Source organism: Pseudophryne corroboree, chromosome 4, assembly GCF_028390025.1.
Source record: "Pseudophryne corroboree isolate aPseCor3 chromosome 4, aPseCor3.hap2, whole genome shotgun sequence".
Taxonomy (NCBI): Eukaryota; Metazoa; Chordata; class Amphibia; order Anura; family Myobatrachidae; genus Pseudophryne; species Pseudophryne corroboree.
The window spans coordinates 243,613,233-243,757,411 of NC_086447.1; the positions used below are offsets into that span (position 1 = coordinate 243,613,233).

Consider the following 144,179-nt stretch of genomic DNA (forward strand, 5'->3'; position numbering starts at 1 on the left):
GGGGAAGGGTTTTATTCAAGCCTATTTGTAGTGCCGAAGCCGGATGGCTTGGTACGACCAATCCTCAACCTAAAATCTCTAAATTTTTTCCTGAAGAAATTCAAATTCAAGATGGAGTCTCTCCGAGCGGTGATCTCCAGCCTGGAGGAGGGTGAATTCATGGTGTCTTTGGATATAAAGGATGCCTACCTTCATGTTCCCATTTATCCCCCTCATCAGAGTTATCTCCGGTTTGCAATCCAGGATACTCATTACCAATTTCAGACGTTGCCGTTTGGCCTGGCCACGGCTCCGAGGATTTTCACAAAAGTCATGGTAGAATTGATGGTTCTCCTCAGAAAAAGAGGAGTTACAATTATCCCGTACTTGGACGATCTCCTGATAAAGGCGAGGTCCAAGGAAAAACTGGTACAGGACATTGCACTGTCTCTGTCGCTTCTACAACAGCACGGCTGGCTCTTGAACCTGCCGAAATCACACTTAATTCCAACAACCCGGTTGGCATTTTTGGGTATGATTCTGGACACGGTCCAGCTGAGAGTGTTCCTCCCTCCGGAGAAAGCACTGGAAATTCACAGTTTGGTAAAACTCATTCTGAAACCACCAACTGTCTCCATTCATCAATGCATTCGATTGCTGGGGAAGATGGTGGCTGCATACGAGGCCCTCCAATTCGGGAGGTTCCATGCCAGAGTGTTTCAGTGGGACCTGTTGGACAAATGGTCCGGATCCCACCTTCATATGCACCGGAGGATAGTTCTATCCCCCAACACCAGAATCTCACTCCTGTGGTGGCTACACAGCTCTCACCTCTTAGAAGGACGCAGATTCGGGATCCAAGACTGGATCCTAGTGACCACGGATGCAAGTCTCCGGGGTTGGGGAGCAGTCACACAAGGGGTGACCTTCCAAGGAAGATGGTCAAGTCAGGAAACTCTTCTTCACATAAACGTTCTGGAGTTGAGGGCCATTTACAACGGCCTTCTACAAGCGGAGCATCTTCTTCGATACCGGCCTGTCCTGATCCAATCGGACAAGGTGACAGCAGTAGCGTACATAAACCGCCAAGGCGGCACAAAGAGCAGAACAGCAATGGCAGAAGCCACAAAGATTCTTCGCTGGGCAGAGACTCGGATAAGCGCTCTGTCTGCAATTTTCCTTCCGGGAGTGGACAACTGGGAAGCAGACTTCCTCAGCAGACACGATCTACATCCAGGAGAGTGGTGCCTCCATCAGGAGGTCTTCTCCCTACTAACGAATCTATGGGGGGTTCCCCACATAGACATGATGGCGTCCCGCCACAACAAAAAACTACTAAAGCATTGTTCCCGGTCCAGGGACCCTCAGGCGGCAGTGGATGCACTGATGTCACCTTGGGTGTATCCGTCAGTGTACGTTTTCCCTCCGCTTCCTCTCATTCCAAAGGTTCTGAGAATCCTAAGAAAATCACAGATTCCAGCGCTCCTTGTAGTTCCAGACTGGCCAAGGAGAATTTGGTACCCGGATCTTCAGGAGTTGTTAGTTGAAGATCCATGGCCTCTTCCTCTTCGCGAGGACCTGCTGCGGCAGGGGCCGTTCGTCTATCAAGACTTACAGCGGCTACGTTTGACGGCATGGCGGTTGAACGCCAGATTTTATCCCGTAAGGGTATTCCCGATGAAGTCATCCCCACTCTTATCCTTGCTAGGAAGGGTGTGACGTCGAAACACTATCACCGTATTTGGAGGAAATATATTTCCTGGTGCGAGTCCAAGAAAGCTCCAGTGGAGAAGTTTGACCTTGGACGTTTTCTCCATTTTCTACAAAATGGAGTGGATGCGGGCCTTAAATTAGGCTCCATAAAAGTGCAGATTTCTGCTTTGTCAATTTTCTTTCAGATACAATTGGCCTCACTTCCTGAGGTGCAGACCTTTGTAAAAGGGGTCCTGCACATCCAACCTCCTTTTGTGCCACCTGTGGCACCTTGGGACCTTAATGTGGTTTTGACATTCCTAAAATCACATTGGTTTTGAACCTTTAAGTAAAGTAAAGTTGAAATTCCTCACTTGGAAGGTTGTCATTTTGTTAGCATTGGCATCCGCAAGGCGGGTGTCTGAATTGGCGGCCTTGTCTCACAAGAGCCCTTATTTGATCTTCCATGAAGATAGGGCAGAATTGAGAACTCAGCAACAATTTCTGCCAAAGGTGGTTTCCTCTTTTCATATTAACCAACCTATTGTGGTGCCAGTGGCTACTGGCACTTTGGCTGAGGAAAAGTCTCTGGATGTCGTCAGAGCTTTGAAAATTTACGTTGCCAGAACGGCTCCAGTTAGAAAAACAGAGTCTCTGTTTGTGCTATATGCTCCCAATATACTTGGGTATCCTGCTTCCAAGCAGACCATTGCCCGCTGGATATGTCACACGATTCAGCAGGCTCATTCCACGGCAAGTTTGCCGTTACCTAAATCAGTAAAAGCCCATTCCACTAGGAAGGTGGGCTCGTCCTGGGCGGCTGCCCGGGGTGTCTCGGCATTACAACTTTGCCGAGCTGCTACTTGGTCGGGGTCAAACACGTTTGCTAAGTTTTACAAGTTTGATACCTTGGCCGATGAAGACCTAAAGTTTGGTCAATCGGTGCTGCAGAGTCATCCGCACTCTCTCCCGCCGGTATAGAGCTTTGGTATAATCCCATGGTTCTTTTGGTGTCCCCAACATCCTCAAGGACGTAATAGAAAACAGGATTTTAATACCTACCGGTAAATCCTTTTCTATAAGTCCGTAGAGGATGTTGGGCGCCCGTCCCAGTGCGTACTGTATCTGCAGTTTAGTTCTGGTTACACACAGGTTGTGTTATGGTTTTTTCAGCTTGTTGCTGAATTTTGTTCATGTCCGTTGGCATGTGTTCAGTTGAATTCCATGTTATTCAGCATGTTTATGGTGTGAGCTGGTATGATGCTCACCTTGTTGTTAATTCCTTTCCTCAAAATGTCCATCTCTCCGGGCACAGTTCCAAACTGAGTCTGGGGAGTGATATAGAGGGAGGAGCCAGGTCACGCCCTCTTTGAAAGTCTTAAAGTGCCCATGTCTCCTGCGGATCCGTCTATATCCCATGGTTTTTTTGGTGTCCCCAACATCCTCCACGGACTTATAGAAAAGGATTTACCGGTAGGTATTAAAATCCTGTTTTCTTGTTCAGAATAACCCCTCCCTTTCATGCACCTGGATGACATTACTAATTGGATAAGAGCAGTTACCAAACTTCTTGTTGCTGTTCTGAGAGGCACGGATGGGATCAGCATTAGGAGGGCATGCTGGTTCCTGCAGTGCCACAGGAGAATATAGGTAATCTCCAGGTAATATTGCTCCCAATGAGTTGCATTTGTGTATGTCCCATTATTATCATGTACCAAGCAAATATATGCTGTATTAGTTTTGATGATGAGTTTGGGGCGCAGTGCTCCCTGGACAGGTGGGGGTGGGCTGCTTTGGGTTAGCACATTGTAACATTTAATTTAGCACTTTATATATCACTTTCATACACTTTCCTACTAATATCACTTTTTTAATTACACGTTTCATGTGTATCTTCTTTTATATATAGCTTCTGCTTCCTAATATTCACTTACACTTTAACTTCACACTGGTGTGCTGCCCTGGGGTGTCTGGCCCTTGCCGATTTGTGGGGTGTCGCGCCTCGGACTTAGACTTAATGCATAGTTGCCTACCCTCCCTCATTCTGCAGGAGACTCCCTGAAATAGCAGCAATCTCCCTCACTCCCTGAATAGACCAACAATCTCCCTCATTGCACCTTACCCCCATTATGTAGCTATTACATTATTGGGGGGAAAAATAAATCAGAGATATATACATTCAGATGGGATCATCAGTGCCATTCCCCTGCTTTGGTTATAAGGCACAATGATCCCTTTGGCTACATGCATTTTAAATAATGTTTCTCATGACCACTTACAGTATATGGAAATTATTGTAAAACACAATACATGAACAAATCCTGTACAATATCAGAGTCTTTTCTTTAACAGGAAGATCTTACTGACTTTGGGGATTATTTACATTCTAGTTGTAAGTCATTTTCATGACACGCCTCTCAGATGTAGCAGTACACGTCCACACTGATAGGTGTCACTTTCACAATCTCCCTGAAATGCTTTTTCAAAAGTAGGCAAGTATGACTTAATGTTAGGTACCCCCAGTACTCGGAGATGCCTTGAAGCGGCCTGGGGGCTTCCCATACCTTTGCAACTGAGATCTATGAAATTTCTACCACAATGTAGTTATCAAATCCTGATGCTGATGTCATCCAGTGTGAGGGATACCAATGTTTCTTGTTCAGAAACCCCCTTCCTTTCATGCACCTGAATGACATTACTAACTGGATAAGAGCAGTTACCAAACTTTTTGCAAATGCAGGGCACACATGTGATCTGGGTCTGATACCCAGACCACCTTTTTAAATATATGTCTCAGGCCCTTCTTGTCCTGCCTAGTTGGGGCCAGTAAAAGTGACCCAGGCTTAGTGCCCAGATCACTTAATTTACATGTGGGCATAGGCACACTGACCACCTAACAGGAACAGGTTTAGGGTGACCTGGCCAGGTCACCTTTATAATGCAGCTCAGGCTTTCAAGCTTGCCTACAGTGGGCTATTTCTTGGTGATCTGGGCCTAATGCCCAGAGTCACCTTATTCACCAGAGGGGGACACTTTTTATATTGGGCCTAATGCCCCCTAAGTAACCACAGGCCAAAGGCCTGACAATTAGCCATGGACCTAGTAACTAACTTCTGCGCTCCCCGGGCCGGGGGCCCGCCGAAAGTACCACAGGCCTAATACTTGGATGTCCCCACGAGCCTAATGCCAACTGCCTTGATGGTGTAGGGAGGAATGGGGTGACAAGAAGGCCTCACAGAGTGCCTACCTGTGCCGTTGGAAGATGCACCAGGGGGAGCTTCGTTAGCTCTTTCCCTTTCCACCCCTGGTGGCCTCTCCAGTCTGCAGCTTCACTCTTCTGCCACTGACCCATCTTGGCCAGCAGCACTGCTTCTTCTCCTCCTGGTCCCGGTGGCATCTGATGTCACTCGCCAGGGGGCGGGGCTTATGATGTAGTGATCGCTAATTGGCTCGCTGTGGCCGCTTGCGATTGGGCACCACTCCGCGAGCTGTGATTGGCCCCTTACACACTTAAGACCACACACTAGAGCAACTTATTCACATTACACTACACAGTAGTACCCCTTATATACATTATGCCACACAGTACTACTCCTTACACATTATGCCTACACAGTAGTAACACTCCTTACACATGATGCCAACAGTAGTAGCACCCCTTACACATTATGCCCACCCAGTAGTAGCGCTCCTTACACATGATGCCCACAGTAGTAGCACCCTTTACACATTATGCTCACACAGTAGTAGTGCTCCTTACATATGATGCCCACTGTAGTAGTGCCTCTTAAATGTGATGCCAACAGCAGTAGTGCCCCTTACATGTGATGCCCACACAGTAGTAGTGTTCCTTACATGTTATGCCCACACAGCAGTAGTGTCCCATACACATTCTGCCCACAGCAGTAGTGCCCCTTACACATTATGCCCACACAGTAGTAGTGCTCCTTACATATGATGCCCACAGTAGTAGTGCCTCTTATATGTGATGCCAACAGCAGTAGTGCCCCTTACATGTGATGCCCACACAGTAGTAGTGTCCCTTACATGTTATGCCCACAGCAGTAGTGTCCCATACACATTCTGCCCGCAGCAGTAGTGCCCCTTACATGTGATGCCAACAGCAGTAGTGCCCCTTACACATGATGCCCACAGTAGTAGAGCCCATTACATGTTATGCCTGCAGTAGTATCACCCCTTACACATTACGTCCACAGTAGTAGCACCCCTAACATTTGATGCCCACAGCAGTAGCATCCTTTTTAATATGATGGCCACACAGTAGTAGAGCCCTTTACATATTATGCCCACAGTAGTAACACCCCTTACACATTACGCCAACAGTAGTATCACCCCTTACATATGATGCCCACAGTAGTAGCATCCTTTACACATGATGCCAACAGCAGTGGTGCCTCTTACACATTATGCTCACACCCCAGGCACTGAGCAGACACTCCCAACACCACAGGTAAATGGCAACCTCCCTCCCTCCTTGTCCTTCTACACTGCGGTGCTGGCAGAATTCTGCATGACTACTCAGGATGCTAAAGGTCCGGGATGTAGATGCTTCAAGCAGAGAAAAAGAGAAGGGACACATCATTTAAGAGAAGAAAGAACTCAGACAAATGGTCAACTTCACTGTAGTTTTCTCTTCTCTGAATTGGGAGAAAAAATGTCTTTCTGCTGTGGGGTACACTGGGCTCCACAAGGATTGGGCAATGGGGTATAGAGTAGGATCTTGATCCGAGGCACCAACAGGCTCAAAGCTTTGACTGTTCCCAGAATGCACAGCGCCGCTTCCTATATCACCCCGCCTCCCAGCACAGGAGCTCAGTTTTGTAAGTTGGTGCTGCAGTAAGTAGGCACTTAACAGAGGGGCTGCTCCAAGCAGCCCTAAGAAAAGCTTTTTATGAGGTAAAAAGTGAAGAATTCAAGGGCAGCAGCGGTGGTAAATGTCTTGTGACATTCACTGTGTTATGATTCCCGAACTCCAGACCAGAGGAGATCTTATGGCAGAGGTCTGAGTACAGGGAAGATCTGCTGGTAGTGGGAGCAGGAGAGCCTAGTAACCCCTGGCGCCCTAACTCCGTTGTCTCGCCCGTGTTATCAGAAATCCCCTGCGAGACTATGGTTGCTTGAGCCCATGGCAGCCGCGTTCGAAGGGCGGATTATGTCTGCCCAACCCCGATGCCCCCTCAGGTCTTAATGGGAGACAAAGGGAAATCAGAGACAGGGTGATAACAAGGGGCCCTCTGACTAAGCAACCAGGCCAGGGGTTACAAGCAAACTAACTTAAACCAAAGGTATGTGCGGACTAGCCGCCAGGGAAAAGGACAACCAAGGATCCACCGATCCGTTACTCCTATCCAGCACCGCTGGATACCAGAGTGGATCTGTGGGAGCGGAATCCTCCGCAAAAGCTCCAGAACACAAATATACTAAATAATAAACAGTAAGCGGACAAGCCGCAACACACGGCTGCGCCGCGACTCACGAACACCACAGGATGTTAAAGGTGCTCGGTCAGACTCCAGGAATGATGACAACTTTCCGAGTACAGGACCACTGAGGACAGGAACAACCGGATTGAGCAAGACTGGAACTCTCTGCAACTGACACAGGCAAACAGGAAGCTATCACCGGCGTCTGTGGGAAGTCCAAAGGGTGCTTATAACAGAGAGCTTCCCCAATCAGGAGCCAGACTGGGTAATCACAATGAATGCCGTGCAGCTTGCAAGCTGCACGGCCAGCACACCATAAAATAATTAGAACAGACCCAGCAACGGGGAACGCGGCCCGAACGTGGCGTCCCCGTTGCTAGGGTCAGAGCGGCTCCGTGCGCCCGGCGTCTAGCGTTGCCAGGGAGCCGGCGGCTGTACGCGCACGGCGTCCCTGGTTGCTAGGCGCCGGGCCGCACCGACGAGCGGACCCCGGCGCCTAACAGTACCCCCCCCCTTGAGGAGGGGTCAAGGAACCCCTAAAGCCAGGTTTCTGAGGAAATTCTCGAAAAAATGCCCTTTTGAGCCTCGGGGCATGAAGATCCTCATCCAGGACCCAAGACCTTTCCTCTGGCCCATAACCTCTCCAATGTACCAAAAAATAAAGCCGACCCCGGGAAAACTTGGAATCGAGAACCTTCTCAACCAGGAACTCCTGCTGACCCTGTACATTTATTGGTGATCTCCCCTGAGATATTTTACGAGGAAATCTACTGGACGAAACATATGGTTTCAGCAATGAGCAATGGAAGGTATTTCCGATCCGTAAAGTTTTTGGTAAACGTAACCGGAAAGCAACTGGATTGACTTTTTTGATAATGTGAAATGGTCCAATAAATTTAGGACCCAATCTGGCTGAGGTTTGTCGAAGTTTAATGTTGCGAGTCGACAACCACACCCTATCTCCTACTTTAAAAGTGCACGGCCGCCGGAGCCTGTCAGAAAATCTTTTTTCCCGGAATGCCGCTTTTCTGAGAGCCAGGTGTACTTTTCTCCAAATGAGTCTAAGATGAGAGGTCAGGGCCAGTGAGGAGACAGAGGAATGTTGAAAAAATGAATTAGCCCTGGGGTGAAAACCAAAAACTGCAAAAAATGGAGACACATTGGTGGAAGAATGACAGGCATTATTATAAGCAAACTCCGCCAATGGAAGAAACTCAGACCAGTCATTTTGGAGTTTGGCCGAGTACAAACGCAAATATTGTTTTAGAGATTGATTAACTCGCTCAGTCTGCCCATTGGATTGGGGATGATAGCCAGACGTTAAAGATAATTTCATCTTTAATGAAGCACAAAAAGACTTCCAAAATTGTGCAATGAATTGTGGACCCCGATCAGAAACAATATCAGTGGGTAAGCCATGGAGTCTGAAAACATGGCGGAGGAACAAGACTGCCAATCCCTGGGCAGATGGCAATCGGGGAAGAGCAATGAAATGGGCCATTTTGCTAAAACGGTCCACTACCACCCATATGACTCGGCATCCGGCTGACAGAGGGAGGTCCACCACAAAATCCATGGAGATATGCGACCATGGCCTAAGAGGAACATTCAAGGGCATAAGTTGACCGATAGGCAAAGAACGAGGAACTTTATGCTGTGCACAGACCTGACACGAAAAAACAAACTCTTTAATGTCTTTGGAAAGACCAGGCCACCATACAGAGCGGGAGACTAATTCCAAAGTCTTAGCGATTCCCGGATGCCCGGCAACTTTGCTATCATGAAACTCCGTCAAAACAGTTGCTCTCAAAAACTCAGGGACAAAAAGACGACCAGCAGGAGTATTTCCAGGAGCTTGATGTTAAAGCAGCTTTAACTGGGTAAATACATCCTGTGTGAGGCCTGCCCGAATGACTGAAGACGGAAGTATGGGAGTAACAGGACTGTTGTCTTGAACTGGAAGAAAACTGCGTGACAGGGCATCTGCCTTAGTATTCTTGGAACCTGGCCTGAAGGTGATAATAAATTTGAAACGAGTAAAAAATAAAGCCCAACGAGCCTGCCGGGCATTCAGTCGTTTAGCTGATTCAATGTATTGAAGATTTTTGTGATCAGTCAAAACTGAAATGGTATGAGTCGCTCCTTCAAGCCAATGCCTCCACTCCTCGAAAGCCCATTTAATAGCCAGCAATTCCCGGTTACCAACATCGTAGTTGGATTCTGCAGATGAGAATTTCCTGGACATAAAGGCACAAGGATGTAATTCGAGGGAATCCGGATCCTTCTGAGATAGGATAGCCCCTACTCCAACCTCCGAGGCATCAACCTCAACAATGAAAGGCAATTCTGGGTTGGGATGTCTGAGGACAGGGGCTGAGACAAAGGCTTGTTTCAAGGCCTGAAAAGATAACTCAGCTTCATGTGACCAATTGGTAGGATCTGCTCCCTTCTTAGTCAGTGCCACAATGGGAGCAACTAGGTCAGAGAAGGAGTGAATAAATCTTCTATAGTAGTTCGCAAACCCTAAAAAGCGCTGAATTGCTTTTAAGTTGGTGGGTTGCGCCCAACTAAGGATGGCTTGGAGCTTCTTTGGTTCCATACAGAATCCCCGAGGGGAAATAATGTACCCTAAAAAGGATACCTCCGTGACATGAAATTCACACTTCTCAAGCTTGGCATATAGGTGATTTTCACGTAATTTTTTTAGAACCTGACGCACCTGGGTAACATGTTGTTCTACAGAGTCAGAATAAATCAAAATATCGTCTAAGTAGACTACAACGAACCTTCCAAGAAACTCACGGAGCACATCGTTAATGAGATCCTGGAAAACTGCCGGAGCGTTAGACAGGCCAAATGGCATAACCAGATACTCATAGTGGCCTGACTGAGTACTGAATGCCGTTTTCCACTCATCCCCTGACTTGATTCTGATGAGGTTATATGCTCCTCTCAGGTCAATCTTAGAAAAAATCACAGCCGAACGTAGTTGATCAAAGAGGACAGAGATCAGCGGCAGAGGGTAAGTATTCTTTACTGAGATTTTATTCAAAGCTCTAAAGTCAATGCAGGGTCTAAGTGAACCATCCTTCTTCTCTACGAAGAAGAAACCTGCACTTAAAGGGGATTTAGATGGCCTGATAAATCCTTTCCCAAGGCTTTCTTTCACATACTCATTCATGGCCACAGTTTCAGGACCAGACAATGCATATAACCTTCCTTTAGGCAACGTGGCACCAGGAATTAGCTCAATGGCACAATCATAAGGCCTATGGGGAGGCAGAATATCCGCATTGCCCTTGGAAAATACATCAACAAAATCCTGGTATTCCACAGGAATGGGTGCGGGAACGGCGGCAGCTACTCGGATAGGAAGCGTAATACATTCTTTATTACAGATGGTACCCCATTGTAAGATCTCCCCCGACTGCCAATCAATGATGGGATTATGAAAGGCCAGCCAAGGGTGACCCAGAACCACAGGAACTGCTGGACAATGGGTAAGGAAAAACTCAATCTTTTCAGAATGCAGAGCTCCTACCGAAAGTAAAACAGGAGGTGTACAGAGAGAAATAACCCCATTGGACAAGGGACTCCCATCTAAACCATGCATGGTGACACACCTACCCAAGGTTAACTGAGGAATACCTAAGGCCTTGGCCCATGTTAAATCCATAAAATTCCCTGCAGCTCCACTGTCCACAAAAGCAGAGACCGAGGAACAGAGGCTGCCAAAGGAAACTTTAGCAGGAACTAACAGTGAATTATTTGAGGAGATAAGCTGCAGACCAAAGTGAACCCCCTCACAACTCACTTGGTCGGGAAGTTTCCCGACTTGTTCGGACAACTACGGGCAAAATGTCCCTTACCTCCACAGTATAAACAAAGACCAGAATTTTGCCTCCTGGTTCTTTCTTCAGGAGACAATTTGGAGAGACCTATCTGCATAGGCTCCTCCATGTCCACAGGAATGGAAAAAACACAAGGAGTAGATCCGACAGATGCTCCTTTTTCAGCCCTCCGCTCTCTGAGCCGACGATCTATCTTAATAGAGAGCTCCATGAGTTTATCGAGAGTCTCAGGAGCGGGATACTGAAGGAGACTGTCTTTTATAGATTCAGATAAGCCGAGGCGAAACTGACTGCGTAAGGCTGGGTCATTCCATCCACAGTCGTTCGACCAACGGCGAAACTCCGTACAATAAATCTCTGCGGGATTCCTACCCTGTCTGAGAGCACGCAACTGACTCTCAGCGGACGCCTCTCTATCAGGGTCGTCATACAATAGCCCTAAAGATTTTAAAAAGGCGTCTACAGACAATAAGGCCGGATCGTCTGTCTTTAAACCAAAAGCCCAGGTCTGAGGATCCCCCTGAAGCAGAGAAATAATAATTCCAACCCGCTGAGCCTCCGTACCTGAGGAGACTGGTCTTAAACGAAAATAAAGTTTACAAGACTCTTTAAAATTAAAAAACTGTTTTCTATCCCCAGAAAAACGGTCAGGCAGATGCATTTTTGGTTCAGGGATGACCCTCGGGGAAGTCCGTAACAGATCTTCCTGTGACCTCACCCGGAGGGACAGATCCTGAACCATCTGAGTAAGTTCTTGAATCTGACTAACTAGAAGTTGGCCAGGATTTGGCCCAACACCGGTGGGATTCATGAGGCCGACAAAATCTCCCAACTGAATAAGTGAAAAAAAATTAACTCCTTTTAATTTTTTTTTTTTTTGTCTGGCCGGTGATAATGTTATGATTCCCGAACTCCAGACCAGAGGAGATCTTATGGCAGAGGTCTGAGTACAGGGAAGATCTGCTGGTAGTGGGAGCAGGAGAGCCTAGTAACCCCTGGCGCCCTAACTCCGTTGTCTCGCCCGTGTTATCAGAAATCCCCTGCGAGACTATGGTTGCTTGAGCCCATGGCAGCCGCGTTCGAAGGGCGGATTATGTCTGCCCAACCCCGATGCCCCCTCAGGTCTTAATGGGAGACAAAGGGAAATCCGAGACAGGGTGATAACAAGGGGCCCTCTGACTAAGCAACCAGGCCAGGGGTTACAAGCTAACTAACTTAAACCAAAGGTATGTGCGGACTAGCCGCCAGGGAAAAGGACAACCAAGGATCCACCGATCCGTTACTCCTATCCAGCACCGCTGGATACCAGAGTGGATCTGTGGGAGCGGAATCCTCCGCAAAAGCTCCAGAACACAAATATACTAAATAATAAACAGTAAGCGGACAAGCCGCAACACACGGCTGCGCCGCGACTCACGAACACCACAGGATGTTAAAGGTGCTCGGTCAGACTCCAGGAATGATGACAACTTTCCGAGTACAGGACCACTGAGGACAGGAACAACCGGATTGAGCAAGACTGGAACTCTCTGCAACTGACACAGGCAAACAGGAAGCTATCACCGGCGTCTGTGGGAAGTCCAAAGGGTGCTTATAACAGAGAGCTTCCCCAATCAGGAGCCAGACTGGGTAATCACAATGAATGCCGTGCAGCTTGCAAGCTGCACGGCCAGCACACCATAAAATAATTAGAACAGACCCAGCAACGGGGAACGCGGCCCGAACGTGGCGTCCCCGTTGCTAGGGTCAGAGCGGCTCCGTGCGCCCGGCGTCTAGCGTTGCCAGGGAGCCGGCGGCTGTACGCGCACGGCGTCCCTGGTTGCTAGGCGCCGGGCCGCACCGACGAGCGGACCCCGGCGCCTAACACACTGCTGCAGCTCCAGCTCTCCCCAGCGGCACTGTACACTCCCGAGCCCTGGTTGCCGGGTACCTACAGCGGAGGCTTCGGTTTTCTTCACGTTAGACACACACGGCTGGGGCTCTCCAGGATCGCGTGGCCGCACTTCGGGAGGTGGTAAGTGGATCCTGCTTGCGGGACCCGGTCTTTATCGCGATCCGGCGCGGTCAGTGGGAGGCGGGCCGCGCGCGCTGGCGGTGGACACTGTGGCAGTACAGGCGATCCCACTAGATCACCAGGGCATGGGCGCAGGTCAGGTTTTCTCCCTAAACCAATTCTTATATCGCCCACAGTACCCGGTGGTTTTGCCAGCAGAGGGGATAAGGCTTAGACCTGAAGCCCCTCCCCTAGCCCCAGGGCGCCATTTCTAGCAAGTGTTCCCGCCCTGGAGCTGCATATCTGTCTTTTCCTCACTCCCTGTCAGTGTCTGCGGCGCCATTATCCCTCAGCTCACTGTTCCTGGGACTGCTTGGGCAAATCCTCCTATGTAAAGCCGCCTGGTTGTCAGCGCTGTGCATTTACATGACACTTTAGTATTCTACCTGCCTTTTTAGACAGTGATAGTTAAGAAAGAGTGCACTTAGGCCCTCATTCCGAGTTGTTCGCTCGTTATTTTCCTTCGCATCGGTGCGATTTTCCGATAACTGCGCATGCGCAATGTTCGCACTGCGGCTGCGTCAAGTAAATTTGCTAAGAAGTTTGATATTTACTCACGGCATTACGAGGATTTTTCTTCGTTCTGGTTATCGGAGTGTGATTGACAGGAAGTGGGTGTTTCTGAGCGGAAACTGACCGTTTTATGGGTGTGTGTGAAAAAACGCTGCCGTTTCTGGGAAAGACGCGGGAGTGGCTGGAGAAACGGGGGAGTGCCTGGGCGAACGCTGGGTGTGTTTGTGACGTCAAACCAGGAACGAAACTGACTGAACTGATCACAGTGGCAGAGTAAGTCTCGAGCTACTCAGAAACAGCTAAGAAATTTCTATTCGCAATTTTGCGAATCTTTCGTTCGCAATTCTGCTAAGCTAAGATTCACTCCCAGAGGGCGGCGGCTTAGCGTGTGCACTGCTGCGAAAAGCGGCTAGCGAGCGAACAACTCGGAATGAGGGCCTTAGTCAGGGTTTTATAGTACAATTACCCTGTGATATACATCCAGTTCTTACTGTGTACTGTTATATCTATTGTTATATAGCTGTGTAAGCTAGTCCAGTGCAGTATTATTGTCAGTAATAACCTCGGCATTGTACAAACTGTGACTTTCTGTGTGTGCATTTGATAGCTGAGTGGTGTCCATTTCGTGTCTTTCACTCAACCTGCTATCTCTATATTCCATAACCTGAGGGGGCTTGGTGCGTCAGGTGTTATCTAATACAGGTTGAGTATCCCATATCCAAATATTCCGAAATACGGAATATTCCGAAATACGGACTTTTTTGAGTGAGAGTGAGATAGTGAAACCTTTGTTTTCTGATGGCTCAATGTATGCAAACTTTGTTTTTGATACACAAAGTTATTAAAAATATTGTATTAAATGACCTTCAGGCTGTGTGTATAAGGTGTATATGAAGCATAAATGAATTGTATGAATGTACACACACTTTGTTTAATGCACAAAATTATTAAAAATATTGGCTAAAATGACCTTCAGGCTGTGTCTATGAGGTGTATATGAAACATAAATGCATTCTGTGCTTAGATTTGGGTCCTATCACCATGATATCTCATTATGGTATGCAGGGGCGGATCCAGAAGAAAATGATAGGGGGGGCACCATGGAAGGGGCAAGTACATTTGCGTGCAGCTTCGGTGCATGTGAGGTGGCGCTTCTTATACAATGCCCACAGTTGTAGCGCTCATTATGCAATGTCCACTGTACTGGTAGTGCCCCTTATATAGACCCCATAGTAGTGGTGTCCCTTATGCAATGCCCGTATTGCCCCCAGTAGTAATGTTGCCTGTAGTAATGCCCCCAGTCATTTAGCGCCCTAGTAGTTATGCCCCCAGTGGTAATGCCCCTGCAGTTATGACCCCAGTAGTTTAGCCACCAGCAGTAATGCCCCCCTATAGTTTGCCCCATTGTAGTTTAGTCCCTGTAGTTATGCCCCCCTTATAGTTTAGCCACCAGTAGTAATGCCCCCCTGTAGTTTGCCCCATTGCAGTTTAGCCCCCCTTATAGTTTAGCCTCCAGTAGTAATGCCCCCAATAGTTTGGCCCCTGTAGTTATGCCCCCAGTAGTTTGGCTCCCCCTGTAGTTTAGCCCCCAAGTAGTAATGCCCCTGTAGTTTAGCCCCCAAGTAGTAATGCCCCCAATGGTTTGGCCCCTGTAGTTATGCCCCCAGTAGTTTGGCTCCCCCTGTAGTTTAGCCCCCAAGTAGTAATGCCCCTGTAGTTTAGCCCCCCAGTAGTAATGCCCCCTGTAGGTGCCCCCCAGTAATAATGCCCCCAGTAGCTGCCCCCCCCCAGTAATAATGCCCCCAGTAGCTGCCCCCCCAGTAGTGATGCCCCCAGTTATAATGCCCCCAGTAGTAATGCCCCCCCTCAGTAGTAATGCCCCTTGTTGATGCCCCCCCAGTAGTAATGCCCCTTGTTGGTGCCCCCCCCCCCAGTAGTAATGTCCCCCCCGTAGTTTCCCCCAGGAGATGCCCCCGCTGCATTAAGGAAGAAAAAAACATAATACTTACCGAGCCCCGTTCCCGCGCCGCTGCAGTCCTCCTTCTGGCTGGCGTCCTCACCTCAGTACTATGAGAGAGACGTCATGACTGACGTCTCTCCCATAGCGCATGGCGCAGTGACAGCGCCGGAAGCCGGAGCTCAGTACTGAGCTCCTGCCTCCGGCTACCGCTGTGCAGGGAGACGGGTGCCCGCTGGTAACACTATCTCAGCGGGCGCCCGTCATCTCCCTGTGCGGCGGCGCCGACGCCGCGCGGGGGGGGGGGGGGGATGGGACGGGGGGGGAAGCCACAAATGACAGGGGGGGCACGGGCCCGAGTTCCCCCCCCCCCTGGATCCGCCACTGATGGTATGCAATTATTCCAAAATACGGAAAAATCCGATATCCAAAATACTTCTGGTCCCAAGCATTTTGGATAAGGGATACTCAACTTGTATAGGATTTTCACAAAGATATACTGTATTACGTATTTTTCTCTGTGATTTAGTCACCATATCTCTCCTTTATCTCTGCTAGTGCTGACTACACTGCGCAGGGGTTTGGGTTCAGAGGTATAGTGCTGCTGATAATTGTACTGTGTTAACCTCATACTGCAAGTTATATCATGTCTGCTTCTGAGGGTAACGGTTCTGGGGCTGAACACACTGCCGGTGTTGCTGACGCCACGGGGCCATATGAGGAGAATATAGCAGCTGTGGGCTCTGGTTCTGGGGGCTCCTTGCCCCCCAGTGGGAATGTGGCAACGGAGGCACATACTGACCCACCGTGGGCCGCTTTTTCTACGCTTCTGCATACGCTAGTTCATAAACTAACTCCCCCTATAGGACCCCCAATGCCGGTACAACCGTATGTGGTCCCTGCAGCTAACCCGCTGTGGGCGGACGATTTATCTGCTCAATTAAAGAAGTTGAACCAGTCCTTGACTACTAAAAAGTCTGACCAACGCTCGCCTAAGTCCAAGAGGTCCTCTAAGCGAGCGCTTATCTCCTCACAATCCACTGCTGTCACTGACACCTCGTCTGATAAAGACGGCACATATACTGACCTCTCAGGTTCTGACTCAGATACGGCTGATGGGGAGGGTAGTTCACATGTGGATGTTCCTGATCTTTTGGAGGCTATTAAGTTAATTCTGCAGATTACGGATGATCCCGAGCCATCCGTCCCTCCTAAGAAACCAGATAGGTTCAAGCGTCAGAAGGAGGTTAAGCAAGTTTTACCTCACTCTGACCACCTAGTGGATATACGTCAGGAACCCTGGGAAAACCCGGGTACGAAGTTTGTGCCTCAAAAGAAAATGCTGGTTCGCTATCCCCTCGCGCCAGAGCTGTCTAAAAATTGGGAAACGCCTCCTCCAGTAGACTCACATGTGGCTAGGATGGTGGTTTCCTCAGCTCTACCTGTCCCTACCGTCACGTCTCTAAAAGAGCCTACGGATAAACGTGTGGAGGGTTGTCTGAAAGCGATTTACACCCTCACGGGTGCTGCACAAAGGCCCACTATTGCAGCTACATGGGCTGCAGAGGCTATTGAAGCATGGGCTTTGGAGTTAGAAGCTGAAATCTCTTCTGACCATGCTAGACAATGCTTGTCATATATTGTCACAGCTTCTCGATATATTAAAGAGGCGGCTTCTGATGCCGGTATCCTAGCAGCCAAGGCCTCTACTACGTCCGTCCTGGCTCGCCGGATATTGTGGCTGAGATCCTGGTCTGTGGATCTGGACTCTAGAAAAACCCTGGAGGTACTCCCTTTCAAGGGAGATATTCTGTTTGGGGAGGACTTAAATTAGATTGTGGCTGACTTGGCTACTGCCAAAACTGCCTGTCTGCCTAATATCACTCCTTCTGTGTTGAAGGCTAAAGGTACGTCCTTTCGCCCCTCTCATCCTTCAGGTAAAGCAAAAGGTCAGGCGTACCATAAACAGGCCCGCACTTCCAAACCTGGTAAGCCGAAGCCCAAAAGAGCCTGGCCTGCCCGTCAGCCAGCTGCCAAGACCGATAAGCCTGCCGCATGACGGGGCAGGCCTCCCCCTGGGGGATCCCAGGGTGGGGGGCCGGCTTCTAGGGTATACCCAGAAATGGTTGTACACCACTTCAGATGCCTGGGTACGAGAAGTCGTCACTCGAGGTTACGCCATAGCCTTCAAATACCGACTCCCTCATCGATTTTGCCAGACATACGTCCCTTTGGACCAGACAAAGGCAAAAACTCTACACTCAGTGGTACAGACCCTCCTGGATACAGGAGTCGTAGTACAGGGGCCGGGGGGTACTATTCTCCTCTGTTTCTAGTCCAGAAACCGAATGGGTCCTCCCGGCCCATTCTCAACCTCAAGGCATTGAACAGGTTTGTGAAGGTTTAGAAGTTCCGTATGGAAACCCTTCGCTCTATAGTTCTGGCCTTGGAACCTGGGGACTACATGGTGTCCCTGGACATACAGGATGCTTACCTGCATATTCCTATAGCAGTGTCACATCAACAATACCTGAGGTTCGCTATTGGCAACCTACATTACCAGTTTCGGGCGTTACCTTTTGGTTTAACAACGGCTCCGTGAGTCTTCAACAAAGTTATGGCGGTGATGACTGTGGTACTCCGCCGTCAAGGGGTCAGGATACTGCTGTATCTGGACGACTTGTTAATCCTGGAAAATTCCCCAGATCTTCTCCTGTGTCATCTGGATATGATGGTCCGGTTTCTACAAGTCCACGGGTGGCTCGTCAACTGGAAGAAATCCTCCCTGGTCCCTGCTCAGAGCATGGTGCACCTGGGAGCGTTGTTGGACACTCACAACCAGAGGTTGTTCTTGTCTCAGGAGAAAGTCCTGAAGATTCAGGACAGGATTCGTTGCTGCCTTTCTCGTCCGCGAGTGTCGATACATTCGGCAATGCAGGTGCTGGGCCTAATGGTATCGGCATTCAACATGGTGGAGTATGGTCAATTCCATTCTCGCCCCCTCCAGAGGATGATTCTAGCCAAGTGGGATGGCCTGCCTCACCGGATCAGATCTCAAATGATCTTCTTGACTCCGGAGGTCCGTCTGTCGCTACACTGGTGGCTCCGGGACCAACAATTGTGCATGGGTCGTCCCTTCTGGATATCCAACTGGGTCCTGTTGACGACAGATGCCAGTCTAAGAGGTTGGGGTGCGGTGCTGGAGCAACACTCCCTTCAGGGTCGGTGGACCAAGTAGGAATCTCTCCTCTTGATCAACATTCTGGAATTGCGGGCGGTCTTCAATGCGTTGAACCTGGCGCAGCATTTAATTCAGAACCGTCCTGTTCAAGTACAGTCAGACAACGCCACCACAGTGGCTTACATACATCATCAAGGCGGCAATCAAAGCCGTTTGGCAATGAAGGAAGTCTCACGGATTCTACGTTGGGCGGAACGCCATCTACCGGCCATATCGGCAATATTCATTCCGGGAGTCCTGAATTGGGAAGCGGACTTTCTCAGTCGTCAGGACGTGCATGCCGGCAAGTGGGGCCTCCATCCAGAAGTGTTTCAACTCCTCATGGAAAAGTGCGGTCTTCCAGACGTGGATCTGATGGCGTCTCGACACAATCACAAGGTTCCGGTCTTCAGAGCAAGGACAAGGGATCCTCAAGCAGTATTCGTGGATGCACTGGCGGTGCCGTGGAGGTTTCGGCTGCCGTATGTGTTCCCTCTGCTGTCACTCCTGCCCAGGGTAATTCGGAAGTTCAAGCAAGAAAATGGAAATCTGCTTCTCATAGCTCCAGCGTGGCCCAGACGGCACTGGTTCTCAGACCTGCAGGGCCTATCGTCAGAGCGTCCAATCCTACTTCCACAACGCCCAGACCTCCTCGTTCAGGGCCCCTGTGTCTACCAGGACCTAGCCCGGCTATCTTTGACGGCGTGGCTCTTGAAGCTTCCGTCTTGAGGGCTAAAGGGTTTTCTGAAGGGGTCATTAAAACTATGTTGCGGGCCCGGAAACCAGCTTCTGCTCGGATTTATCATAGGGTCTGGCATTCCTACTTTGTTTGGTGCGCATCTAACAATTATGACGCTTCCAAGTTTAGTATAGCCAAACTTTTGGCTTTTCTGCAGCAAGGCCTAGATTTAGGCCTGCGTCTGGCCTCCCCCAAGGTTCATATTTCTGCCTTGTCGGTGTGGTTTCAGAGAAAAATTGCGACTTTACCTGATGTTCATGCTTTCACTCAGGGTGTGTTGCGTATCCAACCTCCCTATGTCCCGCCTGTGGCTCCTTGGGACTTGTCGATGGTTTTGGAGGCGTTGCAGGAGCCTCCATTTGAACCTCTTGGTTCAGCTGACCTTAAGTGGCTTTCCCTTAAGGTGGTGTTCTTGCTGGCTATTGCCTCTGCTAGAAGAGTGTCGGATCTGGGTGCCTCGTCTTGTAGTTCCCCATATCTGATTTTTCACCGTGACAGGGCAGTTCTTAGGACTCGTCCCGGATATTTACCTAAGGTGGTTTCTTCGTTCCACCTTAATCAGGAGATAGTGTTTCCGGTCTTTGTCTCTCCTGATTTGTCTCCCAAAGAGCGGTCTTTGGATGTGGTACGGGCTCTCCGTATCTATGTGAAGAGAACTGCTTCTATTCGAAAATCTGATTCTCTCTTTGTTTTGTTAGGATTTCACAAACGTTAGTTGCCTGCTCACAAGCAAACTCTGGCCAGATGGATTAGAATTGTGATTGCACATGCTTATGTGAAGGCTGGTCTCTCTGCTCCTGATCACATTAAGGCCCATTCTATTCGGTCTGTTGGACCTTCTTGGGCGGCCCAACGTGGTGCGACCCTTGATCAATTGTGCAAGGCGGCTACGTGGTCCTCAGGGAACACGTTCATAAGGTTCTATGCCTTTGATACTACCGCTTCCCAGGATGCTTCCTTTGGATGCCGGGTTCTTGTGCCCGCTACAGTGCGTCCTCTCCCATAAGGAACTGCTTTAGGACATCCCCATTGTCCAATCCTTGTGGAGCCCAGTGTACCCCGCAGCAGAAAACGAGTTTTATGGTAAGAACTTACCTTTGTTAAAACTCTTTCTGCGAGGTACACTGGGCTCCACAAGGCGCCCACCCTGACGCACTTAGCTTCTTTGGGTTGGTATGGCATTAGCCGCTGACACTTCTCCTGTCGTGAGAGTGTGGTGTATGTGGCTACTAACCGTTGTCGTCTCTTTTCCTGCTACTGCATTGGACTGGTTAACTGAAAACTGAGCTCCTGTGCTGGGAAGCGGGGTGATATAGGAGGCGGCGCTGTGCATTCTGGGAACAGTCAAAGCTTTGAGCCTGTTGGTGCCTCGGATCAAGATCCTACTCTACACCCCATTGTCCAATCCTTGTGGAGCCCAGTGTACCTAGCAGAAAGAGTTTTAACAAAGGTAAGTTCTTATCATAAAACTCGTTTTCCTCTATCTGAAGTACTGTAGATAAGAGGTTTATATTAGATACAGAGGCCTATAATGTTTATAAATTGTGTACTGTTAGCATTTAGGGCTCTATTCAGCACATACATTCTGACATTTTGGCTGCTCCCTCCAGGCTCACCACAGGACGGGGCTCTGCAAAAGGGGGCGAGCCATGTACATAGAGACGCAAGAGGAAGAGTGGACAGAGTGACGACGCACATCGTGGTGAATCGCATCTTCGTACCCCCAGCTATGCAATGCCTATATTAGCAGCATTGCAAAAGGGGTAGCGGGGCTATGATGACGCAATTTTTTTTATTTTTCTCAGCATTAAGGACACCATTAATCCTGACCAAATCCCTAATTCCATTTGCTGAAATGCAACCCCTGCAGACACTCATTACTGTACTGCTCTCCAGCCCTTCTGTGAGCAAACTGCCTTCTGTTACAGCCAAATATTTCTCATCAGTCCAAAGCAGTGGTGGCTGCTGCCCCTGTGCTGCAACACCATCCAAAGGCTGCAGGGGGAGCTGGCCAGGGTATATGAACATACATGTGAAGTTGTATGTAACATATGTTCTGGCTTCCTTCCCTGGGAATCAGCAGCCACTGCAACATGCCACACAGGGCTGGACTGGCCCACAGGTGTACAGGGGAAACCCCCGGTGGGCCACACTGTTGGGGGGTGGGGTGTTTTTCCCCCCACCCTGATTCCAGACTGTGCACTATAATTATACAGTACATTATACGTATGTTACATTATACTACACAGGACTCTGGTGTATTTTCTACAGTGCATTCATTGCTGTTATTAATCCGGTACATCATCATGCATGCACTAGCAGTATTTTCTATATATATTTATCAATGGATCCAGAACATGCGCTCAGTAATGGTTAGTCAAGCTTTTATGGGGGCTGGCCACACCCATAAGAATGTGCCCCTAAAACTGCATTCCCCTGGGGGGGGCCTTCATGCCCCAGTACGACACTGATGCCACACACTGCTCAGTCTGTCAATCATCATTTGCCCAGCCCCGGACTCCCATTGGCTGGATTCACAGGACTCCATGGGCAGGCTAAATGATGATTGACAGGCTGAGCAGTGTGTGGCATGCTGCGGCAGTTGCTGATTCCTGTGGAAGGAAGACAGGACATATGTTACATACAACTTCACATGTATGTTCACATGTCCTGGTGAGCTCCCCCTGCAGCCTTTGGATGGCGCTGCAGCCCAGGGGCAGAAGACACCGCTGGTAACAGAGCACCTGCTGTCATTTTTCTGCATCCCAGTTTCATGCATAGTTTAGTTGCTTGACCTTGTTTCCACATTAAAGGTATGTCTTTTTGGCTACAGTTCTTCTGTGAAGACCACTTCTGGCCAGACATTTCCTAACTGTAGATGGGTGTACCTGGGTCCCACTGGTTTCTGCCAATTCTGAGCTAATGGCACTGCTGGACATCTTCCAATTTTAAAGGGAAGTAAGCATGATGTGTCTTTCATCTGATGCACTAAGTTTCCTTGCCTGACCGATGCATCTATGTTTTTCAACGTTGCCCATTTCTTTGTGCTTCAATGCTGAGAAATAAGGCAGGTGTTTATCCATCATGCAGTACTATCAGGGAGGCGTCTGAATGGCTCCAAATTTATTCTGCAGCAGGGCAATGACCCCAAACATACAGCCTATGTCTACTTTACTTGTGCATCTCATTACGCTACAGTATGCTACATTATGTCAAATACAGTACTGTATATAGTACTGTATTTAATACAGTATATACAGACGCAAATAGTACAGTATATACAGACACAAACGAATGTGATAAAACCACCGTATAGTCCATTGACGTTAGGGATATGTGAGCCTCCACGTCCCGCAGACAAATCAACAAATTAAAATAGTAGTGTATACAAACACAAACAAACGTGTTACAGGTATGGTCTATTGATGTTAGGGATATGTGAGCACCCAAATCCCGTAGCCATTATGGCATAATCAAAACCAATGGGCTTATGTATCTGTCATGCAGCAACGTGTCCGAGTGTGCCGATTCCCATGCTTAGAGTCCTGGGTTTGATTCCCAAAGTGCGAATGCCTGTTAATTTTTTCCTGACACTGTATGAATTTTTTATTTTTTTATCTATTGTAATATGCCTTCACATTCAACAGAAGTGTGCACACAAGTTTTACATAAAGCAGGGCAAAGCTGCAGGAGCATATCTAAAATACACAGCGGCTATGAGGATAAATGAGCTCTATGCACTGTACGGTACACATACAATATTGTAGGAGACCAGACTCGATTAACATGGCTACCACCCGTGACCCTGAGCCTCTTGGAAGCCCTCAGCTATCAAGCGAGCTACGACTTCAGTTTTGCAAAAATCAGGGCAATGCTGAAGGAGCGTCTCAATACCCTAGTTATATTACACAGGAGCAATAGGGATAAGCGAACTCTATGCACATTACGATACACCAGACTCAATCGCATAGCAAGTTGACAAAATGGCTGCCGCCGGGTCCCACCTGCCTCTTGGAAGCCTTCAGCTATGGAGCAAGCGACAGCACATATTTTGCAAGAGTCAGGGTAGTGCTGAAGGAGCGTCTCAATACCCTAGCTAAAATACACAGGGGTGATAGGGATAAGCGACCGAGCTCTATGCACATTACGATACACCAGACTCGATCGCATAGCAAGTTTACAAAATGGCTGCCGCCCATGACCCCTTGCCTTGTGGAAGCCCTCAGCTATGGAGCGAGTGATGGCATAGGTTTAGCAAGAATCAGGGCAATGCTGAAGGAGCATCTCAATACCCAGGGGCCTCCTGGACGGGTGTGCGGCTGCCAAGGGCCGGGGTCCAAGGGTCTGGAGAGCCGGGCGCTGCGGCGGGGATCGCTGTGGTAAGGTCCTCTGGTGGTGACACCGTATAGTGTGTCAGAGACAGGAGCTGGCTAAAGCTGTGTGCTGCTAACAGCTAAGTATGTCTCCTGTGCTGGGGGCAGCCATGTTGGAGACATGTGTCCAGGCAATCCTGCGTGGTCTCCCCTTAAAAAAGGGGGCTGGCTCAGAGGGAGAGTGCCAGTGCTTCAAGTTACTTCTTTGTGTAAGGTTCTCCAGCTCTGTGCTCCCATGTTACTTCTGGTTCCCTGGTCCTGGTTGCTCTCATCCATCGGTTACCTAAATGCTGCAGTCCTGCTGTCTAAGTCTGTTGCCACTCGTGGAAGCACTCACGGGGTTCCAGGTCGTAGAGGATCTCCAGGTGCTAACGGCGGTTCCCGCAGCAGTCTTCATTTATTCAAAGTCCAAGTTCTTCAGCCTCGTCTTTCAATCACAAACCAGTCTTCATTTACTCAAAGTCCAAGTTCTTCAGCCTCGTCTTTCAGTCACAAACCACAGTATTCATTTATTCTAAGTCCGAGTTCTTCAGCCATGTCTTTCAATCACAAACCACGTCTTCATTTTGTCAAAGTCCAGGTACTTCATCCTCGTCTTTTAATCATAAAACACAGTCTTCAGTTCTTTACTGGAGTTCTTCAGCTTCACTCTTCAAGTCATTTAACCATAGACTCTAATTCTTCCAGTTTCTTCTATTTCTCCAATATTCATGTACAGTCTGATTATTCATTAAAACTACAGTTATCTTCCTACGAAGTCCCCCTTTTCTTTATGCCCTCCAGCCAACGTTAACACTTAGTTTGGCTTCCATCCCATGAGGAAGAATTACATTCAGCCACCTCGTTTACTCTCCTCACAGGTAGCTGTCCCTTCAGCCAAAACTCGGTTGTCGGAACCCAAACTTACGCCGGGCGTGACAGGGCATAGCCAGAACTTTTTGAAGGGGCCCCCATCCCAGTGCTTGTAGAGAGACTAATCTCTGCAACAGTTGTTAATTTTATGCCCTATAATAGTGTCCTACAATAATGTAGTTAATTTTCTGAACCACAGCATAGCCTTATTTAATGTTATGCCCCATAGTAGTGCCCTAGTTTCTTTTATGAATCGTACAGTAGTAGTGAATAAGTTCACCCTACAGTACTGTACAGTATGTCACATTTCAGAGCTGCCAGTACACATGCCACACAGTACCCCATGGAAAAAGTTTGAAAGGACCACTACGTACCAGCCAATGGTGAAAAATGTATATACAGTAACACATGTAACTTTGACAGGGAAGCTGTGCCCCTCTCAGCTCTGGGCCGCATAGCAGCTGCACTGCCTGCACCTATGGTACAGTAGCTACGCCCTTGACTCAATCACATAAAGAGTTGACAAAATGGCTGCCGCCCATGACCCCACGCCTCGTGGTAGCCCACAACTATGGAGCAAGTGATGGCATAGGTTTTGCAGGCTACAGGGCAATGCTGAAGGAACATCTGAATCCCCTAGCTAAAATACACAGGGGCGATAGGAATAAGCAAGCTCTATGCACATTATGATACACCGGACTTGACCACATTGCAAACTGACAAAATGGCTGCCACCCATGACCCCGCGCCTCGTGGCAGCCCACAGGTATGAAGCGAGCGACGGCATAGGTTTTGCAAGTAACAGGGCAATGCTATAGGAGCGTCTCAATCCCCTAGCTAAATTACACATGCATACAGTATTGTACAGTAAGTCTATGAATTTAAATATATAAATAAATGAAAACTGTAAATGAAAGAATTACCAAGCAAGTACTGTATGAAGAAACTGTAGAAATGAGCTGGATCAAGTGAGGCCAGCAAAGATTTCAACAGCAGGAACACAGAGAGCAAATTGGCAGATTTCTCAAAGGTCGGAGTGGATCCACACAGCAAGTCTGCTTACGAAGAAATAGCTTTGCACAGTGGTTACAGGGCTGTGACTGAGCCGCTCTTTTATCATGTGTCACACAAAGGAAATTCTTCACGCTCAAAGCATACTCTGTGATTGGTGCCTGTGTAGGTGCATTCATCAATAAACCAATCACAGAGTATGTTTTCTTATTGGATCATGTTGTCACCACTGGACAAGAAGACATGGCACATTTGCCACAAAGAAGGTTGGATTTCACAGATGTGATCACCGTTGTGATGGACTGCCAGTGTACCTGTGCTGGTTTAGTAAAGGAGCTAAATAACAAGGTGACCGATCTGGAGGCAGAACTTGGTGGACAGGTAATTCATCTTGGTGATCAGGTCAGTCAGCTGCAGATTAAAATTGCTGGTCTTAAAGAAGGCCTAAAGGAACAGATGGTAGAAGCCATAAAGCAAGCCATCCAACATACAAGGGAAGAATGGCAAGGTGGAGTTGGCCGGACCATGATTACAATGAACCACCAAGCGGTTCAAGACAGTGGAGATGGACGCGGAGGCCTGGATGGATGCGTAGACCTGGTTGGAAGCGGAGGCCTGGATGGACGCAGAGGCATGGATGACTGGATGGACATGGGTGGACATGAAGACCTGGATCGGCGTCAAGATAATTTGAGTGTCCATACAACACTGCTTCCAGTGCCAAACTTGACAGTTAAAGGTCCAGCATTGGTCAGCAATTCAATTGTGCTGTTGCCTGGAAAACCAATGATGACCAGCACACCTGCTCCTAGGCCAGTTCACAATACACTCAGCAGCACTCTGACTGATATTCCCCTGGCTGTCATCTCCACTGCCCTGGACGACAGTCTGTACAGAGCTGCACAAGGACATATTCACAAATATGCACATACTCTTTTCCAATACCATTTGATATACGACACATACTTGCCGTGGACCAATTGTGCGAACTTTGATGGTGCCAAGGGGAAAATACAGCTTCCCAAAAATCTGGTACATGACATCATGTCAAGGTGTGAATGGCGTGTGAGGATTGGTGAATCAGAAAAGAAGATACAGGATACCATAAATGCTGTGCTGAGAATGCCTTGGAAGATTCAGGTTGAAGAAACAAGATCCTTACCCACCGATCTTCCTACAAGTAGCTTCAGCACATCATCTTGACACAGCTGGAGTTAAAAAAAATTGTGTAACTGTACTGTATACAGAGAATGACCTACTGTACAGTAAATTTTCTGGGGCTGCCTGCACCATGCTAAATCCACTCGGAACAGCACGATTACTCAAACACGGGGGATGCATGAACTTGGCTCACCAGATTCCTGATTGCAGTGTCTGGCCCTGGTAATGTAAGGGCCTGGTACAAGTGGCCCCTTTTTTCCCCCTGTCACCTAGTATGAGTTGATTTTTGTGTGCTGCTGTATCAATCCAGTAGTGGCTGAGTTCATTGTGCTGTGTCCATCCAGGTGTGTTGTGTCTATCTAGGGGTTGATGTCCATATGCGCCAGTGCTCCAAAGTAAAAATACAAAAATAAAAACAAAAAACAAATACAAAAAAAAATCATTAACTCATTACAGTACAGTACCTGCTGATTTTGTCCCACATTGGACAGCTGTTGTCTGTTTCCACCCTCTGTTCTGGTGTCCGTATGCGCCAGTGTTCCATATTCAAAATACAAAAATATATAAAAACAATACAAAAGTCAAAACAAAGAAAATGCATTAACCACCCCAAAACCCCCCAAAATATGACAAAATGATAAAGTTGATATTATTACTGTATTCGTGATGTTATCTTTGTATTAAAGTACTGTACAGTGTATGTGATGTTGTCTTTTTTATTATAGTATGTGTGATGTTATATGTTCCTACTGATTTTGTACCATGTCCTCTGCTCTAAATGAAGTGTTTTAGGACTTGAACGCTCATATTGCAGAACACGATATTTAGCCATCACCTCCCCCCATCCCCATCCCACTTCCCCCCTGGGAGCCTGCTCATTTCATAGGAAGGGAGGGAGGTCAGGTTACAATAAATGTACTGTATGTAAATGAAGATCAGATAGAGAACTGCAGTCGTTTTGATAGAGACACAATCTCTTATGTAAATGGTAGCAGTGATCCCTTCTCATACAGTACAACACAGATTCTTTAATGTCGATGAACTACAGTACAGTACTGTGTTGCTCGAACACTTAGTTGCGTAAGGACACACTATTTATATTTCTTGATATGTCTATGGGACCTCATTGCTGCTGTTTATTTTAGATAGCGGAATGAGATGCTCCTGCAGATTTACCCTGATTTATGTAAAACCTGTGTGCACACTTCTATTGAATGTGAATCTATATTACAATACATAAAAAAAAAGTGTCAGAAAAAAGTGTCAGAAAAAATAAACATGCACTCGCACTTTGGGAAACAAACCCGGGACACTAAGCATATTTTAATTGTTAATCTATTGTTGTCTACGCGACTTGGACGCTCACATGTAGTAACACGTCAATGGACAAGTGTTTTCACATGTCCGTTTGCATCTGTATAAACTTTTTTTATCGGCTCTCTCCGTCTGACCATTAGTCTGTGTGTAAAGTATACAGTACTCGTCACTGACCATTTGACTATTATAATTGATTCATTTATTGCCAAAAAAATGGAAAGTCAGTGCACTACTTCTCTTTCTTCCAAAGTTGTGTAATTCTGATAGAATAGAGACAAGACTATTCCTGTAAGTCCTTTTTGCCTACTTCTTCACAGGTGTCCCTGTGAGTGGCTGCTCAGTTCCTCAATACACTGCTGGGTTAGTAGCAAAAGAATCTGTAGTCAAAGAAGATGGAACAAGTGCCTCATGGTGCAGTAACTTCTCAGTATATTGAATATACACACAGTACACATGTAGGTAATCTGCGTACCAGATAGTGAGTTCAGTTGCGCATATCACATATAGTAGTCTAGCAGCCTTGTATACAGCCGACCTCAATATTAGGCAGGATCCAAATGCAAAATAATAGAAAATTATCCTATGGCAGCTTGATCAGTAATTATCTGAAATGGAGCCTCCAATGTACCTCAAATAGATAGAAGGTCCTTTTTCTATATGAAAACAGCCAAGTTGTGCACTGGTCTCCAGCTCCAGTTTACTTTGCAGCTGGAGACCAGTGCGCAATTTGGCTGTTTTCATATAGAAAAAGGACCTTTTGTCTAATTGAGGCACATTGGAGGCTCCATTTCAGTTAATTACTGATCAAGCTGCCATAGAATAATTTTCTATTATTTTGCATTTGGATCCTGCCTAATATTGAGGTCGGCTGTATACAAGGCGGCGAGACTACTATATGTGATATGCGCAACTGAACTTACTATCTGGTACGCAGATTACCTACATGTGTACTGTGTGTATATTCAATATACTGAGAAGTAACTGCACCATGAGGCGCTTGATCCATTTATTGGTTAATTTTTTGGGGGGTAAATGAATGAATAATTTCTGCAAATGGGACTTGGCCTACGGGACTTGACAGCTCACATACAATACTGTACTGTATCCCTAACTTCAATGGACCAAACTGTAGCTTAAATATGTTGTTTTGTATCTGTATACACTATATTTATTAATTGCTCACTTTACAGGACCTCATTGCCGCTGTGTATTTTAGCTAGGATATTGAGACACTCCTTCAGCATTGCCCTGATTATTGCTAAACCGATGTCATCGCTCGCTCCATAACTGAGGACTTAAATAAAAAATTATTTTATAAAGTGTCAAGAAAGAATAAACATGCACTCGCACTTTGGGAATCGAACCTGGGACTCTTAGCATGGGAAGCGGCACACTTCACCACTCGGGCACGGTGCCTCATGACTGATAAACAAGCTCATGTGTAAATGTACTGTAAGCAGTGAGCCCTTCCCATTGGTGTTTGTTTATGCCGTTACGGGACTTGGACGCTCTTGATTGTACAAAACATATAGTATACTGTACATGCTTTAATGTCAATGAACTACATTATTGCTTTAACACATTAGTTGCGTGTGTATACACTATTTTAATACATTGCTTTGTCTTTGGGACTTGGACGCTCACAGACAGTAACACGGCAATGGATAAGTGTTTTAACACATTCATTTGCGTCTGTATAATTTATTTTTTTATTGACTCCATCTGACCATTGGTCTGTGTGTACAGTATATAGTACATTAACATTGCAGTCATCACTGACCATTTGCCAGAGCTTGTAGATCAATCCGCTGCTATTTGCTTTAAAGTACTGGATTAGTGGAGCATTAGCCACCCAGTGGTGGAGATGTGTATTGCATGCTGAGTATGTAGTCATGCCTCATCGCAACTGTCCGTGCTTAAATTTAGCAACCTAAGCTATTGCCTAGGTGCGACTAAACCTCCGTTTAGGTGGAGAAATTGCAAAGATAAGGGAGGCTCCATCTATTTGTCAGAGAAGCGCCGGAAAGAGCTATTATATAGTGTACATGAATACTGAGGAAATTTGTGGTTAGCCTGCAGAGGTGGTGAGGAGTAGTGGCATAACGTAGCTTACATGAATTCCCACTGCGCAGGCCATGCAGAGTTGTACCCAGTTTGGACAGAAATGGTGTGGAAGTTCTTATGTAGGCAAAGGCCAGTGAAGAAGCAAATAGGCAAAAATATGCCTCTTTGAAAGTCTATCTATTGTTCTTACTGTACGGAAGGTGCAAATACACCCTGCTGATGATGAGTAGAAGCCAGCCAATGCAGAAGAAGCAGCATCTCGAGGTACAGCTCTACATATGGGAAGACATACTGCAAAACGTACACTCAATTTACTGCCTATTTCGTCCCATTAAAGACAGAATTATATAAACTTGATGTTTTAAAATTGCTACAAGATAAAACCTATAACATTCCTCCGCAGCACTTTGCTCGCACTGTAACATGGAACTTAGAATTCACATTATGCTAAAGCTACACTGTGTACAAAATTATAATTTTACAGCTCACTCCCCATCCTGTCCCACAGACCTGATTTAGCAGTGGAGAATCACTAATTGGAAACACTGTAATAGAGGAATGCTTCATTGTATAGATTGCTAGTTTATTTTTTTTACACAGTACTTTTCCTAATATGCTGTTGATGGTCTATAGAATAAATTATTCATGGTAATGTGCATCTTTGCAAATTCCTTTGTGAGTACTTTTAGCTGATGCTGGAAGCCAATGCTTTTATTAATCCGCCTTTGAACTAGATTTACTTTGAAAATCTCTATGTTATTTATAAGAAGCTGTTTAATGATTTCAGCATAAGAAAGGCAATGGGAATAAGACATACAGAGCTATCTGTGCGATTTCTACAGACAAGGTCATTTCTTATCCCACTATGGTGGTCATTCCGAGTTGATCGCTAGCTGCATTTGTTCGCAGTGATCAGGCTAAAAAACGTCTGTTCTGCGCATGCGTATGCTGCGCAATGTGCACGCGCGTCGTACGAGTACAATGGACGATGTAGTTTTGCACAGGGTCTCGCAAAGGATTTCAGTCGCACTGGTGGCCGCAGTGTGATTGACATGAAGGGGGCATTTCTGGGTGTCAACTGACTGTTTTCTGGGAGTGTTTGGAAAAATGCAGACGTGGCTGGGTGAACGCTGGGCGGGTTTGTGACATCAAAACAGGAACTGAACAGTCTGAAGTGATCGCAAGCGCTGAGTAGGTTTTGAGCTACTATGAAACTGCACAAAAAAACATTGTAGCCGCTCTGCGATACATTCGTTTGCACTTCTGCTAAGCTAAAATACACTCCCAGTGGTCGGCGGCATAGCGTTTGCATGGCTGCTAAAAACTGCTAGCGAGCGATTAACTCGGAATGACCCCCTATATGCACAGTTCAGTAGTATATAAAAGTTATAACTTGTCAAACAATGTGTGAAGTATGAAGTATGGAATGTCTACACTTCTTGCTGTAAGGCAGCAGTGATTTAACTTTCAGCTGAGATACAAAGCATACAGGTAGGTACCCATGCAGTCTATGGTAGCTCTGCATTGTCCTCTTTATATACAGGTACATATGTAAAGTTAATAAAGTCACTTTTAATTATATTGGGGGTGATTCCGAGTTGTTCGCTCGCTAGCTGCTTTTAGCAGCATTGCACACGCTAAGCCGCCGCCCTCTGAGAGTGTATCTTAGCTTAGCAGAATTGCGAACGAAAGATTAGCAGAATTGCGAATAGAAATTTCTTAGCAGTTTCTGAATAGCTCCAGACTTACTCAGCCATTGCGACCAGCTCAGTCAGTTTCGTTCCTGGTTTGACGTCACAAACACACCCAGCGTTTGCCCAACCACTCCCCCGTTTCTCCAGCCACTCCTGCGTTTTGCAACTCGAACGCCTGCGTTTTTCTGCACACTACCATAAAACGGCCAGTTTCCGCCCAGAAACACCCACCTCCTGTCAATCACACTACGATCAGCACAGGGATGAAAAAGCTCTGTTATGCCGTGAGTAAAATACCTAACTTTTGTGTAAAATAACTAAGCGCATGTGCTCTGCGAACCTTGCGCATGTGCAGTAAGCGACTAATCGCAGTATAGCTAAAATCGGCAACGAGCGAACAACTCGGAATGACCCCCATTGTCATATTATTTGCTATTAATACTGTACCTTATGTCTTAAAAAGTCTTAATTTTATAGGTATGCATTTACTGATCCGAGCTGCATCCTAGGTAGCAGTATCGTATCAACTGTGACACAATCGTCCGTATGTGTGACCCATGGGGTCGTGCAAGCCGGCCACCGCAGGCCCGAGCAAGAGGCCAGGAAATCTCCATCCTCTGACGTAGATCCACCGCCTCCTCCACGCACACCCAAACTGACAGTCTGATACCGTACTGCACATTCACAGTATGAGTCCGGTGCATGTGCAATATACTAAACATTGGTACTTTGCTGCATGTGTGGCAAGTACGTCGGGATCTGAATCAGCACTCACATGTTCCTATAATAATTCCGGTTCAGCCTCAATTATACAGTCATAAAGTCCAGAGTGAAAAACTCATTTACACACAGGAAGATTTTACATTATCCCTAGCTGCATTTGGCATGCAACAAACAGGGAAAGTGTTGACATACATTCTTATAACAAAGGTAGCAGTGGAAAGCTGCGTGTCATCAAATACAACATGTGTCAACATGTCTTCCTTTCTCCACTGTTGCCCATGCAAACAGAGTTTGGATGTCAGTACAGATATCATACATCCCTTCATTTTCCCTGCTATTTTCTACAGAAATACTCTATGTACAAATCCCCAGTTCCAGACCTTATAATGTAATGCACAGAAATTATACACTAATGTTAACAAGCATTTAACTATCAAGTAATGCAATTTATATCAAAGCCTATGCATCTCAAAGTTAAGGTATATATGTGACATTAGTAATGTATTTATTCTTAGCTAAATGCACCCAGCATGGTGCATGCTCCAGTTATTAGAGAAAGCAGGCATTGCTTCCAGTAGACAAGAAATACAAGCAAGTCCAGAATGTCTGGAAGACTCATACATTTCTGGGATCTTTTCTGAACTCCAGGGAGAGTAGACCAGCCTCCCGCACCCCCAGTGAAGTGAGCCATCTGGAGGATTGATGATGTGATTAGTGCTGAATCACAAAAAACAGCATTTAACAACTGCCAGCTCGGCCGGATAATGTAATTCATGGTGCCACAACCAGCCTCACCTCCTGTCTGGATTGTTCCCTGTGGGATTTCCCATATGGTCATCTTCAAATATCAGCAAGTATGCCATAAATCCATTTATTGAGGCCCATAGGTATCACGGCAGATACAGCAAAATCAATATGATTGTCCCAAATTATACCTAGTCTCATTTTAGCCAGGAGGATGGGGACTGTCCCAGTTCACTCAGCTGCACTGAATCCTGGTTATGTCAGGGAGGTTAGTTTGGGAGAAATTAGAATAATATACAGTAGATTATCTGTGATTTGCTGTTATAATGTCAATGTGCAACTACTGAGTATACAACTTTATGTTTATGACACAGTGGAAGTGGCTGGCCATAGACATTGGCCGGATTGTGACCAGCCGCCTGAAGATGCTTCAGGAAGGTAAGTGCTATATGTGTAACAATCAGGTAAGTAGTTGTTATGACCTGGATCCTATTTCTTACCAGATTCTGGTGAATGGATGATCTGCCATGTAGAGGTTTCTCTATTGTCCCACAGAGAAGTAAAGAAATATCTTTGCACACACAAAAGATCACGTCTCTGAATAAAGTGGACAACATTAGTGTTAATTACAGTTTATTCAACTTAAAACCTGTCAGACTCTGGTTAGTAAATACAATCAGCGCAGACAATACAAAGACTTATGGTGCATTGAAACACTGTAACATACGTATATTTTTAAACATAAAACGATTGTCAGATGAATAGCTTACTGATTATGAAATCTTTCCAGGTTTTTACACTTTAACCTTTAGCAAAAAGACACTAAAATAACCATGTACTCACACCCCTTTCACACCGCACAAATAACCTGGTACATTGCCGGATCGACACGGGTCGCTGTGCGGTGTGAAAGGACCCATGGCGAATTCCCAGGTCGCCTGACCCGGTAATTCAACCTGGGAATAAAGCAGTGTTTTTCCTGGGTTGAATACCAGGTCAGTGGCAGCGTGAACCCGGGACCCACTCACTACATAGGGAGAGGCGGCATGGAGATGTGCTCATCTCCCAGTGCTGCCCTCGATGTTGGCTCAACCCCCCCCCCCCCCCCCGCCACTGTGGCAACCAGACCCGGTATATTGCCAGGTCAGGGAGACAGTTGTTAGGGTCCAATGCCGGATCCCACATGGGAAGGACCTGTTTCCAATTCCCGGGTGGATCCCGGCATTTGCGATGTGAAAGTGGTATTAGTAAATCAAAGGGTATCCAGATGACAGGTTGACAGTGAAAAGGTCGACACCAAATAGTGAACATGCATATGATTGACACGGACAAAAGTTAAATATGACAATGACAATGGTCAACACATGAAAAGGTCGACATGAGTTTTTGGATTTTTTTTTATTTTCAGGACTTTTTCATACCATCCACGTGGACTACAAATGGGAATAGTAGCCTTGTTCGAAGCTCGCTCACCATGTGATGGGACACGTTACACTAATTGTGAGTTCCAGCTGATAACTATTTTATGTCATGTACCTATCTCCCACTATAGCTCCTCATTCCAACCGTACAGCACCACCGTACAAAACATCAATGGCTGCTTTGATACTGGCAGCTGATAATGCAACTGCCTTACAATAGCACTTTCCCCAACAACAGCTACAACTGTTACTCTCCTCCGCAATATATATATATAGAGGAATCACAGAACAAAGGCCCTCATTCCGAGTTGTTCGCTCGGTAAAAATCTTCGCATCGCAGCGATTTTCCGCTTAATGCGCAATGTCCGCACTGCGACTGCGCCAAGTAAATTTGCTATGCACTTAGTAATTTTACTCACGGCTTTTTCATCGGTCTGGCGATCGTAATGTGATTGACAGGAAATGGGTGTTACTGGGCGGAAACAGGCCGTTTTATGGGCGTGTGGGAAAAAACGCTACCGTTTCCGGAAAAAACGCAGGAGTGTCCGGAGAAACGGAGGAGTGTCTGGGCGAACGCTGGGAGTGTTTGTGACGTCAAACCAGGAACGACAAGCACTGAACTGATCGCAGATGCCGAGTAAGTCTGAAGCTACTCAGAAACTGCTACGAGGTGTGTAATCGCAATATTGCGAATACTTCGTTCGCAATTTTAAGATGCTAAGATTCACTCCCAGTAGGCGGCGGCTTAGCGTGAGCAACTCTGCTAAAATCGCCTTGCGAGCGAACAACTCGGAATGACCTCCAAAGTCCCGGGAAGCCGCACTGACACTCTCATATGCAAAGGCACAGGTGACCGGTCTAAACAAATGTTATATTAACACATGTCCATCCATAACTTTCCAGCCAGGGTGTAGACAGAACCAGCATACTGCTTAATATTCAATCAGCTTTTTACTTCATATAGCAGGTATAATATTCAATCAGCTTATGACTTCACATAGCAAGTAAGCACAAACATCTGGATTCAGCAGATACTCATTGTATGCAAGGCAAATGCAGACTGGAAAAATCCCAAACAGCCGTTTTCGGTGCTCCTTCCTCAGGGGAAAACCAGTAAAAGTGCCATAGTGCCGGTGCTAAAGTGTCAAAGTGCTGTGCACTAATTGTGAGTTCCAGCGGATGACTATTTTATATCATGTACCTATCTCCCACTATAGCTCCTCATTCCAACCGTACAGCACCACCGTACAAAACATCTATGGCTGCTTTGATACTGGCAGCTGATAATGCAACCGCCTTACAATAGCACTTTCCCCAACAACAGCTACAACTGTTACTCTCCTCCGCAATATATCTATATATATATATATATATATATATATATATAGACAGTGCAATGAGGCGGCACTCAGGAGACTTTTAAAGCTGTTTATTGCTGTGTCTACGTTTCGGGGACGCAGCCCCTTCATCAGGATAAGTGTGTACAATAACAAATAGTGCTTAAATAACTTTGTGAATTCGGTCCCATCCGCCGCCTCCAACCGCGTCGCCCGGTTTCCGGTCGCGTCCTCCCGGTCCCGCCGGAAGTGATGTCACGCCGCCCTGTCCAGCATACGCGTTGTGGCTAAGGAAGAGAAACCATGGAGACACATAAACAATATGTCTGTCTCCATGGAACAATATGCTAATATAGTGTTATTTAAACACACATCTAAAGCAGCAAATATAGTGCACGAATATTAAGACGGTCTGATATATATTCAAAAGCATACATTTATATCACACAAATTAATCAGAGCGAGAACTGTGAAATGGAATAACTAATAAAAATAATGATACAATAGATGTGTGGTTAGACAATAAAGATTGGCCTATGCTGTGAACATAGAATTAAATTCATCTGGCAGACAATTACTTCCGTCAGTGTTGGGGTGTCCTTTTCTAATAAATGTAATTACCTATTAATACCTAAATTATACAATGCATATGCTATACCCCAAAGATGAACGAACAGCGCACCCACTTAATGGCATGCCTTGCTTTTCATAAAAAACACCTTAGGTTAAGGGGTTCATTTAGCCCTTTTGGAGCAAGTGTATTTAATACATGGATCCAGCGTGACTCTAGTTGTAACAATTTTTTAGATCTGTCCCGGCCACTTAGGGATTTGGGGACCTGGTCAATGATTTTGTACCGCAATGTGGCCATATTATGTTGCTTTTTAGCAAAATGACGGGCTACTGGTTGATCACTATCACCTGTTTTTATGGCTTCATGAATGGCATACCTGTGTTGCGCCATTCTGATCTTAAAAGCGCAGTCCGTCTTGCCTACATATGATAAGCCACAAGGGCATGTCAGTAAATAAACCACGAATTTCGATTCACATGACAAAAAATGTTTGATGGTATATGATTTCCCCGTGTGGGGATGCAAGAATTTTGTGCCCGGTGTCATGTAGCTGCACGTAGTGCACCCACTGCACCGATAGCACCCTGCTTTTTTACTGAGAAAGTGTTCTTTTGAAGTATTAAATTGAGAAATGTCAGTTTTTACGACAATATCTCGTATACTACAGTTTCTGGAATAACTGGGCAGTAATTTAGATTGAAAAGCATCGCCTAACCCTTTATCAGTAGCCACTATGGGCCAGATTTGCTTGGTCCTCTTGGTCAACTGATGGCTGCTGGTATTGAATCTGGTGACCCAAGGAAATGTGCCCTGAAGCTGTTTGGGAGGTTTAGGTTCTAGTAATTGTTCTCTTGAAAAATTTAAGGCTCTCTTTCTTGCTGCCTTCAACAGCTTAATAGGATAGCCCCGTTCTAAAAATCTTAGTGTCATGCTATGAAGTGCTTGATCTTTTTCCTGTGGTTTGGTAGTAATGCGGCACACTCTCAAAAACTGAGAGAACGGTAAACTGTGAATTGTGGATTTAGGATGGGAGCTATCATATTTCAACACATTGTTTCTGTCTGTAGGTTTCACAAACAGCGATGTGTTGATCATCTTATTCTCAATGCTAATACAGACATCTAAGAAATTAATAGTTTTAGCATCAATTGTTAGAGTCAATTTAATGGGACTGACTGATGCATTGTGCATATGCACTAATGTTTCTAAGTCAGTCTGATTGCCTTTCCAAAAGATAAGGATGTCATCTATATACCGACAATATAGACTCATCCTATCTGAGATAGCCCTGTTTTGTAAGAATAAATCACACTCAACATCCAACATGTACGTGTTGGCAAAGGATGGCGCCACCGCCGATCCCATTGCGCATCCCGTGCGCTGTAAATAAAAAGTTTTATCATATAAGAAATAATTGTGGGTTAAGGAAAATTCTAACAATGCTAAGAAAAAATTGATGTCAGGGCCTTTGTAGAGTGGATTATTGGTGATCAATCTTCTGACAGCTTGTAGCCCCGCCCCATGTGGTATACACGTGTATAAGCTTGTAACATCAATGGAAGCGAGGCTAGTCTGTTCAGAAAGTTCACCTATACCTTCCAATTTCCTAAGTAACATAGAGGTGTCTTTTAGATGTGTACTGGTATTCTGAATGCAAGGTTGTAAAAAAGCATCACAGTAAACAGACAGTGGTTCGCATAATGATCCCCTGGCCGAAATAATCGGCGATCCCGGAGGATCCAGGGGATTCTTATGCACCTTAGGAATTATGTAAAACACTGGTACAATAGGAAATTCTCTAGACAAAGCATTACAAACAGGCTGTGTAACTATGCCATGATCTACTGCCTCCTTAAGCATACTATCCAATTCTCGCTTAAACCGCCCAGTCGGATCTTGGCTTAATGGCCCATAAGTAGCAGAATCAGATAATAACCGTACACATTCCTGTTTATATTTATCTATATCAAGAACCACTAAATCTCCCCCCTTGTCCGCGTTCCTAAAAATAATGTCCTGTCTCTTACCAAGACCTCTCAGTGCTAAGGATTCTTCGCGGGACATGTTGGAGCATAATTTTTCACATGGTTCTTCATAAAGGTTGTCCACCATTCTACTAAATGTTCGAATAGACGAATTTTGTGACATAGGATCAAATGTGGATTTCATCAATTTCTTTAACTGTGCTGGTATTATTGACTCTGCAACAGGATTAGAGTCCGTGTTTTTCTTGTTGAAATATTCTTTTAATTTAAGGGAACGTGTCAGTCTATAGGATTCAACCTTCCATTGCAACGAGTCCACTGAGCTGGTGGGAATAAAGGACAGGCCTTTACTCGGTACCTGGGTCTCCATAGATGACAACTCCTTAGATGAGAGATTGATAATCAGTTGCGACCCCTCCTCTGTGGTTTTGGTCCTGCTTTGGGACCTGGCTTTCCTCCACGTCTGGCCCCCTCTCCTTGTGGGCGCACCTAGCGGCCTGCCAGTATGGCCCTGGTGCGTACGCCTAAAGGGGCATCCTGTGACTGCTGTCCACTCCTCGACTGGGTCTCGTCAGCATCACTGGCTGAAGTGCTTGAATATTGTTGTCTCGGTTGTCGACACCTATATTGTTGCTGGCTCTGTGTGTTCTGGCTGGGGTTACTGCTGTTAAGCCATAAGTAGACCCTATGCTGCGCATAGTCCTGCTGCACGAGTGCCAATTTTTGCTTTTTGAATTTGATCATATCTGCACAGGATTTGCGGAACACTTTTGAACGTGCACCAGTCACTTTCATCACAGCACAACTGCACTTTATTATTTCATCATGGCTGACACAAGTGATCCAGCAATGGAGGGTGCAATGCATTTTCTACAGTGTGATAACTCAGACATACTAAGCTTCAGTGAGGCTGAAACTGAAAATATTCTATTCAAAACCCCAGCATTTGATGCAGAAATTAGAAGCACCTGTGATGACATCTATAAGGAGTTGCTTAAGCTCCGTAAAAGGGAGATTGATTTTAAATATCATGGCATGACTCTGTCGGATTATTTCAGAGCCAAGCAGATCCCTCGGGGGTTCCGAGTGCATAATATGCCCACGATAGGGAGATACGATGTTACGTTTTGCAAGAAGTGGATCTCGGTTTTAAATAAATGTTCCATGGACTTATTACTGCTGGTGATCGAGGAATTTGCACGTGAGATGAACGTTGCCAAACAGAAAATTGCAGCTTTTGAATTAGAGCATAACATCACTGAATCCTCTCCACCAGAATGGCTTACTAAAATCAATAATGATCTGGAAAAATATACGACAGATCTGATCAAATTCAAAATGCAAAAATTGGCACGCGTGCAGCAGGACTATGCGCAGCATAGGTTCTACCTATGGCTTAACAGCAGTAACCCCAGGCAGAACACACAGAGCCAGCAACAATATAGGTGTCGACAACCGAGACAACAATATTCAAGCACTTCAGCCAGTGATGCTGACGAGACCCCGTCAAGGAGTGGACAGCAGTCACAGGATGCCCCTTTAGGCGTACGCACCAGGGCCATACCGGCAGGCCGCGAGGTGCGCCCACGAGGAGAGGGGGCCAGACGTGGAGGAAAGCCAGGTCCCTAAGCAGGACCAAAACCACTGATGAGGGGTCGCAACTGATTATCAATCTCTCATCTAAGGAGTTGTCATCTATGAAGACCCAGGTACTGAGTAAAGGCCTGTCCTTTATTCCCACCAGCTCAGTGGACTCGTTGCAATGGAAGGTTGAATCCTATAGACTGACACGTTCCCTTAAATTAAAAGAATATTTCAACAAGAAAAACACGGACTCTAATCCTGTTGCAGAGTCAATAATACCAGCACAGTTAAAGAAATTGATGAAATCCACATTTGATCCTATGTCACAAAATTCGTCTATTCGAACATTTAGTAGAATGGTGGACAACCTTTATGAAGAACCATGTGAAAAATTATGCTCCAACATGTCCCGCGAAGAATCCTTAGCACTGAGAGGTCTTGGTAAGAGACAGGACATTATTTTTAGGAACGCGGACAAGGGGGGAGCTTTAGTGGTTCTTGATATAGATAAATATAAACAGGAATGTGTACGGTTATTATCTGATTCTGCTACTTATGGGCCATTAAGCCAAGATCCGACTGGGCGGTTTAAGCGAGAATTGGATAGTATGCTTAAGGAGGCAGTAGATCATGGCATAGTTACACAGCCTGTTTGTAATGCTTTGTCTAGAGAATTTCCTATTGTACCAGTGTTTTACATAATTCCTAAGGTGCATAAGAATCCCCTGGATCCTCCGGGATCGCCGATTATTTCGGCCAGGGGATCATTATGCGAACCACTGTCTGTTTACTGTGATGCTTTTTTACAACCTTGCATTCAGAATACCAGTACACATCTAAAAGACACCTCTATGTTACTTAGGAAATTGGAAGGTATAGGTGAACTTTCTGAACAGACTAGCCTCGCTTCCATTGATGTTACAAGCTTATACACGTGTATACCACATGGGGCGGGGCTACAAGCTGTCAGAAGATTGATCACCAATAATCCACTCTACAAAGGCCCTGACATCAATTTTTTCTTAGCATTGTTAGAATTTTCCTTAACCCACAATTATTTCTTATTAGTGATGTGCACCGGAAAGTTTTCGGGTTTTGTGTTTTGGTTTTGGGTTCGGTTCCGCGGCCGTGTTTTGGGTTCGAACGCGTTTTGGCAAAACCTCACTGAATTTTTATTGTCGGATTCGGGTGTGTTTTGGATTCGGGTGTTTTTTTCAAAAAACCCTAAAAAAACAGCTTAAATCATTGCATTTGGGGGTCATTTTGATCCCATAGTATTATTAACCTCAATAACCATAATTTACACTCATTTACAGTCTATTCTGAACACCTCACACCTCACAATATTATTTTTAGTCCTAAAATTTGCACCGAGGTCGCTGGATGGCTAAGCTAAGCGACCCAAGTGGCCGACACAAACACCTGGCCCATCTAGGAGTGGCACTGCAGTGTCAGGCAGGATGGCCCTTCCAAAAACTACTCCCCAAACAGCACATGACGCAAAGAAGAAAAAAAAGAGGCGCAATGAGGTAGCTGTGTGAGTAAGCTAAGCGACCCTAGTGGCCGACACAAACACCTGGCCCATCTAGGAGTGGCACTGCAGTGTCACGCAGGATGGCCCTTCCAAAAAATACTCCCCAAACAGCACATGACGCAAAGAAGAAAAAAAAGAGGCGCAATGAGGTAGCTGTGTGAGTAAGCTAAGCGACCCTAGTGGCCGACACAAACACCTGGCCCATCTAGAAGTGACACTGCAGTGTCAGGCAGGATGGCCCTTCCAAAAACTACTCCCCAAACAGCACATGACGCAAAGAAGAAAAAAAAGAGGCGCAATGAGGTAGCTGTGTGAGTAAGCTAAGCGACCCTAGTGGCCGACACAAACACCTGGCCCATCTAGGAGTGGCACTGCAGTGTCAGGCAGGATGGCCCTTCCAAAAACTACTCCCCAAACAGCACATGACGCAAAGAAGAAAAAAAAGAGGCGCAATGAGGTAGCTGTGTGAGTAAGCTAAGCGACCCTAGTGGCCGACACAAACACCTGGCCCATCTAGGAGTGGCACTGCAGTGTCAGGCAGGATGGCCCTTCCAAAAACTACTCCCCAAACAGCACATGACGCAAAGAAGAAAAAAAAGAGGCGCAATGAGGTAGCTGTGTGAGTAAGCTAAGCGACCCTAGTGGCCGACACAAACACCTGGCCCATCTAGGAGTGGCACTGCAGTGTCAGGCAGGATGGCCCTTCCAAAAACTACTCCCCAAACAGCACATGACGCAAAGAAGAAAAAAAAGAGGCGCAATGAGGTAGCTGTGTGAGTAAGCTAAGCGACCCAAGTGGCCGACACAAACACCTGGCCCATCTAGGAGTGGCACTGCAGTGTCACGCAGGATGGCCCTTCCAAAAAATACTCCCCAAACAGCACATGACGCAAAGAAAAATGAAAGAAAAAAGAGGTGCAAGATGGAATTGTCCTTGGGCCCTCCCACCCACCCTTATGTTGTATAAACAGGACATGCACACTTTAACCAACCCATCATTTCAGCGACAGGGTCTGCCACACGACTGTGACTGAAATGACTGGTTGGTTTGGGCCCCCACCAAAAAAGAAGTAATCAATCTCTCCTTGCACAAACTGGCTCTACAGAGGCAAGATGTCCACCTCATCATCATCGTCCGATTCATCACCCCTTTCACTGTGTACATCCCACTCCTCGCAGATTATTAATTCGTCCCCACTGGAATCCACCATCTCAGATCCCCGTGTACTTTCTGGAGGCAATTGCTGCTGGTGAATGTCTCCATGGAGTAATTGATTATAATTCATTTTAATGAACATCATCTTCTCCACATTTTCTGGAAGTAGCCTCGTACGCCGATTGCTGACAAGGTGAGCGGCGGCACTAAACACTCTTTCGGAGTACACACTGGAGGGAGGGCAACTTAGGTAGAATAAAGCCAGTTTGTGCAAGGGCCTCCAAATTGCCTCTTTTCCCTGCCAGTATACGTATGGACTGTCTGACGTGCCTACTTGGATGCGGTCACTCATATAATCCTCCACCATTCTTTCAATGGTGAGAGAATCATATGCAGTGACAGTAGACGACATGTCAGTAATCGTTGGCAGGTCCTTCAGTCCGGACCAGATGTCAGCATCAGCAGTCGCTCCAGACTGCCCTGCATCACCGCCAGCGGGTGGGCTCGGAATTCGTAGCCTTTTCCTCGCACCCCCAGTTGCGGGAGAATGTGAAGGAGGAGATGTTGACAGGTCGCGTTTCGCTTGACTTGACAATTTTCTCACCAGCAGTTCTTTGAACCCCTGCAGGGTTGTATCTGCCGGAAAGAGAGATCCAACGTAGGTTTTAAATCTAGGATCGAGCACGGTGGCCAAAATGTAGTGCTCTGATTTCAACAGATTGACCACACGTGAATCCTGGTTAAGCGAATTAAGGGCTCCATCCACAAGTCCCACATGTCTAGCGGAATCGCTCTGTTTTAGCTCCTCCTTCAATGACTCCAGCTTCTTCTGCAAAAGCCTGATGAGGGGAATGACCTGACTCAGGCTGGCAGTGTCTGAACTGACTTCACGTGTGGCAAGTTCAAAGGGCAGCAGAACCTTGCACAACGTTGAAATCATTCTCCACTGCGCTTGAGTCAGGTGCATTCCCCCTCCTTTGCCTATATCGTGGGCAGATGTATAGGCTTGAATGGCCTTTTGCTGCTCCTCCATCCTCTGAAGCATATAGAGGGTTGAATTCCACCTCGTTACCACTTCTTGCTTCAGATGATGGCAGGGCAGGTTCAGGTTTTTTTGGTGGTGCTCCAGTCTTCTGTACGCGGTGCCTGCACGCCGAAAGTGGCCCGCAATTCTTCTGGCCACCGACAGCATCTCTTGCACGCCCCTGTCGTTTTTTAAATAATTCTGCACCACCAAATTCAAGGTATGTGCAAAACATGGGACGTGCTGGAAATTGCCCAGATGTAATGCGCGCACAATATTGCTGGCGTTGTCCGATGCCACAAATCCCCAGGAGAGTCCAATTGGGGTAAGCCATTCTGCGATGATCTTCCTCAGTTGCCGTAAGAGGTTTTCAGCTGTGTGCGTATTCTGGAAAGCGGTGATACAAAGCGTAGCTTGCCTAGGAACGAGTTGGCGTTTGCGAGATGCTGCTACTGGTGCCGCTGCTGCTGTTCTTGCAGCGGGAGGCAATACATCTACCCAGTGGGCTGTCACAGTCATGTAGTCCTGAGTCTGCCCTGCTCCACTTGTCCACATGTCCGTGGTTAAGTGGACATTGGGTACAACTGCATTTTTTAGGACACTGGTGAGTCTTTTTCTGACGTCCGTGTACATTCTCGGTATCGCCTGCCTAGAGAAGTGGAACCTAGATGGTATTTGGTAACGGGGGCACACTACCTCAATAAATTGTCTAGTTCCCTGTGAACTAACGGCGGATACCGGACGCACGTCTAACACCAACATAGTTGTCAAGGCCTCAGTTATCCGCTTTGCAGCAGGATGACTGCTGTGATATTTCATCTTCCTCGCAAAGGACTGTTGGACAGTCAATTGCTTACTGGAAGTAGTACAAGTGGTCTTCCGACTTCCCCTCTGGGATGACGATCGACTCCCAGCAGCAACAACAGCAGCGCCAGCAGCAGTAGGCATTACACTCAAGGATGCATCGGAGGAATCCCAGGCAGGAGAGGACTCGTCAGACTTGCCAGTGACATGGCCTGCAGGACTATTGGCTTTCCTGGGTAAGGAGGAAATTGACACTGAGGGAGTTGGTGGTGTGGTTTGCGCGAGCTTGGTTACAAGAGGAAGGGATTTACTGTTCAGTGGACTGCTTCCGCTGTCGCCCAAAGTTTTTGAACTTGTCACTGACTTATTATGAATGCGCTGCAGGTGACGTATAAGGGAAGATGTTCCGAGGTAGTTAACGTCCTTACCCCTACTTATTACAGCTTGACAAAGGCAACACATGGCTTGACACCTGTTGTCCGCATTTCTGTTGAAATACTTCCACACTGAAGAGCTGATTTTTTTGGTATTTTCACCAGGCATGTCAATGGCCATATTCCACAACAGGTGTCTCCCCGGGTGCCTGACTTAAACAAACCACCTCACCATCAGAATCCTCCTTGTCAATTTCCTCCCCAGCCTAAGCAACACCCATATCCTCATCCTGGTGTACTTCAACACTGACATCTTCAATTTCACTATCAGGAACTGGACTGCGGGTGCTCCTTTCAATACTTGCAGGGGGCGTGCAAATGGTGGAAGGCGCAAGCTCTTCCCGTCCAGTGTTGGGAAGGTCAGGCATCGCAACCGACACAATTGGACTCTCCTTTGGGATTTGGGATTTCGAAGAACGCACAGTTCTTTGCTGTGCTTTTGCCGCAAGTCTTTTCTTTTTTCTAGCGAGAGGATGAGTGCTTCCATCCTCATGTGAAGCTGAACCACTAGCCATGAACATAGGCCAGGGCCTCAGCCGTTCCTTGCCACTCCGTGTCGTAAATGGCATATTGGCAAGTTTACGCTTCTCCTCAGACGCTTTTAATTTTGATTTTTGGGTCATTTTTTCACTGATCTTTTGTGTTTTGGATTTTACATGCTCTGTACTATGACATTGGGCATCGGCCTTGGCAGACGACGTTGATGGCATTTCATCGTCTCGGCCATGACTAGTGGCAGCAGCTTCAGCACGAGGTGGAAGTGGATCTTGATCTTTCCCTATTTTTTTAACCTCCACATTTTTGTTCTCCATATTTTGTGCACAACTAAAAGCCACCACAGCTATACAATGTAGATGGATGGATAGTATAGTATTACTTATACTTATGGACGACGAGTGACGACACAGAGGTAGGTACAGCCGTGGCCTACCGTACTGCTGCTTAGTGCTTATATATATGATATACTGTATAACGGACCTGGTGGACACTGTCAGCAGACTGCTAAACAAACTAGTATGAAGAAAGAAAAAAAAACCACCACAGGTATACAATGTAGATGGATGGATAGTATAGTATTACTTATACTTATGGACGACGAGTGCACTGACGACACAGAGGTAGGTACAACCGTGGCCAACCGTACTGCTGCTTAGTGCTTATATATATGATATACTGTATAACGGACCTGGTGGACACTGTCAGCAGACTGCTAAACAAACTAGTATGAAGAAAGAAAAAAAAACCACCACAGGTATACAATGTAGATGGATGGATAGTATAGTATTACTTATACTTATGGACGACGACTGCACTGACGACACAGAGGTAGGTACATCCATGGCCTACCGTACTGCTGCTTAGTGCTTATATATATGATATACTGTAAGTCGGACCTGGTGGACACTGTCAGCAGACTGCTAAACAAACTAGTATGAAGAAAGAAAAAAAAACCACCACAGGTATACAATGTAGATGGATGGATAGTATAGTATTACTTATACTTATGGACGACGAGTGCACTGACGACACAGAGGTAGGTACAGCCGTGGCCTACCGTACTGCTGCTTAGTGCTTATATATATGATATACTGTATAACGGACCTGGTGGACACTGTCAGCAGACTGCTAAACAAACTAGTATGAAGAAAGAAAAAAAAACTACCACAGGTATACAATGTAGATGGATGGATAGTATAGTATTACTTATACTTATGGACGACGAGTGCACTGATGACACAGAGGTAGGTACAGCCGTGGCCTACCGTACTGCTGCTTAGTGCTTATATATAAATATAATATACTGTATAACGGACCTGGTGGACAGTGTCAGCAGACTGCTAAACAAACTATTATGAAAAAAAAAAAAAAACACCACAGGTATACAATGTAGATGGATGGATAGTATAGTAATACTTATACTTATGGACGACGAGTGCACTGACGACACAGAGATAGGTACAGCCGTGGCCTACCGTACCGCTGCTTAGTGCTTATATATAAATATAATATACTGTATAACGGACCTGGTGGACAGTGTCAGCAGACTGCTAAACTAGTATGAAGAAAGAAAAAAAAAAACACCACAGGTATACAATGTAGATGGATGGATAGTATAGTATTACTTATACTTATGGACGACGAGTGCACTGACGACACAGAGGTAGGTACAGCCGTGGCCTACCGTACTGCTGCTTAGTGGTTATATATATGATATACTGTATAACGGACCTGGTGGACACTGTCAGCAGACTGCTAAACAAACTAGTATGAAGAAAGAAAAAAAAAACACCACAGGTATACAATGTAGATGGATGGATAGTATAGTATTACTTATACTTATGGACGACGTGTGCACTGACGACACAGAGGTAGGTACAACCGTGGCCTACCGTACTGCTGCTTAGTGCTTATATATATGATATACTGTATAACGGACCTGGTGGACACTGTCAGCAGACTGCTAAACAAACTAGTATGAAGAAAGAAAAAAAAACCACCACAGGTATACAATGTAGATGGATGGATAGTATAGTATTACTTATACTTATGGACGACGAGTGCACTGACGACACAGAGGTAGGTACAGCCGTGGCCTACCGTACTGCTGCTTAGTGCTTATATATAAATATAATATACTGTATAACGGACCTGGTGGACAGTGTCAGCAGACTGCTAAACTAGTATGAAAAAAAAAAAAAAAACACCACAGGTATACAATGTAGATGGATGGATAGTATAGTATTACTTATACTTATGGACGACGAGTGACGACACAGAGGTAGGTACAGCCGTGGCCTACCATACTGCTGCTTAGTGCTTATATTATACTGTATAACGGACCTGGTGGACACTGTCAGCAGACTGCTAAACAAACTAGTATGAAGAAAGAAAAAAAAAACACCACAGGTATACAATGTAGATGGATGGACGACGAGTATAACGGATATACTGTATAACGGACCTGGTGGACACTGTCAGCAGACTGCTAAACAAACTAGTATGAAGAAAGAAAAAAAAAAACACCACAGGTATACAATGTAGATGGATGGACGACGAGTGCACTGACGACACAGAGGTAGGTACAGCCGTGGCCTACCGTACTGCTGCTTAGTGCTTATATATAAATATAATATACTGTATAACGGACCTGGTGGACAGTGTCACAGGTATACAATGTAGATGGATGGATAGTATAGTATTACTTATACTTATGGACGACAAGTGCACTGACGACACAGAGGTAGGTACAGCCGTGGCCTACCGTACTGCTGCTTAGTGCTTATATATAAATATAATATACTGTATAACGGACCTGGTGGACAGTGTCACAGGTATACAATGTAGATGGATGGATAGTATAGTATTACTTATACTTATGGACGACAAGTGCACTGACGACACAGAGGTAGGTACAGCCGTGGCCTACCGTACTGCTGCTTAGTGCTTAATTATATATATAATATACTGTATAACGGTCGGACCTGGTGGACACTGTCAGCAGACTGCTAAACAAACTAGCATGAAGAAAGAAAAAAAAAACACCACAGTGTTTTTCAGGCAGACAAACGTATACTGGACTGGTGGTCACTGTCAGCAAAACTGTGCACTGTACTCCTGCTATAACTGCTCCCCAGTCCCCGCAAAAAGGCAGTGTGAGCAGTGCACTCAGCACAGATATATCATGCAGCAGTGCAGCACACTGAGTGAGCACAGATATGGTGGAGCTTTTTTTTTCAGGCAGAGAAACAACGGATTAAACTCAAAACCCTGCACTGTACTCCCTAACAGCTGCTCCCCGTCCCCAATCCTCCCCACAATTAAAACTAAGTCACTCAGTTTTTGTTTTTTTCTAATACAACGGAGAGGACGCCAGCCACGTCCTCTCCCTATCAATCTCAATGCACGTGTGAAAATGACGGCGACGCGCGGCTCCTTATATAGAATCCGAGTCTCGCGAGAATCCGACAGCGGGATGATGACGTTCGGGCGCGCTCGGGTTAACCGAGCAAGGCGGGAGGATCCGAGTCGCTCGGACCCGTGTAAAAAAAAGGTGAAGTTCGGGCGGGTTCGGATTCCGAGGAACCGAACCCGCTCATCACTATTTCTTATATGATAAAACTTTTTATTTACAGCGCATGGGATGCGCAATGGGATCGGCGGTGGCGCCATCCTTTGCCAACACATACATGTGGGATGTTGAGTGTGATTTATTCTTACAAAACAGGGCTATCTCAGATAGGATGAGTCTATATTGTCGGTATATAGATGACGTCCTTATCTTTTGGAAAGGCAATCAGACTGACTTAGAAACATTAGTGCATATGCACAATGCATCAGTCAGTCCCATTAAATTGACTCTAACAATTGATGCTAAAACTATTAATTTTTTAGATGTCTGTATTAGCATTGAGAATAAGATGATCAAAACATCGCTGTTTGTGAAACCTACAGACAGAAACAATGTGTTGAAATATGATAGCTCCCATCCCAAATCCACAATTCACAGTTTACCGTTCTCTCAGTTTTTGAGAGTGTGCCGCATTACTACCAAACCACAGCAAAAAGATCAAGCACTTCATAGCATGACACTAAGATTTTTAGAACGGGGCTATCCTATTAAACTGTTGAAGGCAGCAAGAAAGAGAGCCTGAAATTTTTCAAGAGAACAATTACTAGAACCTAAACCTCCCAAACAGCTTCAGGGCACATTTCCTTGGGTCACCAGATTCAATACCAGCAGCCATCAGTTGACCAAGAGGACCAAGCAAATCTGGCCCATAGTGGCTACTGATAAAGGGTTAGGCGATGCTTTTCAATCTAAATTACTGCCCAGTTATTCCAGAAACTGTAGTATACGAGATATTGTCATAAAAACTGACATTTCTCAATTTAATACTTCAAAAGAACACTTTCTCAGTAAAAAAGCAGGGTGCTATCGGTGCAGTGGGTGCACTACGTGCAGCTACATGACACCGGGCACAAAATTCTTGCATCCCCACACGGGGAGATCATATACCATCAAACATTTTTTGTGATGTGAATCGAAATTCGCGGTTTATTTACTGACATGCCCTTGTGGCTTATCATATGTAGGCAAGACGGACTGCGCTTTTAAGATCAGAATGGCGCAACAGAGGTATGCCATTCGTGAAGCCATAAAAACAGGTGATAGTGATCAACCAGCAGCCCGTCATTTTGCTAAAAAGCAACATAATATGGCCACATTGCGGTACAAAATCATTGACCAGGTCCCCAAATCCCTAAGGGGCGGGGACAGATCTAAAAAATTGTTACAACTAGAGTCACGCTGGATCCATGTATTAAATACACTTGCTCCAAAAGGGCTAAATGAACCCCTTAACCTAAGGTGTTTTTTATGAAAAGCAAGGCATGCCATTAAGTGGGTGCGCTGTTCGTTCATCTTTGGGGTATAGCATATGCATTGTATAATTTAGGTATTAATAGGTAATTACATTTATTAGAAAAGGACACCCCAACACTGGGGTAAATTTACTAAGATTCGTGTTTTCCCGTTTGAGGTCAAAGTTCAATCACGAATGACATCGAAAGTGTAAATATGCAACTTTTTGAATTGATTACGACTAATTTACTAAGCTGCCGTATTCTGCATTTTCGGGTTTTCCGATGTCGATGTCATTCGTTTTTTTTTTGGCAGTGTTTTACGTGAGTGACTTGTAAAACACTGCCGACTTTAATACAATGAATCTCGGCCGGATCTGAGAGATCCGTGCTGGGTTTCATTGTGCAGCTTGTAAAAAAAAAAATGTTTAAATGTAAAAAAAAAATTGCGTGGGGTCCCCCCTCCTAAGGCAAACCAGCCTCGGGCTCTTTGAGCCGATCCTGGTTGCAGAAATATGGGGGAAAAATGGACAGGGGTTCCCCCATATTTAAGCAACCAGCATCGGGCTCTGCGCCTGGTCCTGGTTCCAAAAATACGGGGAACAAAAAGAGTAGGGGTCCCCCGTATTTTTGAAACCAGCACCGGGCTCCACTAGCTGGACAGATAATGCCACAGCCGGGGTCACTTTTATACAGTGCCTTGCGGCCGTGGCATCAAATATCCAACTAGTCACCCCTGGCCGGGGTACCCTGGGGGAGTGGGGACCCCTTCAATCAAGGGGTCCCCCCCCAGCCACCCAAGGGCCAGGGGTGAAGCCTGAGGCTGTCCCCCCCATCCAATGGGCTGCGGATGGGGGGCTGATAGCCTTTGTGAAAAGTGAATGATATTGTTTTTAGTAGCAGTACTACAAGGCCCAGCAAGCCTCCCCCGCAAGCTGGTACTTGGAGAACCACAAGTACCAGCATGCGGCGGAAAAATGGGCCCGCTGGTACCTGTAGTACTACTAGTAAAAAAATACCCCAATAAAGACAACACACACACACCTTGAAAGTATAACTTTAATACATCCATCCACACCTCCATATACACATACTTACCTTATGTTCCCACGTAGGTCGGTCCTCTTCTCCAGTAGAATCCAAGGTGTACCTGTTGAAAAAATTATACTCACATAATCCAGTGTGTTCGGCTCCTCGGGAAATCCTTTTGTAATCCACGTACTTGAAAAAATAAAAAAACGGATACCCGACCTCGCACTGAAAGGGGACCCATGTTTTCACATGGGCCCCCTTTCCCCGAATGCCAGAAACCCACTCTGACTGATGTCTAAGTGGGTTTCTTCAGCCAATCAGGGAGCGCCACGTTGTGGCACCCTCCTGATCGTCTGTGTGCTCCTGTACTGTCTGACAGGCGGCACACGGCAGTGTTACAATGTAGCGCCTATGCGCTCCATTGTAACCAATGGTGGGAACTTTGTGGTCAGCGGTGAGGTCACTTTCGGTCAACCGCTGACTACAAAGTTCCCACCATTGGTTACAATGGAGCGCATAAGCGCTACATTGTAACACTGCCGTGTGCCGCCTGTCAGTCAGTACAGGAGCACACAGACGATCAGGAGGGTGCCACAACGTGGCGCTCCCTGATTGGCTGAAGAAACCCACTTAGACATCAGTCAGAGGGGGTTTCTGGCATTCGGGGAAAGGGGGCCCATGTGAAAACATGGGTCCCCTTTCAGTGCGAGGTCGGGTATCCGTTTTTTTATTTTTTCAAGTACGTGGATTACAAAAGGAGTATCCGAGGAGCCTTCTATCCTGGATTATGTGAGTATAATTTTTTCAACAGGTACACCATGGATTCTACTGGAGAAGAGGACCGACCTGCGTGGGAACATAAGGTAAGTATGTGTATATGGAGGTGTGGATGGATGTATTAAAGTTATACTTTCAAGGTGTGTGTGTGATGTCTTTATTGGGGTATTTTTTTAGTAGTAGTACTACAGGTACCAGCGGGCCCATTTTTCCGCCGCATGCTGGTACTTGTGGTTCTCCAAGTACCAGCTTGCGGGGGAGGCTTGCTGGGCCTTGTAGTACTGCTACTAAAAACAATATCATTCACTTTTCACAAAGGCTATCAGCCCCCCATCCGCAGCCCATTGGATGGGGGGGACAGCCTCGGGCTTCACCCCTGGCCCTTGGGTGGCTGGGGGGGGGACCCCTTGATTGAAGGGGTCCCCACTCCCACAGGGTACCCCGGCCAGGGGTGACTAGTTGGATATTTTATGCCACGGCCGCAAGGCACTGTATAAAAGTGACCCCCGGCTGTGGCATTATCTGTCCAGCTAGTGGAGCCCGGTGCTGGTTTCAAAAATACGGGGGACCCCTACTCTTTTTGTCCCCCGTATTTTTGGAACCAGAACCAGGCGCAGAGCCCGATGCTGGTTGCTTAAATATGGGGGAACCCCTGTCCATTTTTTTCCCATATTTCTGCAACCAGGATCGGCTCAAAGAGCCCGAGGCTGGTTTGGTTTAGGAGGGGGGACCCCACGCAATTTTTTTTCTTTAAATTTAGAACATTTCCCCCCCCTTCCCACTGAAAAACATGCACAGATCTCATGGATCCGTGCATGCCTATACAAACACGGGATAAAAAAGCAGGTCTGTTTTTTTTTAGCACTTTTTCACGATTTGTATTTTAGCACGGCAGTGTTTGGCTATTGTCGGCAGTGTTTGTGTTTTGCACTTTTTAGTAAATGACCGATTTCTAGCAAATTGCAGGCGTATTTGACCGATGGTGTATTGATTCGTGATTTTTTCCTAGGACTTCCAAAATATTACGAATGCCCTCATCACTGCCGTGATTTTTGCTTAGTAAATTACCGAGATGACACTTTGAAGAAAAAACGGCATCTCGGTCAAAATCGGGACCTTAGTAAATATACCCCTTTGTTTATGTGTCTCCATGGTTTCTCTTCCTTAGCCACAACGCGTACGCTGGACGGGCCGGCGTGACGTCACTTCCGGCGGGACCGGGAGGACGCGACCGGAAACCGGGCAACGCGGTTGGAGGCGGCGGGTGGGACCAAATTCACAAAGGTATTTAAACACTATTTGTTATTGTACACACATATCCTGACGAAGGGGCTGCGTCCCCGAAACGTAGACACAGCAATAAACAGCTTTAAAAGTCTCCTGAGTGCCGCCTCATTGCACTGTCTATATCTCAGAGGATTGCCTCTACGAGGAGGGCACCGGGAGCAGTTTTCTGTTTGCGGAGGGGACCGCTGGAGTGCCGGGTCATTTTGGAGGTTATATATATATATATATATATATATATATATATATGTATATATATATATATATATATATATATATATATGTGTGTGTGTGTCTGTTTGATATCATTTACGAATTGTGATCCCCTCGTTATACAGCACTGCAAAATATGTTGCCGCTTTTTAAATAACCAGCTAATTGAATTCACCAAATACAAACAATTAGTGGATAGTAGTTAATAGAAATTTAGAAACAGCTAATATTATTATTATTATTATTATTATTATTACATTTTATTTATAAGGCGTCACAAGTGTTATGCAGCGCCGTACAAAAGGCAGTACAGGGACACAAAACTTAGCATTACAGTAAATAAATAACAGAAATAGAGTACAGGTAACATAGATCACCTCACATTCTCAAGACATAGTACAGCTAAGATGTAAGTAGTGAGGGAGTGATCATCGTACTACTAGGGGCTGGTGGCCATAGATGGAGATGAGCCTTTACCAGCAGGAGAGAAAGCGGGTAAGGATGGTCACTGAGTAGGAGAGAACTGCGAGTGAAATGTGTCGAGACGAGGGCTTAGATAACAAGAGGAAAGAGGGCCCTGCTCTGAAGAGCTAACAATCTAGGGGGGAGGGGCGACAGACAGATGCCAAGAGGTGCAAGCAAGCGGGAGGTAGCCTGATGGCAGGATGTAAGCAAAGCTGAGATGTTCAAGGCATGAGGCAGGGGGTTGGAGGCGCGGCCTCAGGACTGGGTTATGCATCAGGGGGTATGCTTTGATGAATAGGTGGGTTTTTAGTGCCCGTGTGAAGCTTTGCAAGGTCGGGGAGAGTCTAATGGAGCGGGGGAGTGTGTTCCACTGAAGGGGTGCAGTACAATTAATGCACACAGTCATTAGTCACTTTAAAAGTAACTACCGCCTTAGTAGCATATGGGCTATTTAAAAATTGGGCCACATACAATAAACAATTAAATACAAACAGTACATATGAAAGTCTACAAATCAAGAACCATTTTTGTCCATTTTAATTGTAAAACAAACTAACATAATTAGGTAAATCACTTTATTTGTATGAAGAAGCATTTCGCACAAAAAAAATGGCAAACTGCTACATTGTGGATCATAGTGGCAATTCACAATACCCTATTTGTAGATAATATAATAATGTGATAAGTGTTTTGGCATTATTAGTGAATGGAAAACTCATATTTCCTAAATAAAATATAATGGAATGAAAACACAATATACATCTGTTGTTTTCCAGTTTTAAAATCCAATGAGAATCTTCATCACAAAGAAAATATTAATGTGATCAGATGGTCGCCAATACATAAAATATACTGTAGTAACTACACTACTGAGTGACATACTACTGGCTAGAGGGGTCAATACACAATCAGAAGTGCAAGCTAGCACTGCTGAATCTCAACATTATCGCTCCTAGGGCCTAATTCAGATCTGATCGCTGGGCAGCGATTTTTGCACTGCTGCGATCAGATAGTTGCCGCCTACAGGACGAGTGTATTTTAGCTGTGCAAGTGTGTGAACGCATGTGTAGCAGAACTATACAAACAGATTTTGTGCAGTCTCTGCGCAACCCAGGACTTACTCAGCCACTGCGATCACATCAGCCTGTCCGGGACCAGAATTCACGTCAGGAACCCTCCCTGCTAACGCATGGACACGCCTGCATTTTTCCAGACACTCCCTGAAAACAGTCAGTTGACACCCACAAACGCCTTCTTCCTGTCAATCACCTTGCGATCGCCCGTGCGAACGGATCCATTGCACAAACCTATCGCTGAGCGGCAAACCGCTTTGTACCCGTGCTATGCGCCTGCACATACACATGCGCAGATTGGATCTGACCACCCGCTGTGCGAAAACGCACAGCAGCGATCAGGTCTGAATTACCCCCCTTGTTGCTCCAGCCCTCTACCACTTACAAGAATACACCTTCAAATTTATCTGAATCCATCCTAAAGGCCCATACACACTAGAAGTTTTTTTCCCAGCGATTTAAGCATTACTGATGGCTTTGTACGATCTATCGTTCAAATCGTCTAGTGTGTACACAGTGAACAATGCACGCACCCAAGCTCGTTTGAAGCAGGTCATCAGCTGTCCATGCAGCAGCTCAATCTTCACTGTGTCGCTGGTGAAATCGCTCATATTGGCATGTGTGTACGCAACGAACAATGCCCAAAATGTGAGATTTGACAAATTTGAAAGATCTGGAACTGATGTGTGCACTGGCCACCAAGGCACCAAAACCAGCTTCACAAATCATTCCCAACAGATTGTTCATAACTCAGATCATTTCTAAAAACGCTCAGTGTACACTCAATATTGTTTGTCAGGGACTCCGGGAAGTACAAGGGAAATCGCTCATGTTCCAAATTGTTCATCTTTCACATCTTTCAAGTCTTCTAGTGTGTATGGGCCTTTACTGTGCTCAGACTGTAGGGGGTGCCAATTAGCCCCTAAAAAATGTTAAAGTGTGCAAAATGTTTGCTCTTTGGGGGTCATTCCGAGTTGTTCGCTCGGTAAAAATCTTCGCATCGCAGCGATTTTCCGCTTAATGCGCATGCGCAATGTCCGCACTGCGACTGCGCCAAGTAAATTTGCTATGCAGTTAGGATTTTTACTCACGGATTTTTCATCGTTCTGGCGATCGTAATGTGATTGACAGGAAATGGGTGTTACTGGGCGGAAACAGGCTGTTTTATGGGCGTGTGGGAAAAAACGCTACCGTTTCCGGAAAAAACGCAGGAGTGGCAGGAGAAATGGGGGAGTGTCTGGGCGAACGCTGGGTGTGTTTGTGACGTCAAACCAGGAACGACAAGCACTGAACTGATCGCAGATGCCGAGTAAGTTTGAAGCTACTCAGAAACTGCTACGAGGTGTGTAATCGCAATATTGCGAATACATCGTTCGCAATTTTAAGATACTAAGATTCACTCCCAGTAGGCGGTGGCTTAGCATGAGCAAATCTGCTAAAATCCGCTTGCGAGCGAACAACTCGGAATGACCCCCTTTGTTCCATCAAAAATTCGTAGGATCCGTGAAAAGTCACGCACCTATGTGTTCTCGCAATCGGCTAAAGAATGAATACTAATAAGGGATTTGGTTTCGCCTGGCAATTTGATAGCATCAACGGCAGTTATTAGCCTCTGTAAATTACCACACTAATAGGATACCGCCCTACGCTTCTTTGTCCTTTCCCCAGTTTTGCCTCTGTTGTAAGTATTGTGAGTGTACAATAATAAAAGAAAAAACAACAATTTTTGGTTATGTATGCATAGCGTTACCACCCATCCAGTTTTCAGTTGGACTGTCCCGGAATTTAACATATTGTCTTGGATCCCAGACAAAAGGAGGCTGTGGCTGTTTGTGCTTGTACTTACGCTGTAGTGCATGGTGAGTGGATATTATTTAGAGATGAGCGGGTTCGGTTCCTCGGAATCCGAACCCGCCCGAACTTCAGCTTTTTTTACACGGATCCGAGCGACTCGGATCTTCCCGCCTTGCTCGGTTAACCCGAGCGCGCCCGAACGTCATCATGACGCTGTCGGATTCTCGCGAGGCTCGGATTCTATCGCGAGACTCGGATTCTATATAAGGAGCCGCGCGTCGCCGCCATTTTCACACGTGCATTGAGATTGATAGGGAGAGGACGTGGCTGGCGTCCTCTCCATTTAGATTAGAAGAGAGAGAGTGAGATTGAGACAGAGACACTTGATTTACTGGAGCTTAGGAGTACTAGAGAGTGCAGACTTTACTAGTGACTGACCACTGACCAGTGACCACCAGTGCAGTTTTATTTAATATAATCCGTTCTCTGCCTGAAAAAAACGATACACAGTGACTCAGTCACATACCATATCTGTGCTCAGCCCAGTGCGCTGCATCATCTATGTATAATATCTGACTGTGCTCACACAGCTTAATTGTGGGGGAGACTGGGGAGCAGTTATAGGTTATAGCAGGAGCCAGGAGTACATATTATTAAAATTAAACAGTGCACACTTTTGCTGCAGGAGTGCCACTGCCAGTGTGACTGACCAGTGACCTGACCACACTGACCACCAGTATAGTATACTATATTGTGATTGCCTGAAAAAGTTAAACACTCGTCGTGTGACTTGTGTGGTGTTTTTTTATTCTATAAAAAACTCATTCTGCTGACAGACAGTGTCCAGCAGGTCCGTCATTATATAATATATACCTGTCCGGCTGCAGTAGTGATATATATATATATATTTTTTATATCATTATTTATCATCCAGTCGCAGCAGACACAGTACGGTAGTTCACGGCTGTAGCTACCTCTGTGTCGGCACTCGGCAGTCCATCCATAATTGTATACCACCTACCCGTGGTTTTTTTTTTCTTTCTTCTTTATACATACTACATCTCATTATCATCCAGTCTATATTAGCAGCAGACACAGTACAGTACGGTAGTCCACGGCTGTAGCTACCTCTGTGTCGGCACTCGGCAGTCCATCCATAATTGTATACCACCTACCCGTGGTTTTTTTTTCTTTCTTCTTTATACATACTACATCTCATTATCATCCAGTCTATATTAGCAGCAGACACAGTACAGTACGGTAGTCCACGGCTGTAGCTACCTCTGTGTCGGCACTCGGCAGTCCATCCATAATTGTATACCACCTACCCGTGGTTTTTTTTTCTTTCTTCTTTATACATACTACATCTCATTATCAACCAGTCTATATTAGCAGCAGACACAGTACAGTACGGTAGTCCATGGCTGTAGCTACCTCTGTGTCGGCACTCGGCAGTCCGTCCATAATTGTATACCACCTACCCGTGTTTTTTTTTTCTTTCTTCTTTATACATACTACATCTCATTATCATCCAGTCTATATTAGCAGCAGACACAGTACAGTACGGTAGTCCACGGCTGTAGCTACCTCTGTGTCGGCACTCGGCAGTCCATCCATAATTGTATACCACCTACCCGTGGTTTTTTTTTTCTTTCTTCTTTATACATACTACATCTCATTATCAACCAGTCTATATTAGCAGCAGACACAGTACAGTACGGTAGTCCACGGCTGTAGCTACCTCTGTGTCGGCACTCGGCAGTCCGTCCATAATTGTATACCACCTACCCGTGGTTTTTTTTTTCTTTCTTCTTTATACATACATCTCATTATCATCCAGTCTATATTAGCAGCAGACACAGTACAGTACGGTAGTCCACGGCTGTAGCTACCTCTGTGTCGGCACTCGGCAGTCCATCCATAATTGTATACCACCTACCCGTGGTTTTTTTTTCTTCTTTATACATACTACATCTCATTATCATCCAGTCTATATTAGCAGCAGACACAGTACAGTACGGTAGTCCACGGCTGTAGCTACCTCTGTGTCGGCACTCGGCAGTCCATCCATAATTGTATACCACCTACCCGTGGTTTTTTTTTCTTTCTTCTTTATACATACTACATCTCATTATCATCCAGTCTATATTAGCAGCAGACACAGTACAGTACGGTAGTCCACGGCTGTAGCTACCTCTGTGTCGGCACTCGGCAGTCCATCCATAATTGTATACCACCTACCCGTGGTTTTTTTTTCTTTCTTCTTTATACATACTACATCTCATTATCAACCAGTCTATATTAGCAGCAGACACAGTACAGTACGGTAGTCCATGGCTGTAGCTACCTCTGTGTCGGCACTCGGCAGTCCGTCCATAATTGTATACCACCTACCCGTGTTTTTTTTTTCTTTCTTCTTTATACAGACTACATCTCATTATCATCCAGTCTATATTAGCAGCAGACACAGTACAGTACGGTAGTCCACGGCTGTAGCTACCTCTGTGTCGGCACTCGGCAGTCCATCCATAATTGTATACCACCTACCCGTGGTTTTTTTTTTCTTTCTTCTTTATACATACTACATCTCATTATCAACCAGTCTATATTAGCAGCAGACACAGTACAGTACGGTAGTCCACGGCTGTAGCTACCTCTGTGTCGGCACTCGGCAGTCCGTCCATAATTGTATACCACCTACCCGTGGTTTTTTTTTTCTTTCTTCTTTATACATACATCTCATTATCATCCAGTCTATATTAGCAGCAGACACAGTACAGTACGGTAGTCCACGGCTGTAGCTACCTCTGTGTCGGCACTCGGCAGTCCATCCATAATTGTATACCACCTACCCGTGGTTTTTTTTTCTTCTTTATACATACTACATCTCATTATCATCCAGTCTATATTAGCAGCAGACACAGTACAGTACGGTAGTCCACGGCTGTAGCTACCTCTGTGTCGGCACTCGGCAGTCCATCCATAATTGTATACCACCTACCCGTGTTTTTTTTTTCTTTCTTCTTTATACATACTACATCTCATTATCATCCAGTCTATATTAGCAGCAGACACAGTACAGTACGGTAGTCCACGGCTGTAGCTACCTCTGTGTCGGCACTCGGCAGTCCATCCATAATTGTATACCACCTACCCGTGGTTTTTTTTTCTTTCTTCTTTATACATACTACATCTCATTATCAACCAGTCTATATTAGCAGCAAACACAGTACAGTACGGTAGTCCACGGCTGTAGCTACCTCTGTGTCGGCACTCGGCAGTCCGTCCATAATTGTATACCACCTACCCGTGGTTTTTTTTTCTTTCTTCTTTGTACATACTACATCTCATTATCATCCAGTCTATATTAGCAGCAGACACAGTACAGTACGGTAGTCCACGGCTGTAGCTACCTCTGTGTCGGCACTCGGCAGTCCATCCATAATTGTATACCACCTACCCGTGGTTTTTTTTTCTTCTTTATACATACTACATCTCATTATCATCCAGTCTATATTAGCAGCAGACACAGTACAGTACGGTAGTCCACGGCTGTAGCTACCTCTATGTCGGCACTCGGCAGTCCATCCATAATTGTATACTAGTATCCATCCATCTCCATTGTTTACCTGAGGTGCCTTTTAGTTGTGCCTATTAAAATATGGAGAACAAAAATGTTGAGGTTCCAAAATTAGGGAAAGATCAAGATCCACTTCCACCTCGTGCTGAAGCTGCTGCCACTAGTCATGGCCGAGACGATGAAATGCCAGCAACGTCGTCTGCCAAGGCCGATGCCCAATGTCATAGTACAGAGCATGTCAAATCCAAAACACCAAATATCAGTAAAAAAAGGACTCCAAAACCTAAAATAAAATTGTCGGAGGAGAAGCGTAAACTTGCCAATATGCCATTTACCACACGGAGTGGCAAGGAACGGCTGAGGCCCTGGCCTATGTTCATGGCTAGTGGTTCAGCTTCACATGAGGATGGAAGCACTCAGCCTCTCGCTAGAAAAATGAAAAGACTCAAGCTGGAAAAAGCACAGCAAAGAACTGTGCGTTCTTCGAAATCCCAAATCCACAAGGAGAGTCCAATTGTGTCGGTTGCGATGCCTGACCTTCCCAACACTGGACGCGAAGAGCATGCGCCTTCCACCATTTGCACGCCCCCTGCAAGTGCTGGAAGGAGCACCCGCAGTCCAGTTCCTGATAGTCAGATTGAAGATGTCAGTGTTGAAGTACACCAGGATGAGGAGGATATGGGTGTTGCTGGCGCTGGGGAGGAAATTGACCAGGAGGATTCTGATGGTGAGGTGGTTTGTTTAAGTCAGGCACCCGGGGAGACACCTGTTGTCCGTGGGAGGAATATGGCCGTTGACATGCCTGGTGAAAATACCAAAAAAATCAGCTCTTCGGTGTGGAAGTATTTCACCAGAAATGCGGACATTTGTCAAGCCGTGTGTTCCCTTTGCCAAGCTGTAATAAGTAGGGGTAAGGACGTTAACCACCTCGGAACATCCTCCCTTATACGTCACCTGCAGCGCATTCATAATAAGTCAGTGACAAGTTCAAAAACTTTGGCCGACAGCGGAAGCAGTCCACTGACCAGTAAATCCCTTCCTCTTGTAACCAAGCTCACGCAAACCACCCCACCAACTCCCTCAGTGTCAATTTCCTCCTTCCCCAGGAATGCCAATAGTCCTGCAGGCCATGTCACTGGCAATTCTGATGATTCCTCTCCTGCCTGGGATTCCTCCGATGCATCCTTGCGTGTAACGCCTACTGCTGCTGGCGCTGCTGTTGTTGCTGCTGGGAGTCGATGGTCATCCCAGAGGGGAAGTCGTAAGCCCACTTGTACTACTTCCAGTAAGCAATTGACTGTTCAACAGTCCTTTGCGAGGAAGATGAAATATCACAGCAGTCATCCTACTGCAAAGCGGATAACTGAGGCCTTGGCATCCTGGGTGGTGAGAAACGTGGTTCCGGTATCCATCATTACTGCAGAGCCAACTAGAGACTTGTTGGAGGTACTGTGTCCCCGGTACCAAATACCATCTAGGTTCCATTTCTCTAGGCAGGCGATACCGAAAATGTACACAGACCTCAGAAAAAGAGTCACCAGTGTCCTAAAAAATGCAGCTGTACCCAATGTCCACTTAACCACGGACATGTGGACAAGTGGAGCAGGGCAGGGTCAGGACTATATGACTGTGACAGCCCACTGGGTAGATGTATGGACTCCCGCCGCAAGAACAGCAGCGGCGGCACCAGTAGCAGCATCTCGCAAACGCCAACTCTTTCCTAGGCAGGCTACGCTTTGTATCACCGGTTTCCAGAATACGCACACAGCTGAAAACCTCTTACGGCAACTGAGGAAGATCATCGCGGAATGGCTTACCCCAATTGGACTCTCCTGTGGATTTGTGGCATCGGACAACGCCAGCAATATTGTGTGTGCATTAAATATGGGCAAATTCCAGCACGTCCCATGTTTTGCACATACCTTGAATTTGGTGGTGCAGAATTATTTAAAAAACGACAGGGGCGTGCAAGAGATGCTGTCGGTGGCCAGAAGAATTGCGGGACACTTTCGGCGTACAGGCACCACGTACAGAAGACTGGAGCACCACCAAAAACTACTGAACCTGCCCTGCCATCATCTGAAGCAAGAAGTGGTAACGAGGTGGAATTCAACCCTCTATATGCTTCAGAGGTTGGAGGAGCAGCAAAAGGCCATTCAAGCCTATACAATTGAGCACGATATAGGAGGTGGAATGCACCTGTCTCAAGCGCAGTGGAGAATGATTTCAACGTTGTGCAAGGTTCTGATGCCCTTTGAACTTGCCACACGTGAAGTCAGTTCAGACACTGCCAGCCTGAGTCAGGTCATTCCCCTCATCAGGCTTTTGCAGAAGAAGCTGGAGACATTGAAGGAGGAGCTAACACGGAGCGATTCCGCTAGGCATGTGGGACTTGTGGATGGAGCCCTTAATTCGCTTAACAAGGATTCACGGGTGGTCAATCTGTTGAAATCAGAGCACTACATTTTGGCCACCATGCTCGATCCTAGATTTAAAGCCTACCTTGGATCTCTCTTTCCGGCAGACACAAGTCTGCTGGGGTTGAAAGACCTGCTGGTGAGAAAATTGTCAAGTCAAGCGGAACGCGACCTGTCAACATCTCCTCCTTCACATTCTCCCGCAACTGGGGGTGCGAGGAAAAGGCTCAGAATTCCGAGCCCACCCGCTGGCGGTGATGCAGGGCAGTCTGGAGCGACTGCTGATGCTGACATCTGGTCCGGACTGAAGGACCTGACAACGATTACGGACATGTCGTCTACTGTCACTGCATATGATTCTCTCAACATTGAAAGAATGGTGGAGGATTATATGAGTGACCGCATCCAAGTAGGCACGTCACACAGTCCGTACTTATACTGGCAGGAAAAAAAGGCAATTTGGAGGCCCTTGCACAAACTGGCTTTATTCTACCTAAGTTGCCCTCCCACAAGTGTGTACTCCGAAAGAGTGTTTAGTGCCGCCGCTCACCTTGTCAGCAATCGGCGTACGAGGTTACATCCAGAAAATGTGGAGAAGATGATGTTCATTAAAATGAATTATAATCAATTCCTCCGCGGAGACATTGACCAGCAGCAATTGCCTCCACAAAGTACACAGGGAGCTGAGATGGTGGATTCCAGTGGGGACGAATTGATAATCTGTGAGGAGGGGGATGTACACGGTGATATATCGGAGGATGATGATGAGGTGGACATCTTGCCTCTGTAAAGCCAGTTTGTGCAAGGAGAGATTAATTGCTTCTTTTTTGGGGGGGGGTCCAAACCAACCCGTCATATCAGTCACAGTCGTGTGGCAGACCCTGTCACTGAAATGATGGGTTGGTTAAAGTGTGCATGTCCTGTTTTGTTTATACAACATAAGGATGGGTGGGAGGGCCCAAGGACAATTCCATCTTGCACCTCTTTTTTCTTTTATTTTTCTTTGCGTCATGTGCTGTTTGGGGAGGGTTTTTTGGAAGGGCCATCCTGCGTGACACTGCAGTGCCACTCCTAGATGGGCCAGGTGTTTGTGTCGGCCACTAGGGTCGCTTATCTTACTCACACAGTCAGCTACCTCATTGCGCCTCTTTTTTTCTTTGCGTCATGTGCTGTTTGGGGAGGGTTTTTTGGAAGGGACATCCTGCGTGACACTGCAGTGCCACTCCTAGATGGGCCCGGTGTTTGTGTCGGCCACTAGGGTCGCTTATCTTACTCACACAGTCAGCTACCTCATAGCGCCTCTTTTTTTCTTTGCGTCATGTGCTGTTTGGGGAGGGTTTTTTGGAAGGGACATCCTGCGTGACACTGCAGTGCCACTCCTAGATGGGCCCGGTGTTTGTGTCGGCCACTAGGGTCGCTTATCTTACTCACACAGCTACCTCATTGCGCCTCTTTTTTTCTTTGCGTCATGTGCTGTTTGGGGAGGGTTTTTTGGAAGGGACATCCTGCGTGACACTGCAGTGCCACTCCTAGATGGGCCCGGTGTTTGTGTCGGCCACTAGGGTCGCTTATCTTACTCACACAGCGACCTCGGTGCAAATTTTAGGACTAAAAATAATATTGTGAGGTGTGAGGTATTCAGAATAGACTGAAAATGAGTGGAAATTATGGTTTTTGAGGTTAATAATACTTTGGGATCAAAATGACCCCCAAATTCTATGATTTAAGCTGTTTTTTAGGGTTTTTTGAAAAAAACACCCGAATCCAAAACACACCCGAATCCGACAAAAAAAATTCGGTGAGGTTTTGCCAAAACGCGGTCGAACCCAAAACACGGCCGCGGAACCGAACCCAAAACCAAAACACAAAACCCGAAAAATTTCCGGCGCTCATCTCTAATTATAGTGACTGTAAAACACATAGGACCCCGCATCTGCTGAAATCTGCCTCCCTTCCCTGCCTTCCACACCCATGACTACCTTCTGCCCTGCTGCATGTTGCCCAGACAGTGGACACAGTCTCCTCAGCCACTGAGGCTCAGTGTCCTTGTATCAGCAACACTGTTGTGTGTCCTTCATAATTTTGCTGTCTTTGTAATTACTGTTGCTGTGCATCATGTGTTGCTAAATGTTTCATAGTCCATTCACTGATGTGAAAGATGTAGATTATTTAGGCATTTCTTCTTCAAGTTCTTCAGAAAATGCCACCATGTCTACAAAGCAGACTGTCATTCCTTATACTATGCCACAGAAAAAGAAAGGTACACATCTTTCAACAAAGATTGGTTGAAAGAAAAATAACTAACCGGCTTAAGGAAAACGACTTCACAGCAAAATGTCTCATTTACCCCATTACGTTTGCCATAACATTTGAAGGAAGAAAAGCTATAGTTGATCATCAGAAATCCCAGAAACAGAACTGTAAAGGTGTCAAAATCAAACTATAACTACTGTCCTGGTGTAGAAACACGAGCTGAAGTTGCAGCTGTGTATCACAATGTGAAACATGGTCAAAGTTACAATTCATTGGATAGGCAAAAGAAATGGAACCATTCTTCGATTCCCGACAGTAAGATACATAGTAACATAGTATCTGAGGTTGCAAAAAGACACATTGTCCATCGAGTTCAACCTATTTGTGGTCTCCTAAGCAGGTTTATTTGGTCTAAAGTTTTGACTGATGCTGATGTCAGCTGTTGCATTTTATCCCTCTTTTTGCAGTAACTATAGTGCGTGATTATGCACCATAACCCTGGATATCCTTATCCATTAGGAATTTATCTAACCCATTCTTAAAGGTGTTGACTGAGTTCGCCATTACAACTACCTCAGGCAGGGAATTCCAAACACGTATTGTCCTTACCGTGAAAAAGCCTTTGTGCCGTGATGTGCGGAATCTCCTGTAACCTAAACGAGTGTCTCCGAGTCCTCTGTGTTGATCTAACCAAAAACAGGTCCTGCGCAAGCTCTGTGTATTGTCCCCTTACATATTTGTAGATGTTGATCATGTCCCCTCTCAGTCTCCTCTTTTCCAGTGTAAACATGCCTAGTCTTGCAAGCATTTCCTCGTATTCCAGCATCTCCATGCCCTTAGTTTGGTCGCTCGCCTCTGAACCCTTTCAAGCTCCAGGATATCCTTTTTGTAGTATGGTGCCCAGAATTGTACACAGTATTCAAGGTGTGGCCTCACTAGTGATTTATATAACGGGAGTATAACACTCTCGTCCCTTGCATCAATTCCCCATTTTATGCATGCTAATATCTTATTAGCCTTCTTTGCTGCAATCCTACATTGGGTACTGCTGCTTAGTTTGCTATCTATGAGAACACCTAAGTCCTTTTCCAGTACAGAATCCCCTAATTTTACCCCATTCAGTATGTAGGTATAATTTTTGTTCTTGCTACCACAGTGCATTACCTTACAGATGTCTGTATTGAAGCGCATTCTCCATTTGGCTGCCCATGCTTCTAATTTAACTAAGTCATTCTGAAGAGACTCAGCATCCTCCTCCGTATTTATAGCCTAACACAATTTGGTATCATCTGCAAAAATTGACACCATGCTCTCTAGACCTTTGTTAGGTCTTTAATGAAAATGTTGAACAATAGCTGTCCTAGTACCGAGCCTTGAGGCACACCACTTAATACTTTAGTCCAATTTGAAAAGGACCCATTAACCACAACGCGCTGCTCCCTATTATCTAACCAATTTTTGACCCAAGTGCATATTGTGCTCCCTAGCCCTATTTCTTGTAGCTTGTAGATAAGTCGCATGTGTGGTACCGTGTTGAAAGCTTTGGCAAAGTCTAAAAAGATTACATCCACCTCCTTACCCTGATCGAGGTTTGCACTTACTGTTTCGTAAAAGCCAAGTAAGTTGGATTGACAGGATCTGTCCTTCACAAATCCATGTTGATTCCTTTTAATGACCTTATTGGCTTCAAGGAACTTCTGAATATTATCCCTTAGAATACCTTCCAATACTTTCCCCACTATAGATGTAAGACTAACTGGTCTATAATTACCCGGTTCAGCTTTACTTCCCTTTTTGAATATAGGCACTACTTCCGCTATACGCCAGCCTTTGGGAACCATACCAGATATAACTGAATCTTTAAAGATCAAAAATAGCGGTTTTGCAAGTTCAGAGTGAAGCTCCATTAGACTCCTTGGGTGAATTCCATCGGGACCCGGTGACTTATTAATCTTTAAATGTTTTAATCGGTCGCAGACTACCTCCTCACTTAAATAAGTACCTATCAGTGGGATGTTCTCATTATTGAGATTGTGTGTTAGTCCTTGAATTGGGTCCTCTCTTGTAAATACTGTTGAAAAAAACTTATTTAGTGTGTCCGCTGTGTCATTATCATTTTTGATTAAGACTCTCAACTTGTCTTTTAAAGGGCCTATGCTCTCCTTCTTTAATCTCTTGCTATTGATATATTTAAATAATTTTTTGGGACTCTCTTTGCTTTCCTTTGCTACTAGTTTTTCAGTTTCTACTTTAGCCGTTCTTATTTCTTTTTTGCATATTTTGTTACAGTCCTTATAGTGCTGAAATGACTCCGCATTCCCGTCAGATTTGTATTTTTTAAATTCTCGCTTTTTCTTGCCCATAAATTCCTTTATCTTTTTGTTAAGCCACATTGGTGGATTATAGCAGCAAACATTTTGTGTGGCAGAACCAAGGCAACACCTATCTCTCAGAATGTTCTTGGTCCATACAGTTCTATTTTTCTGTGTTTTTTGAAGCATCAAACCAAGGCAATATTAAGGGGTCTATTCATTAAGCAGAGAAAAGACATGTTTTGCGTTAAACAGGGCTTTTCTCTGCTTACCGCAATTCACAGAGCCGGGTACCAGGGAGAAGTCCCTGCTCTCTGCCTGAATCACATCACCATACTATTGTATGGTGAGTGTGATTCATGAAGGAGTGGAAAGTAGAGATGAGCGGGTTCGGTTCCTCGGAATCCGAACCCGCCCGAACTTCATGTTTTTTTTCACGGGTCCGAGCGACTCGGATCTTCCCGCCTTGCTCGGTTAACCCGAGCGCGCCCGAACGTCATCATGACGCTGTCGGATTCTCGCGAGGCTCGGATTCTATCGCGAGACTCGGATTCTATATAAGGAGCCGCGCGTCGCCGCCATTTTCACTCGTGCATTGAGATTGATAGGGAGAGGACGTGTCTGGCGTCCTCTCCATTAGAATAGAGATAGATTAGATAGAGAGAGAGAGATTGTGCAGAGTCGCAGACAGAGTTAGTTTACCACAGTCAGTGACCAGTGCAGTTGCTAGTTAACTTTTATTTAATATAATATATCCGTTCACTTCTCTCTGCTATATCCGTTCTCTGCCTGAAAAAAAAAACGATACACAGCACAGTCAGTCACACAGTGTGACTCAGTCTGTGTGCACTCAGCTCAGCCCAGTGTGCTGCACAGTCATCAATGTATAAATTAAAAGCTTATAATTAATTGTGGGGGAGACTGGGGAGCACTGCAGGTTGTTAGCAGGAGCCAGGAGTACAATTATATTAATTAACAGTGCACACTTTTGCTGCAGGAGTGGTGACCAGTGCCTGACCACCAGTATAGTATTGTTGTATACTACTAATATCTCTTTAAATATCAACCAGTCTATATTAGCAGCAGACACAGTACAGTGCGGTAGTTCACGGCTGTGGCTACCTCTGTGTCGGCACACGGCAGGCAGTCCGTCCGACCAGAATTGTATTATTTATTATTATATACCTACCACCTAACCGTGGTTTTTTTTTCATTCTTTATACCGTCATAGTGTCATCCTAATTGTTACGAGTATACTACTATCTCTTTATCAACCAGTGTACAGTGCGGTAGTTCACGGCTGTGGCTACCTCTGTGTCGGCACACGGCAGGCAGTCCGTCCGACCAGAATTGTATTATTTATTATTATATACCTACCACCTAACCGTGGTTTTTTTTTCCATTCTTTATACCGTCATAGTGTCATCCTAATTGTTACGAGTATACTACTATCTCTTTATCAACCAGTGTACAGTGCGGTAGTTCACGGCTGTGGCTACCTCTGTGTCGGCACACGGCAGGCAGTCCGTCCGACCAGAATTGTATTATTTATTATTATATACCTACCACCTAACCGTGGTTTTTTTTTTCATTCTTTATACCGTCATAGTGTCATCCTAATTGTTACGAGTATACTACTATCTCTTTATCAACCAGTGTACAGTGCGGTAGTTCACGGCTGTGGCTACCTCTGTGTCGGCACACGGCAGGCAGTCCGTCCGACCAGAATTGTATTATTTATTATTATATACCTACCACCTAACCGTGGTTTTTTTTTCATTCTTTATACCGTCATAGTGTCATCCTAATTGTTACGAGTATACTACTATCTCTTTATCAACCAGTGTACAGTGCGGTAGTTCACGGCTGTGGCTACCTCTGTGTCGGCACACGGCAGGCAGTCCGTCCGACCAGAATTGTATTATTTATTATTATATACCTACCACCTAACCGTGGTTTTTTTTTCATTCTTTATACCGTCATAGTGTCATCCTAATTGTTACGAGTATACTACTATCTCTTTATCAACCAGTGTACAGTGCGGTAGTTCACGGCTGTGGCTACCTCTGTGTCGGCACACGGCAGGCAGTCCGTCCGACCAGAATTGTATTATTTATTATTATATACCTACCACCTAACCGTGGTTTTTTTTTTCATTCTTTATACCGTCATAGTGTCATCCTAATTGTTACGAGTATACTACTATCTCTTTATCAACCAGTGTACAGTGCGGTAGTTCACGGCTGTGGCTACCTCTGTGTCGGCACACGGCAGGCAGTCCGTCCGACCAGAATTGTATTATTTATTATTATATACCTACCACCTAACCGTGGTTTTTTTTTTCATTCTTTATACCGTCATAGTGTCATCCTAATTGTTACGAGTATACTACTATCTCTTTATCAACCAGTGTACAGTGCGGTAGTTCACGGCTGTGGCTACCTCTGTGTCGGCACACGGCAGGCAGTCCGTCCGACCAGAATTGTATTATTTATTATTATATACCTACCACCTAACCGTGGTTTTTTTTTTCATTCTTTATACCGTCATAGTGTCATCCTAATTGTTACGAGTATACTACTATCTCTTTATCAACCAGTGTACAGTGCGGTAGTTCACGGCTGTGGCTACCTCTGTGTCGGCACACGGCAGGCAGTCCGTCCGACCAGAATTGTATTATTTATTATTATATACCTACCACCTAACCGTGGTTTTTTTTTTCATTCTTTATACCGTCATAGTGTCATCCTAATTGTTACGAGTATACTACTATCTCTTTATCAACCAGTGTACAGTGCGGTAGTTCACGGCTGTGGCTACCTCTGTGTCGGCAGTCGGCAGGCAGTCCGTCCATCCATAATTGTATTATTATTATAATATATACCACCTAACCGTGGTTTTTTTTTCATTCTTTATACCGTCGTCATAGTGTCATACTAGTTGTTACGAGTATACTACTATCTCTTTATCAACCAGTGTACAGTGCGGTAGTTCACGGCTGTGGCTACCTCTGTGTCGGCAGTCGGCAGGCAGTCCGTCCATCCATAATTGTATTATTATTATAATATATACCACCTAACCGTGGTTTTTTTTTCATTCTTTATACCGTCGTCATAGTGTCATACTAGTTGTTACGAGTATACTACTATCTCTTTATCAACCAGTGTACAGTGCGGTAGTTCACGGCTGTGGCTACCTCTGTGTCGGCAGTCGGCAGGCAGTCCGTCCATCCATAATTGTATTATTATTATAATATATACCACCTAACCGTGGTTTTTTTTCCATTCTTTATACCGTCGTCATAGTGTCATACTAGTTGTTACGAGTATACTACTATCTCTTTATCAACCAGTGTACAGTGCGGTAGTTCACGGCTGTGGCTACCTCTGTGTCGGCAGTCGGCAGGCAGTCCGTCCATCCATAATTGTATTATTATTATAATATATACCACCTAACCGTGGTTTTTTTATACCACCTAACCGTGGCAGTCCGTCCATAATTGTATACTAGTATCCAATCCATCCATCTCCATTGTTTACCTGAGGTGCCTTTTAGTTCTGCCTATAAAATATGGAGAACAAAAAAGTTGAGGTTCCAAAATTAGGGAAAGATCAAGATCCACTTCCACCTCGTGCTGAAGCTGCTGCCACTAGTCATGGCCGAGACGATGAAATGCCAGCAACGTCGTCTGCCAAGGCCGATGCCCAATGTCATAGTACAGAGCATGTCAAATCCAAAACACCAAATATCAGAAAAAAAAGGACTCCAAAACCTAAAATAAAATTGTCGGAGGAGAAGCGTAAACTTGCCAATATGCCATTTACCACACGGAGTGGCAAGGAACGGCTGAGGCCCTGGCCTATGTTCATGGCTAGTGGTTCAGCTTCACATGAGGATGGAAGCACTCAGCCTCTCGCTAGAAAACTGAAAAGACTCAAGCTGGCAAAAGCACCGCAAAGAACTGTGCGTTCTTTGAAATCCCAAATCCACAAGGAGAGTTCAATTGTGTCGTTTGCGATGCCTGACCTTCCCAACACTGGACGTGAAGAGCATGCGCCTTCCACTATTTGCATGCCCCCTGCAAGTGCTGGAAGGAGCACCCGCAGTCCAGTTCCTGATAGTCAGATTGAAGATGTCAGTGTTGAAGTACACCAGGATGAGGAGGATATGGGTGTTGCTGGCGCTGGGGAGGAAATTGACCAGGAGGATTCTGATGGTGAGGTGGTTTGTTTAAGTCAGGCACCCGGGGAGACACCTGTTGTCCGTGGGAGGAATATGGCCGTTGACATGCCAGGTGAAAATACCAAAAAAATCAGCTCTTCGGTGTGGAGGTATTTCACCAGAAATGCGGACAACAGGTGTCAAGCCGTGTGTTCCCTTTGTCAAGCTGTAATAAGTAGGGGTAAGGACGTTAACCACCTCGGAACATCCTCCCTTATACGTCACCTGCAGCGCATTCATAATAAGTCAGTGACAAGTTCAAAAACTTTGGGTGACAGCGGAAGCAGTCCACTGACCAGTAAATCCCTTCCTCTTGTAACCAAGCTCACGCAAACCACCCCACCAACTCCCTCAGTGTCAATTTCCTCCTTCCCCAGGAATGCCAATAGTCCTGCAGGCCATGTCACTGGCAAGTCTGACGAGTCCTTTCCTGCCTGGGATTCCTCCGATGCATCCTTGCGTGTAACGCCTACTGCTGCTGGCGCTGCTGTTGTTGCCGCTGGGAGTCGATGGTCATCCCAGAGGGGAAGTCGTAAGCCCACTTGTACTACTTCCAGTAAGCAATTGACTGTTCAACAGTCCTTTGCGAGGAAGATGAAATATCACAGCAGTCATCCTACTGCAAAGCGGATAACTGAGTCCTTGACAACTATGTTGGTGTTAGACGTGCGTCCGGTATCCGCCGTTAGTTCACAGGGAACTAGACAATTTATTGAGGCAGTGTGCCCCCGTTACCAAATACCATCTAGGTTCCACTTCTCTAGGCAGGCGATACCGAGAATGTACACGGACGTCAGAAAAAGACTCACCAGTGTCCTAAAAAATGCAGTTGTACCCAATGTCCACTTAACCACGGACATGTGGACAAGTGGAGCAGGGCAGGGTCAGGACTATATGACTGTGACAGCCCACTGGGTAGATGTATGGACTCCCGCCGCAAGAACAGCAGCGGCGGCACCAGTAGCAGCATCTCGCAAACGCCAACTCTTTCCTAGGCAGGCTACGCTTTGTATCACCGCTTTCCAGAATACGCACACAGCTGAAAACCTCTTACGGCAACTGAGGAAGATCATCGCGGAATGGCTTACCCCAATTGGACTCTCCTGTGGATTTGTGGCATCGGACAACGCCAGCAATATTGTGTGTGCATTAAATATGGGCAAATTCCAGCACGTCCCATGTTTTGCACATACCTTGAATTTGGTGGTGCAGAATTTTTTAAAAAACGACAGGGGCGTGCAAGAGATGCTGTCGGTGGCCAGAAAAATTGCGGGACACTTTCGGCGTACAGGCACCACGTACAGAAGACTGGAGCACCACCAAAAACTACTGAACCTGCCCTGCCATCATCTGAAGCAAGAAGTGGTAACGAGGTGGAATTCAACCCTCTATATGCTTCAGAGGTTGGAGGAGCAGCAAAAGGCCATTCAAGCCTATACAATTGAGCACGATATAGGAGATGGAATGCACCTGTCTCAAGTGCAGTGGAGAATGATTTCAACGTTGTGCAAGGTTCTGATGCCCTTTGAACTTGCCACACGTGAAGTCAGTTCAGACACTGCCAGCCTGAGTCAGGTCATTCCCCTCATCAGGCTTTTGCAGAAGAAGCTGGAGGCATTGAAGAAGGAGCTAACACGGAGCGATTCCGCTAGGCATGTGGGACTTGTGGATGCAGCCCTTAATTCGCTTAACAAGGATTCACGGGTGGTCAATCTGTTGAAATCAGAGCACTACATTTTGGCCACCGTGCTCGATCCTAGATTTAAAGCCTACCTTGGATCTCTCTTTCCGGCAGACACAGGTCTGCTGGGGTTGAAAGACCTGCTGGTGACAAAATTGTCAAGTCAAGCGGAACGCGACCTGTCAACATCTCCTCCTTCACATTCTCCCGCAACTGGGGGTGCGAGGAAAAGGCTCAGAATTCCGAGCCCACCCGCTGGCGGTGATGCAGGGCAGTCTGGAGCGACTGCTGATGCTGACATCTGGTCCGGACTGAAGGACCTGACAACGATTACGGACATGTCGTCTACTGTCACTGCATATGATTCTCTCAACATTGATAGAATGGTGGAGGATTATATGAGTGACCGCATCCAAGTAGGCACGTCACACAGTCCGTACTTATACTGGCAGGAAAAAGAGGCAATTTGGAGGCCCTTGCACAAACTGGCTTTATTCTACCTAAGTTGCCCTCCCACAAGTGTGTACTCCGAAAGAGTGTTTAGTGCCGCCGCTCACCTTGTCAGCAATCGGCGTACGAGGTTACTTCCAGAAAATGTGGAGAAGATGATGTTCATTAAAATGAATTATAATCAATTCCTCCGCGGAGACATTGACCAGCAGCAATTGCCTCCACAAAGTACACAGGGAGCTGAGATGGTGGATTCCAGTGGGGACGAATTGATAATCTGTGAGGAGGGGGATGTACACGGTGATATATCGGAGGGTGAAGATGAGGTGGACATCTTGCCTCTGTAGAGCCAGTTTGTGCAAGGAGAGATTAATTGCTTCTTTTTTGGGGGGGGTCCAAACCAACCCGTCATATCAGTCACAGTCGTGTGGCAGACCCTGTCACTGAAATGATGGGTTGGTTAAAGTGTGCATGTCCTGTTTTGTTTATACAACATAAGGGTGGGTGGGAGGGCCCAAGGATAATTCCATCTTGCACCTCTTTTTTCTTTTCTTTTTCTTTGCATCATGTGCTGATTGGGGAGGGTTTTTTGGAAGGGACATCCTGCGTGACACTGCAGTGCCACTCCTAGATGGGCCCGGTGTTTGTGTCGGCCACTAGGGTCGCTAATCTTACTCACACAGTCAGCTACCTCATTGCGCCTCTTTTTTTCTTTGCGTCATGTGCTGTTTGGGGAGGGTTTTTTGGAAGGGACATCCTGCGTGACACTGCAGTGCCACTCCTAGATGGGCCCGGTGTTTGTGTCGGCCACTAGGGTCGCTAATCTTACTCACACAGTCAGCTACCTCATTGCGCCTCTTTTTTTCTTTGCGTCATGTGCTGTTTGGGGAGGGTTTTTTGGAAGGGACATCCTGCGTGACACTGCAGTGCCACTCCTAGATGTGCCCGGTGTTTGTGTCGGCCACTAGGGTCGCTAATCTTACTCACACAGTCAGCTACCTCATTGCGCCTCTTTTTTTCTTTGCGTCATGTGCTGTTTGGGGAGGGTTTTTTGGAAGGGCCATCCTGCGTGACACTGCAGTGCCACTCCTAGATGGGCCCGGTGTTTGTGTCGGCCACTAGGGTCGCTTATCTTACTCACACAGCGACCTCGGTGCAAATTTTAGGACTAAAAATAATATTGTGAGGTGTGATGTGTTCAGAATAGGCTGAAAATGAGTGTAAATTATGTTTTTTGAGGTTAATAATACTTTGGGATCAAAATTACCCCCAAATTCTATGATTTAAGCTGTTTTTTAGGGTTTTTTGAAAAAAACACCCGAATCCAAAACACACCCGAATCCGACAAAAAAAATTCGGTGAGGTTTTGCCAAAACGCGGTCGAACCCAAAACACGGCCGCGGAACCGAACCCAAAACCAAAACACAAAACCCGAAAAATTTCCGGCGCTCATCTCTAGTGGAAAGCTCAGCTTTCAGCATCTCCACGGAGTTCAGGTTTGCCATCTTAGGATGGCATAACCTGCCCGGCATCCTGACCTCCCAGCAGCCACTGTGACCTTCCGGGAGGTCAGCCGGCGGTGTATGCGCAGGGGGACCCTCCGGCTGACTCCGGACATCGCAGAAGCAAACCGATGTGATGTATAGTGATAAGTAACAATTCAGTTTTTGTTTTCTCTATGAATAGACTAAAACTTTCGCATACGCAGTGCAATATTTTGATGTGAAACATGGAATATGTGACTTTTATGAAATCCAAAAGAAACTCATGAATACATTTTTTGTGCAGTGAAGAATGTAAGACCCCAATGGCATTCACCAGAACCAGATAAGTACATACAGCGTTGACAATGCACCTGTGAATTATGGCAAGAACAATTCTGTTTTTTACGTTACTAAAAAAGGAAAATCTGTCCATCCTGAAAACTGCAACTGCCATGTCTTCAACAACACCATCAACCATGGATTTAAAACCATTCACTATGACACTGAAGTTTTGGTCCTCAAGATATATAGTGAGTTTGGTTCTTCAGCATCAAATGTTGAGTCATTGGGGTAAATTTACGAAAGCTTCTAAAACAGAGAATTGGTGATGTTGCCCATAGCAACCAATCAGATGCGGTCTAGCATTTTTTTCTAAAAGGCAATAGAGAAATTATAGACAGCATCTGATTGGTTGCTATAGACAACATCACCAATTCTCTGTTTTTGAAGCCTTATGTAAATTTCCCCGATTGAGAGAATTTGCTAACTTTGTTAGGATACAATTCAAGGAAATACTGCTAACGTTGGTACAAGATGGCTATCTCTGTTTCCTGCAAAGAATTGTGCACTGCTAACATGCTATTAAGTCATATTTTTTGTCGAAGTGTGAAGAAGGCTGTTCAAGGTTAATCTGGCAGTTTGTAGCCCCAGATGGAGAGCATGATGCTGAAAGTGACCATTCACTTCCTGAGTGCTACCTAAATTTTCTGCAGCACATTTTGCCTCTAGTGGAAACAGCTTCATTGCTTCTGTTCAGCTGAACAGACTCTTAAGAGCTCTTAAGAGCAAGCTGGAAAGCAGAAAACAAGATCGATTCTTTGGAACAGAAGTTCAGGAAATTCTTGAAAAACTCACAAATGCTTAGAGGTCAAGTTTTGGATAAGAGGCAGAATATATCTTGGATCGGTGCATCAAGTATCTGTCCAAAACCTATAAAAAAATGTTTTAAATGTCTTTCACTTAATGAACAACAGGGAGTTCTTCCTTTGCAGTGGAGATATGTTTCAGAGCTTGCAGACAAACTAAACTTTAACCTGAATAAAGTCTACAACGAGTTTTGTGACTTCCGGTCTGCATACCCCGAACTTGACAAAAGTAAAGCAGAAGACCAGATTTGGGTAGAATTCTCGCAAGTGTCAGGCCACTATTGATGTCTCCCATTCCCAATTGCTGAGACTGTTATCATTCACATTTTCAATCCCACCAGCAACTCAAATGCTGAAAGAATCTTCAGCATCATGAAGAATCAGTGGTCGGATGAAAGAAACTGGATGTCCATGGACTTAGGGGGTAATTCAGAGTTGACGCAGCAGCAAATTTGTTAGCAGTTGGGCAAAACCATGTGCTCTGCAAGTGGAGTAGATATACCATTTGCAGAGAGTTAGATTTCGTTGGGTTTTTTGCTTCTGTGCAGGGTAAATACTGGCTGCTTTATTTTTACACTGCAATTTAGATTTCAAATTGAACACACCCCACCCAAATCTAACTCTCTCTGCACATGTTACATCTGCCCCCACCTGCAATGCACATGGTTTTGCCCAACTGCTAATACATTTGCTGCTGCGATCAACTCTGAATTACCCCCTTAGTGAAGAGAGAGCTTCAATTAAGATGAACTTTTCTGAAATGTTTCAATTTGCTTAAAGATAAAGATAGTGAAGATCTGCTGAAGGCAGCAAAAACAAATACCAAATATGTGTGGAAAAATGCGAATAAGCTTGTACAGTAAAAGGTATTTTTCTTTACTAAAGACATTTTCTAAATGTTTGACTTTTTCATGTTAACACTAGTAGTCCTGGCCGGTAGAAGGAATTGTCCTGCCCTGGTATTTTTGAAATATGGCAACCCTATGTATGGAGCCTTTACCATTTATTTCAATGGCTTATTCTCTTTATTACTTTCAACTGGAAACTCAGTTGAAAGTAACTGACCATTGAACTGGCAGACATTATGGTCTGCTTTACATTAAAATAGAGACTGACCCTTCTATAGTGCAAACCATGCTCACGCTAGACATCTCGTACCTGCTCACAAGGATTGTACTGGCCAGGGTACTGAATATGACTGGGATAGCTGGAGTTGCAATTTTACTATCCTGACAGTCTTAATATAATGAACTATAATAATGAAAGTCCCTACCCATTATACCAAAACAGAAAAAAACATAGTTTTAAAATAAACTTAAATAAATAAATAAAAAATCAATCAATTGCCACTGTATTAAATGTAAAGTTATTTTTTAATAGACTTGTAGGCAAATGGTAAATAAATAAATATCTATTCTTCTAAGTACCATTGAATGTGGCATTGTATTGATACCCATCAACACTGCTGCAGACTAATAGCCCGTTCACACTGCACAAAAAAATCCAGTATCGAGACGGTATTTTGCCGGGTAAACACGGGTTGCTGTGAAGAGTGAACGGGTCACTGTCGAATTCCCGAGTCGCCTGACCTGGAAATTCAACCTGGGAATAGAGAAGGGTTATTCCTGGGTTATTACTGGGTCAGGCACAGTGTGAACTGGTTACCCAGGTCGATGTGACCCGGCACCAGTTCACAGCATAAGGAGAGGCGGCGCGGAGATGTCATCTCCAGCGCCTCCTCCCCACCTGCCCCCGATGCCGCCTCTGGCCCGCCCCCGGATGGCAACCTGACCCGGCATATTGCCAGGTCAGAAAGCCATTCAGTTCACACTGCAAAGGTCCAATGCCGGGTCACACCCGGGAAGACCCCATATCCAATTCCCATATGTGACCCGGCAATGGCAATGTGAAAGGGGTATTAAGGTACAACCAGGAGTGTTGAGGAAAGGAAACATCAGAGATTGGCCTGACTTGTGCTAAGAAAACAAAGTGCTCCAATCAACTAACAGGTGCTAAAACTAAATTCCCAAAAAATGCTTATCATAAAAGTGAAGTGAGACAGTGGAGACGTTGCCCATGGCAACCAATCAGCAGTGACATAACATTTATAATTTGTATACTATAAACATATACAGAGCAACTCATTGGCTCACTTCTCCACTTTTATCGATGCTTAGTACATGTCCCCCTTTGTTAGAAATTTTAAGTATGCTGAAATATTTTCCATCACATTATTATATACAGTATTACAAGCATTAGACTTGAAGGACCCGGGAGTGCCGTTCTTATTCTTATACAAAATTACCTGTAACAGTTGTGTATATTGTCTTATATTGGTTGTGTGCATTCTAAGACACATTTTGTAACTTGAAAGCTTTACAGCCTGATTCTGAGTTGCACAAAATTTGGTGGCAAATCCGGAAAACTACAGCAATCGTAAGTCCTAAACAACTATCCACCTGTCTTCTGATTCACACGCATCTATGCAAACACATCGCCGCCAGCTGTCCGGCAGTGAGAGCAGCAACCATCACTAGTGATAGCACTTACACCTACCCCACTGTTGGTGCAGAACAGGAGCCTGCAAATAGTGTGCACTCTCAATGCACGCAACTCACAATAAGTTGCCACTCTGGCAAGACATGTCCATTACACACTCACGTGATGCTTATCTTACATGCAAATGCCCCATTGCTGCCCAGTAACGCTCATTCAGCCATGGTGAGAAACAACTAAGAGGCACACAACTCAAAATCACTCGTAGCTGCCTACGTTGTCTTCGTCACATAGCAAGTTGCTAAAAAATATACTTGCAATGGGGGAAAATCAGGTTGGCGTGTCTTGGTCTAAAGTGTGATTTTGCACTGCGATTCAGTTTAGTAAATCAGCATGACACAGAACTCGCTGAAATCACCACCATTACTACTTATCTTCAGTAGTGTTACATTGAGCTGTGTTCTCCAGAAGAAGCCTGAATGCAATTTGTTGTATATTTAGAAAGAAACAAAGCAATTAGTAAGCATCAGATCAGCTTGAGACCTGATTTAACTGGGTTCACCAAAATGTAGTGCAGCGCACTGCCGGAACCCTTGAGTACAAGCCCTAAGAAAGCAGGAAGCATCGATATCGATACAATGAGTTCCCTGCTATAGCATGGCCCCAGAGGTGTATCTAGGGGACCAGGCGCCCCTGGCAAAGTAAGGGACTTGCGCCACCCCCCATATTTGAAATAGGGAAGGTGCATGGGCAAAAAAGGTGCATGATCTTGTGGGAAAGGGGCATGACCACACAATAGTACTCCCAATTCAAATTACATGACACAGTAACATAGTAATTGAGGTTGAAAAGAGGCAATTTGCCCATCATGTTCAACCTGTATTAAGTTGTGATGAATCTACATACCCGCTGAATAATGTTTTATGACTAGTTAACTACTATAACTCATATAACCCCTGGATTAACCATGTTGATATTTTAAATATTATAACCTTGGATATAATTTTCATTCAGAAATGTATCCATTCCTTTTTTAAATACATTTACAGAGTCCGCCATTACCACCTTCCCTGGCAGGGAATTCCACATCCTAATTGCCCTAACAGTGAAGAACCCTTTCCTTCGTCGCGTTCGGAACTTTCTCTCCTCCAGCCGCAGCAAGTGCCCACGTGTCCTAAACTGTGTTCTTTTAATAAATAATTCCTCTGATAACTCTTTGTGATGTCCCTTTACATATTTGAAGATATTAATAATATCCTCTCTTAGACGCCTCTTTTCTAATGTATACATATTCAACCTATTAAGCCTTTCCTCATAATGCAGTCCCTCTAGGCCTTTAATCAATTTAGTAGCTCGCCTTTGAACCCTTTCGAGTTCACCGATATCTTTTTTATACAGTGGTGCCCAAAACTGAACACAATATTCCAGGTGCGGACGTACCAATGCTTTATACAGCGGCAGGATTACATCCGAGTCCCTTGACTCAATTCCCCGTTTTATGCACGCTAGCACCTTACTTGCCTACTTTACTGCGCTTTGACATTGTGTATGGTTATTAAGCCTATTATCAATGAGTGCCCCCAAATCTTTTTCCAAATCTGTTTTACCTAGTCGTTCCCCATTTAGTATGTAGGCTGCAAGTTTGTTTTTAGTCCCGAAATGCATAACCTTGCATTTGTCTGTATTGAACCTCATTTTCCATTTAAACGCCCAGAGTTCAAGTTTAGATAGATCATTCTGCAAGGACTCCACATCCAATTCTGAATTAATTACCTTACACAATTTAGTATCATCTGCAAAGATTGACACTGTGCTTTCCAGGCCTATTTCTAGGTAATTGATAAATATGTTGAACAGTAGTAGACCGAGTACAGACCTTTGTGGTATTCCACTGACTAATGGGGACCAGGTTGAGGATTTCCCGTTGACCACTACTCGCTGTACCCTGCTATCCAACCAGTTGCTTATCCATGTGCAAATATTTATTCCTAGGCCAAGCTCCTTTAATTTGATGATCAGTCTCCTGTGAGGCACTGTATCGAAGGCTTTTGCAAATTCTAAGAAGACCACATCCGCTGCTTTTCCCTAATCAAGATTATTGCTCACTTCCTCATAGAAGCTAATTAAGTTAGTCTGACATGACCTGTCCCTCACAAACCCATGCTGGTTCTTCCTAATAATCCTAGTGGTCTGTAGATACTCCTGTATGCTGTCCCTTAGAATTCCTTCCAATATTTTCCCCACTATAGACGTCAAACTAACTGGTCTGTAGTTACCAGGAAGATTTTTGAATTCCTTTTTAAATAATGGCACTGCCTCAGCTATACGCCAATCCTTCGGTACCATGCCTGATCTAATTGAACTATTGAAAATCAAGTATAGGGATCGTGCTAGTTGTGAACTAAGCTCCATAAGAACCCTCGGGTGAAGTCCATCGGGACCAGGTGATTTATTAACCTTAATTTTGCTTAGTCTCTCTCGGATTACTTCTTCACTTAAACAAGTTTCTAACCATGGATCTTTACTGTCACAATTGTTATGCACTACTCCCACCATCAGTTATTCTCTGGGGAATACTGATGGAAAAAAATTGTTCAGAATTTCCGCTTTTATTTCGTCCTCATTTATCAATTCTCCAAATTCATCTTTTAATGGACCTATATTCTCCTTTTTTAACCTTTTACACATTATGTCACACCATAGTGCCCCTTACACATCATGCCCACACAGTAATCCTTGTCTCACTGTGGAGAAATCAGCAGTGACTAGCCAAGGAGGGGCGCTGCCCAGTGATGTTTCCTGCAGTCAGGGGGTATAATCAAATATTAATGGCAGTGAAAAGGTATCTCTGCGCACTACCTAGTAGTGGTGATGTAGTGATATATTAAGAATAGTATTCTAGTAGTTTATTTTGAGTTTCTTCACTGTGGTGCATTGTGGTGCCGAACACCGGTGCCAGCTCTTAACTGCTGTGCGAACCACCAGCCCAGGCACTGCCACTACTAAGTGATTCCACTCCCTGGCCAAGGGTGGCACCACCAGGCAGCATCCCCTCCCTAGCCAGTGCACCTGGTGAGTGCCATCTTGGCCAATGGGTAGATAACCTCCTGTCCCCAGCACATAGGCGTAGTCCCCACCCCCTCCCAGCACATAGACGTAGTCCCCACCCCCTCCCGGCACATAGACATAGTCCCCATCCCGCTCCCAGTACATAGACGTAGTCTCCATCCCGCTCCCAGCACATAGCCGTAATCTCCATTCCCCTCCCAGCACTTAGCCTTAGCCCCATCTTCCTCCCAGCACATAGCCATGATCTCCCCCCTCCCAGCACATAGCCATGATCTTCCCCCCTCCCTGCACATAGCCATGGTCTCACCCCCCCCCCCCCCCCCCCGCACATAGCCATGGTCTCCCCCCTACCAGCACAGAGTCTCCCTGCTGCCTGCATGGAGTCCTCTCCCCTCCCAGCACAGAGTCTCCCCGCTCCCTGCACGTAGTCCTCTCCCCTCCCAGCACAGAGTCTCCCCCATTCCTGCATATAGTCCTCTCCCCTCCCAGCACAGAGTCTCTCCCCTCCCTGCATATAGTCCTTTCCCCTCTAAGTACATAGTCTTCCCTCTCCTTGCATATAATCCTCGCCCTTCTCAGCACATAGGCTCCCCCCTCCATACATATAGTCCTTTCCCCTCCCTGCATATAGTCCTCCCCCCTCAAAGCACATATAATTTAATATGTTGCAGTACCTAATGTGATGAGCTGGGCATCGCCTGGGCTGGAGGATTGCACAGTAGGCAGGAACACCACACTTCGGCACCGCACCACACTTCGTGAAGAAAGTGAAAGTAAACTACAGCTCCCAGCAACCCTTGCTGCCAGGAGCTCCCAACAGCAAGGGCTGCTGGGAACTGGGGTTTACTTTCACATTCTTCAATAGTGCATTGCAGTGCCAAACACCTGCGCCTGTTCCTGCCTACTGTGAGATCCTCCAGCCCAGGCAATGCCATTACTAAGTGATTCCACTCATTGGTCGAGAGTGGCACTACCGGGCGGCGCCCCCTCCTCGGCTGGTGCGCCTGGCGAGTGCCATCATGGCCAATGGGTAGATACACCCCTGCATGGCCCCTCTAGAGGATGAAGTTTAGGCCTAAAGGAGGAATTTAGTCTTCCCAATGGATCTCTATATTTCTACTAGTATTTAGTGTCACACAGCTATTTGTTTTTTTAAGATTCCACAGGATGTTATCATAATGCAACATGTAGAGTCTTAGGGCCTGATTCTGATTTAGAAATACAGCAAAAGAAAAACAAGTAGCTTTAACAAACCATGTCGCAATGCAAGGGGAGCAAATGCATTTATATTCTCTCTGTGCAGGGTAAATACGGGCTACTTTTGCATGTAGCCCACAAGTGTTAGACAGCTTTATTTTTCCAGTTACACAAATGTAGATTCAGGGCCGACTCCAGACCTACTAGCACCCTGAGTGAAAAATTTTGAAGCGCCCCCTACCCCTCGCTCCTGGGAAAGTGGGCGTGGCTTCGCAACTTATTATTATCAGACTCTAAATATATATTTATTTTCACACACCCTATACACACACAATTAGCAGCCTTACACGTAATGCCCACAGAAGTGTTCCTTACATATAATGTCCCCAGTATAGTTTCAGTTATACAAAACGTTCCAGTAGCGTGCCAGATACACATATGCCCCCAATAGTGCAGTGCCAGATGCACATATGCCTCCAGTAGTGCCAAATACACATATGCCCCAATAGTGCAGTGCCAGATGCACATATGCCCCTAGTAGTGCCAGATACACATATGCCCCCAGTAGTGCCAGATGCACATATGCCCCCAGCAGTGCCATGCCAGATACACATTATATGCCCCTAGCAGTGCCATGCCAGATACACATTATATGCCCCCAGCAGTGCCATGCTAGATACACACTATATGCCCCCAGCAGTGTCAGATACACATTATATGCCCCCACAGTGCTGCCAGATACACAAATGCCCCCACAGTGCTGCCAGATATACATATGCCCCCACAGTGCTGCCAGATACACAAATGTCCCCACAGTGCTGCCAGATACACAAATGCCCCCTCAGTGCTGCCAGATACACAAATGCCCCCACAGTGCTGCTAAATACACATTACATGCCCCCACAGTGCTGCCAGATACACAAATGCCCCCACAGTGCTGCTAGATACACATTATATGCCCCCACAGTGCTGCCAGATACACAAATGCAACCACAGTGCTGCCAGATAAACAAATGCCCCCACAGTGCTGCTAGATACACATTATATGCCCCCACAGTGCTGCCAAATACACAAATGCCCCCACAGTGCTACCAGGTACACAAATGCACACACAGTGCTGCCAGATACACATTATATGCCCCCACAGTGCTGCTAGATACACATTATATGCCCCAACAGTGCTGCCAGATACACATTATACGTCCCCACAGTGCTGCCAGATACACAAATGCCCCCACAATGCTGCCAGATACACAAATGCCCCCACAGTGCTGCTAGATACACAAATGACCCCACAGTGCTGCCAGATACACATTATATGCCCCCACAGTGCTGTCAGATACACAAATGCCCCCACAGTGCTGCCAGATACACAAATGATCCCACAGTGCTGCCAGATACACATTATATGCCCCCACAGTGCTGTCAGATACACTAATGCCCCACAGTGCTGTCAGATACACAAATGCCCCCAGTGCTGCCAGATACACATTATATGTCCCCACAGTGCACAGATATACAAATTCCTCCAGTGCTGCCAGATACACTAATGCCCCCACAGTGCTGCCAGATACACTAATGCCCCCACAGTGCTGCTAGATACACAAATGACCCCACAGTGCTGCCAGATACACATTATATGCCCCCACAGTGCTGTCAGATACACAAATGCCCCCACAGTGCTGCCAGATACACAAATGATCCCACAGTGCTGCCAGATACACATTATATGCCCCCACAGTGCTGTCAGATACACTAATGCCCCACAGTGCTGTCAGATACACAAATGCCCCCAGTGCTGCCAGATACACATTATATGTCCCCACAGTGCACAGATATACAAATTCCTCCAGTGCTGCCAGATACACTAATGCCCCCAGTGCTGCCAGATAGACAAATGCTGCCAGATACACAAATGCCCTCACAGTGCTGCGCTGCCAAATACACAAATGCCCCCAGTGCTAGATAATCAGATCCCAGTGCGGCGGGGATGGGCGGTGCGCAGTGTGCTGAGGTCTGGGAGCGTCGCTCCGGGTCTGCAAGCTCTGATTGGCTGACGGCTGGCACCATATTAGAAATGGGCAGCCGCCCTTAAATAGCCAGCGCCCTGTGCGGCTGCTCCAGTCGAACGTGTCTGGAGCCCGCCCTGTGTAGATTTCAGTTTGTACACATCCCACTCAAATCTAACTCTCTCTGCACAAGTTACATCTGCCCTGCAGTGCAGCATGGTTATGCCCAGGCCCTTTGTTATTATGACTATGAATGCAAAGGGTGCCCAACAACATGTACAAATGAAACACTCAGTAAACATAATGTTTATGCTTTTTGACATCATTAATATGAATTGCGGAATGATTGGCTCCCCAGAGACTACAGTGGTGCATTCTGACACCTAACATATTGCTGCAAAATATGGAATTTACTCAGGCACAGATGGAAACATTTTAACATCCCATTTGTCTAAAAAGGCCTTAAACATTTCTTACGGGTTAGCGCTGTGAGTTTATTCCCTTTATATCCAGTAATCTGGATGAAGAAAATACTAATGTTTAATCAGCAGTTATTCTTTGTCTGGATACCTGTAATTCAACCTGGGTGCAGAAATGGCTGCTGCCTCCAGGAGGAGACTTACCTTTCACATAATTTAATGGTCAGGTCTGGTAATTCATACATATATAATCACTTATTGTAATTTAACTTGTATGCCTACATTATGTATTTAAAGTGAGTTGCGGAACTATGTTAATTTATTATTTGCATCAAAATTCTAATAAAGACCTAGCTAGAGCCTTTTACACAGAAGGATGCACAGTTATTCATCTATCACTTTCAGCCTGCATTCTGTACAATGACCTTTGGGGGGCACAGTAGATCCACTGTATCTGTAGCTAAAATGTGTTCTGCTGGAATAACCATATTAGATTCTGTACACAACAGAAGGTACAGTATTTACTGTATATATTTAGCAATTAGAATCTAGTATTTTGAATGTAGCATTGATCATCTATTTTCATGTAGAATAAACAGTACTCTAGGAATACATTTAAAAGCACTGGTAATTCTACTGTGTGTGAGTAAGGAACACAAATGTAAATTGTTTCTATCTTAAATACATTAAACTAAAATATTATCTATTATACAAACAATAGATGTTCTCCATGTGTAATCTTGCTGACACTGTATATTACATAGATTTTTTGTTTTTTTAAAGAATTGTTTATTTCTATTTGGCTCCATGGTGGCACATTTTCTAAATGTTATATTTTAATTCTGTTAAACAATTGATAACTATGCACTACTTTTTGTTTCACAACACTTTTATCCAATAATGTGCAAAATAATGAAATTAAAGTGAAGTCTAATTATGAATATGGTATAGACAGCTTTGAACTAGACATACATTTTACACATATGACCTCATTCAGAGTTGGACTTAAATGCAAGTTGCTATTTTTGTTGCCACAACTTGATTGTTTTTTTAGTGTATATTTATATGTCTCACATCACACACACACTTACCATGCTGCAGGTTGTAGGTGGGGGCAGGACCGGGGGGGGGGGGGGGGGGGCTAAGGTCTAAATTTAAAATTATAATACAAATAAATATATATATATATATATATATATGATACAAGCTGTGTCATTTGAACTAGGGGAGTATCGGCATTTCATATGCTATATGGATGGATGGATGGATGGATGGATAGATGGATGGATAGATAGATAGATAGATAGATAGATAGATAGATAGATAGATAGATAGATAGATAGATAGATAGATCGATCTACAGATACACACATCTCCGTTGGCCCAGCAAACATTTGTTCGGGATTCGGTGGTCAGGGTTCCGAGCAGTGTCCGGATTCCAGCGTTGGTATTTCAACTGCCGGGTTCCTGACCTCATCCCATACTTATATATATATAGGCACACACATATATATATATACATTTATACCATACTTGCCAACTCTCCCGCATCCTGCAGGAGGCTCCCGGTTTGCTTACCACTCTCACGCTTTCCCACAAAGGTTAACAAATCTCCCGGATTCATTCTGCACCACCTGAAACCCGGGCTGCGCATGCACGAGTCCGGAAGAGACGGGGCAGAGCTCGATCTCCATATGAAAAATACGGAGGCGGCTCAGTGAGCGGGCTGATCTTAGTGACACAGGACAGAGCTGGAGTAACATAAGTGGAGGGGGGATCTTGAGTGACACTTGGCAGTGCTGGAGTGACATAGGGGGAGGTGGAGTCACAGTGGGGGATCTAGAGTGACATAAGGGGAAGTTGAGTGACGAGAGAAGAGGGAGCTGGAATCACAGGTGGGGGATCTAGAGTGACACAGGGCACAGCTGGAGTCACAGGAGGGGATCTAGAATGACACAATGCAGAGCTGGTATGACAAGGGGAGGTGGAGTGACAGTGAGGGAGGGGGGAGCAGGAGCTACAGGAGGGATCTAGAGTGACACATGGTGGAGCTGGAGTGACATAGGGGAAATCTAGAGTGACACACAACAGAGCTGGAGTGACATAAGGAAAGTTGGAGTGACGGGAGAGGGTAGAGTTGGTGTCACAGAGAGGGGGGGGGGGCTCTAGAGTGACACAGGGCAAAGATAAAGTGACGGGGGAGCCACAGGGGGGAGTGACACAAGTCAGAGCTGGAGTGATATAAGGGGAGGTGGAGCGATGGGAGGGCGACTGAGAAGGGAGCTGTAGTTACAGGGGAGATCTTTGGGATAGAGTGACTTTGGGATAGCGGGAGTGACACATGGTGGGAATTGGAGTGACAGGGGGCAGAGCAGAAATGACATAGGGGGCGCTGGAGTAAGATAAGGGTTTCTTTCTATCCTCCCTTTCTCTATGGTGTGTCTGTTTGCCTACTTTCCCCTGGCTTTATTTTATCCAGACTCTTTTTCCATCTTTTGTATCAGTGTCGCTTGCCCACTTTACTGTTTGTCCCAGTGTTTTCTCGAACTCTGAGGAAGAGCGGAGAGGCGGTATAGTGATGTTTTACAGTGTACTGTAGCTTATGAGGGGTTAGTCAGTGTATAGAAGGGTCAGTAATGCAGTGTGGGATATAGAGGGGTCAGTAATACAGTGTAGGGTATAGAGGGGTCAGTAATGCAGTGTAGGGTATAGAGGGCAGGGACGTGCAGTCAGGGGAGGCAAGGGAGGCAGTGCCTCCCATGTCATTAGTGGTTGAAATAATACAAAGAAGATACTTATGACACAGATTCTGTGTCATAAGAATCTGCTTTGTATTATAACAACCAATTCTCCATTAAAAATAGGTTTGGGAGGCACCGATAGCGGTGCCTCTCGTTCATAATAGGAAAGCTGCTGAAGCGGGGGGCGGGTGGGGGCAGGGCCAAGTCATGGGCATTAAAAGCCCATTGGAAATAGAATGAGAAGTGGCACTCGGTGACAGGGGCGTGCTTTCACTGTACATGAAAGCATACCCTGTAAATCACCCAGGTGTGATTGGACAGCGGATCTGTCACTGAATAAAGCTGTCCAGTGATGGATCCGCTGTCATCACTTGTTGGGCAGCGGGATGTGCAGGGTTAGCAGAGGCGGCGGGACCCGGTTGGCAAGCAGGCAGGCCTGGATCCAAGAGGATCCAGTTCCTGCCTGTCATTTTAGCAGAGTTTTGCAGCGGAGCGGAGCGATTCCAATTTAAAAAATGGCGCTGTTAGTGTAATTTTTTAAATCTAAGATGGCCGCCGCCAGCCAATCACGACTTGCTGCGTCATCGCTCCGCCCCTCGGGGCTGGCTTACAAAAGCCAGCGCGAGGCAGCATCTGTCAGTCCGCCAGCGGAGAGGGAGTGTGCAAGAGATCCCAAAGACAGAAGACACCTGCAAGTCCTGGGAGGCAACGGCCATGCAAAAGAGCTGCCCAAAGGCCGTCGCCCCCCCCGCCCCCTCCCCCCCTAGGTGAAGATGCTGCACATTAAACTTTTTTAAATAAATTGTGTCTTGTATTTATTTTAGTATTTTCTTTACAGCCAGACTACAGGTGCCAGCGGGCCCTTAATGTCCGGGCATGCTGGCACTTGTGGTTCTCCAAGTGCCGGCATGCTTGAGCAGGCTTGTTGGGACCTGTAGGCCGCCTGTAAAGAACAATATTACAATGTCATGAACCCCGCACCCACCGCCACCAGGCGTGCAAGGCATAGCATTGGGCTTTCAGCCCAGTGCTGGTTGATGCTCGGGAGGGGGGACCCCATTTCTTTTCTCTAGGGTCCCCGCTTTCCGAGGAATTCCAGCCTTGAGCTGACAGGTTTGGGGAAGTTTAATGCGATGGCACGGGGGAACCCCACACCAAGTGTCCCCCCTGCTATGGCATTACTTCTCCTGGCTGGTTCAGCCTGGTGCTGGTTTTGTTTAGGTATGGGGAACCCCAATCAATTTTTTTTCTCCATGGATGGGAGAGGGTGTAATCATCCAGTGCCTCACCAGGCACTGACCCCACCGCACGTCACTGATAGAGGGGTAAGTGATGTAGTGTAGAGTATAGTTGTGTCAGTAATGTAGTGTAGAGTATAGAAGTGTCAGTGATGTAGAGCAGTCACTAATGTAGTGGTGGGTATAGATGAAGTATTCATGCTGCACAGCTGGAGAACAATGCTGATCCTGTATTGGTACCCTAGACAGCTGCCTCTTCCCACACTGAATTCTGTATACCTGTTACTGTACTGCAGACTGTAAGTGCTGGGACCGTTAATGCATTCAACAAACTCTTTATTACTCTTTAGTACCTAAACTAGGTAAATGGGGTTGTGGGTAGGTCATTCAATCATCTTATCTACTATTCTGTTTCTGTACACTGCTTAGGTGCATAATGGCAAAGGTGCCAGTTCCGAGCCTTATAGAGAACACACTACATGCAGAGCAACTTATACACAAACCCACTCTGGCTGCATGCTGCTCTTAATACTACAGTTTTTACCTGCCGCTGCAGGACATACCCCTTAGTGGCAGTAGATATGCCGACAGGTCAACTGAGACACACCCTTTGGGTGGAGCATGACACACCCTCACAATGGCGCGACGTGGCGCATTTTACTATTAACTATAATCTCCCTGAAAGTAGTTTTCAAAAGTTGGCAAGTATGATTTATATCAGGGGAGAAGGATGGAGCCAGGCGATATATCCTTATGTTTTGCCTGACTGCCCTGGCCACCGTATCAAATTACAAGCATTAGGATTAGCAGGTATTGACTATCTACTTACCTGAGTCCATGAAAAATCACCTGCAAAGCCGGGCTTTTGTTCAGATGTTGTCCCTTCTTTAAAGGCTGGTTCTGAGGATGCCAAACACATGGGTGTAGTAGGGTATGCCAGCGGCCAGGCTCCCAGCGACTAGCATATCGGCGCCGGAATTCCCGACCGCCGGCATACCGACAGCTGGGCGAGTGCAAATGAGCCCCTTGCGGGCTCGCTGTGCTCGCCACGCTGTGGGCATGGTGGCGCGCTGCGCTATCTATTCTCCCTCCAGGGGGGTCGTGGACCCCCAAGCGGGAGAAAAGATGTCGGTATGCCGGCGGTCGGGATTCCGGCGCCGGTATGCTGGTCGTCGGGAGCCCAGCCGCCGGCAAACAGAAGACCACCCCAAACACATTATACAGTATACTTTTTTAATTTAATGAGTATGTTGACTTGATGTTTTGCCACGCTTGAAAAAGGTTTGTGACCGAACCGAAACGTCGACTATAAGGTTCTTGATGACAACAATAAACAATTGATTTCCAGTTCAGTGGACTGATTTCTATTTGTGAGCGTGCACCCTCCACTTCGTGGAACTGTTGCTATGAGTGGACCAGGCAATGCTCTATTGGGAGCACTCGCCCAAGTTGGATTTGATGAGATGACGGTGCAGGATTTGCCTGGATATATATATATATATATATATATATATATATATATATATATATATTATACACCGTGTATATATACATATGTAAACATACATACTTACATATATACACTCACACATATATATACGTACACTTTATATATACATATACAGCCTATCTTCAAGTTTAATGCATATCTTGAAAAAAAATAAAAATCAATAGGTCCTGACTTACAAACAGGACAGGAGAGTGAGAGCTTGTATGTTCCTCTCCATCTCTGCAGTCTGCACCCCGCCAGCACGCCACAAACCCCACACGCTGTCAGGGAACTTCCTCTTTCCAACCTGCGTGCTCAGCCAGTCACTGAGCCGCAGGCTGCAGATTGACTTCCTCCTATTGGCAGGCTGAGCCGTCACTCAGCAAGCTCTGCAGCGCCAGAAGCTGCAGTGAGCATGACGTCTGGGCTGTTATTGGGGAGCGCAATGCAGCGCATTGCAGTACCGCGGATCGGATTAGATATCCGATCTCCGGCGGGTGGCCTTTTTCTGACAGGGGGCCTGGGGTATTTACCCACGGAGCCCCCCTCCTAATCCCGCTCTGATTAGTCCCACCCCCTCAATTAGGGGGTGGGGCCTATAACAGTGCACACTCTTACAGCCATAATTGAAATAAAATATTGTCTGTCAGGGGAGTTTCTGGGTACTCAGAACAACCCCTGCGTGTGGCACTGCCTGTGTTGAGTTGGTCACATTTTGCATCTACAGCAAAAGCACAATAGATAGAAAATTATAATTTTTCCTACTATCGCATGGTCAGATTTGCATGTATGTCTAACTCTGAATATGGACCATAGATGCCAATATTTTTTAATATTTAATTTTTTCGGGGCATCTACACATATCACGTGATACTTTGTCAGTATTTGAAATATTAAACTATCAGTCACATGTCATATTTATTGAATTTGATTACAACAAATTTACTAATACAGTATATATTTTAGCAGGTTATAAACTCTTCATTACTAAAGATAAATGTTTTGACTACCAAAAAAAAATTACTGTACATTGGTGGTCATTCCAAGTTGTTCGCTCGCTAGCAGTTTTTAGCAGCCGTGCAAATGCTATGCCGCCTCCCACTGGGAGTGTATTTTAGCTTAGCAGAAGTGTGAACGAAAGGATCGCAGAGCGTCGGCAAAGTTTTTTTGTGCAGTTTTAGAGTAGCTTAATACCTACTCAGCGCTTGCGATCACTTCAGACTGTTCAGTTCCTGTTTTGACGTCACAAACACGCCCTGCATTCGCCCAGCCACGCCTGCGTTTTTCCTGGCACGCCTGCGTTTTTTCGAACACTCCCTTAAAATGGTCAGTTGACATCCAGAAATGCCCACTTCATGTCTATCACTCTGCGGCCAGCAGTGCGACTCAAATGCTTCGCTAGACCTTGTGTGAAACTACATCGTTCGTTGTAATAGTACATCGCGCGTGTGCATTGCGCCGCATACGCATGCGCAGAAGTGCCTTTTTTTGCATCATCGCTGCACAGCGAACGAATGCAGCTAGCGATCAACTCGGAATGACCACCATTGTCAATATTGACAAATAAGGGTATTTCCAGAGACAAAAACTTCAGGAACAAATCTTTAAAACCTGGGATTGTCCCTAAAAATAAGGGACAGTTGGCGACTATTAAAAAGAACATTATATTATCTCCTAATCTATCTACTATCCCATAATAACAATTTGTGTCTCAGCCAATCAGACCATGAACTGTAATGTGTGTTGAGCACTTTTTACAAAAAAAGAGTGTGGACTTTTCAGTAATTCCTTCCAGAAACATAACAAGTGTGTTCCTCCACTTCATGCACGTGAAACAAGTAAATATAGTATAGAACCAAATAACAACAGTCTACGCAGGAAGTCAAGAACAATTTTAATGTAAATATCTAATCAGTCAAACTTTTCCTGGTACAAAAGGGTTATATAGACAATATAACGTCTCTAAAATCGTGCTCACTCATTAACATTAGCTACAGTATATTTTGTGACCCGCAGCATATAAACTTTAATTGTCCATAGTCACATACACTCTGAATTACAAAGCCTTAGCATTCATCCATAGCAAAGTGTTTAAGACATAATAAACCTTGAAGTATATGACAAATATTTACTCTGTACTGTGTAGTTTTACGCTGATTCCAACGTAAGGATAAAACCTAAATGGTGCAGTATGATATGAAATATGGGCCCCCATTTATTAAGCAGCAGTTTGTGAAGTGGCAAATACCGTGCTATAGTAGCATCGCGCTCTTCTATTTAAGAAGAGCCTATGCCACGGCGAGCGAATGCGGTATTTGCCGCGTCAGCGCTGATGTTTACCTTACATCAGCACTGACAAACGAACTGTGTCCCTGGAATGGCCTCCTACCGCGCATGCGCCGGTTTATGCTAAATCCCGGCACATGCGCGGTAGTGATTTCCGGACGCGGCAGCCATTTCGTTTTTTCCTGTCTCTATAGCAACCCAGCAGGCGTGATGCATGCCGGGATTGCTGCGGGAGGGTGGAGCCGGAGCGTAGGACAGACACATCTGCAGCGGTGTCCATAACGTCTGCCCGAAGCAGACAAAGCCATTTTAGGTAAGCGAGTGCTATTTCAGAATGACACTTTAGTGTGCAGCAGTATAGGGAAAATGAAAGGCTAATAGCGCTGCTAGTTAGCAGCGCTATTAGCCTTGTTAAATAGAAATTGGTCCCATTTACCACCTGAAACGAGTTTCCACAAGGAAACTCGTTGATAAATGGGGGCCATGATATGAAAAACCCAAGGTGAATGAATGAATGAAATACTCTGACTCGAGCATACCTCCCAACTCTCTGGATTTTGGCAGGACAGTCACAGTTTTCAGACACCGTTCCGATGTCCCACTCGCAGGCCACATGGTCCCGCGGTGTGGGGGGAAGGCCCCTTGTCTCCACAGAAAAGATACTGAGCGCATATGCACAACATCTAATCTCTGGAGAGAGGGACTGAGGGCGTGCCAGCAGCCAGGGGTGCCATCAGAAATTGTGGGGCCTGGGATTGACGAAATAGACAGCCCCCCACCCAAAAGAAAAAGCAGATTCTGCCGCACCACTCCACCCCTATGTGATGTCATACATTGTAACATTACATATAGGTGGAGCGCTGCGGACCTACAGGAACCGGTCACAGAGAGCTGATCATGCAATGAAGGCTTGTTTTATGAAGTCCGTCCTGCGCATCAGCCTGCTGTTGTTTCACAGCCTGATGCAGCTCTCCTGATATTGGCAGTAGGAGCCAAGCGCGGGCCCCCCTCTCTGTAAGGGCCTGGGACACCAGTCCCCACCTTATGGCTGTCCTGCCAGAAGCTCCCGGAACGCTGCGTGCAAGGGTTGCAATTAACATTCTCAAGAAGTTGGGAGGTATGTTTGAGCAAAAATATATATGAGCTCTTCTGGGTATTTCTCAAGTTCTTTACATATGACCATTGCAAAAAGGGAGAAAAACATTCTAGTGCAACACTGAAAAAGTTCTGATCATTTAATACACATAAAATGACACTCACAATAACAAAAAACAAATATAGAGAACTTAAGCACTGGATAGACGTTATTAATGGTTCGCCTACCAGAGCCACAGAATTATATGGCACATCAAACATTTAAGTTCGTCTCAGTCTCGGGCTCCACCCAAAAGATGTTGTGCTGGTGGCATTTTCAGGGTGCTACTTCTTCTGAAATATGGAGCTACCTGTGATCCCAGTCCACCTAACACATTGTTAAATCCACAATATCTTTATAAAAAGCTGATATGGTTCATTTACAAGCCGGAACCAATGAGGAAATTTGCGGAATGTAGCCCATGGGCTACTACAGGCTAACACCATCTGAAGTGCCCAGGACCAAGCTTGGTGAATCTGACAGATTCTATAGGGGCTGCTGTTGCTGCCAGAAATGGAGGAACCTAGGGAGATATTGGAAATAACCGCTGAGGTCCCTCCTTCATACATCCTGTGGATTCTTGATATTTGCGGGAGCCCTGGAGATGTTTTCGTGGGATATGCCATAAATAAACTTTAGCACATAGGCTCTTAGGGAAGGAAAGAATGCTACTCCCCATAGCTTTTGGAACATGTTGTTCAGGATTTAAAGATGAAATGGCTCTTTCTGGACATATGTAACAAAAAGATACAGGTTTAAACACATGACCAACATTTACTGCAGTATAACAGGCCAATGTGGTCTATGATCTTGAGAAAAAAATATTTTTCCCTGAAATACACAAAGAGGATATGTAGCAAAATGCGAAGAGAAATAAATAAATAAATAAATAAAAGGATGATGGAATCCTTGAATAAGGGGGTAGCTATGAAGGTTGAACAAAATGGTATGGAACTAGGTGGAGAGTGAATTACCTGTATATACAATGCACTACCATTTGTGGGTGGTAGAGGCTAAAAGAATTCGAGGGACAAACTAGGCCCGAGAATAAATAAGCGTCCTGGGTTTTTTAAAGAAGGAGCCTAGGGCAAGGAAGGAGAGAAAAGGGGAGGGGAGGGGAGGGGGGGGGGGGGGGATAGAGCAGGTAGCATAGCAGCATCCTATAGGTAAGAGGGGGAGGAGAGTTACCTGGGAGGTACAAAAGAGCAGGAGTGCCAGGCAGGCTCCCTCTTTCAGGCTGATCAAGGATACAAGAAGGCACCCACCTCACAGCTCCTGGAATCAAGGGAAAGGAATAAGTACAATTTTATTATAAGCCCCCTCTCATACACTTCAGTTATACACACACTGCAGCCCAAAATCTAGACCCCCCTCCTTACAGTTCACCACAAAATATACTCACTGCACCAAACGCAGCCCAGTCATCTAGCGCCCGCACACCAGAATGCCCAGACCCAGGAGGAATGCCCCCGCCCCCCGGCGCCTCATCCAGGCGGACCAGGCAGCGCACGGTTCACAGCACGCTGCTCACTCCCGAGGGCCCCGGACGGGATCGGCGAGACCGCCGACCGCGTCACCCCTACGCACGTGGCTGGCGCGCGGCGGCCCGGAAGCAGGCTCCGGCGAGCCAGCCCGTAGCCAGCCGCAGGCCGCACCCCCCCCCTCCTTCCGGCGCCGAGCGATCGCGTCACGCTCGGCGCCGCCCAGCCACAGCAGCAGCTACAATCCCCGTCTACGGCGGGTCAGGTCCTAAGAAACTTAACAGGCCGCCGCCAGAGCCCGCACTCACACCCCCAGCGACGCTGCACAGTAGCGGCGCGTACCGACACACGCAGGTACGCGCCCAGCAGCGACAGCAGGCACAGATAGCGGCTCCGGCGGGACAGACACCACCGCAGGAGCCCGTGATTGCTGTGGGTGGAATACTCTACTTCTCACTAAGAAACTTAACATGCTTTCCTTTTTAAAATACTTTTATTAGTATTTTCATGTTTTTAACTAAAAATTAAAGGTAAACGGTACAGCAGAATGTGTTCTAAATCTTTAATCAAAATAAGAACAAAGTGGTAAATAAATATGATACAATAAAAATAATAAGAGCAAAGTGGTAAGTAAATATGATACAATAAAAATATAACATGAAAATATAACATTATAGGAAAGTAAGATTTCAAAAATGTAAAGATCATTTGGAGTAATCCACATTTTACAGGTCACAGTTTCTCATTCTTTATAACAGCACCATGTTAGCTTACATTTTATCTGTGTATACTCCTATGTCGGTAATTGAGTAATGTTTATATATAAAAATAGTTGCTAAACACTCATTTTGCACAGCCAGAGCAAGTGGGATGGGGGCAGCAGCTTGCAGCGCTCCCCCCCCCCCCCCCCCTCGGGTGGCATGCGGGACAGCACTTCCCCACAGCCCATTATCCGCAGTGGGCAAGCTGCTGGCCCGCCGCAGCCCACTCCACCGGGTATCAGCCCCGCCATATCCGCCAGGCTGCACGGGCGCTAGCCAGTACCAATACCCATATCAATCAGCCAGCCTATTTATTAATTCAAGTTATTGGGTTGTTAGTTAATTAATTATTTCCATGAATGTTCCCTTTTCGGTCATGTTACTTTGTAATATGGTACTTTTCCCTCTCACTTACTGTACTTACTTACAGATGATCAGGCTACTCGTCTCGCTTCTCCCTACGGCTTAGCTTCAGGGGGAGCCCACGCGAAACTTTGCAATCTAATGATTCCTTAGGAGGCACGCAGAGGGACCACCCAGATAAGTATCATGTATTTACAGGCTAGGGGTATGGCTTCTGCGCTATGGCTTAGTGGGTTAAAGCGACTGTCTGGTAAGAAAACATAAGATAATCACTCCAGCCTTGGAGTTGGTTTTAAAAGACAAACGCATGGGACATTCAGCTGCTGCAGGGATAGCAAACACCACATCTAAGCAACCCCCCCCCCCCCTTCCCCGTTGCTAAGGCTTCCCGCATAAAATCTTTGCTCTCACAGTAATACAATAGCTTCCCCCCTTCTTAATTACTGATAGCATGTCCAGCAGACGCTATCTGGCTGGGGGTTATCTTATCTCCCCTCCTCCAACAATGGTGGTGGTTCCCTTTCATCTTCTCCCCTGCACATAACCCCTCCCAGCAGGGTGACCAGTGTAAGGTATACGAGGGAGGGGGTGTAAAAATAAAAATACATAAATAAAGGAAATAAAAGGGCAGTGGGGGGCTGGGTAGAATTACAGGGTTGTGGGGGTTATGGCAGCGCATAGTGTGTAATAGTGTCATAGTAGACAGTATAACATGGGTCAGTGGTTACATTGCAGTCAGTATTAAATTACAGCGTATAAAGTATGATAAGGTTATAATATGCGAGTGATGCAAGGATCGCAGAAGTGCAACGGCGTGTATATATTGCAGGGTAGAATAGGTACTAGCAATGCTGCTCACATCGCAAAACCTGCTTTTGAAACGGTATTTGAAACGGTTCTTAAAACGGGTTTGAGCAGTTAAACCCCTTTCACATCTCATGTTGTAACCAGTATATTACCATTTCATTAATTTTTTTTTTGGTACCTTTCACACTGAACCCGTTTCACCCATAGAAAACAGTGGTTGTCGCTATAAATGGACTTTTCTAACCACACATTATTAATAAGTATTAATTAATTAATTATTAATAAATTTGGATAGTAGTACGATGGAACCCAGCAGCTTGAAGCATTTTGCTATGTTTTTATATATGAGGGTATTCTTGACTGTCCCAGTAATTTGTCTGCAGATTTCCTCATCCCCTCTGATCCTAAAGCAGCTCCCTCACCTCTTCATCACTCCAATGAGACATTTTATAGTGGCTTTGCAGTATAAAAGTTTATAAAGCCACTCTCACATGGGTCTCCGGTGTTTTCCAAGCTGTTTCCTGGTTGTGGCTGCTGACATCACACATGGAGACAGCCTATGACCTGCTGGGGCTTGCAAATACCGTTTCAGACCCTTTCACACTGCACAGTGAAATGGGACTGAAACGGGGAGGACCCTTCTTTTACCGTTCAAAATACCTGTAGTTGAAACTTGAAAGCGGTAAATTGAAGGGGACCCCTTTTCACATCGCAGTTTTGACCCGTTTAGGAAGCCAGTTAAAATGGCAAAATACCGGGTACGGGCGGCAGTGTGAAAGGGGAAGTATACGAGATAAAGCAAATCAGCGATGTCATTGCCGCATGGGTATATTACAGGGTACGGGTCGTACTAGGTATACAGCGTAATGATTACTGAGGGCATGGCGGCAAGAGCATATTTCAGCATCATAGGTATACTAGTGGGCTAATATAAAGCTTAATACCGGATCGAATGGCCGGGGGGTATTTTGCACATTATAGAGGGGAATAGCGATGAATTATATAATATAAGGCAGAACAGTCATCGCATTGCCGTGAGCATGTACTATTGCATTGATAGTAGGTATATAAGAACAGTATAATACAGATCAGTGGGGGACAGTCACGCACCATAACGTTCATACTAGCAAATTTTTTCAGTATTACCCGTGGCCTTAGCTCCATTATTATTGTATTGCAGTTAGTAGGAAGGCGTCACAGGCGATTTGCAATGCCTTGCACAGTCCATACATTAGAAAAATGCATGGGTACACAGAGCATAACGAGGCAGTAACAAAAACCAAAAATAATAATAATAATAATAATAATAATAATAATGAATAAATAAAAATAAATAAAAAATAGACAGACCACGATTTGCATAGCGCGGTACAGCCCAGCGCTACGCAGTACAACTTCCACTGTGCTAAACGCATGGTTTAATCCCCTGGCATTGTATTATGTGGTATATAGTTATAATGATAACCGCTTGTTATATAACCTGAGTGTCATACAAAAGGCAGGCCTGGGAGACAAAGCAAGTAGCGATAGCGATCTCAATAGAAAAACCATCAAAGCGGCTTTGGGGAATACGCAGTATTATGTTCACTTAGGTAGCAGAATAGCATAAACGCACCATTTATGGGGCAATGGTTAGCATTACGGCCTCACAGCGCTGAGGTCATGGGTTCAATCCCAGTTCTTAATTCATATTACATTTACTAGCTATGCCTTTAAGCGCTGAATAAGTTTGTTCCAGAACCGAACGGTCATACAAAATGCAACAAGTAGCGGTAGCGATCACAGTAAAAACCCATCAAAGCTACTTTAGTGAACGTGCAATATGATGGTCACTTATGGTATCATAATAAGGTAGACAGGACAGAAGGAAAAGGAAAGCAAAAGGTCCAGGCGCAAAGCGAAGGTTTAAGGGCTGAATAATACCTCATCTCTGCATAAAGTAGGGGTCAAGGCTGCATGTGCCTTAGCGGTAGACGGGATAACGTAGGACAACTATAGTCTGGCGCAAGGCATGAATATCAAGTCAGCGTAAACGCACCAGTATGTGGCAATGGGTAGTATTACGGCCTCACAGTGCTTAGGTCATGGGTTCAATCCAGTTAAGAGCATTCTTTGTGGAGTTTGTATGCACTCTCGGGTGTCTTATGTCATATGTCAGTTGCTAGGTATAGATCATAGGGCGCTATATGATGAGTATACCTAACCGGATTGAACCCGTTAGGATGTAGAATTGTTGTGTTTTTAATTTCGGCACCGTTAGGATGTAGAAATTTTTTATTGGCACCGTTAGGATGTAGAAATTGTTTTTTTTTTTTTTTTTTTTTTCGGTGGAGGCATCGTCAGGCCATTTGAAAGTGTAATTATCAACTGACAAGACATGGCAGTAGTGGCACGTAAGGGGTTGCCAGCGGGCGAGACCAAAAATCTGGCCAGGGGGAAATCAGGAGCGTACAAGGTACACTTACGCGCGGAAAAGCAAGACTAGAAGGCAGCTCGGCGTCTTTCGCGAAACCCAAGGCCTTAAGCTGCCCGCCATAAATGGGGGAATGAAGGACTTTTTCCAATTTTGCCCTCAAACAAAAAGAGGTTTTGTGGTTTTCACCTTCATATGGGTCGCGCGAAAGTTCGCACCATAGGTCCGCATACAACAGGGGGTAACGGTTATTTGTAATTCTACTTTTCAGGAGGGCAAAAGGTCTAGGGGGCAGCGATCTAGGAAAAAGCTAGGGGAGCGAGCCGATTACGGCAATTCAAGCCGGCATACAAGGGTTGAAGGGCCGGTGGCCTAATACACGGATCACATGGTCCGAGATAGTCCCAAGGGCACAGGGGGGCACGGGGTTACAAAGGGTCAGAAGAAAGGTGAACAGGGCGGTAGCCCGTCTCTTAACGGGAGAAGGCGATACGATCGCCAGGCACCCGTTGTTGAGGTTCGGAGAGGAGGGACTATTCAGGCAAGGCGGGGTACACCTGACAGAGGAAGGTTTAGCTATATTCTTGGGCAACATAGCAGAAAGCGTCAGTGGAAGGCATGGGGTAGCAGGGGGTGGCGGGCCTGGGTTCTAGGAACCAGGCTATGGCGGCAAGCAGTGCTCCTCGGCGGTCTGTAGTAGCGCAACGTCGGTTGGCCGGCACTTCCCCAGATACTCGGCGAATTTGTCGTGGCCTCAAGGGCCGACACGGTCGTCATCTTAAGGGTGGACCGGTGCTATGCCGATGAGGGGAAGTGGTACCGCTCAGCTAACTTGCGCAAGGGCGGGACTTAGGTTCCGCCCCGTTGTTTAATTGAGGAGAAATTAATATGGAGGCTGTAGCCGGGGGTATGCACTGCTTTCTCGCCACCCACTTATAGAGTACCAATTCTAATCCAATCAATAAATTTGGCTGTGACCTTTTAAATCGCAATTCAGTTGTCCGCGTGTTTATTGGGGAGAAAAGAAGGTAGGGGGGTGGACGGCGAGGCCGTTAATAAAATCAATGGACGGCTTAAAGAATTCGAGGGACAAACTAGGCCCGAGAATAAATAAGCGTCCTGGGTTTTTTAAAGAAGGAGCCTAGGGCAAGGAAGGAGAGAAAAGGGGAGGGGAGGGGAGGGGGGGGGGGGGGATAGAGCAGGTAGCATAGCAGCATCCTATAGGTAAGAGGGGGAGGAGAGTTACCTGGGAGGTACAAAAGAGCAGGAGTGCCAGGCAGGCTCCCTCTTTCAGGCTGATCAAGGATACAAGAAGGCACCCACCCTCCCGCCCAGTTGGTAGGGCAATTTGGCCCTGGTATTTAGGAATTGAACATTTTTTAATTTCGGTGGTGGCACCGACAGGCAATCCAGAGTTTTCGCTATCACCAGGGCGAAGGTGAGGTAACTGGAATTTGAATTGAAGTTTACGTCCGGTGGTGGCAACGTCAGGCCAATTCGGTCTTTAATTATGGTCTGGCAAAAGAGGTCCAGCAGGCGCGGCAAGCAGTGCTCCTCGGCGGTCTGTAGTAGCGCAACGTCGGTTGGCCGGCACTTCCCCAGATACTCGGCGAATTTGTCGTGGCCTCAAGGGCCGACACGGTCGTCATCTTAAGGGTGGACCGGTGCTATGCCGATGAGGGGAAGTGGTACCGCTCAGCTAACTTGCGCAAGGGCGGGACTTAGGTTCCGCCCCGTTGTTTAATTGAGGAGAAATTAATATGGAGGCTGTAGCCGGGGGTATGCACTGCTTTCTCGCCACCCACTTATAGAGTACCAATTCTAATCCAATCAATAAATTTGGCTGTGACCTTTTAAATCGCAATTCAGTTGTCCGCGTGTTTATTGGGGAGAAAAGAAGGTAGGGGGGTGGACGGCGAGGCCGTTAATAAAATCAATGGACGGCTTAAGAGGGAGAAGGAGTTTGGAGAGCTATTATGTAATTTGATAAATGAAAAGTCTAGCCTGCAGTATGTTACGCGTTATGTTTGTGTCTAGAGTGAATGTGCTGTGTAACCTCTATTTCTAGGCCTTTTCTTTACGTGTTTGAGCAATTTGGAAAGTGAGATATATACTTGTTGGCCGAATGCTTGGTCTTATAGGCGGACTTCAGCCAAACAATCTACTACAGTATGTGACCCAACAGAGCTGCTGAGTTAGACTGAACTTACAAATCATAGGAAATGTGAGAGGTTTTTGTCATCAAGATCACTTCTAAAATGGCTCTGTGCTATACTTTACTGTGCAGACCGATGCTTTTCCAAAGCTGACATGCAATAATTTGTTATATAGAAGAATATACGGTAAGACATCTAAAATAAATATGCGATTAGCAGAAGACAATTGTCTTGGTTTCACAGAGGAGCGTACACTTTGCACCAATACAATCAATGTAGTGGGGCATATGGATGCACGAATGTAATTATGATGGCAAATCACATTTTTGTTTCAGCACTCCTGTATAGGGATGATGAACTATGTAGAATCTGTATAGGGATGATGCACTATGTAGTATCTGTATAGGGATGATGCACTATGTGGTATCTGTATAGGGAAGATGCACTATGTGGTATCTGTATAGGGATGATGCACTATGTGGTATCTGTATAGGGATGATGCACTATGTGGTATATGTATAGGGATGATGCACTATGTAGTATCTGTATAGGGATGATGCACTATGTAGTATCTGTATAGGGATGATGGACTATGTGGTATCTATATAGGGATGATGGACTATGTGGTATCTGCATAGGGAAGATGCACTATGTGGTATCTGTATAGGGACGATGCACTATGTGGTATCTGTATAGGGAAGATGCACTATGTGGTATCTGTATAGGGATGATGCATTATGTAGTATTTTTATAGGAAAGATGCACTATGTGGTATCTGTATAGGGAAGATGCACTATGTGGTATTTGTATAGGGACGATGCACTATGTGTAATCTGTATAGGGACGATGCACTATCACTACATAGTATCTGTATAGGGACGATTCACTATGTAGTATCTGTATAGGGACGATGCACTATGTGGTATTTTTATAGGGATGATACACTATGTAGTATCTGTATAGGGACGATGCACTATGTGGTATCTGTATGGGGAAGATGCACTATGTGGTACCTGTATAGGGATGATGCATTATGTACTATTTTTATAGTGACGATGCACTATGTGGTATCTGTATAGGGATGATGCACTATGTGGTATCTGTATAGGGACTATGCATTATGTGGTATCTGTATAGGGAAGATGCACTATGTGGTATCTGTATAGGGAAGATGCACTATGTGGTACCTGTATAGGGATGATGCATTATGTACTATTTTTATAGGGACGATGCACTATGTGGTATCTGTATAGGGACGATGCACTATGTGGTATCTGTATAGGGACTATGCATTATGTGGTATCTGTATAGGGAAGATGCACTATGTGGTACCTGTATAGGGACGATGCACTATGTGGTATCTGTATAGGGACTATGCATTATGTGGTATCTGTATAGGGAAGATGCACTATGTGGTACCTGTATAGGGACGATGCACTATGTGGTATCTGTATAGGGACTATGCATTATGTGGTATCTGTATAGGGAAGATGCACTATGTGGTATCTGTATAGGGAAGATGCACTATGTGGTATTTGTATAGGGACGATGCACTATGTGGTATCTGTATAGGGAAGATGCACTATGTGGTACCTGTATAGGGATGATGCATTATGTACTATTTTTATATGGACGATGCACTATGTGGTATCTGTATAGGGATGATGGACTATGTGGCATCTGTATAGGGACGATGCATTATGTGGTATCTGTATAGGGACTATGCATTATGTGGTATCTGTATAGGGAAGATACACTATGTGGTATCTGTATAGGGAAGATGCACTATGTGGTATTTGTAAAGGGACGATGCACTATGTGGTATCTGTATAGGGAAGATGCACTATGTGGTATTTGTATGTGGTATCTGTATAGGGACAATGCACTATCACTACATAATATCTGTATAGGGACGATGCACTATGTAGTATCTGTATAGGGACAATGCACTATGTAGTATTTTTATAGGGATGATGCACTATGTAGTATCTGTATAGGGACCATACACTATGTAGTACAGGTTGAGTATCCCTTATCCAAAATGCTTGGGACCAGAAGTATTTTGGATATCGGATTTTTCCGTAGTTTGGAATAATTGCATACCATAATGAGATATCATGGTGATGGGACCTAAATCTAAGCACAGAATACATTTATGTTTCATATACACCTTATACACACAGCCTGAAGGTAATTTTAGCCAATATTTTTTATAACTTTGTGCATTAAACAAAGTGTGTGTACATTCACACAATTCATTTATGTTTCATATACACCTTATAAACACATAGCCTGAAGGTCATTTAATACAATATTTTTAATAACTGAGTATTAAACAAAGTTTGTGTACATTGAGCCATCAGAAAACAAAGGTTTCACTATATCACTCTCACTCAAAAAAGTCCGTATTTCGGAATATTCCGTATTTCGGAATATTTGGATATGGGATACTCAACCTGTATCAGTATAGGGATGATGCACTATGTAGTATCTGTATAGGGACGATGCACTATGTAGTATCTGTATAGGGATGATGCACTATGTAGTATCTGTATAGGAATGATGCACTATGTAGTATCTGTATAGGGATGATGCACTATGTAGTATCTGTATAGGGATGATGCACTATGTAGTATCTGTATAGGGACGATGCACTATGTAGTATCTGTATAAGGATGATGCACTATGTAGTATCTGTATAGGGACTATGCACTATGTAGTATTTTTATAGGGATGATGCACTATGTGGTATCTGTATAGGGAAGATGCACTGTGTGGTATTTGTATAGGGACGATGCACTATTACTATGTAGTATCTGTATAGGGATGATGCACTATGTAGTATCTGTATAGGGACCATGCACTATGTAGTAACTGTATAAGGATGATGCACTATGTAGTATCTGTATAGGGACGATGCACTATGTAGTATCTGTATAAGGATGATGCACTATGTAGTATCTGTATAGGGATGATGCACTATGTAGTATCTGTATAGGGACGATGCACTATGTAGTATTTTTATAGGGATGATGCACTATGTAGTATCTGTATAGGGATGATGCACTATGTAGTATTTTTATAGGGATGATGCACTATGTAGTATCTGTATAGTATCTGTATAGGGAAGATGCACTATGTAGTATCTGTATAGGGACGATGCACTATGTAGTATCTGTATAAGGATGATGCACTATGTAGTATCTGTATAGGGACGATGCACTATGTAGTATCTGTATAGGGACGATGCACTATGTAGTATCTGTATAGGGGTGATGCACTATGTAGTATCTGTATAGGGACCATGCACTATGTAGTATCTGTATAAGGATGATGCACTATGTAGTATCTGTATAGGGACGATGCACTATGTAGTATCTGTATAGGGACGATGCACTATGTAGTATTTTTATAGGGATGATGCACTATGTAGTATCTGTATAGGGATGATGCACTATGTAGTATCTGTATAGGGACGATGCACTATGTAGTATCTGTATAGGGACGATGCACTATGTAGTATCTGTATAGGGACGATGCACTATGTAGTATCTGTATAAGGATGATGCACTATGTAGTATCTGTATAGGGACGATGCACTATGTAGTATCTGTATAGGGACGATGCACTATGTAGTATTTTTATAGGGATGATGCACTATGTAGAATCTGTATAGGGATGATGCACTATGTAGTATCTGTATAGGGAAGATGCACTATGTAGTATCTGTATAGGGACGATGCACTATGTAGTATCTGTATAGGGATGATGCACTATGTAGTATCTGTATAGGGACCATGCACTATGTAGTATCTGTATAAGGATGATGCACTATGTAGTATCTGTATAGGGACGATGCACTATGTAGTATCTGTATAGGGACGATGCACTATGTAGTATCTGTATAGGGATGATGCACTATGTAGTATCTGTATAGGGACCATGCACTATGTAGTATCTGTATAAGGATGATGCACTATGTAGTATCTGTATAGGGACGATGCACTATGTAGTATCTGTATAGGGACGATGCACTATGTAGTATCTGTATAGGGATGATGCACTATGTGGTATCTGTATAGGGAAGATGCACTGTGTGGTATTTGTATAGGGACGATGCACTATTACTATGTAGTATCTGTATAGGGATGATGCACTATGTAGTATCTGTATAGGGACCATGCACTATGTAGTATCTGTATAAGGATGATGCACTATGTAGTATCTGTATAGGGACGATGCACTATGTAGTATCTGTATAAGGATGATGCACTATGTAGTATCTGTATAGGGATGATGCACTATGTAGTATCTGTATAGGGACGATGCACTATGTAGTATTTTTATAGGGATGATGCACTATGTAGTATCTGTATAGGGATGATGCACTATGTAGTATTTTTATAGGGATGATGCACTATGTAGTATCTGTATAGTATCTGTATAGGGAAGATGCACTATGTAGTATCTGTATAGGGACGATGCACTATGTAGTATCTGTATAAGGATGATGCACTATGTAGTATCTGTATAGGGACGATGCACTATGTAGTATCTGTATAGGGACGATGCACTATGTAGTATCTGTATAGGGGTGATGCACTATGTAGTATCTGTATAGGGACCATGCACTATGTAGTATCTGTATAAGGATGATGCACTATGTAGTATCTGTATAGGGACGATGCACTATGTAGTATCTGTATAGGGACGATGCACTATGTAGTATTTTTATAGGGATGATGCACTATGTAGTATCTGTATAGGGATGATGCACTATGTAGTATCTGTATAGGGACGATGCACTATGTAGTATCTGTATAGGGACGATGCACTATGTAGTATCTGTATAGGGACGATGCACTATGTAGTATCTGTATAAGGATGATGCACTATGTAGTATCTGTATAGGGACGATGCACTATGTAGTATCTGTATAGGGACGATGCACTATGTAGTATTTTTATAGGGATGATGCACTATGTAGAATCTGTATAGGGATGATGCACTATGTAGTATCTGTATAGGGAAGATGCACTATGTAGTATCTGTATAGGGACGATGCACTATGTAGTATCTGTATAGGGATGATGCACTATGTAGTATCTGTATAGGGACCATGCACTATGTAGTATCTGTATAAGGATGATGCACTATGTAGTATCTGTATAGGGACGATGCACTATGTAGTATCTGTATAGGGACGATGCACTATGTAGTATCTGTATAGGGATGATGCACTATGTAGTATCTGTATAGGGACCATGCACTATGTAGTATCTGTATAAGGATGATGCACTATGTAGTATCTGTATAGGGACGATGCACTATGTAGTATCTGTATAGGGACGATGCACTATGTAGTATCTGTATAGGGATGATGCACTATGTAGTATCTGTATAGGGATGATGCACTATGTAGTATCTGTATAGGGATGATGCACTTAGTAGTATCTGTATAGGGATGATGCACTATGTAGTATCTGTATAGGGATGATGCACTATGTAGTATCTGTATAGGGACGATGCACTTAGTAGTATCTGTATAGGGACGATGCACTATGTAGTATCTGTATAGGGATGATGCACTATGTAGTATCTGTATAGGGATGATGCACTATGTAGTATCTGTATAGGGACGATGCACTATGTAGTATTTTTATAGGGATGATGCACTATGTAGTATCTGTATAGGGACGATGCACAGGGCCGTTTCTAGACAATTTGGCTCCCAGTGCGAGATTTCAAAATGCGCCCCCCCCCCCCCCCATTGCTATAAAAAAAAAATGCGTGCCCCCCCCCCCCCCCCATATAGCCAGAAAAAAAGCATGCGCGCGCCGAAGGTGCGCGCGCTCCCGACAAGGCTGTGTGGCCTGATTGAAATGGGCGTGGTCTCATTACAGTGGGCGTGGCCTCGTCTGATATCACGCCCACCACAGGGGGAAAAAATAAAAATAAAAAAGTCCCCTTTTTACACATTACACCAGGCAAGTGTCCCCATATTACACAGCGCGGCAGGCAGGTGTCCCCATTTTACAAAGTGCGGCAGGCAGGTGTCCCCATTTTACAAAGTGCGGCAGGCAGGTGTCCCCATTTTACAAAGTGCGGCAGGCAGGTGTCCCCATTTTACACAGCACGCAGGCAGGTGTCCCCATTTTACACAGTACGCAGGCAGGTGTCCCCATTTTACACAGTACGCTGGCAGGTGTCCCCATTTTACACAGTACGCAGGCACGTGCCCCCATTTTACACAGTACGCAGGCAGCTGTCCCCATTTTACACAGTGCGGCAGGTATCCCCATTTTACACAGTGCGGCAGGTGCCCCCATTTTACACAGTGCGGCAGGTATCCCCATTTTACACAGTGCGGCAGGTGCCCCCATTTTACACAGTGCGGCAGGTGCCCCCATTTTACACAGTGCGGCAGGTATCCCCATTTACACAGTGCGGCAGGTGCCCCCATTTTACACAGTGCGGCAGGTATCCCCATTTTACACAGTGCGGCAGGTATCCCCATTTTACAGAGTGCGGCAGGTATCCCCATTTTACAGAGTGCGGCAGGTATCCCCATTTTACACAGTGCGGCAGGTGCCCCCATTTTACACAGTGCGGAAGGTATCCCCATTTTACACAGTGCGGCAGGTATCCCCATTTTACAGAGTGCAGCAGGTATCCCCATTTTACACAGTGCGGCAGGTGTCAAGTGGGGGGAGGGAGGGAGAGAGAGAGAGAGAGAGAGAGAGAGAGAGAAAAAGAATACTTACAACTTGCCGCTCTTCGGGTCCCGCGCGCCGGCCGCCTCCTCTGTAGATGGTTATCTCCAGTCCTCCTCTCTCTCCCCCCGAGCGCTCCTGCTCGGGGCTTCGCGGAATGACGCGTTTGCGTCGTGACGTCACGACGCAAACGCGTCATTCCGCGAAGCCCCGCCCCCCGAGCAGGAGCGCTCGGTGGGAGAGAGAGGGAGGAGAGCAGTGGTCACAAAGTGCCGCGGTGGGCGCCCCGTGCGGTTGCACGGCTCGCCCGCCGCTAGAAACGGCACTGACGATGCACTATGTAGTATCTGTATAGGGACGATGCACTATGTAGTATCTGTATAGGGACGATGCACTATGTAGTATCTGTATAGGGACGATGCACTATGTAGTATCTGTATAGGGACGATGCACTATGTAGTATCTGTATAGGGACGATGCACTATGTAGTATCTGTATAGGGATGATGCACTATGTAGTATCTGTATAGGGATGATGCACTATGTAGTATCTGTATAGGGATGATGCACTATGTAGTATCTGTATAGGGATGATGCACTATGTACTATCTGTATAGGGATGATGCACTATGTAGTATCTGTATAGGGACGATGCACTATGTAGTATCTGTATAGGGACGATGCACTATGTAGTATCTGTATAGGGACGATGCACTATGTAGTATCTGTATAGGGATGATGCACTATGTAGTATCTGTATAGGGACGATGCACTATGTAGTATCTGTATAGGGATGATGCACTATGTAGTATCTGTATAGGGATGATGCACTATGTAGTATCTGTATAGGGATGATGCACTTAGTAGTATCTGTATAGGGATGATGCACTATGTAGTATCTGTATAGGGATGATGCACTATGTAGTATCTGTATAGGGATGATGCACTATGTAGTATCTGTATAGGGATGATGCACTTAGTAGTATCTGTATAGGGACGATGCACTATGTAGTATCTGTATAGGGACGATGCACTATGTAGTATCTGTATAGGGATGATGCACTATGTAGTATCTGTATAGGGATGATGCACTATGTAGTATCTGTATAGTGATGATGCACTATGTAGTATCTGTATAGGGATGATGCACTATGTAGTATCTGTATAGGGACGATGCACTATGTAGTATCTGTATAGGGACGATGCACTATGTAGTATCTGTATAGGGACGATGCACTATGTAGTATCTGTATAGGGACGATGCACTATGTAGTATCTGTATAGGGATGATGCACTATGTAGTATCTGTATAGGGACGATGCACTATGTAGTATCTGTATAGGGATGATGCACTATGTAGTATCTGTATAGGGATGATGCACTATGTAGTATCTGTATAGGGATGATGCACTATGTACTATCTGTATAGGGATGATGCACTATGTAGTATCTGTATAGGGATGATGCACTATGTAGTATCTGTATAGGGACGATGCACTATGTAGTATCTGTATAGGGACGATGCACTATGTAGTATCTGTATAGGGACGATGCACTATGTAGTATCTGTATAGGGACGATGCACTATGTAGTATCTGTATAGGGATGATGCACTATGTAGTATCTGTATAGGGATGATGCACTATGTAGTATCTGTATAGGGATGATGCACTATGTAGTATCTGTATAGGGATGATGCACTATGTAGTATCATGCTTTCTCCAGCACAGTATACTGTGCATTAACCCCAAAATGCGTTTCCATGAATGTTGCCTTGGCTTTTACATGATTATCCTTATTAACATCATGAGGGTCTCTTTATAGTACTCCCTGGCAGTCCATGGGTTAACAAGATACATTTACTTTAATATACTGTAGCAATAGATTTAAGTAGTACTGCTTGTATAGGAGACAAGAACAATGTATTTGCAAAGTGCTCTGACACAACCAAAATGTCTGCCCCATCTGTCCTAAGTGTGACCTTGAAATGTGAAATATAATCCAGGGCAATAAGCTTGGCACAATAAGTGGTGCAGTAATGTAAGTGTATAATGTATGACTGAGGCCAGTGCAATAGATTCCTAATGTGAATTAATACAGAAAGATATTAGTATAAGAACTGTATATTTCTGTACAGCAGTTAAAGAGATATAAAAGAACTGTTTCCATCTCTCAGCTGAATAATAGGGAAACAGAATATTCGGAACCTAAGAATCAGCCCCTTGAGGATGTATGTAATAAGAGTAGGAGGAAAGTAGATGAGGGTTTAGGTACCAGGTCATGACCCACATCTCTCCTTATCCCAGGTAACTGTATCAGCTCCATCTCTGCGGGCTGATCACACAATGCCCCATACATATCAGCTGTCTGCAGTGGAAACATAGAGAATCAATCCATTAACCCCCCCTGGCCCGGACGCCTGCGCTGCCCACCCCCAGCCATGCTCTGCTGTACTGTCACCTCTTATCTCTCAAGGTCAGGAGCAGCTTCTGTGCAGCACGGGCTCTGCAGCGCTGCATCACCTCTCCCCTAAGGGGGGAAATCAATAGGCTAAAGAGCTCTTCCATAATATCCAGCGGATCAGATCCTCCGGGCTGTGAGTTACCGCGATGCTGAGCTGTGCATTGCTAAGCTGAGCAGCTACTGCAGCACTGATGCACAAGGAGCAGAGCTCTGCAGACAGCAGGACCAGCAACACTGCAGAGCCGGCAGCAGCCACTGTCACCCCTCAGCCGGCATCGCAGCCCGGACAGCCACCGCAGGGGTCACCCATCAGCAGCAGGAGGAGGGCAGCATGCCCCGGCTACAGGCGTACCCCGGGGACAGGGACACATCCTCCCTCCTGCGCTGGGATGAGGTCCCTGACGACTTCGTGGAGTGTTTCATCCTATCCGGCTACCGGCGGCTGCACCTGACTGCCCAGGAGTGCCTGGCCTCCATCTTCCAGCCCACCAATGAGACCCTCAATTTCTGGACGCACTTCATCCCCCTGGTGCTGTTCGTCAGCAAGTTCTACCAGCTGCTTTTCCTGTCCGGCGAGCTGCCCGCCCTGCACCCGGCGCTGCTGCCGCTCTGGTGCTACGCCTCGGGTGTGCTGCTGACATTTGCCATGAGCTGCGCTGCCCATGTGTTCAGCTGCCGCTCGCTGCGCCTGCGTGCCGCCTTCTTCTTCCTGGACTACGCTTCTATCAGCTACTACGGCTTCGCCAGTACCGTGGCGTACTCCTACTACCTGCTGCCCGGGCTCAGCCTGCTGGACCCGGCGGTGATGACCCCATATCTGCACAGCCTGGGCTGGCAGCGGGTGGACTACAGCCTGCTGCTGGCGCTGTACAGCAGGCTGGTGCTGCCCGTGGCTTTCGCCCTGGCGGTGACTTGTACGGTGGCATGCTGCAGGAGCCGCTCCGAGGACTGCTCGTACCCCTTCGCCATCCGCACCTTTGTCTTCGCCATGCCCCTCAGCATGGCTTGCCCAGTCATGATTGAGAGCCTGCTGTTCGACCTGGGCAGGAAGAACCCCACTCTCTTCGTGCACTTCTACCGCAGGTATTTCTGGCTGCTGGTCGCAGCCTTCTTCAATGTCAGCAAAATACCGGAGAGGATCCAGCCTGGACTGTTCGACATTATAGGACACAGCCACCAGCTGTTCCACATCTTTACCTTTCTCAGTATTTATGACCAGATGCACTATGTGGAGCAGGGTCTAGAACAGTTCCTAAAAAACCCCCACACTGCTCCCACCTTTCAGGGGACGGTGGGGTACATGGTGCTATTGACAGTGTGCTTGGGGCTTGTAGTAAGAACCTATCTAAAAGGACTGTCCAACAGCAAACAGGACTAATGGGAATTAGGGCTGCCAGGGTGCAATCATGGCTGCCAGGGTGCAATCCTGGAGGGGTGCATGTAACCATGTGGGGAAGGCAGGGTGCACTGCTCTTGAAAACAGCTCATTAATTCAATCCGAATCATTGCCCAATGTTTGGAATTTGCTTAGTCTATTACAGTAAACTCATAAGGATGTTCTTTTTATATTGATGTTTGATCTTCAAATTTGGCTATGAAGTAACCATACGCATACCTACATTTCTGTTTTAAGCTCCACATTGCACATTTAGCAATTTGAATTGCAAAATTGCATATTATTTGTTATTTAACGCTCATAGCTGAGGATAGCAGTTGCAGATATTTTAAGCTTATTCTTCAGATGAATCACACAATTCAGCACTCTCTTCCTCAGAGTGTATCAGCAGTGGTTGCACCTTGGTAGACCTGGTGGGGTGCTAGAAGTGAATCATTTAAAGATGCATTCACTCCTCCTTCATGTTACATAATAATATATTAAACAGATAGTTTTTTAGTTTTTTATTTATTCAGATCTTTTAATATCCGTATGCTCTATGCATAAAAAGTATTGCTGTGAATCTATATACAAAGGTGTTTTCTTTGTGAGCTAAAGATCTGACACATGTGCATTGTCTCAGCGCATAAAACGCACTGATGCTGAAAGTCTAAAAAATAATCTAGATGAACTGACCTCACACTATACGGCAAGCATTATGTTTACATTGCATAATTTTGTACGCTGACTGCAGCATTTAGAAGCATGAAAATAACATAAAAAATACACTCTAGCTCTATGGCAACACATTTTAGCGCTTGCAGCGAACACACTTGACTACACTGCTGCAGCAAAGCTTTGAGACACTTTCCTGCGCCCATCATGAATATGTTTCAAACCAAACACGCCTTGAATGCAGTGACAAATTGAACGCTTTAGCATTTTACCAAGTAGCCCTTCTTTATGTGCCCTTAAAGCACTTGAAATGTATAGGAAAATCCTGTGTCACATTCCTGCGTCAAAACAACATTGATTGCTAGCGAACAATGTTCCTGTTTCTATATTCTAATGCATACAATCCTGAGATAAAAGGTTAAACAAAATTCTTGCAAATATTAACCTTAGAGCTTTTATTTGACATCCATAGTAACACACATGAACTTGATAAACCTGCAGTCTATTCTCTATTGCTGTGAACCCAAAGGTGAAATGTTTGAATATATCCTTATAATGCCTGCTGTATATTTCCAGAGGAGTAAATGCATCTTCATCTGCTGTGTGCAATCCCTATGGGGCATTAATAGTTAAATTATATTAGGATATTACAAATGACAGTGTGGGACACAAACCAGTAACTTATTTTTTTATTTCCTGATGCTTGTATAATATTAAGCTTTGTCCTGTTTTTTTGGGTCATCTGCTCTGGGATTAGCTTTTCAGTGTAAACAGTTTGGCAGCTGCATTATCTGACTGCTAATGTTCTCTCTATACTGTGCAATACGTAGATGCCGGATTCTAAGAAGCAGTATGGGCTGGAACAAGACAAGTCTTCAATTATGCCTGGCCTCTTGTTCTCATTCATAAATAGATGATCCTTGCTAGGCCAGCTGCTATCGCACAATGTCATCCTACTGTTAACCTTCACAGTGCTGGACAGAAAATGTTGTGTAACACTGTAGGGGACACTTATTTATTTTAAGCCTTCAAAATCTGCATGGAATTCTACACGCACTTAACACTTTCAGCACCAAAGGGCTTGGCAACACATTCCACTGCATTGCTGGCTCCTTTGCAGTGCAGATATCAGCTGTAATAATTTTAACCCCTTATGTCCACCACTGGCCTGTGCCTACCACACATTTTTGTCTGAATGTATTTTTGTTTGTTTCTTGTGTATTTTACCTGCAACATAACAATGAGGTGAGGTTGTATGTCTGTTTTAAAAGTGTATCTTGGATTACAGTTACTGAAAATCCAGTCAGTACATCAAGAGTTAAACAAGCCATCATTTTGAATGTTATTGGGTGACGATAATGAGGATATCTATATCATGTAGTGTAACTAACTAGAAGGCCTTAGACCTTTTTAAATAATAATCAATTATTTAATTTATAATGTCTCACTTTCCTTACATCCATGGCAATCTTGGTGCATTTTTGTTTGTCGGTGTGTGTGTTTGTTTTTATCAATGAAAACTACTTCCTGCCATCAAATCAAATACTATGTTTAGAATATGGTTTAGATGACAAAAACATGCAAAAAGATATTTACACCAACAGATCCAGAATAGCAATAAATCAACACCTAGCATATTGGTGCATCTGGTGGCAAAATACAAAGTGTGATCATTGCAGTATATTTTGGAGTGGATATTTTTCAGGGTAGTCAGAGAACACGGTTCTTTTCACTGTTTACAGCTCGGAGTTCAATCAGTTTTGGACGTGATCGCTCACATCATCGATTTCTCTTATATTCCCTATGTGCATTGCAGTTTATGTTCCTTAAAATAAAAATGCAAATAGTTTGTATATATGATGGAAATGCTACACACAAGTCCAAATATCAAATGTATTTTGAACTACTGCATGCAGACCAAACAGTGAAAAAGAAACAGACGATCACTGGATTAAAAGGCATTTTAGGACACATAGTTATTAACAGGACACACAGTTATTAACAGGGATTGTGCCAGTGCCTTATAACGTCAATCGTTAAGCTCACACTGTGGAAGCTGGTCTTGTATTGATCATGCAGTAGTTGTCCATTGTGGACTGCAGAATAAATTATATTGTAGTCATCTCACTACTGCAGTGCCTTTGCTATGTAACATAACACACAAGGGGGTTCAGCATGCTTTTATTCTGATGGAACAACAGCCTGCATTATAGCAAACACCAGAGTAACAGATTACTGCTGACCTCCAAATGTGTATGATCGGCAGAATCCTGGATCAATACTAGCTGGTGCAAAGGTTCAGCCTGCCCTGACAAAGAAGTGTCAGCTGTTCATATTAAACCAAAAGCCATGAATTTGTGCAAATACTTAATGCAATTTTATTTTGCACTTAAAGTTGATTTAACATTATGTTGCTGCAATATTATGGTGTAAGGTATGTCTTAAAGTTGAGCTGCTCTTGCACAATACCAAATTATTGATTTCTAAAGTAGTAAGAATATTGTCTAATTCATTGCGTGCTAAAAAAAAAAAAAGGAACACTTGTTATTATCATTCTATTTCTCTCCAGTACTTTACAGAGGTAGGGATCATCTGACTTTTGTTAACTTTCAAATCACTCTCCCTTTTTACCCCCCCACATAGTCTTTTACCTTGGGGGGATCCACTATTACAGTACCCAGTGATGGTGGAGACAATCCCTGCTGTATCTTTAAGTGAATGCCACTATATGTGAAAGTCTGAGCATGGTAAATTATTCATGCACAGATTCTCATTCATACTGTATATTGTGACAGTTACATAATACAGCTCCTGGAAATTTCCAGCATATAGATACCCAAAGGGAGCCTCTATCTATTACAGGAAGCTTTCCAAAACTGGACATTTCAGACTACTAGAATTGTTAGTAAATCTGCCTCTTTCCTCTCACTTAGAGGCCTATGTGTCAAACTTTTTTTCTATAAAATTAGGTAGAAATTGAGGTTTTTGCATAATTTTATGGTTTGTGGCTATGTACTAATAGCATAATGCAGAAGATTTCACAGAAATCTCTTGCACAGTTCTTATTAATAATACAGATCCCAGTCCTCGTTATTATCAATTGGGAACTACGTTCTGGCCCCTGTGTACTAAAGCCTGAAAAGCAAAGCTTTTAAGAGTTTGGCCACATAAGTTTACATCATCTTCAGATGGTATAAACTCATTTTTACCTCTGGAGGCATGGTAGCAGGTGAGAGATCTTACAATCTCCCTCCCGCAGCCTCTATTCGGTGCCGGCCCTGATCCCGGAAACTGACAATGTGCAAATACGCAATGTCAGATTCCCCCGGAGGAGTGTTTTACAAATGTGAAAAACTCCTCCAAAATGTCAGGGAAGTAACACGCAGGGACAGAGGTTATTGCTACTGCTGTCCCTGCCGATTTCCCTGAGTACATAGCGGGGATCTTTTCATTAATAATGAAAATATCCACCAGTATATAGAGTGTTAATGATCATGGCAGTTCCACGATCATTAATACATATGCCTCTTAAATCCAATTTTTTTCCATTGATATAGATAGCAGGGGGAAGAATAAAATCTAACTTAAAAGTGAGCAAGTCAGGCATGCTATACATGCAGTTTACTGTGCACCTTTGAAATGTAAAATACATTTTTTAAATTTTTCTGTTGCATGTCAGATGCGTGTTGAGAAAAACGTTGCCTCCAGAAAATACCTTCTTTTTCACCAAGTAGTATCTTATTTATTAAATAGTTTGAGGTGGCTGGACATGTATGTCCTTGCTTGATACTGTCCAGGTCTGTAATATAAAGATGTTTTGTTAACTCTGTGTTGAATGTCTAGAACCTATATTGCTCTGGCTGTATAGTGGATACAAAATCTTATGTATGTATTTGGAAAGTGAATGCCACCTCATTTCATATAGGCTCTTTTTATACAAACTTTTGCTAATTTATTTTGAAATGTAAATTTTAGAATAGTTGGTTACATTAAAGAGAATGCACAATGTCCAGGCCTCAGTCCATTACTTGCAAATGAGACCAGCGATTGCTGTTTCTTTGCACATTCAGTTTATGACAACGTTCAATTCAAATGAAAGTGGTAATAGTATGAAGGGTTGTCCAGTTTGAGATGTCTCGCCGCTTGTTAATATTTTGTACCGGTGGCATAGCATTGGTTGTAATGATATCTCTACCTTTTATATGAGAAAAAGATACCAAATCGCTGTTGTAGAGCATTAAGGACTTTCAGCACCAAATTACTGAATGTTTTGGGCTTTAACCTGTACTGATGGTGGTACCAGATTAGGTCTAGTCAGGTGTCACGTTAAGTACCCACTAACTGCGCAGCTCTGAAAAATGATAACTGCATACCCACACTGTGCTTAAGGTTCTCATTTCTCCACGTAATGGAAGATAGGTAAGTTATCCTCACGATAGAGTTACACTGTGGTATGTAAGAACCTGTTATTAAGGGGCTGTCCCAAATGATCAGAGATCACCAATATACCTTATTTGTATTCTGCTAACCTTCATAGGTTGAAGGGTACTCAATTTTCAGAGAGCCCCTCAAACTAGTTAATAGTCACTCTTGTAGCAGTATAGTAAAGTCCCTTAACTCGGATCCCCATTGCTATCTTAAACAGTAGTTATTTGGAATGGATCCCGCTAGATAAGTGAATGCAATCTCTATCTAGAGCATGAGTGTCAAACATTCACTTTGCAATTGTGGCTTTTATCTAACAAATTACACCCGGAGCCACAGCTGTCAGAGTGGCAGGTTACTTCTTAGTTCTTAAGTTATCAAACAACTTTTCATCTTAAACATTTTTCTGAGCTGTAGTCTGTTCCGTTCCATTAAAGGGATCCCAGCACTCATTTAAGGTAACAGGGGCATAACCTCATCTGATTGATGTATATTCAAAGTCTAAAAATTCAAGTTAGTATAAGTTTTTACTGTAATAAATGTGCACTATCTCCCAATGCAGCCCTTGAACCAAAACAGGTTGTGTACACCTGTAGTATGGACCTGCTTTTGTAACAACTGTTTATTTAGGGCCTAATTCAGCACGAGTTGTAGTTTTGCGAGAAATCGCACAACTACAACTCACCTCTCTAGCATGTGAGGGGGGGGGAGGGGGCGCTCAGCACAGGGCAAGGCCGCCCCGCATGCCGGGTTTCCCCACCGCTGAAATGCAAACGCATTGCTAAACAGCGATGTGCTCGCATCTTAAGGGTAGCTCCTGCCTTCGAAGAATAGCAGCAGCATTGAGGATAGATTGGAGTGAAGAGAGGCGTATGTCAGGGAGGCCAGAAAGGAGGAGATTACAGTAGTCCAATATGGAGATGGCCAGTTAGTGGATGAGGGTCTTAGAAGCATCCTGGGTGAGAAAGGGTCTGATCCTGGAAATATATTTGAGATGGAAATGGCAGGTTTGATGATCAGCTCAGTCTTAGACATGTTAAGATTAAGAAAGCTCTGGGACATCCAGGAAGCGATAGCAGGGAGGCAGTTGAAAATACGACTGAACTGAGGACAGCGCAGGAGATGTTCGGAGTAGGGTGGCCAATCCCAGGCCATTTTTTCAATCCCGGGTATTGGGATTGAAAAATGGTCAATCCCGAAATTGGCTTTTTTCCTGTGTGTCCGCCCGTCCCCCATGCCCCGCACTGCACATATAACTCACCATACTATGGGGGCGGGTGGGCCACTTCCTTCGGGCTCGGTGGCGGGTGACGGGCGGCTTTCTTTAGGGCTCGGCGGCGGATGACGGGCGGCTTTCCTTCGGGCTCGGCGGCGGGTGACGGGTATCTCCTTCGGGCTCGGCAAAGGGTGACGGGCGGCTGGCTGCACAGCGTTACCTCTGACTTCGTGTCACGCTGCGCAGGGGGAGGAGGGAGCCAGGCAGCGTCTGAGCTTTCTGAGGATGCTCAACGCTGCCCTGCATTAAAAACACAAAGGGCCGCCTGATCCCACAATCCAATCCCAAGATTGAATCCCAGATGATTTTTGGCCTAAATCTCGGGATCCCGCCGATCCTGGGATTGGCCACCCTAGTCCAGGGAGGAAAGGTAAATTTGAGTATCATCCGTGTAGACATGATATTGTCAGCCAAAAGAGCTAATGAGCTCACCTAAAGAGGATATGTAGAGAGAGAAAAGGAGAGGCACAAGAACAGAACCATGGGGGACACCTACTGGTGGAGGAAGTGGGGGGGAGGTTGAGTCATGAGAGAAGATAGAGATGGAACAGTCAGAAAGGTAGGAGGACAGCCAGAAAAGGGCAGTAACGTGCAGACCAAGGGAGTAAAGCATTTTCAGGAGGAGAGGGTGGTCCACAGATATTTGCAGAAAATAAATAGGACCTGCTGTGAAGGAAATAGGATTGTGTATTGCACTTGCGTGTTCTAACAAACTTAAGGCATTCATTTGTATATGAAATATAGGCGCATTACGGTAAGTAATACATTCTAAGCCTACTGAGCCTAGATTACTAAACACATAGTTAAAGGTATGCAAACTTCTCAAGGGAATTTTAGAGAAATGTTCTTCAGCAAAATCCATGACAGTATCATTACCTTGTTTCCAAAAGTTATAACTAAAACATTGACTAAAATTAGAGTAAAATGAAAACTGAGATCCACTAACTAAAGATTGACTAAAACAACGCAAAAGAAAAAGACTAAAATGTAACTATATACCAACTACAATTTTAAGTAAACGACTAAGACTAAAACTAAATTGAAAATCTTTGTCAAATTTAAAACTGATGCGGACTAACCCTAATTGCAGCCTAACCCTTACCTTAATTCAAACTAACCCTAATTGCAGCCTAACCTTTACCCTAATGCAGACAGCCAAACTTCAGCCTAACCTTTACCTTAATGCAGACTAACCCTAATTGCAGCCTAATAGAAGACTTACTCAGGACTACATTTTGTGGGTATGTGGCTAAGGATATACTATTGTACAATAGTACAGTAATATATCAAGGGGGGACGGACTTAAGTCCCGGGTTCAAACTAAGATGGGGCGCTGGTGGTAGCAGTGAGGATCGGGGGCCGGGCCAGCTGCCTGTGCACCGGTAGGCAGCCATGGAGGGACAGAACTGCGGCGGTATTCTTACTATAGAGCCGGCATGAGTTCATGGACTGGCAGCCAATCACAAGCTCACTGCTGCCACCTGGACTACCTCGCAATGGTAAGCTTTGGGGGATACAGGGGGAGCTGTGGGGCAGTGTATAGCAGCTATGGGGCAGTGTGTGTAGTGGGAAAGCCTGCCTAATTTGTCAGTCCCGGGCCCCATCATTTCTTATGGCAGGCCTGCTACTATATATCGGCTATTACTACATTATTTGGTTGGTATAGAACATTAAGCAGTTTATCTGACCTGGGCAGTATGTTGTGGGCATGAGCAGAGGGCTGATTACGATAAATATAAGACTGTTAGGCGTGATCACAGGGCAGTGTGTGGTGACATAAAATGGGGTGAGTATTGACTTGATATGCTGGTCACAGAGTGCTATGTACATGGAATGCATGTACATTGGGCGATATCTGGTGAGCACTGAGCTGTTATAATACCTGTGAGCCCTAAATGATGGTGTGCTATGACTATTATATCTTATTCAATGATTGAGACCCCCCCCCCACCCTTTTTTCCCATCACTCCATGCTTTTCAAATCTAAGTCATGTGTGGTACCCCACCAAGTCAATATGTGTGTATATATACACAAGGGGGTACCTAATAGAAACACAGGAATCATGTTCCAGAGGGCGGGGCACTTGTAGTACGGGCTTCCGCCGCTAGGTGAATGTTTGTGGAACCCTTGCTGACCTTGCGGGGGAAGGTCACTCTTTCGCATATTTTTAGTGAAGTCAAATGTAAAAACAATGCTCATTTGTTTCTTTGATGTGAGAGGTGCACTCAGAATTTGTACCCCAGGAGTCAAAGTTTTATTTGGAAGTTTTGAAAAGGCTGCATCACAATTTGAGGAAAAAACGTCCTGATTTGTGGCAAACAGCTGACACCCGATCTCACTACGCGCAACTTTTTTTTATTTCCTCAGATGAAAATAGACCTTAAAGGAAAACATTTTTCTGATATTGAGGAGGTGACATGAAAAATTTCAAAAGTACTAAAAGCCATCAACGAAGATGAGTTTAAAAATATTTTGAGCAATGGAAAAAACGCTTGGACAAATGTATTCAAGTGGAGAGTACTTTGAGGGTGACTGAAGTTTCAAAATGTACAAATTATTAATTAATTAATAAAACATTAATTCCTGTTTCTTTTGTATATAGAAAAGGTGAGAATAGCATCTGATAGTGTAATATATTAAGTATGTTTGGGAATAACAGTACCCAATTAAATTCAAGGTGCCAGCATGCACTGACACACATGGTGTGGTTTCCCCAGAGGATTGTGGAGACCAGTACCCTAGGGGATTGTGCAGTTTACATGTGTCGCCAGACTACTATCATCTACATGTGATTGAAAAGTGGGTATTGTACCACCTTTTACGGTACACCTTGGATTTAATTGGGCGCTGTTATTGGTGGAGGTTTCCAAACATACTTAATATATTACACTATCAGGCGTTATTCTCACCCTTTCTATGTATAGATCAGTTTCACAAGACATGTAGAACAACAGATTTTTTTGGAGACAAGCATCCACTCGAAAAAAGGGAAAATGTAAGAAACACACAGGAAGAAAGAGTTTTTAAAATAACTACAAGGATAAGATACACTTCACACCCAAAAACCTAAATACAGAGTGTAGCGCCCAGTGCCACCAATATATATATATATATATATATATATATACACATACATCATACTTGCCTACCTGACCCTCTCCATGAGGGAGAAAATGCTCTGTTCCTGGACTTTCCTGGTAATGTATGATTGCCATCACCTGTGGTGAAACACCTTTCTTATCAATTAACTAGCTCACTACAGGTGTTGGCAATCATACATTACTAGGAAAGTCCAGGAACAGAGCATTTTCTCCCTCATGGAGAGGGTCAGGTAGGCAAGTATGACATACATATGTGTCACACTCAGATAAGTATAAATGTGAAGTTTTCAAGTAACTATATTTCAAATAATACCTTGTCCATTTATTCTAGGGTTATATCAATTTTCACCCTTCACTGAGATGTAAGCAAGAATCTTACACTGAGAGCTCTGTTCAAAGTGTTTACTTCACGCAGTATTTATTAAGATATGTCCTTTTATTTTGGACTTAGAACAAATTATATACTCACAACTTTAGTATAACATCAGCCAATGTAACAATGTCAACAATCTCCTATATAATAGGGATGGCCATCGACCATAGATGATTCCTAATCATTGATGGTTTATGGCCAGATGGTCTCTCTCCATCGATGGCTTAGCTTAAACGAATAGTTGTTGTTTTTTTTTTAAAGATGCTAGGACACAGAGCATAGCTCCGCCCCCAGCACACATGAAGCCCCGCCCCCAGTCTGTGATTGTCCCGTGGGTCATTCACAGACATAACAGGGATGGCCATCAATGAGTGAAACCATCGATGGTCTCCCATAGCATAGTTAGTGACCATCGACGGCCTTTCACAGTTTTGCCATTGATGGCAACCATCAATGGCCATCCCTACTATATAATGGCCCAGATCTGTGACTGTGTGGATAATGCTGGGCGTGGCTAGGAGATCTCATTGGGTTAGCGGCAAGTCTATCACACCCAGTCCACAGCTGATTGGGCGAGAAACACCCTCCCACACAGGTTACATCCAATGGGAGGCTCTGCCCTTTGGCTGCTGTGTGTTCCCAGAGCCGGATTAACAATGGGGCTGATGGAGCTGCAGCTCCAGGTGCACACCCCAAAATAGGCCCACTGCATCTGCAGCATCATACCCTCCAACAATTTACACATAAAAGTCAGTACAAATACGAAAAGCGGGTGTGGCCACGGGTAAAGGGACATAGCCATGCCCCTTTTCCTATACTTTCAATGGAAGTTTGGAGAGCCAAAAATCGGTACAGACCATAAAAATCAGGTACTGTACCTGTCAAAAAGGTACATTTAAAGGGTATGCCACTGTATCTGCAGCAAGTCTCTGCGCTGTAGATAAGGGGGGGGGGAAATCCTTTTACTGCAGCATCCTATGTCCTGCTGCCAGTCCACCGGCATAGATGTGTATGAAAGCGGCGCAGCGGAAGGCTTTCATAGCCCTTCCTGTGCCGCATACTCTCTGAGCCCGCGGAGCCTCCTCTGCGCGTGTTGTCACAGAAGTGTCTCCCCGCCACAGCCACGGCCAGATCCCCAGGGGCCCTGACTCCGCAACACAGCACCTGGGCTGCCGGCCTGGAAGCCCAGAGATGGCCAATGTAACGGATAGAGTGGGTGATATCGCGGAGGGTAATGTCTGGACGCTGAATCAATGTAAAAGGTGACAGTGCTGTGCAGTGCGGTGGGTGTGCAGTGTCACTGACACTGCACAGCACTTTCACATTTTACATTGACTCAGCGAGTCAAGTCAGTTCTGCCAGCCAGTCACTATTGTTAACGCCGGTGTCCCAATGCGCCGCATTACAGGGAAGTAGATGCATCTTCTTCCCTGTAATGCGGCCCGTTGGGACACCAGCACTAACAATAGTGACTGGCTGCTTGGCTGCTATGCAAGTCTCTGGAAGAGCCACTGCCAAAGGGAGGATAGCAGCTTAGCTGCTTCCAGGAGGAGAAGCAGGAGAAGCATTACCCGCCCCACCCCCACTCGCAGTACCGCCAGGCCCCATCTGTGGCATCCCCACACCCACCTCCACCACCCACGGTGGCTCCGGTCCCCCACCCGCAGCATCCCCGCAGCCGCCCCTCCCCCACCCTCAGAACCCCCACAACCGCTTCTCCCCCACCTGCGGTGTGTCCCGACCCCCTCCACCACCCGCGGCACCCACCCACGGCACCACCGCACCTGCCCCTCTCCCACCTACGGCACCCCCGGATCCCCTCCCCACCCGTGTCTCCCCCGCACCCACCACTCCTCCAACCACAGCACCGACTAGGTGATTGAACAGGACCTGCGTGTGCTGTTCACGCCGTTGTAAGTGGCTACGACCCCTTAACGATGTCACGCCCTTTGTCCATTCAATATTTAACCACTCACACAATTATGATTGGAGGTAATACTCCATATGATGAAAATATTGCACACCACGAGGGCACGCAGGGGTTAAGGGAACGTAGCCCCTTACGACGGTGTGAAGAACGCCCGTAGGGCATGATGAATCACCTCGTTCCATATAATTGCACACCAAAAACTGTAAAAGTGTTTTATTTTACATGAACATGCTGTCACTGTGTCTTCTCTCACTAGAATAACATAATTCCAAGTTGGGGGTAATTCCAAGTTGATCGCAGCAGGAAATTTTTTAGCAGTTGGGCAAAACCATGTGCAGTGCAGGGGAGGCAGATATAACATGTGCAGAGAGAGATAGATTTGGGTGTGGTGAGTTCAATCTGCAATCTAAATTACAGTGTAAAAATAAAGCAGCCAGTATTTACCCTGCACAGAAACAAAATAACCCACCCAAATCTAACTCTCTCTGCAAATGTTATATCTGCCCCCCCTGAAGTGCACATGGTTTTGCCCAACCCCTATGGGGTTCTGAAAGGTTAGTTCTTATTGCCTTTAAGCGAAAGACAATACCCAACTTACCCACACAATGCAGTTTGAGTACTCTTTCTCTCTCTCTCTCTCTCTCTCTCTCTCGTTGGTGCACATGTGAGGACTTATCAAGTTTGTTAGGTTTATACTAAATGTATTCTGAGTTTCTGATACAAGTCTCCAGGAAACTACTTAACACTGTCTAAACATTCTCAGTTTCTCTATCTCCTTGTGAACCTGCAGTTTGGCCCTCATTCCGAGCTGTTCGCTCGCTGCTAATTTTAGCAGAATTGCTAATAGGCTAAAAGCCGGCAGTTCTGCACATGCGTATGCACAGCAGAGCGCACGCGCTAAGCAAATTTACACAAAACTATGCTATTTTACTCACAGGCGAACAAAGCTTTTCAATCGCTCTGCTGATTGACAGGAAGTGGGTGTTTCTGGGCGAAAACTGGCCGTTTTCAGGGAGTGTGCTAAAAAACGCAGGCGTGCCAGGTAAAAACGCAGGAGAGGCTGGAGAAACAGAGGAGTGGCTGGTCGGACCCTGGGCGTGTTTGTGACGACAAACCAGGAACTAAACGGACTGATGTGATCGCAATCTAGGAGTAGGTCTGGAGCTACTCAGAAACTGCAAGGAAATTGCTTTCATTAGCAATTCTGCTATGCTAAGATACACTCCCATAGGGCGGGGGCTTTGTGTTTGCATTTCTGCTAAAAGTAGCTAGCGAGGGAACAACTCGGAATGAGGGCCTTTGAGTGTAAGGAGTTATGTACTTCAGTAACAGTTGCCTGTATTCACAGAACAGGGACGTGCAGTCAGGGGAGGCAGTGCCTCCCCTGTCATGATTAAAATAATATAAAGAAGATGCAAATATCACATTCTACTTTGTATTATTTTAATCATTTAATCATTTTTACCTGACACTGCAGCTAAATCTGTATGGGAGGCAGCGCTCTCGCTGCCTCCCAGTGACAATGATAAAGTGTCTGAAGAGGGGGGCGGGCAGGGGGCGGAGCCAAGTCACGGGCTGGAAAAGCCCATTAAAAAATGACGGGACAGCGGCACCAGCACAGTTGCCTCATTGACGGGCTGTGCCTTCAGGCTACATGAAGGCACACCCCTGGCAATCATTGGACAGCGGCAGGGGGTGGGCTGGGACGGACGTGCAGGGAGCCAGTTGCCTCCATTCCGTTTGGCCGCATGTCCCCGCTGCTCACAGCCGCTTCTCGCTTAGCAGGATCCGACAAGCGGGAGCTTCTGTGTGCTGCGCTCCCGCGCGCCCCCCCCGCCGCTCCTGTTTTCTCAGCCCCGGCCCTCTGTCTTGGTCCCCCCTGTGCTGGACAGCCTGACTTCCCTCCTGGCTGGCCCCCGTGCTGATCTCCAGCGCCCCCACCCCCCCGCTCCTCTTGGCCTGCAGTCACAGTGTACAGACATGGAGCACCGGGTCAGGAGCCTGCAGCAGCGGCGGAAGATGGAATCATGTAAGTGGCTGCACTAAATTACACTACATTACAGTACACTATACTACACTACATTACACTACATTACAGTACACTATACTACACTACATTACAGTACACTATACTACACTACATTACAGTACACTATACTACACTACATTACACTACAGTACACTATGCTACACTACATTACACTACATTACACCCTAAGGGTAGAGGGGGGATGTAAAGTGCTCTACCTGCCGTTATGTGTAAAAAAGAGACACAGGCTGCCGTAATGTGTAAAAAGGGGGAATCTGTCCGCCGTAGTGTGCAAAAAGGGGACGCTGTCCACCGTAATGTGTAAAAAGGGGATGCTGGCTGCCGTAATGTGTAAAAAGGGGAAATCTGTACGCCGTAGTGTGTAAAAAGGGGACGCAGTCCACCGTAATGTGTAAAAAGGGGACGCTGGCTGCCGTAATGTGTAAAAAGGGGACGCTGTCTGCCGTAATGTGTAAAAAGGGGGGCGCTGTCTGTCATAATGTGTAAAAAAGGGGACACTGTGTTCCGTAATGTGCAAAATGGGGACGCTGTCTGCCGTAATGTGTAAAAAGGGGACGCTGTCTGCCGTGGAGTGTAAAAAGGGTATGCTGTCTGCCATTATGTTTAAAAAAGGGGTCGCTGCCTGCCGTAATGTGTAAAAAAGGGGAATCTGTCCGCCGTAATGTGTAATAAGGGGGACGCTGTCTGCCGCAATGTGTAAAAAGGGGGATGCTGTCTGCCGTAATGTTTAAAAAGGGATCTCTACCTGCCGTAATGTGTAATAGGAGGCTGTACCTGCCGTAATGTGTAAAAGGGAGCTCTGCCTGGCGTAATTTGTCTAAGTGGCGCTACTGTGCAGCGTAATTTGACTAATGGAAGCCCTGGACAACAAAATTGCATTCATGTCCTCCTCCCACTCCCAGTCCCAAACATTTATTATTATATTTTTTTCTATAAAAATGTACAATATATCCCAAGTATGATGAGCAGGCAGGCAGCGGGCATTGGCGGTAGTGGCGGCATCGGACTGAGATGCAAATTAGTGGCGGAGGACTGGGTCAGTTGATGGTGGGCGAGTTTGTAAGCCATTGGCGGTGGCAGCAGGCATCGGCGCAGGGGCAGTAGCGGGCATTGGCTCAGCGGCGGTAGGGGTCATCGTCAGGATTCGGCGGACATTATTGCTGTAGTGCCTCACCAGCCACTGACCTCACCGCACGCCACTGTCACAGAACTGTTATGACTTTAGAGATCTGCTTCCTTACTAGCTGTCTTTTGAGAGGGGGTAACTGGGAAGAATAAAGTAGCTGTATGAAGACTATCAATATTGACAATTGCTGTTGTTATCCAAGTAAATAAAGTGTAAATGTTTGTTGGTAAAACATCAGATGCTGTATACTTCACATTAAAAATCCTTTCTCTGAATAGGCTGACTAAAAGGATAAGCTTTACACTGAAAGTGCCTACTCCAAATATTGCAGCACTTTTCCTACACTGATAGACATGCAGGTTTACACAGGGCTTTCTCTAGTTCTAAGTGAACTCTTGGTTAATACCACACTCTGAGTTCAGTAGCTGTCACTAGTGTGCTGTCTTTCTATTAAGGTGTAGTGAAGGAAATGAGATGTACACTAACTCCTCTCCTACGTGTCTATCTGAATTCCCAACTGTCAGCAGCTGCCTCCACCTCTTTTCCTTATCTGGAGAGTCTTGGATCGCCTTCTGTCACGCCTTGCTTGGCCATCACAGCCAGTGCTACGGGATTTGCTCCGCCGGCAGCCATCACTCTTGACAGGGCCGCCTCCCTGGGCTTGCTGGACAGGGATGATGCCATCCACAACACGTCCTGCAGGAGGAATGGAGAGTCTGGTCTTGGCCTGCCTTCAGCTCCGCCTTTATTGGACACCACAGCCAGAAAGACAGCTGGATGCATGTCTTAAATCTTTGTACTCCCTTACAGGAGACACAACCAGACCAATTACTGCTACAGCCTGGGTGGCTAAAGCCATAGAAACTTGGGCTGACAACCTTGTTCACAGTTTCATGTCTGAGCCTACCATAGAACAATTTCCTCTTATTGCCAGTATTAGGGATGCGACCTATTACATTTGTGAAGCTGCTTTGGATTCTGTTCTGTTATCCTCCAAAGCTTCCACTGTTTTAATTGCAGCACGCTTTCCAAGACTACCTCACAAACATGTAGTCAAGATCTCCAAACCCAAAACCAAGCTGGCCTGAGCAGTTAGACGTCCAACTACCAAGCCAGAGGGTAAACCAGCAGCCTGGGATCCCAGGGTGGGATACCAACTTCTTCAATTCGCCCATGCATGGTGTCAAATCACTACAGATGTCTGGGTACAGGAAGTGGTCTCTCACGGGTATGCCCTATGCTTTCTGAAGAGTCCCCTGCAGACAGTACATTCCTACCACTCCATTGACAGACCCTGGTAAATCTCAGGCGCTAGAGGGAGTCATTCTCTCCTTGCTACAGTCTGGTGTCATTATCCCTGTTCCACGGTCTCAGTAGCGCCAGGGATTCTATTTTACACTGTTTTTGATTCAGAAACCAAATGGGTCTTACCGTTCTATTCTGAATCTGAAGTTTCTTAACAAATACCTCAAGGTACCCAATTTCCATATGGATACTCTCCGTTCCATTGTCCTGGCTATGCAACCTGGGGATTATATGGTCTCCCTGGATATACAGGATGCGTACCACCATGTGCCTGTAGCACCCTGCCATCAACAATTTCTCTGCTTTGCCGTCCTACAGCAGCATTTCCAATTCCAGGCCCTGCCCTTCAGGCTGTCCACAGCTCCCAGGATGTTCACCAAGCTCATGGTGGTGATCGAGGCTCACCTCCAGCGACAGGGAATTCGAATACTTCCTTATTTAGATGACATCCAGGCCACTACAGCTCCTGATACTCTCCAGATGAAATGGTCTACCACAACAGATCAAATCTCAGACATTGATTCTGCCACGGAATGTTCGGGCTCCCTCTCATGGTATCTACACACATCCAACCTGGACAAGGGATGACCATTCTGGATTCCTCACTGGACGCTTCTCACTGTGGATGCCAGTCTCCGGGGTTGGGGAGCTGTCACGGGCAGTCACTCCTTTCATGGTCGCTGGTCTCTGATGGAAAGAGAACTCCCAATCAACATCCTGGAACTTCAGGCAGTGTACAAATGTCGGCAGTGGCTTAAAGGGGTGTAGCGAGGGTGGCTCCAGTGGAGCGTGAGCTCCGGGTGCCAAAAAAGTCAGAGGGCGCAGATGGGGCACACACTGACTCAGACTCAGAGACTAGGTGGTGAATAGGGCAGGCCAGTGGTGACAGCCAGAGACACTCACATCCAGCACATGCCAGAGCTCTGCCCACCATCTTTATATGTCTCACTGTCTGCTAGTAGCTATGCAGCCGGGTTACTTTTCTCCTGCTACACCACTCTTTGCCCTCACTGTTGCAGCACCACTTTCTGCCTCGGCTTCTGCAGACCTCTCTCTGCCCCGGCTGCTACAGCACCTCTCTCTGCCCCAGCTGCTGCAACACCTCTTTCTGCCCAAGCTGCTGCAACACCTCTCTATCTGCCCCAGCTGTTGCAGCACCCCTTTCTGCCCCAGCTGCTACAGATCCTCTCTCTACATTGATGCTTCAGCACCTCTCTATGCACCAGCTGCTGCTGCAGCACCTCTCTCTGCAATAGAAGCTGCAACATAACATGTATAAACTGCTCTTCTGTGGTGTAACATGTATAAGTGACTCTTCTATGGCATAACATGTATAAACATCTCTTCTGTGGTGTAACGTGTATAAGCGTCTCTACTGTGTGGTGTAACGTGATTAATGGACACTACTGTGCAGTGTAATGTGAATTGGTACTATTCTGTGGTCACATCCCGTTGAAGCCATGACCCTGTTTTAAACTTTGGGGCGGGGAACTTTCAGCCTGAGTTTACAAGTTCAAGAACTGGCCCTGTCAGCAATTTAGAATTTTTAAATATTTTTTTATTTTCAAATATAACATGCCTCCACACATTGGCCAGGCCCCCAATTCAGTACAGGGGAGGGGGCGCCGAAACATACCCTTTTTCCGGGCACCATGGCACTAGCTACACCTCTGGTGGCTTATATAAATCGACAGAGAGGCACTCGCAGTGCAGCAGCGATGCAGGAAGTAACTTGGATTCTCACGTGGGCAGAACTCCATGTTCTAGCCATCTCCGCAATGTTCATTCTGGGCGTCCTTATCTGTGAAGCAGACTTTCTCAGTCAATAGGATGTTCATGTCAGAGAGTGGTCTCTACCAGGGCCGTAACTACGTGTGTGCCAGGTGTGCCTAGCACACAGCGCAGTTGCCCTGAGGGCGCAACGGCCAGCGGCATGTAATGAGTCAAATTGACTCATTACATGCCGCCTCTGCTGTGTGCGCCGCGCTGGGGAGAAGGGAGCAGCGCAGGAGAAAGCGGAGGAGGAGGGAGGGGGACTGGAGCCGCAGCAGCGCTATGTAATTGGTAGTAGCGCCGCTGCAGCCATCCCTCTCCTTCCGTATTGGCTGCCCGGCACTGCTGTGAATGCTGGGATGCGGTTCCTTCATCCCAGCATTCACAGCGGCAGCGGGCAGCCAATATGGAAGGAGAGGAGACTGCTGCAGTGGCGCAACTACCAATTACATAGTGCTGCTGCGGCTCCAGTCCCCCTCCCTTCTCCTCCTTCTCCGCTGCCTGCACCAAGGGATCTGCCAGCACGAGGAGCCAGCGGGGAGAGATGGTAAGTGTCTCTCTCTTTCTCTCTCTCTCTTTCTCTATCTATTCTGTCAGCTGTCTGGGTAAAAAAAGGGGATGCTGTCTGCCATAATGTGTAAAAAGGGGATGCTGTCTGCCGTAATGTGTAAAAAAGGGGACGCTGTCTGCCATAATGTGTAAAAAGGGGGACGCTGTCTGCCGTAATGTGTAAAAAGGGGACGCTGTCTGCCGTAATGTGTAAAAAAGGGGACACTGTCTGCCGTAATGTGTAAAAAAGGGGACACTGTCTGCCGCTATGTGTAAAAAGGTTAACGCTGTCTGCCGTAATGTGTAAAAAGGGGACTCTGTCAGCCGTAATGTGTAAAAAGGGGGATGCTGTCTGCCGTAATGTGTAAAAAAGGGGACGCTGTCTGCTGTAATGTGTAAAAAGGGGGACACTGTCTGTCGTAATGTGTAAAAAGGGGACACTGTCTGTCGTAATGTGTAAAAAAGGGGTTGCTGTCTGCTGTAATGTTTAAAAAGGGGACGCATTCTGCCATAATGTGTAAAAAGGGGGACTGTCTGCCATAATGTGTAAATATGGGACGCTGTCTGCCGTAATGTGTAAAAAGGGGGACACTGTCTGCCGTAATGTGTAAAAAGAGGGATGCTGTCTGCCGTAATGTGTAAAAAAGGGGCGCTGTCTGCCGTAATGTGTAAAAAAGGGGGACGCTGTCTGCCGTAATGTGTAAAAAAGGGGACACTATCTGCCGCAATGTGTAAAAAGGTTAACGCTGTCTGCCGTAATGTGTACAAAGGGGACTCTGTCAGCCGTAATGTGTAAAAAGGGGGATGCTGTCTGCCGTAATGTGTAAAAAAGGGGACGCTGTCTGCTGTAATGTGTAAAAAGGGGGACACTGTCTGTCGTAATGTGTAAAAAAGGGGACGCTGTCTGCTGTAATATTTAAAAAGGGGACGCATTCTGCCATAATGTGTAAAAAGGGGGACTGTCTGCTGTAATGTGTAAAAGGGGCTCTACCTGGTATAGTGGCGCTACCGTGCAGCGTCAATTGAATAATGGAGACTACTGTGCACTGTAGTATGAATTGGTATTATTTTGTGGCAACGCCCCTTCCCCATGAAGCCACGCCCCTATCTTGCATGGGGGGGCGCCAATGCCGTTTCTTGCACACAGCGCTAAAATGCCTAGTTACGGCACTGGTCTCTATATCCAGTCGTCTTTCAGCTTCTGGTGCATAAATGGGGTCTTCCAAATGTGGATCTTATGGCCTCCAGACACAACCACAAAGTCCCAGTGTATTGGGCTGGGACAAGAGATCTGGGAGTGAGCTTCATGGATTCACTCACAGTCCCATGGACCTAATGTCTGTCTAACATGTGGTCAGCGCCGTAATTACGTGTGTGCCAGGTCTGCCTGGCACAGAGAACGCAGATGCCTTGAGGGCGCAACGGCCAGCGGCTTTTAATGAGTCAAATTGACTCATTACATGCCGCCTCTGCTGTGTGCGCCGCGCTGGGGAGAAGGGAGCAGCGCCGGAGAAAGCGGAGGAGGAGGGGGACTGGAGCCGCAGCAGCGCTATGTAATTGGTAGTAGCGCCACTGCAGCCATCCCTCTCCTTCCGTATTGGCTGCCCGGCACTGCTGTGAATGCTGGGATGCGGTTCCTTCATCCCAGCATTCACAGCGGCGGTGGGCAGCCAATATGGAAGGAGAGGGGACTGCTGCAGTGGCGCAACTACCAATTACATAGAGCTGCTGCGGCTCCAGTCCCCCTCCCTTCTCCTCCTTCTCCGCTGCCTGCACCAAGGGATCTGCCAGCACAAGGAGCCAGCGGGGAGAGATGGTAAGTGTCTCTCTCTTTCTCTCTCTCTCTTTCTCTATCTATTCTGTCAGCTGTCTGGGTAAAAAAAGGGGATGCTGTCTGCCATAATGTGTAAAAAGGGGATGCTGTCTGCCGTAATGTGTAAAAAAGGGGACGCTGTCTGCCATAATGTGTAAAAAGGGGGACGCTGTCTGCCGTAATGTGTAAAAAGGGGACGCTGTCTATCGTAATGTGTAAAAAAGGGGACACTGTCTGCCATAATGTGTAAAAAGGGGACGCTGTCTGCCGTAATGTGTAAAAAGGGGGACACTGTCTGCTGTAATGTGTAAAAAGGGGGATGCTGTCTGCCGTAATGTGTAAAAAAGGGGACGCTGTCTGCTGTAATGTGTAAAAAGGGGGACACTGTCGTAATGTGTAAAAAGGGGGACGCTGTCTGCTGTAATGTTTAAAAAGGGGACGCTGTCTGCCGTAATGTGTAAAAAGGGGGACTGTCTGCTGTAATGTGTAAAAGGGGCTCTACCTGGTATAGTGGCGCTACTGTGCAGCGTCATTTGAATAATGGAGACTACTGTGCACTGTAGTATGAATTGGTATTATTTTGTGGCCACGCCCCTTCCCCATGAAGCCACGCCCTATCTTGCATGGGGGCGACAATGCCGTTTCTTGCACACAGCGCTAAAATGCCTAGTTACGGCACTGGTCTCTATATCCAGTCGTCTTTCAGCTTCTGGTGCATAAATGGGGTCTTCCAAATATGGATCTTATGGCCTTCAGACACAACCACTAAGTCCCAGGGTATGGGGCCGGGACAAGAGATCTGGGAGTGAGCTTCATGGATTCACTCACAGTCCCATGGACTTTTCATATTGCCTATCTCTTCCCTCCAGTGTCTATCCTTCCCAGAGTACTTCACAAGTTCAAGGAGGATGGCGGCAGGCTCATCGTCGTGGCTCCTGCATGGCCCAGACGCCATTGGTTCACAGATCTTCAATGTCTCGATAGACGAGCCCTTCTCTCTTCCGTCCGGACCTGCCTTGCTTGTCTTTAACGATGTGGCTCTTGAAACATCCCTTCTAAAGGACAAAGGCTTTTTTGGGGCGGTGGTTCAAACTATGCTTCAGGCTCGGAAACCAGCCTCAACACGCATATATTACCGTATCTAGCACTCCTACTTTCAGTGGTGTGCTCATCGTAACTACAATACTAAAGTTCTTAGGATCCCTCGGCTGTTAGCTGTCAAGTCTGTAACTGTGTCTGTTCCCGGAGAGGGCACTAGTGGGTCAGTGGTGGTGCGGTGGAGGAAACAAGGAGGCTGCAGTAAGTTCCTGCACATGTGTGTAATGATGTTTATTTAGCACACAGAGGTATAAACAGCAACTGGAACAAGTGGCAATACAGATGGCTTTTAGCAAGGAAGCTGTCAGAGGTATAATAACAGTCACAGGTAATGAGCTGGTCTGGATACCAGTGTGATTATCAAACAGCGATGATCGGCCTGGAAGCCGATGGCGAACAACGATGGCCGGCTTGGAAGCCGATGGTAACAGGATCAATATGCAGTAGGTAAGTAATGCAACCGATGGCAGTAAAAACAGGCAATAAGCTACTCTGGTAATCGGTCTGGAAACTGATAGCAATAGATTCACACAGTCAGTAAATATGCACAAAGTTCCCAGAGCAAGCAAGGCTATAGCAGGAGATGGTTGGTAATTTACAAGCTGGTTGTTTTAAGTGCTTGATGCAATATCACAGTGCTGAATGCAGATTAACAACACACAGGTGAGAATGGTGAGGCAGCACCTGGAGAGAGTCTCTTACTGCATGTAGAAGTGGAAGCTGACTGTTGAAGGAGTTGTAGCAGAGCTGTGTGGCTGGATCCTGTAGTTTCACGGAGACACTGGAGCTAGGAAATCACTGAAGACAGGAGACTGGAGCCAGGAGCCACTGTGCGCTGGATGTGATGCATTATTCAAGGCGATGAGACTGAGCCGATGTTCTGGATTATACCCCCTGGTCAGCAGGCATTGAATGCTTGAGTCAAGTGTGCAGACACAGCGCAGGATTGGGTGTTATAAGTCAGCTGACTGCAAGTGTCATGGCAGCGCCCATGCTGTACAGATGGTGGGCACACAGCGGGGTACACGCCGGATAGACTCCAGGGGTACACAGTGACAATGGGTACTGCGCTTCGTGGACAGGGCATTCATGCAGCAGCAAACTGGGGCCATGACCTCTGGAGGCCTGCACACCAGCGCACTGGTAAGTGAGATATCACTGAATGCTGATTCCTGACAGTAACCCCTCTTTTATGGGTGGGCACTGGACACCCACGAGGCTTGGAAGGAAAAAGTCTATGAAAAGCCTGAACTAACCGTGGAGCATGTACATCAGTGGCGTTCTTCCAACTCCTCTCTTCAGGATCATACCCGGACCAGTCAATCAGATACTGTAGATGACCATACCGACAACAGGAATCCAGGATCTTCTCTACCTCGTACTCTATGCCCCGATGAGTTTGAACTTTTGGAGCCGCTGGAAGAGCTTTCTGAAAACGGTTGAGAATCAGGGGTCTAAGTAGAGAAATATGAAATGAGTTGGGGATTTTTAAATAAGAGGGTAACTTCAGCTTGTAGGCCACTGGATTGATGACACGTTCAACTGGAAATGGACCAATGAACCATGGAGCAAACTTCATAGAAGGAACTCTGAGACGGAGATTACGGGTGGATAACCAGACTTTATCACCCGGCTATAAACTAGGAACTGCTCGCCTTTTCCGATCAGCAGAGACTTTGTACTGGTGAGATGCTTTCTTGAGAGAGAGATGAATCTTTTTCCAAATCTGAGAGAACTGCTGAAGAACTGAAGAGGCTGCGGGTACATCAACAATGGGAAGATCTTGGAAATCTGGAACTTTGGGATGTTGACCATAAACTGCAAAGAAAGGAGTGGTATCAGTGGCTGTATGATATCGGAAATTGTGAGCAAACTCGGCCTAAGGCAGTAAATCTACCCAGTCGTCTTGTGAAGAAGAGATGTAGTTTCTTAAAAAGGTCTCAAGCTCCTGGTTTACTCTCTCTGTCTGCCCATTTGTTTGCAGATGATATGCTGTGGAAAACTTTGACTTGCAAGGGGGAACATAAGGCCCTCCAGAATCTTGCCACAAAATGAACTCCACGGTCGGATATAATCTCAGTTGGAAGTCCATGTAATCTGAAGATTTCACGAAAAAATAATTGTGTAAGTTTTGGATTAGAAAACAAGCCAATGAGGGGAACAAAGTGGGCCATCTTAGAGAACCTGTCAACCACTACCCAGATGGTATCTTACCCTTTGGAGAGAGGTAGATCTGAAATAAAATCCATCGACAGATGGGACCAGGGATTACTTGGTATGGAATTTGGCAACAGTTGACCAGTAGGAGCTTGACGAGGAACTTTATGCTTGGCGCACTTGGAACATGAAGCCACAAATTCTTGGATATCAGCTTTCATATGAGGTCACCAGTAGGATTGAGACAAGAACTTACAAATTTTGAAGATCCAGGATGACCAGTGAACTTGAAAGTGTGAGCCCAAGACAGGAGATCTGGATGAAGCTCAGGAAAAACGAACATCTTGCCAGGAGGCAGAACTGGAGATACATTAGTGGAAGCGAAAACTACAGGATTGAGAACCGGACGAGAGACTTGTTCTGAAGATTCTTCATTGGAACTCATGGAGCGTGATAAAGCGTCCGCTTTAATACTCTGAGAGCCAGGAAGACACTGCAACTTGAAATTAAAATGAGAAAAGAATAAGGCCCACCTTGCTTAACGAGGATTTAGACACTGTGCTGCCTTTAAGTAATGGAGGTTCTTATGGTCGGTATAGATGTTCATGGGAAACTTTGCGCCCTCCAACAGATACATCCATTCTTCGAGAGACAGTTTAATTGCTAGAAGCTCCTGGTCACAGATGGAGAAGTTCATCTCGGCAGGTGAGAATCTACGGGAGAAAAACCCACATGGGTGAGATTTACCATCGGCGCCAGCTTGGGACAATACTGCGCCAACGCCAACCGTCGAGGTGTCCACCTCTAGAACGAAAGCCCTGTTGACATCTGGCTGCTGTAACACAGGAGCTGAAACAAAAGCTTGCTTAATTTTTCGAAAGGCAGATAGCGCTTCTTCAGACCACTGGGAAGGGTTTGCCCCTTTCCGAGTGAGGCAAGTAATTGGGGCTATCAATGTAGAAAATCCTTTTATGAACTTTCTATAATAGTTGGCGAAGCCACTGAAACGCTGAACCGACTTGAGTGTAGTGGGAAGAGACCATTTCTCTATGGCTTCCATCTTGGCTGGGTCGATCTGAAGATCAGAACCAGAAATTATGTACCCTAGTAAGGGCATTGAAGAAGCTTCAAAAGTGCACTTAGACAGTTTACCATAAAGATGATTCTGTCAAAGACGTCGAAGAACCTCTTTCACTTGTTGGCGATGGGAAGCCAAGTTACAGGAGAATATCAGGATGTCATTGAGGTAGACTACCACATACGAGAACATCTCGAAATACCATAGATGAGAACATCTCAAAATATTTCATTGACAAAGTTCTGGAACACCGCCGGGGCATTACTTAGCCCGAAGGGCATCATTAGATATTCGTAGTGGTGAGCAGGCATTGGATGCTTGAATCATGTGTGCAGACACAGCGCAGGATTGGGTGTTACAGGTCAGCTGACCGCAAGAGTCATGGTGGCGCCCATGCTGTACAGATGGTGGGCACACAGTGGGGTACATGCTGGATGGACTTCAGGGGTACACAGTGACAATGGGTACTGCGCTGCGCGGACAGGGCATTCATGCAGCAGCAAACTGGGGCTGTGACCTGCACACCAGCGCGCTGGTGAGATACCGCTGAACGCTGATTTCTGACACAGCCTTCTTACAGGTGGGCTTAGCTATGGGTCTTTGCCTGGCTTCTCTAAAGCTACAGGTCTCTGCCTTGCCAGTCTGGTTCTAGGAGGGACTGACTCCCTTACCAGATGTGCATACCTTTCTCCAGGGGGTGCTCCAGATGCAGCCTCCATTCATCCCTCCGTTTGCTTTGTGGGATCTCTCCTTGATTCTTCAGGCCTTACAACGACTCCTTTTAAACCATTGGAAATGGTGGACCTCAAGTGGTTAACCACTAAGACTGTCTTTTTACTGGCCATAGCTTCAGCCTGAAGAGTCTCTGACTTGGGAGCTCTCTCTTATCACTCCCCCTTTTTGATATTTTACCAGGACCAGGCGGTCCTTCGGACTAAACGTGGATGACTACCTAAGGTAGTGTCTAAATTCCACATCAACTAATGAATTGTGGTACCGGCCTTCCAGGAGCCTGGTCTTTCACAAGAGGAAGCCTTGTTGGATATGGTCCATGCTCTCAGGATCTACGTGGACTGTATTAGTTCCGTTCAGAAAACGGATTTCTTATTCATCCTCTATGGATTCCACAAGCGGGGCTGGCCTGCCAATAAGCAAATGTTGGCCCTTTGGCTCCGCATGACCATTTCACAGGCTTACAAGCAGGCTGATCTTCCTGTTCCAAGTACAGTCTCTGCTCACTCGTTCTGTGGGTCATTTCAGCATCTGCTGAACAACTCTGCAAGGCTGCTACATGGTCTTCTGCTCACACGTTTCTTAGGTTGTATGCCTGTGAAACGTTTGCCTCTCAGGATGCAACCTATGGGTGCAATGTCCTCCTTTCAGCTTAGGAGAGTTCCCTCCCTATTACAACTGCTTTGGGACATCCCAAGGTTATCCCTCTGGAGACCATGGACCCCGAAGAAGCTTACCATTGTTAACTCTTTTTCTTCTAGGTCCATGGGATCCACCCGATGCATCTAAATTCAATGGGTTGCCTTTCTGGTCACCTGTTCCTTTCTCTTCTCTATGAGACTATGTTTTCCTGTGTGTACTAGTCTTCCTTATCTCCTCTCTTCAGCTCCTGCTTTGAGCTTGTTACCTCAACTGAAGTGCCAGAGCATGGAAGTGGGGTATGATGAGAGAGGGGCCCAGTGCATCCTGGGAGCCTTACAAGCTTACGCTGTTCTGTGCCAGTCCTGGTCTCCCCCAGCCATACTCAAGGTTATCCCTGTGGATCCCATGGACCTAGAAGAAAAAGAGTTAATGAAGGTAAATTTTACCATAACTTTTTCTTTTTCTGGGGTTGTTGTTCTGGATGGATGTGTAATGCACAAATATATCTTGCTCTGTGTGCTCACAAGTGATGAACCTGTACCCTTTTCGCACATAGGCACTGCAGGGGGGGCAGATATAACATGTGCAGAGAGAGTTAGATTTGGGTGTGGTGTGTTCAATCTGCAATCTAAATTGCAGTGTAAAAATAAAGCAGCCAGTATTTACCCTGCACAGGAACAAAATAACCCACCCAAATCTAACTCTCTCTGCAAATGTTATATCTGCCCCCCCTGCAGTGCACATGGTTTTGCCCAACTGCTAACAAAATTCCTGCTGCAATCAACTCAGAATTACCCCCCATAGAACCAGACTACTTTGCCCACAACTTTTCTTGTGCAGACTTGAGGATCAGGATGTTACAAGCCACCTCTGGTGGGTCTGTGTAATTGCAGCCTGACTCCTATGTCTTCTGGGTGCAGTCCAGCTGCTGCATAATTAGGCCATTAGCACTAGGCCTACTGTGTCAGGCTGCTCATCTGCAGTGCCTCTTCCTCATTAAGGGGGCTTGTCCTTTTTGGCTGTCCCGATTGGATATTGTGCCTTTTATTACCCAGCCTGCCTAGGACTTAGGGGCTGGTTATACTCAGTCCTTATCTTGATACTGTACAACCCTGATCTACTCAGTCTATCCTGATGAACCCTGAACAGATTGTGTAATCCTGTCATGCGCTGTTTCCCTGCAAGTGCCTGATTCTGGGTGCTCCAGTCTACAGTGTCTCTGTTAAGTGCTTCTGTTTATGTACCTGATTCTGTGCACTTTCCGGAGTACTCCAGTCTGTATCTGCTCAACTAGAGCTTTTGTTTGTACTCTGTGTTATTACCCGTGTCTTGTCAGTCTGGTCCCACAGTATGTCTTTCTGTGTCACTCGTAGCATCTATTTCACCATGTTATATATGTACCGTTGGTGTTGCTATTAGCGGTCACTTCAGTATTCCAGCCCTGCCTGTTTGTACATCTGTAACTGGCGCCGCTCTGCGCTCTGGTCCTGTATTTCGTCTGCCTCTGCCAGCACTGCTCTGCAGTCCGGTCCAGCAAGTCCATTTATTAGTTCCTGTATTGCGTGCTATCTGGTCCTGTATTTCTGTCTGCCTGTATTATATTTAGATGCTACCAGGGACTGCACCACTATCACCTCGGCCATTACGGTTCAGTACCCAGTGCTTGGTTTCCCATCTCCAGTACTGTGGCGCTAATGAGTACCATCTGCCGCAGTGATCCCGTGCCAGTCGCACACGGTAGTGTGCTGAAGTTATCGTTTGTCCTGTGTGTCTGGTCCTTCCTTTTGTGTCCCGGTCGACTCCAGTTCCTTACTTGCCTTGCCCAGCCTCCCACAGCAGCCTTGTCTATCATAAAAACCTGGCGGCATCTGAGTACTGGGCGGACTTAATCCTCCGGGAAAGGCGGCTTCTATAGGCGAAGTCTTTGGCTGCAGGAGGCTAAAGGACTGCTGGGCAAGAGCAACAGCACCACCTGGTGGCACCCCTAACACAGGATCTAACGTTGCAGTCCTCTCAATCCCACCTGTACGACATTGGTTAACATAGTGGGGCCACCATTCTTCAGTGGTGGAATTAATGCTGATTGATGCTTACACACATAACACCCCCTGTACCAGTGACGCTTACACACGTAACACCCCCTGTACCAGTGACGCTTACACACGTAACACCCCCTGTACCAGTGACGCTTACACACGTAACACCCCCTGTACCAGTGATGCTTACACACGTAACACCTACTGTAGCAGTGACACTTACACATGTAATGCCCCCTGTACTCACTGGCGTGCGCAGCACATTTTATTAGGGGGTGCACCGTCGGAGGGGTGTGTCTAGCACCGCCTTTTGGGTGTGTCTAGCACCATCTATTGATGGTCAACGCATATAAAATATCCACCTTTGTACCAATCCTAATAAAGCAGATTCATTGTCAGATGTAGCGGTGTGCACCAAACAAACACCCCTGATGGCACTCACTGCAATTACAGTGCTCCTACTCAGCCTGGTCTGGCTCCCCCTCTTTTTCCCCTGCAAGCTGCAACAGCTTACTTACAAGTCAGTCACTCACTGACAATGACAGTCGCAGACTAGTATTGCCGCTGCTGGAAAAACGAGTGACGTGTCAATGTTGCTGCCGACTGCCTGCCAGTACTGAATTTGTCTTCCTAAGAGGAACGCTGGCTGCATGCTGCTCCTCATCAGTGGCTGGCGTTGGCACAGCATAGAAAGAGAGAGGTGTGTATGTGGTGGGTGTGACGGGTGGGCATACGAGCAGCATGACGTAATAACGTTACATCACACTGTTTTTGTACATGGAGGTGGAGCTGGGAATTTGAAAGCCGGTGTCAGTGGCACCCTTGATTAACCCAGGCGTTCGGTCGGTAATGAGGTCCTGACAGGGTGCAGCGCAGAGGGGACAGTAATCAGCCTGCTCGGCGATCGCTGCATCAGGCATGTGAGATCGGGGTGCCAGACATTAGGGGGTGCCTGTGCGCACCAGGCACCCCCCCTGCGCACACCTATGCCTGTACTAGTGACACTTACACATGTAACGGCCCCTGTATCAGTGCCGCTTGCACACATAAAGCACCCTGTACCAGTGCCGCGCTCACACGTAACACCCCCTGTATCAGTGGCACTTACACACGTAACACCCCCTGTACCACTGACGCTTACACACGTAATGCCCCCTGTACCAGTGATGCTTACACACATAACACCCCCTGTATCAGTGGCACTTACACACGTAACACCCCCTGTACCACTGACGCTTACACACATAACACCCCCTGTACCAGTGACGCTTACACACATAACACCCCCTGTACCAGTGACGCTTACACATGTAACACCCCCTGTACCAGTGCCAACCAGTGCCATGCTCACACGTATATATTTATATATATATATACATACACACACATACATACTGTACATACATTACACACATACGTACACAGTCACACATATAAACAGTATAACCATACACACTCTCACTCTCTTTCCAGACACTTACTTAATGAAGTCTGGTTGGCTGGAGATGTAGCAGCTCATCCTCCTGCTGCAGCCTGGTCCCGTCTAGCTCTGCCCCTTATTCCCATCTAGCTCCGCCCCCTTTTGACCCCGCCCGGCCACTGAACTGTCGGGGAGGGGAGGGAAGGGGGAGAGGAGGCATCATGCGCCGGCGCCGAGGGGGAGAGGAGGCTTTGTGCTGCCCGTGCCGCTGCATGTCATAGAGTGTGACAGCAGCCGGCAGCAGCAGGGACAGCAACAGTAGCTCAGCACAAGGATGCAAAGCAGGGAGAACGACTCTCCAGACTGGCGCCTCCCAGCACTGCATCCTTTTGCTGAGCGGATAGCGCCAGGCCTGCATAGATTGCGCTTTCTTTTTGAACTTAATGAACGTACTTCAATCCTTCTCTCTTACGTTTCCTGAATAGGTTGGGACCCACAGTGCTGCAAAATTATATGGAAACTTAATGGCATTTACATTGGCCAAAGCTGGCTGTGTGCTTGTTGAAACTCTGGGCGTTTGTCGGTCGACTTTTTCTATCCGTATTCTGTTCGTTGACACTAACAATTCACCTGATACGATGATATTTGCAGGTAAGTATATTTTAAATATTATCTTTTCTTCCAGGGTTACATAAACCTTCAACCTTCACAGAGAGCTCTGTGCAAGGTGTTTACTTCACGCAGTATTTATTAAGAAATGCCCTTTTAACTTAGAACAAATTAAATATTCACAACTTTAGTATAACATCAGCCAATGTAACAATGTCAAAAATTCCATATAATTGCACACCAAAACAATAAAAAGGTTTCATTTTACAGGAACATGCTGTCACTGTGTCTTCTTTCACTAGAATTACCTAGGTATATAGTAATAGTCCTTATCGTGTTTAAGCAAATATTATATCACACAATCAATTGTATCATCCAGTTCTTTACATTGACTGTGGCAAATATCACAGAATGAACTATTTTCTGAATTATTGAATGCAAAAGACAATACCCAATTTACAAGCGCAATACAGTTTGTCTGAGTACTCTCTCTCTCTTGTCGGTGCACATTTGAAGACTTATTAAGTTTGTTAGGTCGTTACTAAATGTATTCTGTGTCCAGATAAGTTTTTGATACAAGTCTCCAGAAAGCTACTTAACACTGTCTAAACGTTCTCA

At 45.7% G+C, this 144,179-nt stretch overlaps 1 protein-coding gene and 1 long non-coding RNA gene across 2 annotated transcripts; one reads left to right on the plus strand and one right to left on the minus strand.

Annotated features, from left to right (window-relative positions):
• Window positions 1-36,222: 36,222 nt before the first annotated feature.
• Window positions 36,223-91,752, minus strand: LOC134911309 (uncharacterized). The gene is made up of 2 exons (XR_010176469.1): window positions 91,638-91,752; window positions 36,223-36,432 (listed from the first exon to the last, which is right to left on the minus strand). It is a non-coding gene; the product is annotated as an uncharacterized LOC134911309 (long non-coding RNA).
• Window positions 91,753-111,966: 20,214 nt separating this feature from the next.
• On the plus strand, window positions 111,967-118,075 carry PAQR9 (progestin and adipoQ receptor family member 9). Its single transcript, XM_063915988.1, has one exon. It carries the CDS (start codon window positions 112,349-112,351, stop codon window positions 113,393-113,395), a length of 1,047 nt encoding a protein of 348 aa, XP_063772058.1. The 5' UTR covers window positions 111,967-112,348; the 3' UTR covers window positions 113,396-118,075.
• Window positions 118,076-144,179: the final 26,104 nt, after the last annotated feature.

Coding starts and splice junctions, on each gene's coding strand:
- PAQR9 (XM_063915988.1), top strand. CDS start 112,349: ATGCCCCGGCTACAGGCGTACCCCGGGGACAGGGACACATCCTCCCTC.